General features: G+C 42.9%; 1 protein-coding gene across 1 annotated transcript; it reads right to left on the reverse strand.

Moving 5' to 3' along the window:
- Positions 1-37,875: 37,875 nt before the first annotated feature.
- FRK (fyn related Src family tyrosine kinase) lies at positions 37,876-111,121 on the reverse strand. The gene is made up of 8 exons (XM_077811710.1): positions 110,667-111,121; positions 75,378-75,499; positions 65,868-66,031; positions 65,024-65,192; positions 54,667-54,825; positions 49,149-49,330; positions 44,831-44,996; positions 37,876-38,098 (listed from the first exon to the last, which is right to left on the reverse strand). The coding sequence occupies exons 1-8, from the start codon at positions 111,119-111,121 to the stop codon at positions 37,887-37,889; spliced, it is 1,629 nt and encodes a 542-aa protein (XP_077667836.1). The 3' UTR covers positions 37,876-37,886.
- Positions 111,122-144,179: the final 33,058 nt, after the last annotated feature.

Here is a 144,179-nt window from a genome sequence, read left to right on the forward strand (position 1 = left end):
TAAACACTGCCAAAATAAATGTAAAAATGTAATAACAAAAGCCAAAAAGGAGTCTGAAGAACAGCTAGCCAAAAACTCAAAAGGTAATAACAAAATGGTACATCAGAAGCAGGAAGCGTGCTAAACAACCAGTAGGGCCCCTGGATGATCAAGATACAAAAGGAGCACTTAAAGACGATAAAGTCATCGTGGAGAAACTAAATGAATTCTTTGCTTCAGTCTTCATGCTGAGGATGTTAGGGAGATTCCCAAACCTGAGCCATCTTTTCTAGGTGACAAATCTGAGGAATTGTCCCAGATTGAAGTGACACTAGAGGAGGTTTTGGAATTAATTGAGAAATTTAACAGTAACAGGTCACCAGGACCAGATGGCATTCACCCAAGAGTTCTGAAAGAACTCAAATGTGAAATAGTTGAACTATTAACTATAGTTTGTAACCTGTCCTTTAAATCAGCTACCGTACCCAATGACTGGAAGATAGCTAACGTAAGGCCAATATTTAAGAAGGGCTCTAGAGGTGATCCTGGCAATTACAGACCGGTAAGTCTAACGTCAATACCAGGCAAATTAGTTGAAACAATAGTAAAGAATAAAATTATCAGACTCATAGAAAGAACATAAATTGTTGCGCAAAAGTCAACATGGTTTCTGTAAAGGGAAATCATGTCTTACTAATCTATTAGAGTTCTTTGAGGGGGTCAACAAACATGTGGACAAGGGGGATCCAGTGGACATAGTGTACAAAGGTTTCCAGAAAGCCTATAACAATGTCCCTCACCAAAGGCTCTTACGTAAATTAAGTTGTCATGGGATAAGAGGGAAGATCCTTTCATGGACAGAGAACTGGTTAAAAGACAGGGATAAAAGGGTAGGAAAAAATGGTAAATTTTCAGAATGGAGAGGGGCAACTAGTGGTGTTCCCCAAGGGTCAGTCCTAGGACCAATACCTATTCAACCTACTCATAAATAGTCTGGAGAAAGGGGTAAACAGTGAGGTGGCAAAGTTTGCAGACAATACTAAACTGCTCAAGATAGTAAAGACCAAAGCAGACTGTGAAGAACTTCAAAAAGATCTCACAAAACTAAGTGATTGGGCAACAAAATGGCAAATGAAAATTAATGTGGATAAATGTAAAGTAATGCACATTGGAAAAAATAACCCCAACTATACATACAATATGATGGGGACTAATTTACCTACAACTAATCAGGAGAAAGAGCTTGGAGTCATCTTGGATAGTTCTCTGAAGACGTCCATGCAGTGTGCAGTGGCAGTCAAAAAAGCAAATGGGATGTTAGGAATCATTTAAAAAGGGATAGAGAATAAAACGGAGAATATCTTATTGCCCATATATAAAACCATGGTAAACCCACATCCTGAGTAGTGCGTACAGATGTGGTCCCCTCATCTCAAAAAAGATATACTGGCATTAGAAAAGGTTCAGAAAAGAGCACTAAAATGATTAGGTGTTTGGAATGGGTCCCATATAAGGAGAGATTAAAGTGGCTAGGACTTTTCAGCTTGGAAAAGAGGAGACTAAGGGGGGATATGATAGAGGTATATAAAATCATGAGTGGTGTGGAGAAAGTGAATAAGAAAAAGTTATTTACTTGTTCCCATAATGTAAAAACTAGGGGCCACCAAATGAAATTAATGGGTAGCAGGTTTAAAACAAATAAAAGGAAGTTCTTCTTCACTCAGCACACAGTCAACCTGTGGAACTCCTTGCCTGAGGAAGTTGTGAAGGCTAGGACTATAACAAGGTTTAAAAGAGAACTGGATAAATTCCTGGAGGTTAAGTCCATTAATGGCTATTAGCCAGGATGGGTAAGGAGTGGTGTGCCTAGCCTCTGTTTGTCAGAGGGTGGAGATGGATGGCAAGAAAGAGATCTCTAGATCATTACCTGTTAGGTTCAGTCCTTCTGGGGCACCTGGCATTGGCTACTGTTGGTAGACAGGATACTGGGCTGGATGGACCTTAGGTCTGACCCAGTATGGCCATTCTTATATTCTTATGTTCTTATTATAACGGGTAAGCAAGGTTATAGATTTTCTGTGCAAATTTGCAATCTCACAACAGATTTTGGAACATCCTCTGCACTCTTGCTGGACACCTAGAGAGACACTCGGAGACTGGCTACTGGACAGAGCAGTTTAAAAGAATGGAAATTTCCTTTTGCAGGCAATTTCAATATTTTCAATTTACTTTTTGCTCTGGATTGGAATGAAAAATTGAAATATCCAAAATATTTGCACAATAAAAACTCAAAATGTTTTGAACTGAAAATGTAAAAACAGAAATTGTTGGCATTTCAACTGACACTAAGTATTTCAACATGAATATTTCTACTTAGAATCAGTATTTCAAAATGAATTTGTCAAATAGAAATTTTTGAACTGATTTTTTTTGTTTTGGATTGACATTATTTTTAAATAAAAAATGTTTAGTTTCAAAATTTCACTGTGCAATCAAAGTTTTGTTTTGATCCATCCATTTGAGAAACCGAAAAATTTCATTTAAAAAAAACCCACGTTTTCCTATAGGAAATTGTTTCTGTCAAGAAATATTGACCACATCTACTACAGACCATGATTGGCTACTACTGACCAGTTATGATTAGTGAATCTCAGATATACTTCCATCTCAGTGAAGACAAGAACATAGTTTGTATAGATGGTCTCTACAATAGCTACACATTGTTCTTTATTAGCTAATCTAGAACAAATGGACCATAAGCAAAAATGATGTTTAACATGTTCCCATCTTTCCACACTAATATATTTGTCATGGGTCAGCACCAGGGTACTGGAACAATTTGTATACTAGGGGTGCTGAAAATCATTGAACCAAACTGTAAACCCTGAATATAAAGGAAACCACTTTGAGCCAGGGGATGCGGTAACATCCCCAGCACCCCTAGATTCAGCACCTATGGTTATGTAAGCAGAGACAGGGTGGGCTCCACCCTGACATCTGGTGGTGAGGTGTGGCAAGTTGTGGAAAAGAACTTCAGGGGCTGATCTCATTTGCATAGGCACACCCACCCCGCCTAGAATGAGGCCATAACTGCCCAAATGGTCACTTTGGCTGCTGTGGGATCCCCAGTGTCTCTGTTATTGGGGCGGGAAGAATAAATTGTTAGTACCCTGATTATGGGAACTGTGCTTGGAACTGTACTTGGCCTTTTTGTTATGATGGAGGACTCACCATCAACTGAGTAGCACTCGCTAGGCAAGGGACATGGGTTCCAAAACTCTGTGAATTGAGAGAGACTTGAGACAGGTATTAGTGCCTGGTGGTGTAGGCCCCTTTGTGAGGGCCTGAAGCACCAATTGCACCTCTGTCTCTCTCCACTGTGGAATGTCAGAGCTAATTTTGGGTCTATTAAGAGTTTTGTTACAGGTACTGTGCTGAATTCACTTCAGCCTTATGGTGCACCAGCACTAAGGCTCCCACTACTATGAGCTGAAATCACTGAGAGCTGAAATCACTGAGCACTGTGTCAAGTAGTGGGGAGCCGGAAGATCTAGTGTGCAGCGGAGCTGTTCGTGAGACGGCGAGCTGAGCGGAGCTGGTCGTGAGACAGCGGTGTGTTCGTGAGACGGCGAGCGGAGCTGGTCGTGAGACAGCGGTGTGTTCGTGAGACGGCGAGCGGAGCTGGTCGTGAGTCAGCAGTGTGTTCGTGAGACGGCGGTGTGTTCGTGAGACGGTGAGCTGAGCGGAGCCGGTCGTGAGACGGCGAGCTGTGCAGAGCAGAGCCGGTCGTGGTGGAGCGGAGCGGAGCAGAGCCCTGTGGGGCAGTCAGCTTCAGGACACATAAGGTGCCCCTTACCTCTTTCCCCCCCCCACCCCCAGGCACATTCCGGCCAGACTGGGGAGTAACACTCTGCAGATGAACTTTTGAACTCTGGACTTTTTTGGACTTTGGGTGATTTGTGGATTGCTGGACTCAAGAGACGTTTGGGTTCTGGGACTCAAGGGCCTAAGGGAAAGGATGTGGCCCAATTTTTCTGGGGTGGGTCGGTGTTCATGGTTTGGTTAATGAACACTAGTTGTGGTGTTTCCCCAATTTAATGCTGATGTTGTTTACCTCATGTTATTAAAGATTCTCTACTACACCGAGACGCCGTGCTTGCGAGAGGGGAAGTATTGCCTCCTTGAGGCGCCCAGGGGGTGTGTAAGATTTTCCCAGGTCACTGGGTGGGGGCTCGAGCCAGTTTTGCATTTGCTTTAATGAGAGGGAACCCCTGTGTACTGAACCCGGCCCTTGCTGCTATCAACTTGGCCTGGCAGAAGGGTTACATTTTTGGGGGCTCGTCCGGGATCGAGACTGGGTCAGTACCCCTCGCAAGCACATCTTAGGTGAGTCATTAAATTGGGAAAACCCAGAATCTGGTTGTTGTTGTTTTGATCTGTTATATTTGGGAAAGAAATTACAGTTTGTATAATGGCCCTACATTTGCTAGAGGATTGGTGCAGGGGGATGAATATTAACCCTAGGAACTGTGTCCTGGTGACCAGGGTGCCGGAGGCATTCGATGAAGGCTCAATAGAGCCTGCCTTAAGGGCATCCACTGAGTACCTGAGTAAGTGTAAAATGCATGGGCGCATGTTTGTGAGGGAGGACGGAGATTTTGCTGTACTGTGTGAGCTGCCGTCGGCTGTGGACCCTCTACAGGTTCCAGGCACGATAGCAGTGGAAGATGGTGAGTGGAAGGTAATAACTACTGGGAGCCAGCCCTCACCAGCTCCTGCATCTGAAGTGGAGTTTTTAAAGAAAATGTCAGCCTTTTTGGGGAAAGAGGGGAAGACCTTGGCTGATATGCCGGGTCTGTTGGGCCTTGACCCAGGAGTCCCAACCCGGGAGGCTGCTCCATCACCTGATGAGTGGGTGAAGGCTTTGGGGCAAGCATTAGAGAAGGTTGTGCCACCCCACCCTGAGTCAAGCCCCTATCATAAACTGAGGTTGTTTTCTGGGGGTCCCACCCCAATACCTGGGGAGGAAGCATTTGAACCCTGGCTGGAACACACCACTGAAATGCTGCAGGAGTGGGCAGTACCTGATGCTGAAAAGAGAAGGCGCCTAGTAGAGTGCCTCAGGGGGCCAGCCCTAGATGTGATTCGCACCCTGAAGCTCAGTAACCCTGGGGTCAAGGTAAAGGACTGCCTAGAGGCCCTTGATCATGCCTTTGGGAGAACCGAGGGCTCAGAGGATGTTTATTGCAAGTTCCTCAATGCCAGGCAACAAAAGGGAGAGAAAGTTTCTGCCTACATACAGAGGTTGGAGAAATTATTACAGAGAGCCATCATGAGGGGAGCAGTAGCGGTTGAGCAAATGGACCGGACTAGATTGGCTCAGATTGTGAGGGGAATTCAATGTCAGAACCCAATCCTTCTCCACCTTCGATTAAGGGAGCGCCAAGACAATCCACCGGGTTACTCTCGACTGATAAAAGAGGTCCGAGAGGAGGAAGAGAGGCAGGCAGCTGGTGAGGTTTGGGAGGTTCAGCCACACCAGGCAACTGCCACAATATCCATACGAACGCCCAAGGCGCTGATGGTGAATCCTCAAGAGGAACTTACCCAACGAGTGCAGGTCCTGACACAGAAAGTGGCTGAACTAGAGAATACTATCGATTCAGCAAAGACTTCAGCGTACAAGGAACCCCCCATTACCACGGTCCAGAAGACTACATTTAGAACCTCTGCCCCACCCCGGCAACCTGGGAAAGGGCAATCCTTCTTCTGCTACCGGTGTGGCCAGGGTGGGCACATTGCTGCCAGGTGTCAGAATGCAGAGAATCCCCCGCTAGTATACCAAAAGCTGAGGACCACCTGGGGAAAGTCGGGAAACGGCCCCAGGGCCTGGGAAGGGAGCCGCCTAGGCCTGCAGGGTTTGGAGGCTCCCCTGCGAAGAATCATGCCACCCGAATCCCACCAGGATTGATAGGACCTCGAGCTGAGGTCACTGTAAAGGTTGAAGGGACAGAATGTAGAGCAGTGCTTGACACGGGATCCCAAGTGACTATCATATTCCAGTCTTTCTACCAACAGATGCTTATGCATCTGCCTATACAGCCCTTGACAGGGCTTGGCCTGTGTGGTCTCAGCATGGATGAATACCCGTATCAGGGGTATGTCATTGTACACCTGGAATTCCCAGAAGAGATCACTGGGGTAAGACAGGAGGTGGACACTGCAGCTTTAATATGCCCTGACCCTAAAGGTGTCTCTGATGCATCCGTGCTGATAGGGACCAACTCCAGCCTCTTTAAGGTACTTGCAGATTACTGCAGACAGCGAGCAGGGGACCAATACCTGAATACCTTAGTGATACACACACATTGTGCCGCAGCCTACAGAAAAATTGAGGACGCAAAAAGAGTGATGCCTGATTTGCCGGTGGGAGCACTGAGGTACGCAGGCCCGGTCCCCTTAGTGGTGCCTGCAATGACAGAAAAGGAGGTGATTGTCATGAGTACCTGCCTGAAAGGCAATCAGAGAACATTAGCAGTGGTAGAGCAGCCGACCGAGGGAGGGCTCCCTGAAGGAGTGCTGGTTCTTAGTGGAGTCATAACCCTACCTGCTGAAGCCCAGGAAGAGGTGACTATACTGATTGCTAATGGAACAAGTCGTGATATTTTTGTGAGGCGAGGACAAAAGATAGCAGACCTCTTTGAGCCTGAGTCGATTGTAAAACCCCAGTGTGAAACTCAAGTTCCGACAATAGACCCAGCAAAGTTTGACTTTGGAGATTCACCAGTGTCCGAGGACTGGAAAGATCGCCTGAGGAAGAAACTTTGTGAAAGATCCAAGGTGTTCTCACTGCATGAGTGGGATGTGGGATGTGCAAAAGGAGTAGAGCACAATATCAGACTACATGACTCTCGACCTTTCAGGGAGAGATCTAGGAAGATTGCCCTCTCTGAGATGGAAGATGTGCGACATCATCTTCAGGAGCTGGCTGCGAATGGCATCATTACAGAGTCCCGCAGCCCATACGCCTCACCCATTGTGGTAGTCCGCAAAAAGAATGGGAAAATCCGGATGTGTATTGACTACCGCACCCTAAACAGCCGTACTGTGGTCGACCAGTACACTATGCCTCGAGTGCAAGATGCCTTAGACTGTTTGCTGGGAAGCCAGTGGTTCTCTGTGTTGGATCTTAGAAGTGGGTACTACCAGATCCCTCTGGGAGAAGAAGATAAGGAGAAGACAGCCTTCATCTGCCCATTAGGGTTTTATCAGTTCGAACGCATGCCCCAAGGGATTTCTGGAGCACCTGCCACCTTTCAACGTCTCATGGAGAGAGTTGTGGGAGACATGAATTTACTGCAAGTGTTAGTTTATTTGGATGACCTGATTGTGTTTGGAAGAACCTTAGAGGAGCATGAAGAAAGACTTCTTAAAGTGCTTGATAGGTTGGAGGATTATGGTCTGAAGCTTTCAATTGACAAATGCCAGTTCTGCAGAACCTCAGTGAAGTATGTGGGTCACATCGTATCCCAAGAGGGTGTGAGTACTGATCCTGATAAAATAGAAGCACTCACTACATGGCCACGTCCAAGTAACTATAGAGAACTCAAGACCTTTCTTGGATTTAGTGGCTACTACCGCAGATTTGTGAAAAACTATGCTACGATTGTAAAGCCTCTGAATGATCTTACCAGGGGACATCAGTCCAGCAAGAACAAATCTAAGTCCAAGAATAAGGGGAGGTCCCCAAAGCCTCCTGTGCAGAGACACAATGGCCCCTTTGCACCATTTGGGCAACAGTGGGATGAGAGATGTGAAAGGGCTTTTCGAGAAATCATTACTTGCCTAACTCATGCTCCAGTCCTAGTTTTTGCTGACCCAAGCAAACCATTTATCCTGCATACTGATGCCAGTTTGGAGGGTCTGGGAGCAGTCCTGTACCAGGAAGTGGAAGGCAAACATAAACCTGTAGCCTTTGCCAGCCGAGGATTGTCTGATAGTGAAACTCGTTATCCCACCCACAAGCTGGAATTCTTGGCCTTGAAATGGGCCATCACTGAGAAATTTCGAGACTACTTGTATGGTGCTCAGTTCCAGGTGTGGACAGACAACAATCCACTGACTTATGTGTTAACAAGTGCTAAGCTGGATGCTACAGGGCAGAGATGGGTGGCCGCATTGGCTAGCTATGAGTTTAGCATTCAGTACCGATCAGGGAGAAGCAATGTAGATGCAGATGCATTGTCCAGGCGTCCGCAGGCTCCAGAAGTTGCTGTGATACCCACAGATGGAGTGAGAGCTATTTGCAGTGTGAGTCGTCGAGAGCCAGAGGCCTGTGAGAGCCTTCAGGGATGTATTGCAGAAGCTTTGGGCCTGCCCCCTGAATGCATGCCTTCTGCTTCAGTGAACTATATTGCATTGGACCAATCTCCTTTGCCCATGCTCAATGCGGCTGACTGGCAAGAAGCCCAGCGGCAAGATATTGACATTCGTGATACACTACTTGCCAAAAGGGAGGGGCGAAGCCCAGCTGCGGTTGTCCCACCTAACCCGGAGGGTAAACTACTATTGAGAGAATGGACCAAATTAAAACTGATTCAGGGAGTGCTACACCGAATGACCACCGACTCTTTACAAAAGCAACGAGCACAACTAGTACTGCCAAAAAAGTACAGAGCCCTGGCCATGAGGGCCCTGCATGATGACTTTGGGCATTTAGGGATGGAGAGGACCCTGGAACTTATTCGTAGTAGGTTCTATTGGCCCCGAATGGCTGAAGATGTTCGCAGGAAATGTGAGACTTGTGCTCGATGTGTTCAAAGGAAAACTCTGCCCACGAGGGCTGCATATCTCAAGAACATCACCAGCAACAAACCTTTGGAATTGGTATGCATTGATTTCTTGTCTGTAGAGGTAGACAAGAGGAATGTTGGAAACATTCTAGTAGTGACTGACCATTTTACACGGTATGCACAAGCATATCCCACACGTGATCAGAGGGCCACCACCGTTGCTCGAGTATTGTGGGACAAATATTTCTCAGTCTATGGATTCCCGGCTCGGATACACTCTGATCAGGGGCGGGATTTTGAGAGTCACCTTCTGAAGGAGGTGCTGAAGATAGCAGGAATTAAAAAGTCTAGGACAACGCCTTATCACCCCCAAGGTGATCCTCAGCCAGAGAGGTTCAATCGAACCCTATTAGATATGTTGGGAACTTTGCGACCAGAGCAGAAGGCAACCTGGAGCCAGCATGTTGCATTTCTGGTGCATGCCTACAATGCCACAAAGAACGATGCCACGGGAGTCACCCCATATCTCTTGATGTTTGGGCGAGAACCAAGATTACCCATAGACTTGTGCTTTGGTGTATCAGAGGATGGAGATAGCTATGAAACTCATCAGCAATATGTATCCCGACTAAGAGAAAAGCTGCGGGATGCTTATCGCTTAGCTACCGCTGCGGCTCGGAAGAACGCAGACCGCAACAAACATCGATATGATGCTAGAGTGCGTTCACAGGAGCTCCAGCCGGGGGACAGAGTCCTGCTGCGAAATTTGGGTATTGCTGGCAAACACAAGATAGCTGACAGATGGAAGGCAATACCTTACCTGGTGATGGAAAAGCTGGGAGATCTGCCGGTCTACAAGATCAAACCTGAAGACAGTCCAGGGCAAATAAAGACGGTGCATAGAAACCTTTTGCTCCCTGTGGGGGAATTGGTAAGCACCCCTTATGAGATGGGCCATGACAGGGCAGCCGGGCAGAACAGAAGTGCTAGACCAAAGCTGCCATCCAACACAGACAGTGGGCCCCCTGCAGCTAACTTACCCCTATTCTGCACATCTGAGAGTGAGTCTGAGGAGGAAGACACAACACTGGTGTATCCTGGGATGGAGACAAGATTTCAGTCTCGATCAGCTGAACCAAACGAGAGTTTTCCCTCTTCCGCCCTAAACCCAATGGCGGAACTATTTAGGCCCCTTTCTGATACCCCGGTGCTGCTGATGAGACCCCCCTGTGATGACACACACAGGTTACTGGACAATGGGGACAGACAGGTAGAGGATGTCCTGGGCACCTTGGACCCTCCAGCGTTAGAACTAGGAGTGCAGGGGCCTACGCCAGTAGCCGAGGGACCCTCCAGGGAAGCCTCTCCATCCATCACTCAAGAGGATGTTCCCCCTACCTCGGCAACAGAGATTCTCAATAGACGAGACAGGGTGATAAGACCAGTGAAACGGTTAACTTATGATGCACCTGGGGTGACTAGTGAGGAGCCAATACATTTAGCACACAGGCTTGTGGAAGCTAAAGTGGGCTTCCTGAGGCCCTTTGGAGGAAACCAATGAGTTGGTATAAAGGGGGTGTGATTTGTCGGGACGACAAAGTCTCGGCTGGGGGGAGGATGTAAGCAGAGACAGGGTGGGCTCCACCCTGACATCTGGTGGTGAGGTGTGGCAAGTTGTGGAAAAGAACTTCAGGGGCTGATCTCATTTGCATAGGCACACCCACCCCGCCTAGAATGAGGCCATAACTGCCCAAATGGTCACTTTGGCTGCTGTGGGATCCCCAGTGTCTCTGTTATTGGGGCGGGAAGAATAAATTGTTAGTACCCTGATTATGGGAACTGTGCTTGGAACTGTACTTGGCCTTTTTGTTATGATGGAGGACTCACCATCAACTGAGTAGCACTCGCTAGGCAAGGGACATGGGTTCCAAAACTCTGTGAATTGAGAGAGACTTGAGACAGGTATTAGTGCCTGGTGGTGTAGGCCCCTTTGTGAGGGCCTGAAGCACCAATTGCACCTCTGTCTCTCTCCACTGTGGAATGTCAGAGCTAATTTTGGGTCTATTAAGAGTTTTGTTACAGGTACTGTGCTGAATTCACTTCAGCCTTATGGTGCACCAGCACTAAGGCTCCCACTACTATGAGCTGAAATCACTGAGAGCTGAAATCACTGAGCACTGTGTCAAGTAGTGGGGAGCCGGAAGATCTAGTGTGCAGCGGAGCTGTTCGTGAGACGGCGAGCTGAGCGGAGCTGGTCGTGAGACAGCGGTGTGTTCGTGAGACAGCGGTGTGTTCGTGAGACGGCGAGCGGAGCTGGTCGTGAGTCAGCAGTGTGTTCGTGAGACGGCGGTGTGTTCGTGAGACGGCGAGCTGAGCGGAGCCGGTCGTGAGACGGCGAGCTGTGCAGAGCGGAGCCGGTCGTGGTGGAGCGGAGCGGAGCAGAGCCCTGTGGGGCAGTCAGCTTCAGGACACGTAAGGTGCCCCTTACCTCTTTCCCCCCCCCACCCCCAGGCACATTCCGGCCAGACTGGGGAGTAACACTCTGCAGATGAACTTTTGAACTCTGGACTTTTTTGGACTTTGGGTGATTTGTGGATTGCTGGACTCAAGAGACGTTTGGGTTCTGGGACTCAAGGGCCTAAGGGAAAGGATGTGGCCCAATTTTTCTGGGGTGGGTCGGTGTTCATGGTTTGGTTAATGAACACTAGTTGTGGTGTTTCCCCAATTTAATGCTGATGTTGTTTACCTCATGTTATTAAAGATTCTCTACTACACCGAGACGCCGTGCTTGCGAGAGGGGAAGTATTGCCTCCTTGAGGCGCCCAGGGGGTGTGTAAGATTTTCCCAGGTCACTGGGTGGGGGCTAGCCAGTTTTGCATTTGCTTTAATGAGAGGGAACCCCTGTGTACTGAACCCGGCCCTTGCTGCTATCAACTTGGCCTGGCAGAAGGGTTACAGTTAGCACTGACCAGACTTGCATATTCCACTCTGGAGAATACTTCCTGGACTAACAATGAATGAATGACTCTTTTAATTCCTAATCTTATCAGCATTACAGATCTGCCAGCAGTTAATCCTGAAACAGGAAGCAGGAAGTCACCCAAAATATGAGTATTCATCTGGGAGAACACTCTTACCTTGAGAAGCCAAACTAAACTCAGCAGGACAATTCTATAATCTGCTCTGCAAACTAATATCTACAGTAGATGAGGAAATATCATTTATGTTTTCCAAGGGCATTATGAAGGACAGAATACTGCGTAGCAAGTTGGGGAATTCTGCCAATATTAAAGAGACAAGCAATAAGCAGCAATCACTTCCCTCAGCATGTTTCTGCTCCCTATGTCATGTAGCTGTTTTTGAATGTGGAAGAGCTTTAAAATGGGACTTTTGGGTGGATATCAGAGATCATGATGCAAAAAATAGAACAGCTTTAATTAAACACTAGACTAGGTCCAGTGTATGCCCTTCCATATTTTTTTAAATACTATTCAGTGAAACAAAAATTAATTATAATGTAGTACAAAAAATGTGTGTTTTTCACAGAAATAATTGAAAGGTTTTGAAGACGAGATGGAAAAGGAACCAACCTCTATGTGGTGGTCAGGACTGAGTAGTTACATTCAGTTATGCAGATTGTGGGGCGAAAGAAGAAAATAATAGGAAGGAGTAATAAATAGTTAAGTGGGCATAAGAAAAGAAAGAGATTAAAAAGAAGAAACAATTAAATGTCTGTAGACAGTGAAATAACTTTCCACACACTAAATAAATTGTGAAATAAAAAGGATACATGGATAATAAATATTAGGAGCTGTATGAATTAGCAAGAGCTCTCATTATAAATATAGGGAGGTTTCTACAAATAAATGGAAAATGTAGCACTTGTAAAAAATTGTGATTATGCTTTTGATCCTTGTGCTTTCAGGTTGATAAAAAATTAATTTGGCCAAAACAATGAGAAATAAGAGTTAAATTCCTTTACTTTTTGAAGATCCAGGTACTTTGATATTCTGATCGTGATTATAGCATTTGAATTTATACTAAACTCTGTACTTTATCAGGGGTATCATGGGGGAATCTGGTATGGAAGGTGTTATCAGATCTGCACATCTCTAACATCTTAGTGTCTGTATTTGCTATTCTTATGCCAACTTACCATACACATTGGGTCATATTCTCCTTTTAGTCTTTGCATGGTATTCTGTTGGCTTCAGTGTGAGTTCTCTGCAAAGATATGGGCACTATACTTTAACATTTTTATATCTCTGGTATATGCCATCTTCTGACTGACCTATTCCAACAAGGCCTCCTAGTTATAGCTTTATTGGATATCACATAAACCACCATAATATGATACTTACAATGAATCAAATCCTAGTCCCATGGAAGTCAAGGAACTATAGAACCAAGCTGCTTATCCCAAATATTACCATCATAAATTCCATGTACATAATATTTGCCACAAATATCACAGCCTAATTGTGACTCTCAATGTGTGACGTGCCTTTTCACTGCTACCACATTTTGTGCATACAATTTCTATGTTTTTGAATTCTCTTTCAGCCCTGGTGTTGAGGAGGAGATATAACAAATGAGAAATGTTATTAATATTATATCTGCCACAGGTGAAGAAACACTACTTTATATTTCATTGTAATCCATTCATTGGTTTATGGACCCCAAGCCTTGAGGGAGTATCACAAATCCATATACCGCCTCTGAGTGCCAGAATTTGATTTTGGATCTCTGATTTATCTAAAAGATGTGTAAAAAGTCATGTAGCCAGACAGCTTCTTATTAGCTACAACTGTGAAGACACTCAATAGACCACAGTAATGCTTCTAAGGTCAATTGTAACTTATATTCACAAAACCGATTAAATATCTTGTTGTTTCAGCTGATAACAGATGTCCATCTATCTTAAACTTTTCACTAAAGGCATCCATTTTGGTTCAAACTGGGAGCAGTTAGTAAATTGCTAAGAGGACTTTTAGATCTGAAGATGTGAACATTCTACAGTACGACAGAACAATGTCTGGTTGTAATTTAAACACAGAGGCAGCTGTCATCCCCTCACATGCTTAATTAAAGTACATTACAGTAATGTCTGCTGGATATCTGAGGGTGGAATTTGGCCCTAAGGAAGCAGTGATTGTACATAACACAAAACACAATCTGCAGTTGTTGCATGGTCTTAAAGACAATCTCTTTTCCCTTTACAGTCCCAGGTTTATTTCCAAGTACTTATTGTTTTTATTAAAGCTCCCAGCATTAGATACATCAAATCCATTCATTTCAGACACCCCTTGATAACTTGTCTATTCCCCAGTTGCCAGTCTTGCTTGCTGGGGAAGTTCTGCCAACTCAGCCTGTTCAGTAGCCATCTTTATGAGTCACAACACAGCAGCTCCAGATGGAAGACAGGGCAAACCTCTCCCTCCAGAATTATCACCAATTCAGTTCCATCAATCAACCAGCAGCTGGGAGTGATGATTCATTCAGTGATTTGGACGGCTCACTCATGCCAAAGACTCAGTACATTATATCTGCACTATGCCCAGCATCCACTGGGAAGGAAAAGGCTAAACCCCATCCTGGTTTTCCCACATGTCTACTCAGCTCACTACATCCAAGCATCAGGCCAACCTCAGGGTAGGGGATATTTTTGTTTTATCGTTATAACTTGTCATTTTTAATTCAGAAAATGGTGTATCCATCCAAGCATGTGGCTAGCATGTAAAATCTAGTCAATCCACCATCCGTCCCTAGGGAAATAGTGTGTTAAAATTATTTGTATGGGAATAATAACGCAATATTGGCAAGCCAAAGGCAAGGCTGGGATAACATGGTAAGCAAGCATACTGAATGCATTTGATTGCTCATGCTCATTAAGCAGTTGGTAGTAGAAGGAACTGGCTTGTGAATTGTGATAATGGTGAGAATCTAGTTTCCGCTTCTGTAAGTAGCAGACGTGACAGGAGGTGGCCGTTCCTTGAGCCAAGATAAAAATTGAGAGTGAACAGTTGGAGCACTTTGGCAACATAGAGCTGGCACACAGCTCAACAACCAGTGCTACACACTGCCACAAAAGGCCTGCTGGGCTTTACTGTCTGCCATCACCTGCGTATGTGTATGGCTACAGAAGCCAATGCCTGAGAGGAGATGAGAGTAACAAAATCATGTGGAAAACAAATAAGGACCCTGGATAATATCTTGTAATCTGTTCCAAACATAAGCAATAAACACCAGAGGACTTTTTAAATTGCAGTTCTGCGCTGTTACTGTAAGCAGACAGTCATTCATTTCCTTTGAATTAATAACGCCTTTTAATGTTGCCTTAAGGTTTACCACAATAAGGAGAGCCTAATTAACTGTGGCCTGCCACAGTGGGCATTTGCATTGCAGCTTTGGCATGGGGTTACATTCCTGCAGAACAAGATTCAAATGGGATTTCTTTATCCTTTCCTTGCTCCATAAGAATGACGGTCAGTGTCATAATATTGACTTTCTACTATGAATGGACCTGTGACATCAGTTTAGGGGGCAATTCCATTTGTTCTTGGCTTTCTTAAGAGTGAAATCAGACATTTATGAGATACAGGCAACTAAAATAACTGGACAACTGCAGATGCTACACAGCTGAAAAATCATGCACTATGCAAACCATGTACATTTTAAGGGTCTATCTTTCATTAATTTCCCATTAACTATGAAGTTCTGATCTCCTCTGTCAGCTTATTCCTTAGCATGCAATAGTATTGTGTTTACCTGAGGGACAGTAACGTTTTATCACAGGGAGAGTCATGGAGGGTGGAAGCTCCCTGTGAAAGGAAGGGCTAAGGGATAGGAAGGGGAGCAAAGGGAGCTACTGAGACTGGGAGGGGGCGGCTCCTGCCTGAGAAGGGGAATCCCACTAGTTCCTATTGCCATTCCTACTGCAGTTCCTGTGTGGCTGGTGCCTGATGCCCTGTGCTTTCCCATGCCCCTCAGCAGTTAGCACCCTGGGCCCCAATGCCCCCTGTCCAAGTGCCGATGGCCCTGTCCTGTTCCCCACTCCGGAACTGCCACATAAGTTCCTGCTCCTCCTCCAAATGCCAATATGCCCCCTCCCCCCCAATATTTCCACTGAGATTGATTCATAAATGTGTTCTTAAGACTCTATAACAGATGTGGGCAAACTCACTTGATCTTATTTCAAGCCTGCTCTGACATTTGTGCCTTTAAAAGTTTGACTCCAAGGTTATTGGGTTTGTATTCCCCTTAAAAGAGAAGTGAAAAAGAAACAGCAAGAGGGCCAAAGAGAAAAAGATTCAGTGAAAAGCAGGGCAAAGTGGACAAGAGACTATAGGGGAGTGGGGGAACGGAAGAAAGAGAAATTTGAGTGGAAAACTAAATGGTAATAAGAAAAGGAGTACTTGTGGCACCTTAGAGACTAACAAATTTATTTGAGCAATAGCTTTCGTGAGCTACAGCTCACTTCATCGGAAAATACAGTGGGAAGATTTTATATACACAGACAACATGAAACAATGGGTGTTACCATACACACTGTAATGAGAGTAATCAGGTAAGGTGAGCTATTACCAGCGGGGGGGTGGGGGAATATAAACCCTTTTGTAGTGATAATCAAGGTGGGCCATTTCCAGCAGTTGACAAGAATGTCTGAGGAACAGTATGGCGGGGGGCGGGGAATAAACATGGGGAAATAGTTTTACTTTGTGTAATGACACATACACTCCCAGTCTTTATTCAAGCCTAAATTAATGGTGTCCAGTTTGCAAATTAATTCCAATTCAGCAATCTCTCACTGGAGTCTGTTTTTGAAGTTTTTTGTTGAAGAATTGCGACTTTTAGATCTGTAATCGAGTGACCAGAGAGATTGAAGTGTTCTCCGACTGGTTTTTGAACGTTATAATTCTTGACATCTGATTTGTGTCCATTTATTCTTTTATGACAGGTTTCAGAGTAACAGCCGTGTTAGTCTGTATTCGCAAAAAGAAAAGGAGGACTTGTGGCACCTTAGAGACTAACCAATTTATTTGAGCATGAGCTTTCGTGAGCATGAGCTTTTCGTGATACTTCATGCATCCGATGAAGTGAGCTGTAGCTCATGAAAGCTTATGCTCAAATAAATTGATTAGTCTCTAAGGTGCCACAAGTACTCCTTTTCTTTTTATTCTTTTATGTAGAGACTGTCCGGTTTGGCCAATGTACGTGACAAAGGGGATTTGCTGGCACATGATGGCATATATCACATTGGTAGATGTGCAGGTGAGCAAGCCTCTGATAGTGTGGCTGATGTGATTAGGCCCTATGATGGTGTCTCCTGAATAGATATGTGGACACAATTGGCAACGGGCTTTGTTGTAAGGATAGGTTCCTGGGTTAGTGTTTTTGTTGTGTGGTTGCTGGTGAATATTTGCTTCAGGTTGGGGGGCTATCTGTAAGCAAGGACTGGCCTGTCTCCCAAGATCTGTGAGAGTGATGGGTCGGCCTTCAGGACAGGTTGTAGATCTTTGATGATGCGCTGGAGAGGTTTTAGTTGGGGGCATCCGATGAAGTGAGCTGTAGCTCACGAAAGCTTATGCTCAAATAAATTGGTTAGTCTCTAAGGTGCCACAAGTACTCCTTTTCTTGTTGAGGATACAGACTAATACGGCTGCTACTCTGAAACCTGTCATTATAAATGGTGATATTTACCCATCGCATATAGAATGAAGCCAGATTAGCTTTCTTGAAATTACTTTTATCCTTAGCACCTATTTAACTAGCAAACCTTGCTTTTGTGAGAAAACCTCGCATTAAAAAAAGTGCCACAGGGCTAAATTACAAGAACTAAATATTTGAGAACTTGAACTCAATTTATAAAACCCAAAAGTATTTTGAGTGATTCATAAAACCTTTAATTCCACAAGGTTCATCCCACTCTTAACATGGAACATGGTTCACTAGCACTAGTCCTGTGAGATGTTTTACTCACCTGAAAGTCTGGCTCCAGTCTGTCCAGCATAGTATTTTACTACTAATATACAGGGATATCTACAGCAACACTGCAAACATTAAATGGAAGGGCATCTTATGAGGCACTAAGGCTGTCCACTTGAAAAAATGTGATTATTAGGCAAGGGAATTGGGTACCCCTGTATTGTCTGCTGAAGTTAAAAACCAGTAAGATCTTTGCATATTTTTTTTAATAAGATGCAAGGGAAACTGAGCAGACACAACTGAACTGAAACTCCAATTGTCAGTCAGAAGCATAAAAAACCCAACCCATTAGGATGTTTCAGAATTTAACTGAGACAACTGGAGCGCTCCCATTTCTGAAAGAAGGGGAGGAAGAGAATACAGACTTTGTCCCTGTTTTTGATGGTGCGTAGCACCACTGAACAAATCTGGTTTAATCTACTTACAAGGATCTCTTAAATTTTAATGTGTTTTTGAAATTCAGTCTGCATGCAAATCACCAATGGTGTGTGTTTGTTTATAGCTGAACACATTTCTTTGTTCCCACAAAAGTGCTGTGTTTATTCTTAAGCCTTCTTCTCCCAAACCACCTGTCACAACTCAGAAATGTCATGTTAATGTTTTATGGGCAAACCCATCAGGACTGCTTCTAGAAATGGTAGCATCACTTGAATAATTTACAACAGTAAGTTTCTGCTCTACTTTTTTCTGGACTCTGTTAAGTTTCAACAGAGGGAACAAAAATCAGAAAGGGTAGACCGGCAAGTTGTCTGCCTCAGCACAGTGTGCCTTCTCCATCTCCCCCTTATCCAGAAAGATGGGAAAACAAATTCTTATCTCTGAAATCTTAAAGGCAGAGATGGGGTCAAAGACTAGCAGTGCTTTTCAAACAATGTGTGGAAGAATCCAAATGGGTAAAACTAGCTTGAGGAAAAAACTGCTTTTCAACACTTTGGTGCTTAATATATTGTTGAAAAATCAGTTCAGTAAAAACTAGAATGAGTTCTAGGAGGAAGTCTAGTGACTAATGCAGGGGATTTGCAGCCAGGATCCTGGGTTGTTTTCCTGTCTGTTCTGTGACCTTGACTTGCACCATCCTACTCCTGGGTATGCTGAACCTACTCCATGTGTGGAATCCTTATGCAAGGGAAACCCTCAGCTGCTTTGTTAAGATTCCTTCTGTCACCTTTGTGCTGTATGGTTGCTCATCCTATTGTTGTCTGACTCTAGAGCTCTACAGGCCTGTAAAATTGAGGGTATCAAAAATCCATTGTTCTGTCTATATCTAAGCAAAAAAAAAATTACACAATCACTTAAAAGATGAAGTGTAAAGTATTGAAGAATAAAAATAAAAGGTTAAATTATAATGTTTTAAAAGTTACTCTAAAAATGTCTCCCAGAAGACTAGTCAATCGGGATTTTTTTCTTCAGTATTGAAACCAAAATGCTGAACATGGCTAACAAGTCATTTAACCCAGAACTAATCAACCTGTTTTCTAAAGAATAGCAACTATACTGCCAGAGAGAAAATGGTCATTTTCTGACTAACAATACCCATCTGAAAGTTGAAGAAAGTTTCCTGTGGTGTTTTCATATCCAAAGAAAGTACTTATTATGATAGTGTGCAACTGTAAATTTTAATTCTAGAAGGACAGCAGTTTAATTTTACTCATAAAATATAAAAGATAATAAAGTAGAGAGGTCAGCTGTCTTTAGCTTTGAAAAATACTATCATTATGATATCATTTCGATATCAATCATAAGTTAACTCAAAATCAATATTTGATGCTTGTACTGTATTTAAATTATATTGCTGTAAAGTACATTAAGAAAGCAATGAAGAAAACAATTATTCTACAGACCAACTAAGGAAGGGCCAATGCAATAAGCAATTTATAACTTTAATGTATATTTCCTGTTTGAAACTTTCAAAAGCCATTATAAATAAATCTTTTACAGTATCTCCTTATAACTCCTAATATAACTGTACAGGCGATTAAAGAACTAAATTATGGTTATTCACCAGGTCTTTTGGCATTTCAGCTTTGCTCTTTAGAAACATTTTGTACCAAAATTGATTTCTGAAGCCACATCACTTGTCTCAACAGAGGTAGAATGAGTAAGAAAAACTACATAAAATGACAGGTTTCAGAGTAACAGCCATGTTAGTCTGTATTCGCAAAAAGAAAAGGAGTACTTGTGGCACCTTAGAGACTAACCAATTTATTTGAGCATAAGCTTTCGTGAGCTACAGCTCACTTCATCGGATGCATCTCTAAGGTGCCACAAGTACTTCTTTTCTTTTTACATAAAATGATTTTTAGTGCTTCAGGATCTATAGTTGGATGCATGGGTAGATTAAATTATATGCAATATCCACTGATTTACCACCAGAAACTGTGAAATCCCTCATAGTTGTACAGGGTAGGAATTAGTAAATATACTTTTTCTTCATAATTGTTATAATCTGTTGGGGGGACAAGTAAAACTGTATGCTGTGTGTTCCTGAAGTGTAGTGGGTAAGTTGTTCTCAATACTCAGATTTTGGGTTAATATGGCCAGAAATCAGTGTGATGTCTGGATAGGTCGGAATGATTGCTCTGATTCTCTCCAGGAGTTTATGGCAGTTCAGCTGCTTCATTCTAGTGTTGACTTTAGGTAGCAATCTGTGCCCCCACCTAGTGGGGAGTTTGAGAACTGTTAGCATACGAGGAACTGAGCACACCATGTGAACACTTCCACTGTTTGCTCATTTTCTAAATTACAAAAAAAAAAGACCCACACAATGGTAAAATTAGCAGCAATATTCTAGAAAGCAACCTTTCAACTAAGACTCTGGTTAAGATTCCCATGTCTGCTGAGGCCTAAAAACTTTAATATGCTCTTCAATAGTCTGTCAAAGAAGAAATACTTTAAAAATGTGCACACAACCCTCAAGACCAAAGCAACTGCTCTTATTGTTGTAACTTTTGTTCTCCCTTAATTTCTACCCCATCCCTATTGGTCAATTTCTCTCGAGAGGTCATGCCTTAATTTAGGGCCCAATCCTGAAAATAGGTCTGTAAATATAAGCCCTGAACCAATTCCTAATTGAAGTCAATGGGAGCTGGAGTGGGCCCTAAATCATGCCTGCATGGAGCCTTGTAGAAATTAATAGAATACCATGCAGGAGTAGCTACAAGCATGGAGTAAATATCTGCAGAGTCAAATCCTTAAGATACATCTACACATCAAGTAGGATCCCATGTCCATGAGGCTCAGAGCCTGAGTCTACAGACTTGGGGTTGCACTGCAGCACTAAAAATAGCTATGCAGATATTCAGGCTCAGGCTGGAACTCGGCTCTGAGGCCTACCCCCATCCCTATGTTTCAGAGCTCAAGCCCAAGTCTGAACATCTACACTGCTGTTTTTCATGACAGCATAAGCCCCGCAAACTCGAATCTGTAGACCTGGGCTCTGGGACTCGCTGCTGTGGGATCCTGCTTGCTGTGTAGGCATATCTTCAGACGGTAAGTTTCTCCGGACAGGCACATTATCTGGTTTGTCTGTAGGAATCCGTGTACATTTATGGCCCTGTATAAATCAGAAATAAATAAGCCTTTACAAAATATAAAGCCCAACACCCTCATAACAATCCTGTTTAGGAACAGTCATTTTCAGAAGATTTTTCAGTCTGTAAAAGCCAAATTTTTGTGTTTCAGACAGAATAAAATATTTTCCTTCTAAAACAACTTCTATACTCTTGGGCCTTTCCCACCTCTTGGATATAGTCCTAAAGGGTGAAGTTTATACCATTACAGAAGATAAGTGCAAGGCCCCTACACCACTTAGGTTCTAAACCTTGTAAGCAGTGGTGAGCTGGAGCCAGTTCACACTGGTTCACGCGAACCGGTTGTTAAATTTTGAAGCCAGTTTAGAACCGGTTGTTAAAGAATACAAGGAACCAATCAGTGTGCTGTGAGGCAGCTAGAAAGCTTTTGAATGCTGTAACAAGAAAACACTTAAGCACATGGTTAACTTTAGGCAATTTTTACTCACCCGGTGGCACTCCGGGTCTTTGGTGGCACTTCGGCGGCGGGTCCTTCAGTGCCGCCAAAGACCCAGAGCGAGTGAAGGATGCGCCGCCGAAGTGCCACTGAAGACCCGGAGCGACTGAAGGAACCAGTTCTTCAGCTTTTGGCAGCTCATCACTGCTTGTAAGCCAATCCCTTTACATGTAAGGAGCCTTATTGTAGTCACCTGGTCTCCCCACAGGTGCAGGGGTCTACTTACATGGATACAATTGTAGGACTGGGGCTTTAGTGTGTAGCTGAAGAGGTGGATAAATGGAGCAGATAGCCTAACCTGGATGTTCACTGGAGTGAATTTCCCCCAAACTGAATAGCTAAAGAATGAAACCACTTCTTTTGCTGTTCATATCATTTGTAACTTGGTGTATCCCACATTTTTGTTGCTTGTTCATTTTAGCAACAGGCCAATAAAAATAAAATCTGAGCTGATCTAATGATGTAGCATGGGCCTCAATTACACCTGGTCAGACAAACAGGAGGATTAAAATTGAAAACAGTTCATCCCTCCAGTTTTTCCTCAGAATTTGAAATTTTGATAAAAATTGTTGCTGATGTTCAAAAACTTTCAACTAGTTCTACATTGAATCATGTAGAAGAGGTAAATATCATAAAGTATCTTTGGTTAGAGCTGGGCAACATGCTGAATTTTCATACAGATCATTTTTTCCAATTAACTAAGTTTTTCAAAATGCTTATATTTTGCACCTGTGAATTTTTGACCTAGATGGACTCTCTCCATGGGTCGTAAGCAGGGCCTCCAGCTGCTTTTCCTTTTTCTACAGAAATTGACGGGCAAATGTTGGGGAGCTCAGGTTATTCCCAATGCCCAGGAGAAGCTCTCAATTCCATTTACAGACTACATTGTTTGTAAAATTCCCTTCAAACCTTAGCCTGAATGTGGAGAGCAGGAAAAAGATGTTAAGAAACCCCCTGCTCATTGTCTGTGTGTAGGAAGGAGCACATTGACTGTTTTCTCAAGTGGCTAGCCCTGGCTTGCTTCCTGTCCATATTCCCAAAGCTCTACTAGCTCTTGTAGGCAGACATTGCAATGTAAACTTCATAACTCAGATTTGCTTCATTTCTTCACTCACCACTAGTGCAACGACTGTCCCTGTCCTCCTCTGAAGTTGCTTATGTTTCATTCTGTTTGAGTTGGGAATTACACAGATCTGCCTTTGAACAGGGACTTGTGAGTGATAAAAGCAGTTTTCAATCATTAACAATCTTTTTTATTTCTTCAAACATTTTGGGCAAAAATGTGCAGTTTCATTCTGAGTGCAGACTTGAGCCCTGATCTTGCAAAGACTTGTCTTACTTGACTTCAGTGGAACTACTCAAAGTTCATAAAATTAAACATATGTGTAAGTCTTTGCCGGATCAGGCCATATTTTGCTCAGTGTTGCTTGTAGCATGGCGGTTGACTTACTTTCTTTAGCTTTCCCCTTTCCTCACTGTTCAAATTTTATTTCCTTGTTTCATTTTTTTTTAATTTGCTCCAGTGTGACAGTAAGAAATTGTGTATGCGTTCTTGGTTTCAACTCAGGAGAATTGCTGAGACCCAACACCTGCTGTGCTGAAAGTACCAGAGCTCAGCTGATGTGAAATGCTGCCTTTAAGTATTGAACTTTATTGTTCTGGGGCTGTGTTTCAGTTACCATTAGACTTCCCTGGTTTTTAGGAATCAATACATTGCTACTAAAAATGCCCTTCCTGCTGAAATGTGATATACAATTTCTTAGGTAATGCACTTTCCACACAAAAAAGTCAGCTGGTATTTGAAGAATACCTGAGGGATGAAAAAAGTTTTACATGAAATTTAAAAAAAGAAAAATAAAACTTTCTTAAAAAATGTGGTGATGTTGTGGCTGGACCAACTTCGGCCCATATGGTGACAACTAGGAACCTGGTGCAATGTGCGACAAAGAGAGATCACTGAGGAGGTGATGTAGCTAGACTGTTTGCATGTGATCTGAAAAGCAGATCTACCACTCCAAACCTAAATCTGGTATAATGTGTCTATCTTGTACGCGAGACCTGGGAAGGAGTTAAAATAGGACTGGTCCTAGTGCACTACCCACTCCCTGCCTGAGTTGTTGGAATTTCTTTCTGCAATAGCATTGAAGGTGTGCAGGCTGATTGTCTGGGTGATTTCATAATTATCTCTCTTCTGAATCAGCTCAACATTTCCTACCACCACGGTGGCAATGGCCTATTCTCGGTGGTGATAGGCTCAGATCATATCCTTGGTCATACTTTCGATTCGCGTTTGGGCTAGGATCAAAGGTTGAGAGGATGAGAACCGACCTTATCATGGATCAGTCATTAGCACTTGTGGTTTGACTTTGGGGGTCAGATCTCCTGTTGGGGCAAGAAACATGGTCTGCCCTTGAAGTCTGATAGAGCCAGCATGTTTTCAAAAGACTCTGAAAGAGAATGTAGTTCTCTTAACAGATGATTTGGTTGATGGTTTAGTTGGAATGCATAATATTATGACAGGTGTCACCATGTGTTACTGTAACAAATGGTGTTCTGAGTTCTTTTTCTTAGCATGTGAACACAGGTTCAGTCTTGGTTACCTGTAGTCTTTGTTATGCAAGGTTTTTTGTAGAGGCAGTGATTCTTGGAGAGGAAGCTGTATGAGAAATAGGAGAATTTGTTTTCTACCTTGGCCTCTGATCTGAGTGAATGATTAAAGCAGAGTTGCTTGCTGGGAACCAGGCCTGATGTGGGGCTGAGATTGCTGAAAGAAACGTTTGCTTTCCATGCTTTTTGACCACCCTTGTTCCAGGTCTTTTGTATGTGTGTAAATAAATCAATTTACAGTTAGCATATTCCCAGGTTCTGCATCACTGATTTCTCCTCCACTGCGAAGCTGATCTTCAAGATGCCAGACATCTACCACTGCTTGGCAGAGGTGCAATGCCAGCACTGGAAGGAAGGTCAATGGTAGCAATCTTTTGTCTTCTACTATCCCTAGGCATCCCTTTCATGGCTTCTTTCTCACAGGTCATCTTGATTTTCAGATGACCTTTGACAAATGCAATAAGAGCTAAAATGGCTAGGGAGCCAGTGGCAGACATCTAGGGTTGAAGAAGATAGATTGCGTGATAAAGAGTTTGTGAAATCTTATGCTGTGGATATACAGGAGACAAGAAAGAGATTTCTTGCTTGCACTATAGCATCTGCAAAATTTCAGTCTGTGGACATGTTCAGAAAGGTGGACAGTTTGACTAATCCAAGTTGCCTCCATATTTTAACTGAATAGAGTCTGTCCCACTGTGACAAAATTTCTAGATATTTTGTGGGGGGAAATGTTCGGCTTTGGACCACAGTATCCACATCCTTGGAAACAAAGCAACATCCTGAGGGGACAACTGCAAGGTCTCTCTCACAGAGTTGCAACCAGTGTCACTCACAGGGGCTGGAAGCATTAGGAAATTTTTTGTCTACAGCCTGCGTGTTAAACTGTGTCCTTCCTTGCTGGTGAAAGCCAGCAGGGCAGGACTAGGTCTGTTGTTACTGGAGCTGGTCAGTGCCTCTGTTAGGGATGGCAGGATTCTGTGGGCCTTGAAGGAGGCCTGTGTGCTTATATTACTCTATAAATCATCTCTTGACATTATCATTCTAGCCAGCTATTGTTCAGTATCATGCTTCACCTTTTGGGTAAGATTATACAGAATGTTGTGGTGTGACAACTCTCACACTTTCTAGCTGTCTCGGGGTTCCTTGACACTCGTCAGTCTGTCTAAACACCTAGGTTTGATGGACAATGATTAGGTTCCATGTTGATATTATTAGATTTCTTATCTGCCTTCAACACTGTTGATCATGAGGTGTAGCTGGCCTATCTGTAATCTCAGGCAGGAGCGCACTGGGTTACCTTGGAGTGACTTTGTTCATTCCTGGCTGAGAGCTCCCAAAGAGTTGTATTGGGCAGTCTTCATCAACTCCAAGGGCACTTACATAGGGTACTAAAGGGTTCCACCTCATTACCTTTCTTATTCAGTATGTACATGTGGTCAATAGGGGAATTAGTGAGTAGACTGGGGCTGTGGGGTTTTCAGGATGCTGGCAATACTAATTTACTTTATGTCTCCATCTCCACTGACCCAGGGTTTGGCGGGAGAGGAACATGGATGAGAGCAAACTGGCTGAGACTGAGCCTGGACTAGACAATATTAACGCTAGAAAAACTGGAAGAGATATTTGAGATTATAACTGCCCCTAAGATAATGGGCATTCAAGCACCATTGCTAAGCGGCATTTATAACTTCTGGGTCTGGCTAAACTAACAGCTGTGTCATGCCTTTGTCACTTCAGGGTTACACTATTGCCAGGTACTCTACATGGGACTACAGCTTACATCAATTCAGAAGCTGGAACTGGAGCATAAGGTGGCTGCCCGCTTGGTAAGCTGTGCATCATCTATAACGCACATGACAACTGCTTACTTATGAGCTCAGAGATAGAAGTTGAGAGATTAGTTTGAACAAAACCAGCCTACCTTACAGACTGCCTCACTCCCCATCGTACGTTGCCACAATTGCAAACACAGAAGGTGCTGGTGCTAGATTCCCCCTTTATATAACAGACAGAGGGGGTCTAGCAGGGCATTCTCCATACAGGCACTAGGATTCTGGAATGTTCTCCTGTTCTGACCCTGGTCCAAAATAGCTTGGAATTGACAACTTGCAGGTGAAAGGTGTATTTGTTTTACCTGGAATTTGAAAAGAGATAGTGGAACTGAAATGCAGATGACTGCACAATAGAACTGACTGAGAAATTGATTTTCTGTACCATGGGAAATTCCAACATTTCAAAAGCTTGTTTTTGTTCCAAATTGCGCGGAGGGGGAATGTGTTGATTTTTTGAAAATTTCTGTGGAATTCCAAAGAAATACTTGACTCAGAAACATCAAAATGTTTCATTTCAATGTCAAATAATTTCTTTTCAATAAGATAAAATGTTTTATTTCAATAATGTCAAAATAGATCATATAAAGTATTATATAACATATATTGAATATAATATAAATTATTTTGATATAAAAGTAAAAACAAAGGGAACTAAAAAGTCAAAACAAAATGCTTCAGCACTAGCAAAATGAAATGCTGAATTCAAAATGATTCATTTAGACTTCTTTTGCAAGAAAAATTTTGTAAAAATCCACACGTATCCATTAAATGTTCTGATTTTATCAACTGAATTTTCTGATGGAAAAATCATTCACTATGCACTAAAACTGGCTGAAAATTTGATAACATGCTACTTTTGAGGGTATGGGGGGGTGAGCCAAGTTCAGTGTATCATGGTTTCGTAATTTGGAACAATTGGCAGAGTACTTAAAATCTGTACAGGGGGTGCTTTTTATTTCCACTAAATTGAAAGAAAAGAAATAAATACAATTTGGAGAGAAAGAAGAACCCATGTTTATAAGAACAGAAAAAAAAATTGAGAGTAAAATATGAATAATAAAACAGATTGTCAATAATAAACATTTAGGTGCTACACTGAGGAGAATGGCATAAATATCCAGCTGGAGACAGACAAAAAATAAATCCTTGTTTTGCCATTTCTATTGTTATACATTTAAAATATATAGTATATTCAGACAAATAAAATATCTGGTGTGCCCCATCAACATATTCAGCTCATTACAAAGGAATGTGAGCTGTAGCTCACGAAAGCTTATGCTCAAATAAATTGGTTAGTCACTAAGGTGCCACAAGTACTCCTTTTCTTTTTGCAAATACAGACTAACACAGCTGTTACTCTGAAACAGGAAAGAAATATACAGTGCAATATGCTTTTGTTTTTTCTGAGAATGTAACCCATTCCATGTGGCCCTCCAGAGCTTCTTATGGGATCAGTAATATTTTATTATCTGGCTTAATTTCTTCTCCCCACCCTAACTCCCAACAGATAGAAACATGCTCAGTAGAAAGAAACGTCAAACTCTTTCAAGCATTTAGTTTCTTTGTTTTCTTTCTCCTTTTCCCTCATGTCTACACGGCAGAGTTACAGCGCCAGCAGTTACAGCCCACTCAGAGAGCGCTGAACGGAAACGGCTGTTGTGTGTTCACACTGTCAGTTGCCTGCGCAATAGCATGATCACACTTGCAGCACTTGAAACGGTATTCGGAGCGGTGCACTCCGGGCAGCTATCCCACAGAGCATCTCCTCCTCTTCTGCCACTACGAGCTGTGGGAAGGTGGAGGGGGTCATGGGGCATTCTGGGTCCTGTCCCAGTGCCCCATGATGCATTGCTTCACATCCCAGCAATCCCTGTGCTTCCGTCTGCATTTGGCACCATCTTTCAACGGTTTGTATACTGCGCACTCTGCCTCTTTGGGCTGCAGGAATGGATCCCGAACTTTTGACCAGTCTGCTGCTCACTCTGACTAACACTTCAAGAGTGGCAGTGGAGTGTGAAATTGATCTTGCCACACGTACTAGCTACGACACAAGATTGTGGCATTCACGAAGGTGCTGACCACAGTGGAACACTGCTTTTGGGCTCGGGAAACAAGCACCGAGTGCTGGGATCACATCGTGATGCATGTCTGAGGTGACAAGTAGTGGCTGCAGAACTTTTGGATGAGGAAATCCACATTCATGCGACTGTGTGATGAGTTAGGCCCAGACCTGCGGCGCAAGGATACGATGAGAGCTGCCCTGCCGTTGGAGAAGCACGTGGCAATTGCACTGTGGAACCTGGCTACTCCAGACTGCTACCGATCCGTTGCAGACCAGTTCGGAGTGGGAAAGTCAACTGTTGGACTCGTGTTGACAGAAGTGTTCAGGGCCATTAATCGCATCCTGCTCCGAAAGACCATGACTCTGGGCAATGTGCATGACATTGTGGATGGCTTTGCACAAATGGGCTTTCCTAACTGCGGAGGGCCAATAGATGGCACACACATTCCAATTCTGGCACCAGACCACCTAGCTACCAAGTACATTAGTCGCAAGAGGTATTTCTCAATGATTCTCCAGGTACTTGTGGATCACCGTGGCCGTTTCACAGACATTAACACAGGCTGGTCCAGAAAGGTGCATGACGCACGCATCTGTTAGAACACTGACCTGTTCAGGAAGCTGCAAGCAGGGACTTTCTTCCCGGACTGGAAGATCACCATAGGGGAAGTCAAAATGCCCACTGTCATCCTGGGAGACCCCGCCTACCCCTTAATACCGTGGCTTATGAAGCCATACACGGGCACCTTGACAGCAGCAAGGAGCGGTTCAGCAACAGGCTGAGCAAGTGCAGAATGACTGTTGAGTGTGCTTTTGGCCCTCTGGCGATAATATTCCTGTGCTTATAGCCGCGTGCTGTACGCTCCATAATATTTGTGAAGGGAATGGTGAAAGCTTCACTCAGGGTTGGACCACAGAGGCTCAGCACCTGGAGGCTGAGTTTGAACAGCCAGAGATCAGGGCTATTAGAGGGTTGCAGCACTGGTCCATAAGGATCAGGGATGCCTTGAGGCAGCAATTTATGCTGAAAGCCACTAATATTTGTTGCTATGCTCGGTAATGCAGTGCTTGTAATGCTAGGAGATGATTGTGATTGGTGCAGATGGTGCAATATGAAGGTTTAAGATAATTGTCTGTTGCTTTGCAGGGCTCTGTTTGCTTTCAATTCATAGAATAAAGATTGCTTTCAAACCAACACAATTCTTTTATTAAACAACAACCAGAGGAGAGAGTCAAATAAAAAAACACATCAGCACTGAGGGGGATGGGGGAAGGGAAGGTCCCAGGAGGAGGTGGGGTCCCGGGACGGTTAAAGATTTTTGTATGTCCAGGGATCATATCCAACCTTCTTCTTTGGAATCCAGTGCGGCGGGTACTGTACTGCAGGGCTACACTGCAGAGGGATGGATGAGTGCAGTGGGTAGTGGGAGTCCACAGTGCCGGACTGTGACGGGGGAGAAGTTGAATGCCGCAGGTATAGACTGGAGCCAGGAGGTTGACAAGAGTGTGTCGGTGGTGTCTGGGGGGCTCATGCAACAATGGCTGCAGGGGAGGGCGGGCGCAGAGCTGCTTGGTTTTCAGTGCTAGTGTTGCCAGGAGCATGTCTGCTTGGCTCTCCGTAACGTTTAAGAGACGCTCTGTGGCTTCGCTGTGGCGCACCACATTCTCCTTTTGGTCCCTCTTCTCGCCGTCCTGCCACTCCTTCAATTCCTGTTTCTTGGCCGAGGAATGCATCCTACTGTCACTCAGAAAGTCCTCCTTAGTTCTTCGTGGCCACTTTCTAATTCTGCACAGCTGTTCTGCCGCCAATAACAAAGAGGGAGGCAGGGCCCTAGAGTACACTGGGCATGTGGCTCTTGGGGAGAGCCAACACTGTAGGGAGGACCTGATCATCATGCCTGTCCCCACATTTTCCACAAACTGTGTTCATTAGGGAAGATATCTCACTGCTGAGGGCAAGCAGGGAATCAAGGGAGGGTCTTCTCCAAGACTGCAGCTTCCGCCCTGGCGCTTATGCCGCTTGCCTGTGTGCAGCAGCGGTCCACCCACTCCCCCGTGATGGCAAAGTGGTGTGAGAAAGTTCCCATTAATGGGGCAAGAAACAGCTCTGCGAAAGAACCTGCGGCAGCGGATTGCCCAGTCTCACCATGAGAGTTTCCTGGAGATCTCTGAGGCAGATTCCCATGAAGTGAGGGAGTCAATCAACAGGCTGTTCCGCTGCTCAGATGAGGCATGTGGTGGTACGTGCATCATACAGACACAAGCTGGCTTCCTGCAACCCTCCTGCCCCCAACAGCTCGCTTCAGCGATTCCCAAAATCAGATCCACTTACCAGGGGACTCCTCTCCTGTTTGTGCTTCACCAACATCTGACAGCTGTGACTGGTTAGCCTCCTCTGGGGTAGAAAAGAGCTCCTGGCTGCATGCATCTCTGACCTTCGAGTCGTCCTCTGCCTTTGGGTCCCCCTCCACATCCTCATCCAAGATTTCCTCCTCCTGGCTCAGTCCACTCTGAACTGGCATGTGAGCCACCGAAGTATCCACAGGGGCCTTCACAGTGAAGGTGGAGTCGCCACCAAGTATCACGTCCACCTCTTTGTAGAACCGGCAGGTTGTGGGTGCAGCACCGGAGCGGCGGTTTGCCTCTCGTGCCTTGTGGTAGGTGTTCTGCCACTCCTTCATTTTGACCCTGCACTGCGGTGTGTCCCGGTCGTGGCCCCTTTCTGTCATGCATCGTGACATCTGTCCATAGGTATCATAATTCCTATGGCTGGAGCACAGCTGAGACTGGACAGCCTCTTCTCCCCAAACGCGGATGAGCAGCTCAGCATTGGTCCAAGCAGGGGATCGCCTGGTGCATGAGCAGGCATGGCCACCTGGAAAGATGCGCTGAGACCACTGCATGCGTCACCGAGCAAACAGGAAGGGGACTTTCAAATTCACAAAGGAATGTATGAGTTTGGGATGACGGTTAGTCACCTGAGGGCAGGGCAGTAGAGTTCAAACCGATGGCCACAGAAGTGAAAACAGGCATTGTGGGACACCTCCCGGAGGTCAATCGCAGCACTGGAATCAACCAGGGTGTCTACCCTGGCACCACAGCGCTGTACCCCCAGCGCAGAGCCTCATACACTTTAAGGTTAGAAGGGACCATAGTGATCATCTAATCTGAGCTCCTGCACATTGCAGGCCACAGAACCTCACCCACCCACTCCTTTTTTTTCTGGAAGGGATAATATTAGGATCTGCATCTAAGGCCCCACCTTTTTTATTTTTTAACCAAACTTTCCACTTCTTACTGCAAAACTAAAGGTGTTTCTCAGTCTGCTGGAGCTCTATTCAATTGTAACCATCATAGATAATGATAGAGGTTCCAGCTGTAATACTGGTGGTGTTCCTTTTCTTCCCACAGGTCTGACTATTTTCAGCTGAATTTACTGTGTTGGGAAATCATGATGCAATCAAGCCACAAATCAGACCTTTTGAGACTTCCTACATATGCTCTAGACCAGGGGTGGGCAAACTACGGCCCAGCAGCTGAATCCAGTCCCTCAGATGTTTTAATCCAGTCCTCAAGCTCCTGCCGGGGAGCAGGGCCTGGGGATTGCCCCGCTCATAGATTCATAGATACTAAGGTCAGAAGGGACCATTATGATCATCTAGTCCGACCTCCTGCACAACGCAGGCCACAGAATCTCACCCACCCACTCCTGCGAAAAACCTCTCACCTATGTCTGAGCTATTGAAGTCCTCAAATCATGGTTTAAAGACTTCAAGGAGCAGAGAATCCTCCAGCAAGTGACCCATGCCCCATGCTACAGAGGAAGGTGAAAAACCTCCAGGGCCTCTTCCAATCTGCCCTGGAGGAAAATTCCTTCCCGACCCCAAATATGGCGATCAGCTAAACCCTGAGCATATGGGCAAGATTCACCAGCCAGATACTACAGAAAATTCTTTCCTGGGTAACTCAGATCCCACCCCATCTAACATCCCATCACAGGCCATTAGGCCTATTTACCATGAATATTTAAAGATCAATTAATTACCAAAATCATGTTATCCCATCATACCATCTCCTCCATAAACGTATTGAGTTTAATCTTAAAGCCAGATAGATCTTTTGCCCCCACTGCTTCCCTTGGAAGGCTATTCCAAAACGTCACTCCTCTGATGGTTAGAAACCTTCGTCTAATTTCAAGTCTAAACTTCCTGGTGGCCAGTTTATATCTATTTGTTCTTGTGTCCACATTGGTACTGAGCTTAAATAATTCCTCTCTCTGCATGGCTCCTGGAAGCAGCAGCATGTCCCCCCTCCGGCTCCTATGCGTGGGACATCCACGGGGCTCCGCAAGCTGCCCCCACCCCAAGTACCGCCTCTGCAGCTCCCATTGGCCAGCAGCCATGGCCAAGGGGAGCTTCAGGGGCGGCGCCTGAAGACAGGGCAGTGCACAGAGCCATTTCGCCACGCCTCTGCATAGGAGCCGGAGGGGGGACATGCCGCTGCTTCCAGGAGCTGGTTGAGGTAAGCGCCACCCAGCGCCCGCACCCCTAACCCACTCCAGCACCCCCACCACCTGCCTCTGCCCCAGCCCTGAGCCCCATCCCGCCCTCCAAACCCCTCGGTCACACCCTCCTGCACCCCAGAGCCTGCATCCCTAGCCGGAGCCCTCACTCCCCCCACCCACACCAAAAACCCCTGCCCAGCCCAGAGACCCTCACGCACCCTGAACACCTCATTTCCAGTCCCACCCCAGAGCCCACACCCCCAACTGGAGCCCTCACCCTCTCCTGCACCCTTGCCCCCAATTTCACGAGCGTTCATGGCCTGCCACACAATTTCCATATCCAGATGTGGCCCTCAGGCCAAAAAGTTTGCCTACCCCTGCTCTAGACTGCAGGCCATCTGTCCAAAGACTTTTTTATAAGAATCAAAAATAAAGTTCACAGCTTCTCTGATATTTAGGGTGGAAAATGTAATTTCATTCCTTCAGAGGTTCTTGAAAAATATGGAGCAGAACACAGCTGGGGAGTCATCTTATCTGACTTGACATTTTTAAGCTTATGTCAAAATGAGGGAGGACTGCATGAAATGATTTAATTCTATAAAAAAATAACCCTGAATTACATAAATAAAACATTGCATAGAAAGGTATCTTGGTACAATTTATATGACGTGAATTTTACAAGAGCTAGTCTATTGTAGAAAAATTCCGCTTCTATCTTCCTGATCCCTTTATTCTATCTAAACATAGAAATTTGTCGGTTTTCTTAAAAAAATCTATTACTGTTTCTCATAACTGAATCCATTATTTTCCCTCTATGCGCTAAGTAAAAACAAGTGCAATAGATTGCTTTGGCTGAACCTTGAATATAAAAGGCCTCAAGAATCAAGTGCAATAAGTTAAACCCATTTTAGTGTGCACTGCAACTGGAAATGCGAACCTTGATGTTCCATTTAAATCAAGTCTTAGAGAAGAACTCTGATTGTAAATGGTATCTGTCATATAAATACAAATGGTTATTAAATGGATTGGATCTTCTTAGTGTATGTACAACAAGCCTCAGGTAGCGCGTGACCAGGATTCATCACCGAATTTGGTCCACTGGTTGGATCATTAGCTTCCAATGGGTTGGATTTCAGTCGAGGTCTACACTACACCACCACTAAGCAGGTTTGCTCTCTGTCAAGGTCTGATCACCACACAAGTTGATTAGCTACATCTACCCAGCCTAGAGAAAAATGGAGAAAAAAAGAGTAGGTAGTAATATTTTAAGCTGCTCTATATTTTACTCTTTCTTTGGGGCCTAATTCTCCACTGCCTTGCACTTTCTAACTAGTAGTGAGAAACGGAGCTACAATAGAATGGTAATGTGTCACAGCCACTTAACATAGGTATAAATGACAACAAAAGGTGCCAGGCTGTGGAGAATCAAGTCCTTTATATTCAGTCACTTTTAGTTGACTAAATGCACATGCTTAGGAGCAGATTCTGCCACTCTTATGTTGAATCCCACCTTATTCCCCCAGTAACTCCATTGATTTCCATGGAATTTTTCTATAGACTAGCATAATATTCAAAGCGAGTAAGACTGGCAGTGTAGCCCTTAAAGATTTAGGAAGTTGCAGATTATTACATCTTGAAGAAACAAGACTATGAGCATCCCCAAACTTTCCAGCCCGATCCAAAGCCAGATTTTATTTTGGGGCTTGGATCTAACTCTACAACAAAAAGCAAAAGGAAAAGATCAGACGTGCTCCAATTTCCTGACTCTTAAAGTCACAGGACATGGAGTGTCTGAGAAAGTGTCCATGTGCCAAACAAGCTACCCTCAATTCAGTGCTCTGGCTCAGGGAAACTCAACTGCGGAGCTGGCAAGATGACACAAAATCATCACCGTTCCTGGTGTGGCAGGAGCACCATCTCTTCAGAAATGCAGTGTAGTCCCCATACCACTACCCCTCCCACCTCAGGAGGAAGAGTTGCTATGTATTGAAGTGTCTACAGTTTTGCTTTTTCTAGATTATTACATTATATCCCAGCACCTTCAAAATCCTCTGTGCCAGCCAGTACAGTTGGGAATGAAGCATGCAAATTCCTGTACTAATTGTAAACTTTAGACACCTACGCAAACCTCAGGCCTACATTGTACTTAAACTAAGTTAAACAAAATAATAGAAAAATATTGATTTTGCTGTTTTTGATAGACATTTCACAAATAAAAAAATCCATGTGGGGTGTAATTATACAGCAGTGAAAAAAAAACTTGTGTATGGTGCCAATGTGATACATATATAGTGCAGATTTCAGGGAATAGGATGGAAATTACAAGTTTATGAGCTCATGGTCCTGTGTTGATCTAGGAACATGTTTCCTACATATACATGTTTTTTTGTTTTCAGACATACTGGGTCATTCATTGAGGTGTTTAAGGATAGTATGGGAATCTGTTCATTTCAACTCAGCTATACTGTCTAGCACAGAGGATTTGGGGCCATTTGCTACAACTTTGAATTATGACAAATTAATTCTTTGTGTTACGTTTTCTTCTCTGTAAGAGAGTTTGATACAATAGCTCCCTTGCTATAGGACTCTTGTAACCTTTATATCATCTGCTGTAAAGTTTATCTAATATAGGCGCTTTCTATAAGTAAGATTTCAGTAAGTCTTAAATGTCCCCTTTGATCTGTTCTTGATGACATGAATGTCCTTAGGAGTTAAGACCCTCAAACTGTGGGGCCAATGAAGCCCAAAGCCAAGGACCCCCCTGAATTTTACAACTCTATAAAAGTCAAGGGTGGAATCAGTTTTTAATTAAAATGTTTCTAACCTATTTCAGTGTGACAATCATTCCAGAAATACAACATCCTTGTCAGAACTGAAAGTTTGCAGTGATATTTTTTTCTGAAAAAGAATAGGCTATCCAAAGTCAAGTTGTGCATGGGACCTGTTAAACCCCTGGTTGTAAGGATCCTGGACTTGAATTTATGACTAGGGGACTGCCTCCTGGGCTGATGGTGCTATGGTCATCACAAGTTCCATCTGGTTGCTGGCCACTAATCAGTAGCTGAGCTTGCTTCACTGCTGAGTAGTCAGTGTGAGCTCTTGTTACAAAGAGGGGGGCAGCTCATCATCATGAGACTATGCTGCATTCCATCCCAGTGCCCAACACTGATTTCCACTGTGCCTTTGGCCAAGTCATTTAACCTTTTCTTCCTTCTCTGGAGATAGTAATGCTTTCCAACATCACAGGAATGTTATGGCAGTTAATTGGTTAATGTTGTAAAGTGCTCTACAAATGTAATTAGTATTAGGTAATGGGGGGAAGAGTGGGGTGAAAAACAAGGAAAGCAAGGAGGATAGCGAGATAAGACTACAGAGGGACAAAGAAAAGAGGAAGTGGGGAAGAAACTGTATAATAAAGGAGGGAGTTTTGGGTGGACAACAGAGAATGGGGTGTATGTGGAAAAGAAGAAGATGCTGCTTTCCAAGAAAAGAAGAGATGAGACAAAGAGGAGATTAAAAATAGATTACAAATGAGGGAGGAAAGTGTGGGGTACTGAAATGGAGTAAATAGACTTGATGTGTAAGGAGAAGGAAATAACAAGGAAATGGCAGAGAGAATAAGCAATGAAACATACAAACTTTAGCTTAGTGAATCTTTTCATTTATTTATATCTATTTTAGGATTTTCCTGGAGACACCTGATATCTGATATTGGGAGAAAGTAGTTAGACACCTATTTTGAGCCCATAGTATGTGTTGTATTAACATTACAGACTACAATGGATTCTGTAATTCAATAATTGAAAATGAAAGGGAAAATATAGTTCACAATTATGCTGCACACAAAAGCCTTCAAGGTCTCGGGATTTAGCAGAAGCCATACACCTGGCTAATTTACCTAGAATTGGAAAAATTGTTTTAAATGTTGCTAACAATGCTCAGACCCGCATATAATCAGCCACGCTCTACTTCTCCTGCAGCAGAGGAAGCTGGCCCTAATGTCATCCTATGCTATATAAAATAAATCAGATACATTTGGAAGAGAGAGAAGGGGGGAAAGAAGCATTTTGCTGACCCTTCTCAAAAGTCTATGTATGGTCCTAAGCACAGTGCTGTCAAATGCGTCAGCTGAGGTTGGGAATTTTGCAGAATCACTCCAAAATATTAAGGCCATGTCTATTTCATTATAAAAGATCTTTTCAACTTCATGTAGGGTGACCAGATGTTCCAATTTTATAGGGACAGTCCCAATTTTGGGGTCTTTTTCTTATATAGGCTCCTTTACCCCCCACCCGCTGTCCCGATTTTTCACATTTTCTGTCTGGTCACCCTAGCTTCATGATTCTTAAAATTCATGAATTATAAAATGTTCCTATGCACCTCAGTGGATAATTTAAAAAATCATCAACATTGTAATGCTATCTGAGTCTTAGCCTTAGTCAACTAATGCTGATTGTGATTATTTTATAAGAGAGACACTACATGTATACAAAGCAAAAAGCTTCATGTTTTGCTGCTATTTTAATTATTTTCCCAATATCTGTTTCATTTTCCTCTTTAGCAAAGGCATGTGCACTTCATGTACAATCAAGACACCTAATATGGCTTTGCCAGCATTATAGTCACAGGATATTTTTAAAAAGAAGAGAAAAATCTCAAAGCACAGGTCCTGCTGTGCAACAAAGTAATCAGATTCCTTCATAGCAACCAGCTGATTGGCTTCAGCAATCTAAGGAATAACAAATAACCATTCTAGAAGATAAACAGTGCAATGCAACAGTGCTTATTGAGCATCAATCTCATCTGGTCATTCTTTTGGTCTATTATTTAAATAATAAATAGAAGAGAGCTTATTTTACAAAAAAATCAAATAAACAAAAAAGCCCCCTCATTTCAGTTTTCCGAATTTTGCAAGACAATGGCTGACATTAAAATCTCTAGTGTCCTGGAGCATCACCATAGCCTTGGCAATTTATAAAATTCCTTAGTTTCATCTAATAATTTAAACCTCTCTCCCTCATATTTTGAGGTTAAATTTACCCTTTATACCATACTCATTTAACTGATTGTTTGATTTTCTTCAGTCTCTGCCTCAATGTTCATTTTACAAAAGCATTTGCATCAGTATAGCATGTAGAGTCCATATCATAATCTTCCAGTTTCCAGTGCAATGTTTCAAAAGTGGGTCGTACTTTGGGCTCTGCACTCCAGCACTCCAGCATAATGTTATAGAGTTTATTTGGGCAGTTATCTGGTTGAGGGATTCGGTATCCTTTATCCAGCTTCTGGATTACTTGGTAGCCCATCAGACCTGAAATACATTTAAAAAAAAAAGAAAAAAGAGGAAATTAGCAGAAAGTGGCTCAATTTTTGCATGCATGACTTTGCATACACAAATTTCCTGTGCATGCAAAATGGTAATGTTTACAGACACAAAACCCAGACTGGGGGTAAAAATTGTTGTGTATGTGCATGTACAAGGACAGAGCACAAGACTCGCTCATGCAAGTGATTTGTGAGCATAAAAATGCACATGCACAAACGGAGGGCCACATCTGAATCTTTTTAAGACCAATTTTCAAAAGTTCTATGGATCTGTTTTTTTTTTTTTGTTTTTTTTTTTGCAGATGTTTACCTGTGTATCAGTTTTGCTCATTAAAATGTGTATGTTTATTCCCAAAATGGCCAATGTGTGGCTGAGTGACTCGTATACGGCCTATTGCCATTCTTTCCTTTAATATACAGGTACAGCCCATGGAAACTACAACTCCCAACATGCTAAACTGCTTGGATTAAACACACTACAGATCAGAACCTATTGTCAATATGGACTGCACCTCTGAATTATAGTAAGGATGGCTGCATATGACTCCTTTTGCAAATTAAATGCAGCACTCAGGCTCCTGGAAGTTACCAAATGTGGTTGCAGGAGAGGGGGGAAAATAGGTGCCCCTGGTTTAATTCCTTCCCAACTTATTGCTCAGTGGGAATTTATAACATTCTCACCACACCTTTCTAAAATTGCCAAAAGGGCCCCTGCTAAGCAACTAAAATAGCCACAAAGTTATTCCAGTGAGAAACCACTTGTTATAAAAGTTCTCATTTCAGAGCATGTGTTTGTTGTGTTGACACTCCTTATTTGGTGTTATTATGTTTGGTTACTGAGAACAAGTAGTAGAACAGTTTGAAGTGTTGATGTCATGGGTAGCCGTTGGCTCTAAAGTTTTGACGGAGAAAGCCTAACAAGCAGCTGTAAGAGGAAATGGAAAAAGAGCATATGTGTAGAATAGTTGTAAGCACCTTTGACCTGTGATGAGTGGACTCAAGATCTAAGCCACTGGGTAAAGGGATTAGAAAAGCCACTGAGACTTACTCTATCTGAAACATTGCCTAGCCCTTCCCTAAGCAATCAGAGCATCTGCTGGTTTTCATAATGATCTTTTCTCTTGACTGGTTACAAAGGAGATGGTCCTGAAAATAACATCAAGGAAGCAAACAATTATGGCACATGGACTTACATTTTCAAATGTGAAGGTTGACATAGGCTATGCCTTCGCTAAGCATAGACCAGAGTGTGCCTTTATAAAGCAAAGACGATGGGCCTTATTTTGCCTTATATTTTCAGCAAGGGGTCTTTTCCTTGCTACTTGTTCCACAGAATGAAACCCATCTTTGATGGGGCGTCCACCTCTCCAAGGCCTGAAGGGTAAAATAGGCCAATGAACCTATAGGCTGCACGTGGAGGAAAGCGCAAAGGAATAATTGGCTGATGAAGCCCAGCTGGGGCAGAGGAGGGCCAGGGTTATAAAGCCAGAAGGCTGGCAATGGAAAAAGGCTGTAGGAAGGTAGTCTACAGTCACTCCATGGGAGAAGGGAGGTGTGGTTGAGGCTACAGAGGCAGGTAACCTACAGTTACTCCATCAGGGGAGGGAGTTTGGGCTGGCAAACTCAGAGGAGTGGGAAGAGACAGAAGGCACAGAAGAGGCTCAGGAAAAGGCAGCAAAGAATAGGAGTGCAGACTTTGGCTGTTGACTAGAGGGCCCATCAGCTGGAACCTGGAGTAGAGGGCAAGCCCAGGTTCCCCTACCAGCTGCTGAGGAAATGGCACCTGGGCCAGCAAATGGGAAGACGGCCTGAGATTGCTGGCAATGAGACTTTGACTCACCCCCAGAAGAGGAACCACATAGTGACCTGGCTGGAGATCCGAGTTATGAAAAAGGCGGCTGTAGCTCCGGGGAGAACAAAGGGGCCACAGAGAGAGAGAGACAGAGAGACAGAGTGATGGAGTAAGACTGCTGGAAGGGATGTCAGCCTGACATCAGACTGCAAACACCAGAAGGCTTTGCAGTCCAGCAGTGAGTAAAGCCCCCCATCACACCATCAAAAAACTAAAACTGAATTTGCAAATGCTCTGTGCACAGGGAGTGGCAGTCTGGGATCAAATGAAATGGAAGTCATGGTGACTGAAGCAAAGAACAAAATCCTGTGTAGATATAGACTGTGGTGGGAGGAGGAGGGGAGATCAATTGGAAGTTCCCCTTCCTTGTCCCCTCCTCTGCCTCTTGCCCTCCCGTGTGTTCTCCTCACCAAACAACAAATTAAAATAACAAACTATCATTTTAGTGACACCTTGTGCTAGGGTAACCAGATGTCCCGTTTTTAAAGGCTGATAAGGTCCCATATTTAAGCCCTCCTGCAGGTGTCCTGACTTTTTCTTTAAAAAGGGCAAATTGTCCTGTATTTTCTGTCTTCCCCCCCAACATCAGTACTTGTGGGTCCTGCTGCTGGCTGGATCCCTGCTCACCAGCCTCCAATCCGCCAGCAGTGAGTGGGTGGGTGGGGGCCAGTGGCCAACAATGGGGGTGGGTGCACAAGGATGGTGGTGGGGTGAAGTTGCAGTGCACGGGGCTGGCTGCTCCCCATGCCGGTCTGTCAGCGCAGCCCCTGCTGTATGCCAGGTCTCAGCCAGCAGGGCTCCGCCCCCATCCTGTTTCCGGCCAGTGCTCGAAGCAGCTTCCGTCCCTTCCCTCCCGCACAGTACCGAAAGTCAGTATGTACCGCTTTCCTGTGGGTGTCTTCTTCGGAAAAGGATCCAGAATATCCACAGCTACTCGCTGAAATGGAACCTCAAAGATGGGGAGTGGCTGGAGAGGGGCTTTGACCTGGTCGTGGGGTTTTCCCACTCTTTGGCACACCTCACAAGACCGGATATAGGTAGAAACATCCTTGTCCGTTCCCTCCCAGTGGAATGACTTTCCCAAATGGTCTTTGGTTCTGTTCACCCCAGCATGACCACTAGGATGATCATGGGCTAAGCTTAAGAGCTTTACCAGGTACTTAGTTGGAACTACTAACTGTCTCTGAGGATGCCAGTCTTCCTGGTGTCCACCGGAAAGAGTTTCCTTGTATAAAAGTCCTCTTTCTACAACAAACCTGGATCAATTAGAAGAGCTGAGAGGTGGTGGGTTGCTCCGTGCCACCGTCCAAGCTCTCTGGAGGCTTTCATCTGTTTCCTGTTCTGTCTGGAACTGTTCCCTTGATGCTGGAGACATCAGTTCCTCATTGGATTGAGGACCTGGGTTTGGTCCCTCTGGAAGCGATGCAGGTGATGGGGCAGTTTCTGTGAACTGTGAACTGCTGGTACACTATGTTGGACTTCAGGCTCCAGCTGAGCCTCTTGTGTAGGGTTAACTGCTGCTGCCAGTGCAGGTTCGGTGGGGCCCTCTGGTGTTGGGTTGCCATGGTTCTGGTGGTGGTTGTTCCGCCAGTTCCGGTTCTGGGACTGGCTTTGTCTGGGTCTCTGGGACTGGATCCACTACTGCTGTTGCAGACGTTGGCATGGGGTCCAGTTCCATCACCTATGACCAGGTCCTGGTAGAAGTCTCCAGAACAGAGCTAAGTGTGACAGCTTGCTTAGGCCTGGCTGAAGGTGACCATTCCCACCTTCTTGGCTAGCTTTACATGATTGGCCAAGTCTTCCCCCAACAGCATGGGTATGGGATAATCATCATAGACTGCAAAAGTCCACGTTCCTGACCAGCCCTTGTACTGGACCAGCAACTTGGCTGTAGGCAAGTCAAAAGAGTTTGACTTGAAGGGTTGAATCATCACTTGGACCTCTGGGTTGATTAAATTGGGGTCCACTAAGGAAGCGTGGATAGCCGACACTTGTGCTCCGGTGTCCCTCCACGCTGTGACCTTCTTCTCGCCCACACTCACAGTTTCCCTCCGCTCCAAGGGTATCTGGGAGGCATCTGGGCCTGAGGACCTTTGATGGGACCCCTGTGCAATGAACTGTAATATGTTGGGGTTCTTGGGGCAGTTGGCCTTTACATGCCCTGGCTCATTACATTTAAAACATCGCTCAGCTGACTAGTCACTGGGGCAAGGTGGGTTGCTGGAGAACAGTGTGGTGTGACGATAAGGTGTCTGGAGTGTTCCTTGGGGTGTAGCTGGGGCCTTGGGCTGCCCCCGGTAGTAGGGTGTGGTCTGAGGGTGTCCCTTCTGGTATCCGCTCCAACTGCAATCAGGGTTTTTTCTCTCTCCTCCCTCCACCCGTTTTTGTTCCGGTTTGCCCCATCTCTCTGGCGGTCTGGGACTGCTCGTATTGATCAGCATTAGAAGCAAGACTTCCTGCTGAGTCCATTTTCTTATCCCATAAACACTGTTTTATATCATCCTTGGACATATTCAGGAATTGCTCCTGTATCATCAAATCCAACATTCCTCCAAAGCTAGTTACATCCCGTCCTTTGAGACATTTATCAAACAGATCTGTCATCTGGTTTACATAAGCCGCATTACTAAGTCCAGGTCCTCTCTTAAGGGCTCTAAATTTTACTCTGTAAGTTTCAGGTGTAATTTGAAATTGTTCTAAAGCCAAATCCTTGAGTTTATCATAGTCAGAAGCCTCATCAGTAGGCATCTTACTGAATATGTCCAGAGCTCTTCCAGTCAATTTTGCACCCAATGTGGTCATCTTGTGAGCATCAGGAGTTTTATGGAGTGTGCACAGTCTCTCAAAACTGAGAAAATATTCAGCAATATCACTGGATTCATCATACTGTGGACACAGTCATTCCCATTTGTGGATTGTTGGGGAAGGATTGTTAGGGTTATTCAGTATATTCTGCTGAGCCCTTGCCTTCTCTATCTCCAGTGCATGCTTCCTCTCTTTTTCCCTCTCTTCCATTTCTTTTTCTTTTGCTTCCATAGCTCTCTTGTAGGCAGTTTCTTCTGTCTCCACCCTGGCTTCTTCTTTGGCCGCTTGTGCATCAATCTCCATCTGTCTGAGTTCTACCCATCTTTCATGTTCCTTCTGTCTTTCCTCAGCTTCCAATCTGGCTAATTCCAGTTTCTGTTGAACATTGCATTCTGTCATCCTAGCCTCTCTGTGTTTAACCTAGCTATACCCAAGAGTTAGAAAGAAAAAAAAACCTGGCTTGTAAAATTTTGCTGTGCTGTAATCTGATACCTTTTGTCTCTGATAGCTGTTCTCAGCCTACAAAAAAATCCTTTTGTTATGGAGCTGCTCTGTCCCTAGGCAGAGAGACAGAATCTATAGCTGCAATCACCTTTTACAAAACCTTTTAAAATCCACTGTGCTTCTGGTTCAAAATGATCTCTGGTTCAAAATGATCCCACCACACTGCCATCATGTCAAGGTTCCTTCCCCACTCTGAACTCTAGGGTACAGATGTGGGGACCTGCATGAAAGACCCCCTAAGCTTATTCTTACCAGCTTAGGTTAAAAACTTCCCCAAGGTACAAACTTTGCCTTGTCCTTGAACAGTATGCTGCCACCACCAAGCGATTTAAACAAAGAACAGGGAAAGAGCCCACTTGGAGACATCTTCCCACAAAATATCCCCCCAAGCCCTACACCCCCTTTCCTGGAGAAGGCTTGATAATAATATCCTCATCAATTGGTACAGGTGAACACAGACTCAAACCCTTGGATCTTAAGAACAATGAAAAATCAGTTAGGTTCTTAAAAGAAGAATTTTATTTAAAGAAAAGGTAAAAGAATCACCTCTGTAAAATCAGGATGGTAAATACTTTACAGGGTAATCAGATTCAAAAACAGAGAATCCCTCTAGGCAAAACCTTAAGTTACAAAAAAGACACAAAAACGGAATATACATTCCCTCCAGAACAGCTTATTATACAAGCCATTAAACAAAAGAAAATCTAACGCATTTTCTAGCTAGATTACTTACTAACTTTACAGGAGTTGAAAGGCTTGCATCCTTGATCTGTTCCCGGCAAAGGTCTCACACAGACAAACAGAACACTTTGTCCCCGTCCCCCCTCCAGATTTGAAAGTATCTTGTCCCCTCATTGGTCATTTTGGGTCAGGTGCCAGCGTGGTTACCTTAGCTTCTTAACCCTTTATGATTTTGCCTCTGGCCAGGAGGGATTTTATAGCACTGTATATGGAAAGGTGGTTACCCTTCCCCTTATATTTATGACAGCTACCCACACTACTGTAGACATATTCTGCTCTGATATTGTTAAATCCATTCTTGGCTAGTGCTCTTTTTGCCCAGGTACAGTCTGTGCTTCTCTTTATGTGCATTCCCCACTGCAGTAGCCCAGAATTGGGAAAATAACAAAAACCCTCTTCCTCTTTTCATGCATTTTCTCCTTGCTGACATCCTGTGCAACATCTCACACTGGAATCTCTCCTTCCATGTGATACCTTCATAAAGACAGTGAAACACAGGTCCACAAAAGCCTCTCTCATTGTACCTTCCAGCAGTGTACTTGATTGATCTGATATCCCAGAGGAATAGCCAACAAGCTAAGCCTATGAACCACAGATTGGTACCAACTAACCAAGTCTTGAATAGCTGGAAATTACAGGTTTTGGAGAACTTTCAGGAGGTCTGGGACATCCAGCAGCTCCCAATGAAGGTCACCTAAGATGTTTTATTCCATATTTAGATTTTCAACCCTTGAATAAGCCTCCAATTCAATAAAGAAAAAAATTAAAAATAATCAAGAAGTGTATCTAAATATTACTTTAAAATAAAATACTTACCAGAATAAGGCATCTTCCCATAGGTGATTATTTCAAAAAGAAGTATTCCAAATGACCACACATCAGACTTAATGCTGAATTTATTGGAGCGGATTGCTTCAGGGGCTGTCCATTTCACAGGGAGTTTCGTTTCATGTTTAGCTTCATATACATTTTCATTTTCTAACTATTAAATACAAAATAAAACAAACCCAAGTTACAGAGTAGCAGCCATGTTAGTCTGTATCCGCAAAAAGAACAGGAGGACTTGTGGCACCTTAGGGACTAACAGATTTATTAGAGCATAAGCTTTCATGGGCTACAGCCCACTTCATTGGAAGTTAGGATCTGATTCAGCAAAAGCACTTCAGCAGATGCTTAACTCAGCCCTGTTCAGTCAAGCACTTGAACTCAGTGGGACTAAAGTATGTGCTTACATCTTTATTGAACTGGTATCTTATAGATGAGAAACATCTTTGTTCAACAGAAGCTTTTCTAAGCCATTTGTAACTTCAAGTGAGTACCCAGTATTGGAATGTCTTGTGCTTAATTATGGCCTGCTATTGTGAATTCTGAATCTGGCATGAAAGGATTCCATAAGTTGGCCAGAAATAGCAGCACAAGCATCATGTTGGATCTACAGATGGCATTGTCAGACTGCCTTTGGGTCTGATCTTCTATAAATAGAGGAGGCAATAGCAAGCGTTAAGGCATTTAGAAACCTCAGTTTTGTGATTTACTGATGGCATTGAAGGGCTATTGACTTTGCTAATTACCACTTCACCAGTTTTCAAGCACTGAAAGACAGACCCAAACTGATTTTAAATTAATACATTAGCTCACAGTGGATATATAAAAAATAGATGGAGAAATATTTTTTAGTAATGGAAGTTTTCTGGGGTTAATCCTTTACTTTTCACAGACCCACATCTACAGAGTTTTATTGCATGGACATCCAACCTTTGGGAACATTTTAGGATGTTTTCAATGTTTAAATGGAATCTAGGGCATATCATACATATCTTAGCCTCTGTCAGGTTTTTCTAACATGCAAACTTACATACAGATTATGCAGATCTTAAATAATATTGTGAGTATCCACAAAAATTGGATATGTTCTTTCCTTGCTATTATGCCCTATACTTCTTCATAAGATTATGTCTAGCAGGTAGCATCACAGATTTACTCCCAGACCCTCAAAGATATTTAAGCACTTAGATACCTTGAGGATCTGGACCTTCATTCTTATCTGTATAAACAAACTTTGGTTTCATTATAGTAATGTATATCTTTACTATGCTTCACTTCCTCTTAAAGCATAGAGGACTTTGTGCGGGCTCTCCTACGCAAGTATTAGTATGGAACCTGAATCCACAATCCCTTGGCCTACGAGTAAGAGTATTTACAAATAAACACTATTGGGACTATATTATATGGTGACTAGTTTAGAAATGTTCAATGTTAACAGGAAATTTCAGTAACTGTCGATTGCTCCCTCCACCTAAACACATAGCGGAGAAAACTCCTTTATTAATACTCAAAATTTACATGTTCAGTTTAAAAAGAAATATATCTCAGGCTAAAAATATTCACAGTAGAGTCAAAAATGAGGAGGAGTACTTTCAGCGTCAGCTCAACATTTTATACCACAACAAGGGCATAACACCAGATCTATTATGAATCACAACTTCTACAACCATCGCACTTGGTATGGAAAACCAACTGGCAATAAAAGTTCTTGTATCCTTCCAGAGCAAAAATATAAATCAATTAAAATAAAATGAAATAAAATAAAATAAAATAATTAAAGGCTTTGGAAATTTTCAGCTACTTATTGAAATTCATAAAATCCTCCTTTAAACTGAAAAGTCATTAGTTAATTAATTTAACCCCCAGTGACATCATGTTCAATATGCCATATATACTGTTTATCTTTCTTAAACAGTAGAGAAAAATCTGATCTCTATGAGGAACTAAGAATTTGGAGTAGCATGTGTGAGGTTATTGACTTGAACTGGGACCATTATAGAACATTTTTGCAACCAAGGCCCTGTAGTGGCACCAAATCTTGTATAAAGAGGGTCAAATAAGGTGTCTAAGACAAGGTTATGGTTTGCTGGTTATCATTATGCTATCTATATACATGTATCATTTTTGTATTTAAAGTTATAAGTATTGTCTCTATACTGTCTGTAATTCAAACTTGTGCTATGCTTCTGGGTGACACCCCAGACAAGTTGGTGTCATCTCTGCCTAGCCTGCTTGATGGCCCATTAAGGACCATCAGCTATACAACTGACCCATTGAGAGAAGGCAGACACGCCTTGTGACTCAGCAAGGTATGCAGGGACAGGCCTATAGACAGAACTCTGAGGTTTTTCCAGGCCATGTGATGGACAGCTTGTCTTTGGAACAAAGAAAGAAAGACCACATGGCAAGAGAATATAAAAAGCTGCTGCAGCTCCTCCTCTCCTCCATCAATCCTGCTTCATACCTCTGGAGGGACTTTGCTACACTGAAGCTTTGAACGAAGAACGGATTGACCCATCCCAGCTGTGGATGTACTCCAGTGACTTGATTTGAACCTGCAGTTTATTCTATTACTGCTGCAAGCCTGAACCAAGAACTTTGCCATTACTGTATGTAATTGATTCCATTTAACCAATTCTAGCTCTCATCTATATCTTTTTCCTTTTGTGAATAAACCTTTTAGATTTTAGATTCTAAAGATTTGGCAGCAGCGTGCTTTGTATATTAACCTGGGTCCTTTGGGATCAAGAGAACCTTTTTTCTTTTACTGGGGTATTGGTTTTCATAACCATTTGTCCCCATAACGAGTGGCCCTGGTGGTGATACTGGGAAACTGAGCATATAAGGGAATTGCTTGTGTGACTTGTGGTTAGCCAGTGGAGTAAAACCAAAGTCTTCTGTGTTTGGCTGGTTTGGTTTGCCTTGGTGTGCATAGAAACCCCAGCCTTGGGCTGTAACTGCCCTGCTTTAAGCAATTTGTCCTGAATTGGCACTCTCAGTTGGGTCCCGCCAGAACCAGCATCGTTACAGCATGTTGAATTGCTGAGCCAGCACATGGGAATGAGAGGGAGGGGGGATGTCTAGAGAGGCCTTGCTCTTTAGTGATGGCTACCTGCATTGCCAAGCCCTGCATCAGATGTCGTGGGAGGGAGGAGGGAAACAGCTGCCAAAGGGCTGCTGCTCCCCACCCAAGCAGGTAGATGAGGTGTGGGAAGAAACCTGACTCCATTTCTGTCCATTCCACCCTTGAACCAGCCACTACCCATGCAAAGGAAGAAGGAAGCTGCGTCAGCAAAGAAAGGCTAGCATACATAGGTGCCGACTCCATGGGTGCTCCAGCCCTGGAGCACCACGGAAAAAAATTAGCAGGTACTTAGCACCCACCAGCTGCCAAGCTCCCCCTCTTCCCCACAGTGCTGCCTGCTCACCAGCCGGCGGCCCCGCCAATCAATTCCTCTCTCTCCCTCCCAGCACCTCCTGGCCGCTGCAATTAGCCATTCCACAGCATACAGGAGGTGCTGGGAGGGAGGGGGAGGAGCAGGGACAGGACACGCTTGGGGGGGAAGGTGTGGGGTATTGGGGGAGGGGGTGAGGTGGGGGCAGGAAGAGGTGGGGAAGATGTGGGGTACTGGGGGAAGGCGTTTAGTGGGAGTGGGGGTGGGGCCATGGGTGGAGCAGGGGTGGGAGTTTGGGGGAAGGGGTTGAGTGAGGGCAGAGCTGAGGGCAGAGCAGGGGCAAGAAGATGCAGTGTGGGGGCCTAGGGGAAGGTGTGAAGTGGGGGCAGGGGTGGACCAGGGGCAGGGTCTGGGACTGAGCACTCCCTGGGACAATTGGTGCTTATGCTAGCATACCTCATTTCTCCTCAGCAAGAGGGAAGCAAGGAATGGATTGTGACTTTCAGGATCCAGCAGTATATGGTTACAATCCAGACCTAAATTAACATATCATTTCGTAGGGTGTGTCTACATTGCAAAAAAAGGTGTGTTCTTAACTCTGGTTAGCTATCCCAGCCATGTTAATTAACTCAGGTTAAATCAACAGTGAAGACATGGAAATTCAGCTTTAGCAATTTGAGTTAAAGCTTATAGGGGATCTTGGTTGAACTCAACCTGCTAACCAGAGTTAAAAGACAAGGTGCCTTGTCTTCACTGCTCTTTTAACATAAATTAGCTAATCTGAGTTAAGAACACACCTCTTGTTTGCAAAGTAGACACACCCTTAATTTTCTGAATAATTTTTTACATAGTTGGAGTTCATGCTAATTCTCTTACATAAATGACAAAAAAAATCCAAACTCATCCAAACCCACCTTAAAAACTCTTGCAAGTCCAAAATCTGCCACTTTGTAAACATTGTGTTCACCCACAAGGACATTCCTGGCCGCCAAATCCCGGTGGATATAGTTCTGGGATTCCAGGTAAGCCATTCCTGAGGCAACCTGAGCTGCCATGTCTATTTGTTCAAGCAGATGGACCTGTGAACCTGCATCATCTGTATCAAAGAAAAAAAAAGGTGGGATTATTGTCAATATTTACAGTGTCTCTGTGAGTTCTCAAGTTATTTAAATGTGTCAGCTGTTGGGAAAGAATGGCCCAGTGTCTCTACTGTAAACCAAGAACATCAAGCTATGGAATAAAGAAGGAGTCCTAAAGAACGGTAAAGGTTAAGCAACTGTCTGTAAAGGTATGAAGTTAGTTTCATGCCCCTTTAAAAACAACCCCCATTCAGCATCCAGACAGAGCTCTTTTAAAAGAGCAAATAACTAATGCAGTACTGGATTTGAGGGTATATCTCGGATGGTTGAGGCACCTCCCAACAAAGTGGCACCTACCTATTTGTGACCGTGTAGGTATTTGTCTTTCCAACAGGCAAATCATCCATCATAAAGTGTGGTTAAACAATTAATATTTGTATTCACTTTTGGCAACCAAAGATTAATGAAGGGTGAGGCAAGGCCACAAATGAGAACTAGTGTCCCCAGACAAGTCTGACATAGCAATTGACCAGCTACTGTCGTTTTATCTTTAGAATCCACCTGAGTGGTTCTTACTGTTAGCTATGTTGCCTCAGTGATAAAGTTCCTTGAGTTGTCCTTAAACTATGCCTTCTTTCATAGAATCTGCTGAAACAATATCTGTGCCATTTGTAAGATCAACAGCTTCCTGAAATACTAATTTAGCTCAGTCAGAGATGGTGCTCAAACAAAGAGTTAAAAGACCCCTGACCAGAGCAGGCTGGCTCAATACATGAGGGAAAGAGCCTTAGTGACTTTAATAACGGAGACCATAAATGGCAAGGCAGGTATCGAGAGATGTCACTGATGAGTTACAAATTACAACTCAAATTCAGGCCTTTTGTGGCATATTAGGCCAGATTAACTGTTGCTGGGGGAGAGATGAATTCAGACACTTCTGCACTCAGGGTGATTAACCCTGAAGGAGTGACCAACTCATTGCTATATACAATCATCACTCTTATAAGTAAAAAGAAAAGGAGTACTTGTGGCACTTTAGAGACTAACCAGTTTATTTGAGCATGAGCTTTCGTGAGCTACAGCTCACTTCATCAGATACAAGATGTATCTGATGAAGTGAGCTGTAGCTCACGAAAGCTCATGCTCAAATAAACTGGTTAGTCTCTAAAGTGCCACAAGTACTCCTTTTCTTTTTGCGAATACAGACTAACACGGCTGTTACTCTGAACTCTTATAAGTGACATTTGAACCCAAGACCCACAACATCAGAAGCATACACACAAGTGCTTTACTGTAATAGGAAAAATATCTGCATAGCAATTCACTTCTCCAAAAACTTTCCAAATTTGAATAGTCCAATGAGATACTGCTATCCCAGTCATTTTTTGCTCTCTCTTTAAATGAGGAGTGTGGATTATCCTTCCTAGCTGCCTTGGCATTAAAGATAAAAAAGTATCAACTGCAGTTGGCAGTCTGCTGTGGCTAATGATGTCCCACTGATTCATAGTGACAGTGGATAGCACTGCGTTGAATCACTTTCTTCACTCCTGGCAGTTCATCTGCCCGAAAATAGAGGACCTTGCAGTCGTGCTTTAGGAAGAGTGTTCCACACTATTGTTTGCCACTGTACTCCTCAATCTCTAAACCTTGAATTTCCTGCTCATCAGTATGTTTTGAGCTGAAAAGGTGAAAGGCTGAATTTTAATGATTAAATTAGCCCTGCCTACTTCCTCTTTGAGGTTAAACTAATTGTCATGATAATCCAACACTGAGATTATTTCCTTCTATTATTGAATCAGAAACCCTTCTCCTCCCCCACACGTGTGTTTAATAGCAGACATGACCTTTAAAACAGAGAGAAAAATCAAGCTACATGACAATTTACAGCTTAATGATTCTACATCATGAAAATCTGTCATCAGATTGTAGAACCATATAACGCAGTGTAGTTCTGCATTTGTGGATACCAACAGACACTAACTCTTATTGTTCAGTCTGTTGGACAAGAAAATAGATCCATGAATGGAGTGTGTTGCAGTTCAGGAGCATACGATACCTAAAGTGGAGTGACTAGGAGGATGCATGTGTTTTGGAATTATTCTATGCTCTTCTGAGAGTCACAATTCCCTTCCTCATCACTTCCAGCTACACAGTGCCCCATACTCATCGCTGATTGTAAATTTATAACCTAGCCTTTGTGGATTTAGGTTTGTTATCAAGTACTTTTGAAAAAAATAGTGATATTAATGCGAGGCAATGCACTCAAACTACAGGCACTGGCAAATAAATTTACAAAACCTACCCATGACTTATTCTCTACCCTGTAAGGAAAATTTGACAGCTCCTCCTGTCCCTTGTTACTAACAATTTTACACAAACCCATCTCTTTTATAAATAATTTACTACAGGAAATGAAATATTAAAGAAAGCTCAGGGATGCATCATGATCTCACCAATCAGTCACAATGTCTTATTCAATAGACAAAAGATAGGAGAGGTTCTCACTGACAGACATATTACCAGCGTGAAATTCAATATTAAATATTTCCCCCATTTGAGACTGCAGGATTTGGTAAATCCTCACTAAATATCAAGATTGCAACAACAGGGCCACTGCACATCACAACTAATACAAATATTCATACATTTGAGACAATTTAATTTATATCTGTAATAGGAAAATATTGCTCTGTTGTGTTCCATTAATCTGCCTGGGGATAGCTCAATAATAATAATCATAAATTATACTTTAAATGTATCCAGCAGTGTTCATCAGGAAAGATCCTGAAGTACTTTAATAAACTATACATTAGGATCACTTGCCCATCACTATAATACAGCCCCCTTTGTGGTAGAACGTGACAGACCACTGTGCAGGAAACAAAATGTTTGAAGGTTGGGAAGGGGTTTAAAACAAAGAAATGAAGAATAAATTTTGAGGAGGGGAAATTTAGCCAGGGACAACATGATCACCTGATTTGCACTGCGCTGCATCCTGCCATATTTACAGTAGTATGTGGCCAGACTCAGTAACACACTGGAAATGACTATTTTTCCTGGCTATCAGTGAACCTCTACCGTTGTGGACAACATCACTTCTTAAATGTTTAGGAATAGTGGGCAGAACTCTCTCCTGCACAGGTTATTCCCAGATAGAGGCATGTAAATTCCATGAGTTTCAGCCCAGTTTCCTTACTACTTTTCCATCAAGGATGATGAGGTTTCACCTGCAAATACCTGCATAGGAGACTATGGTTGGGATTTCATAGAATCATAGAATCATAGAATCATAGAATATCAGGGTTGGAAGGGACCCCTGAAGGTCATCTAGTCCAACCCCCTGCTCGAAGCAGGACCAATTCCCAGTTAAATCATCCCAGCCAGGGCTTTGTCAAGCCTGACCTTAAAAACTTCCAAGGAAGGAGATTCCACCACCTCCCTAGGCAACGCATTCCAGTGTTTCACCACCCTCTTAGTGAAAAAGTTTTTCCTAATATCCAATCTAAACCTCCCCCACTGCAACTTGAAGCCATTACTCCTCGTTCTGTCATCTGCTACCATTGAGAACAGTCTAGAGCCATCCTCTTTGGAACCCCCTTTCAGGTAGTTGAAAGCAGCTATCAAATCCCCCCTCATTCTTCTCTTCTGCAGGCTAAACAATCCCAGCTCCCTCAGCCTCTCCTCATAAGTCATGTGTTCTAGACCCCTAATCATTTTTGTTGCCCTTCACTGGACTCTCTCCAATTTATCCACATCCTTCTTGTAGTGTGGGGCCCAAAACTGGACACAGTACTCCAGATGAGGCCTCACCAATGTCGAATAGAGGGGGACGATCACGTCCCTCGATCTGCTCGCTATGCCCCTACGTATACATCCCAAAATGCCATTGGCCTTCTTGGCAACAAGGGCACACTGCTGACTCATATCCAGCTTCTCGTCCACTGTCACCCCTAGGTCCTTTTCCGCAGAACTGCTGCCTAGCCATTCGGTCCCTAGTCTGTAGCGGTGCATTGGATTCTTCCGTCCTAAGTGCAGGACCCTGCACTTATCCTTATTGAACCTCATCAGATTTCTTTTGGCCCAATCCTCCAATTTGTCTAGGTCCTTCTGTATCCTATCCCTCCCCTCCAGCGTATCTACCACTCCTCCCAGTTTAGTATCGTCCGCAAATTTGCTTACTACACTTGCTTATCTCAGGTCAATGAACTGGAGGCATAGGTAAGGCGGCGAGTCTGTCATGGAGGTCACAGAAGTCACGGATTCCAGGACTTTCCAGGACCTCTGTAACTTCTGCAGTCAGCAGGTGCAACTGACCCCAGACCTGCCTGAGAAGCTTGGGCGGCCCTGAGGCCAGCTGCATTAGCCCTCCAGCCCAACAATGGTGGTCCTGGGCTGCCCTCCACCAGCAGTCAGCGATGGTCCCAGGCTGGCAGGGCCTCCCCGCACCACCAGCAGCAGCTGCTGCAGTTCTGGGCCCCCTGCCAGCAGCGTCGGTGACAGTCCCAGGACAGCGGGACTCTCCTGCCAGCAGCAGCGATGGCAGTCCTGGGCAAATGGGGCCGGTTCTTCCCAGCAGCACCGGTCCTGTGCCGCCTTCCCCAGCACCAGTGGGCACAGCAGTGGGTGCCCCGAAGACCACCCCCAGCACCAGCGGGTGCCTGGAACCCCCATCCAGAGCAGCAGCTGTGCCCCCAGATCCTCCAGAACACCAAAAATGTAGTCACTGGGATATAGTACAAGTCATGGACAGGTCACAGGGCTGTGAATTTTTGTTTATTGCTCGTGACCTGTCCAGGACTTTTACTAAAAATGCCCATGACTAAATCTTAGCCTTAGGTATAGGGCAGGGATCGGCAACCCTTGGCACGTGGCCCGTCAGGGTAAGCCCTGTGGAGGGCCAAGCCGGTTTGTTTACCTGCCACGTCCACATATTTGGCTGATCGCGGCTCCCACTGGCCGCGGTTCACCGCTCCAGGCCAATGGGGGCTGCGGTAAGTGGTGGCCAGCATATCCCTCAGCCCACATGGCAGGTAAACAAACCAGCCCAGGGACCTACCGTGGCGGTCTGTGGGCCAAAGGTTGCTGATCCCTGGCATAGAGTATCAACACAAAGCCCAAGGGCCTCTATAAAGTGAGTAAGAAACTAACTGTACATTCTGTCTCCACTCTCCACAATTACTTTTAGGTCATTTGACAAGTCAATTGTTTCTAAACCCTTTTTGTCCTCCAATCCTAATAAATATTACAGCCTTCAGATTAAATCAGAGCACTGCACTCTTCCTCTTTATTTAGCACATTTACTAAACTACAAGCTACAGTACTATCTGAAATTAGTTTTTAGTGTTTTGCTTACTTTGGAGGTATTCTAGCAGACTTCCATATCTCATCAGCTCAGTAATAATATAAACTGGATCCTCTAAAGTGCAAACCGCATAGAGCTGTATAAGCTTTGGGTGTCTAAGGTGCTTCATTATTTGTGCCTCCCTCAGGAAGTCCTTTGGATCCATTGAATCTGAAGCAAGAATAGAGAGAAAAGAAAAAAAAGAATCAGCTGATGTTAGAGGCCCAGCAACCGGTGGGAATCACTAAGATTATTTTCTGTCTCTTTGTAAAGCACACCAGCACCACAAACCTTCAGAGTTACCAGAGAAATGAATCAGTGCAGCTGAAAAAAACAACTAGGAAGTGAAACACGTCAGTTGCCTGGGAGCACAGGACTCATGTGCTATGACCCCTAGGTGTACAAATGTAAAGGTTAGTCCTTATGGGGGTGCGGGGGAGAGAGAGAGAGACATTTAATTTATAAAATAAGACACCACAGTACACGCCGTCTCAAAGAAACGTTTATGTTAATATGCAAAAGCCAGAGAACTGAATATTTAAATACTGAATTTAAAGCTTCTCTCACACAGAAAGCATCCCAAGACCAAAAACTGACTGTGGTGGGGTGTGTTATCCCTTTAAGGGACACTCTAGAGTTTACAGCCAAGGCAGCCTGCACATAATCAAGGAGCATCCTGCCTTTGGGGCTGTTCTCTATAAACAGGAAAAGGAAGCTGAGCAAGGGAGAGGTAACTACAGGCTGTAGGTTCTGGGGCACTAGCTTAACCTGGACTCTAGAAATCTTATTTTCTGATTACATGGTTGGTTGCTCTTACTCAAGGCTCCAAAGTAAGGGCCTTATGAACTGGGTTATGCATCACTTGATGCCTTGGTGAAAGGGAGAAAGCCTGCCTGCCTCCTAGAAGTAGACTGGGGTTGGTCTGGAGGCCTTCTTAAAGAGCAGATGCTTTAATTTTTATTTTTTTTTAATTTTTTGTTAGTTTGGTAATTGTCCTCCCCTTTCTTGGATCCTGTACACTGACTCAGGACTAAAATGCCACACCATGAATTTTGGAAACAGGCAGAGTTGTCTTAAATGGCCTCTGAAATTCCTTAAATGGCAAAATCAATTCAATCTTGCAGTTTTACTCAACTTGCCAGTGCTGCTGGATGCCCAAATATTAGCAATAGCTAGAAATACTTTTATCATTGTCAGTTACATAAGTGTTTATACTAACCCATTTGGATATGTGGAAGTATAATATTGTATAAGTATAAGGTTGTATAAGGGGACATGCTGGATACATTGTATATGAGAGGGCATGCCAAAACATGTTACAAAGTATCTGAGGGAGGGATCTCGAAGGGTGGTGACTAAAATCTTTTTCTTCTTTTGTCTGTAACTTCTCTGTAACTTGTTCTCCAGCAAGCTCCAGCAAGGTTTCCTTTGAGGATGAGGGCTAAGAGCTGAGAGATCAGATTTAGTGACCATTTTGTACAAAGTGTTCACCCACAGGTGATAGGGTGTCTTTGTCTTTTATCATTTTCCTGTGTGAGCTCATTCAAGAACGTAGTGATTATCCGGTTTCACCCACATAGAACCTAAGTAATCGGGTGACAGTTAATTAACTAAGGAGTACGTGGGCCTAATAAAAGCTTATGAGGGCTCAGTCAGGAAACCCAGAAAAGAAGAACCTCCTGAGGAGAGACACTCCTCAGGGAACTGGGCAGGAAGCTACACCCAGTGTTCCTAAAGAACAGAGGCTCACGGAAGAAGGAAGAGGCCCAGAGAGAAAGTGTTCCCAGGCAAGGGACCAAAGCAGCCCAAGGGAATGAACTAGGCATGGGACTTCCTGGGGAGTCACTAGGGACTGGCTCAGCAAAGGACAACACATTGGGTGGGGGTGGAAGAGACGCTGGTATCCGGCTGAACACCCAGCAGAGACCCAAACTCCTGGCAGGGAATCCAGCCTGGGAGTGCTTCAGGGCTAGAGGGACTAAAACATAAAAGTGATTATTGCAGGGGCAGAGTTCCAATGGAGTAGCTGATTGAAACTATCATTTTGTTTCATGTTGTTGTTTTCCTGTTAAATAAATGAAACCCTCTAAAGAGGGTGCTCTTTAATATTGGAAAGCCTTCTTTGATTTATTTATGCCCAGGGTATGGGGAAACTGAGACAAGGGCTCATCTGCCGACCACCAGAGTGACCTCCATGCTATTTATAAAGTCACAGAAACAAAGTAAAGTTTGCCCAATAAAAATGAACAGAAATGCTTGTTTTACTCAGTTTTGGTTAGAAGGATCCTCTGGTAAATAAACTGCAATAGATTTCTTTGAGAAAGATCACAGAGATTAAATATTATTGAAATACTGTATGTCAAATAGTTGGGATGAACTGAAGAAGATTAAACAAGAGAATGTGCCGAGGAAATGGGTAAAAGGAATTTCAGAAGCAGACAATTGTCCATGAGGTAGTGATGTCACAGGAATGGTTTCAGGGCAGATGGAGGTAGCTAGTCTGAGAGGGATTATTATTATGGCTACAGTAGTGCCTAGAGGGCCCATTGAGCTCAGTATGGTATAGACAGATAGTAAGACAATCCCATTCCCAAAGACTTTACAATCTAAAAAGACAAAGGTTGGGAGGGGAAACAGACAAAGAGAGGCAAAGTGACTTGCCCAAGATTGCACAGCAGGTCATTGGCAGAGCCAGGAATAGAAACAACATCTCCTGGCTAGTGCCCTACCCACTGGAGTATACTGTGTCTCAGATACCCGATGGACAGTTGGAATCAATAAGACCAGACTGTGGAGTGAATGATAACTTTAAGACTTACTGCATTCACTGTCCAAGAAGGTACTATTGTGTTCTGCTGCATCTTTCACAAGAAAGCCTGCTGAGTATCTGTTGCAACTCTTTCCCTGTAAGTGCCTAAAAAGTCACAGCCTCTGTTAGGCAGAGTCAAAGATAAAGAAAAATATAACAGAGCACAAGAGGAAATCTCGGAAGAAAGAAACTGCTTCTACTATTTTCTTTTAGAGTTGTTGTGATTACTGCTTGTTTCAACAAAATTCTATAGCTCCAGGCCAACTGGCCTAAAGGTGAGTCAGCATAGTCATTGTGGCCTGGAAACAATAATGTGACAAGGGAACCCTTATTTCCCAGCTGTAGTGTCATTCGTGGGCTGACAAAACTCTTATTGCCAGAAGCCTGAACATTGCTGTTCTTGGCCTGTGTCCTGTAGTCCCTAGTGTAACTTTTCAACGCAAGATGGTTTATGCTTGTGCACCTGCATGCCCCCAGTGGACACTTTGTCTTTTTCTGTACAATGTAAACAGTTACAAGAATGTGTTGCTAAAACTTTCATTTGAGGTTTTAAGTGACTGTGTTTTCAGTCATGCCCCAATAAACTTCTTTGTCTTCCTGTCTGTCCAACATACATTGCCTTCTGAGATCAGAGAGATTGCATTAAGAACCAGGATTGAAGTGGAAAGCATTGACAAATGTTCTCCTGGGGTTTTACTCTTGGGCAGTACTATTTTCAGTGAATGAGGCTAATTTTGGCCATGACATAGTTTTGCCATTTCATAGGAAAGAAAATAAAAACAGTATGGACAATAGCAGGGAGTGGCTGGCCAACACAGCCGAGTTGGTGTCAAAGCAGTGTATAAACAGTTGTGAAAAATGACATGACAGTTTATGCTATCTTCACAAATGAGGCTGGCACCAAATAAAAAAATTTAAAATAATGATGAATTCATCAAATATATTAAAGATGTTTCACAAGCCTCTGTATTACTTTAATCAAAAGCCTCCTGTTTAAATAGGAATCTTCTGACTCTCTCAGTGAAGTTAATGGAAACCCTGTGTAAATGTAAAGACTATAGACAAATCATCTTGACATTTTGAAGGGCTCCATAATCCACCATTGGCAGGATCAGAAATCAGTTTTCAAATGGTCAGGAAAAACTGATTCAGAATCCATATGGATTCATCTTCTGATCCTCCTAATGATACAACATGCAGTGTTGAACGATCACCTTTAACTCCTCCCCTATTCCCTCTGGAGACACTGTCACTTCTTTGTCTTTTATTCTATGATAGCTTTTTGTCTGTACAATTTATTAATTCTGGCTGATGTTACAAAGTTATAATTATGAAATTATTGTATCCAAGAGTTCTGCTATATGGAAGTTGAATTGACCACCTGCTGGCACAGGGTACAGCATGTGCCTACCAAACCAAGGACAATGGGTGATTCTGAAACCTTAACTACTGTACTCTGACCAAATAATGGGTATGCTAAGGAGCTGAAGCTAGTTGCTCCAATTTGTCTGCATGATGGGGGGGAGTGAAAAATTCTGAAACAAGAAAAAAGGACAGAGGTGGCAAAGCAAGGAGGAAGAAGGGGAAAGGCTTTTCATAGACAGAGGAAGCTTTGGGCAGGAGAGAGGAAGAGAACAGGCGTGCTTTCGTAGAAGGAAGCTCTGGTGTAACAGCAGTACCAGACATGGTCAGAAAATCTAGCTGCACTAGAGAAGGCTCCATGACTCTGATGAGAAACTCTGAGCTGCAAGGGAAGGATCCCAGATACCCCAGAGGATTCTGCCCAAGCCCAAAAAACTACAGAGTGGTGAGGAAACTGAGGCAGAGAAAGTGTATACAGGTGTGTTTATTATTTTGTCTAGATTTCTGTATAGCTCGTGCTGTTAAGTAAAGAGTAATTGTGTTTTAGAATCCTGTGCATAGTTTGTGTGTCTGTTTGTTTTCACTGTTATGTACCCCTGAAGAGGTAAACTGTAATCCAGAAGGCTCAGACCTTTGATGGCATTCTGTGGAATATGCAGGAGTCACCGGGGAGGCTTGTGGAAAATGGCACATGGGGCCCCACTGCCAAGTTAGGTTTCAGACACAGGGTCTGTACTGGATTGAGTTCCTAGAGGCCCAAAGCCAGGCACAGCACCTAAACTCTGCATAGCTCCAGCAAGCTACAGCACATGGGATTCAATGTTTGGGTCTCTTCATCATAGTCTGAGTATCCAGCAGGAGGAGCATGACTAGATCTGTGACATGTTACTGCATTCCTATACCCAACACAGTTCCATTCATACTAGGGGGCCTAGGGTAAAATTTTCAAAAGTGACTTAGGAGCCTAAGTCTAACTGTAAGTCAAGGGGTGCTTTTGGAACTCTTACCCCAAATTTTCTATGGCATCAGATTTGTATATGTGCGCCACTTGCATATGCAAACATCTAGTTCTTATTTATGATTTATATAAAGTGTGTAAGTGCTTTATAGACATGTAAAAATATACATCCTTCTGAACAATTTATTATGTAAAAAGACAATTTATAAAAGAGATGATTTAAAATGTATATATTTGACTCCACCCCTAAATTCTTTTTATTTGCATATACCATGCTTAATGGCCTCTACTTTCTCTATTTTTACAATTGCCTTTTTTTCTCACTTTTAAACGTTATATAGACATTAACAATCATTTTAAGGCTGGTCTATTTTTAGTACATACACCGGTCTGTTTAATCCCAGGCCTATTTCATTTTAACTCAGAACTAAGGAGTTGCACAATAATTAATGTCATATTTCTGACCTGTAAGGAATGCTGAATAATGAAGCTTGGCATAAACTCAGTTTGGTGCTCGACTGGTAGTTTACAAGTACCAGGAATAATAATCATTATAACACAAAGATAATAATGTCTTACATTTACATATCACCTTTCATCCTGCATTATTGTACACATTAAATATTCTGAAACCACCTCCTTCATCACTGAAACCTAGCCCATCTGCGTGGCATGCAGCTATGTTTTAATAATGTACAATAGTAGACAACAGTTTGATAGGAAGTGAGGAAGAATAAGACATTCAACTGAAATTGCAGGGAGAATTTAGGTTGTGATAATCTAACTACCCACTGATTTTGTACAGGACATCAGCTTTATACTCCCCGCACCCGTCCGCCCTAAAAACAGCACCTCCAGTATCTCAATGTTTGTTCACACCATGTTAGGAAATTGGCTTAGGGAAAGATTCACCAGTACCACTTCCTGCAGCATTCTGGGAATTAGATTTTCCTGGAGCTGGGAGGTCTTCCAGCAATGGAAACATTTTAAAAGGATTTTTTAAAAGAATTGTTGAAAAAATGTAGTACACATAGAAAAGAGTCCCAAGAGTGATTTGAGAGATGGAGAAAATGCCTTACAGTAAGACACTTAAAGAATTTAATCTACTTAGTTTATCAAAAAAAGATTGAGAGGTGACTTGACTAGTGTATAAGCACCTTCACATGGAGTAAGTATTGGGTGTGAAAGTGGAGTAGAGAAAAGTATACCAATGGCTAGAAATAGAAGGCAGACACATTCAAATTAGTAATTAGGCACACATTTTTAACAGTGAAGATGAATAACCGTTGGAACAAACTACCAAGAGAAATGGTGGATTCACTATCATTTGATGCTTTCAGCATTTCATGCTTTCATCATGACTGGATGCCTTTCTGAAAGTTAAGGAGTACTTGTGGCACCTTAGAGACTAACCAATTTATTTGAGCATGAGCTTTCGTGAGCTACAGCTCACTTCATCAGATGCATACCGTGGAAACTGCAGCAGACTTTATATATACACAGAGAATATGAAACAATACCTCCTCCCACCCCACTGTCCTGCTGGTAATAGCTTATCTAAAGTAATCTTCAGGTTAGGCCATTTCCTAACCTGAAGATTACTTTAGATAAGCTATTACCAGCAGGACAGTGGGGTGGGAGGAGGTATTGTTTCATATTCTCTGTGTATATATAAAGTCTGCTGCAGTTTCCACAGTATGCATCTGATGAAGTGAGCTGTAGCTCACGAAAGCTCATGCTCAAATAAATTGGTTAGTCCCTAAGGTGCCACAAGTACTCCTTTTCTTTTTGCGAATACAGACTAACACGGCTGTTACTCTGAAACCTTTCTGAAAGTTATGCTTTAGTCAACGACAAGTCATTGGGCTCAACACAGGGCTAACTAGGTGAAGTTTAATGGCCTGTGATATATAAGAGGAAATACCAGATAACATAATGGTCAATTCTGGCTTTTTTTTCTATATGTCTATGAAGACCATTATATCTCTGTATTCTAAGAGTGAAGGATCAGTATGTGTCCCAGAATATAACAAACTTAATGTCAAAACTCATGAACTACAGAGGCCATTCCCCAATTGCCTTTATATTAAGATGAAGTAAATTACCACATCTGGCTTCTGTTACATTTTTATTAATACCAAACTAAGCTTTTATCATTTTGATTAGGGTATTTTAAATTGTTTAAATCAATATATCTGATGGAGATTGCTGAAATTATGAAAGTCAGTTTTGGAAACCCAATGTGCTAGGACATTAAAATATGGAGGTTTCAGAATGGGGGTAGGACATTTTTACAAAAAAAGTTAATCCCTTAGCCCTAGTCTACACTGGGGGTGAGGGTTGACTAAGATATGCAACTTCAGCTACGCAAATAGTGTAGCTGAAGTCAGTGTATCTTCGGTCGACTTACCTGGCTGTGAGGACGGTGGAGAGTCGACCGCTGCCGCTTCCCCATCGACTCCGCTTCTGCCTCTCACGAGCTGGAGTTCCGGAGTCGACGGGGAGCGCATTCGGGGATCGATTTATCTCGTCTAGACAAGATGCGATAAATCGATCCCCAATAGATCGATCACTACCCGCCGATCCAACAGGTAGTGAAGACCTGCCCAAAGAAAAATCTGCTGTAGTGTTCTGAACACAGCATCTTGTTTTCACAATACTTTGTCTTTACTGTAGAATACTGTGATATTTTATAAGGTATATCAATAATAGAATCACAGGGCCCAAACCCACTCCTTCCATTGACTTAAACAAGAGCTGGACCACACCATAGAAAACAGAGATGGAGAAGATGAATTAAACCATGTCACCCATTTCCTGAGCCAGAGCAGAACAATATCTATAATATATTAGCTATGGCTTTGTCCAATCTAATTTTAAATATCAGAGGTAAAGTCTTCCACCACTCCACACTGCTATGCTTCTATTATTGCCAGAGTTGCAACATAAACTACAGTTCTTTGCTAACTACAGTGTAAAATTTTCAGTTTTATCTAACAAATCTACTGCAGTTTATTTATGTGATCATCTTTTATTGCCTTATTATCTATGTAGCAATAAATGGCTTCTGGGATTGATGAATCACCAATGTGAAGCTGCAAATGTTTAACCAATCTCCACAGCCCTTTCCTATGATTAGGAACCAACCATAAACATAAAAACTGAAGCAGAAATCCCTTCCTTATTTTCTTCCCTTGTGATAATGGGGTAATACTGTGCTGTGTTTCTCAAGCTTTCCAGTGACAACTGTGGGGATGTAGCTAGGATTGACGAACTGATCAATAGTCAAGGGATTGATCTCAGTGGAAAGGAGTAGTGTGGCTGAACATGTGAAAACCAATCTCTTTCATGAAAGAATAAGGGCTGATTATCTGGCCTCTCACCTTCTTTGTTGTACAATTTAAGTGGTACCAAAAGTGGTATCAGCCAAACAAATAACTGAATGACCTATCGTTCCTGATAGCTTTTAAAACATTAGTAGGGAGAGTTTAGTTAGGACTAGGGGGAGGATGTGTTTCTATGTTGCTCTATCAGTTCTGATTCCAATATTAAAAGGGAAGCTTGTTTCATGGAGAAGTGAATAATATATAATGCATCATTAATATGCAGATCTCAGCACACTTTATATAGGTTGGAAAATAGTACTCCCATTTTACAGAGGGCGAGACTGAAGCAGAGAGAGAGGAAGGTCAAAATGTTTTTTAAAAGGTGCTAATTTTGGATGCCTGAAGTGGCCATTGATTTTGGGTGTTCAACTTAAAATACCTTCCACCTGATTTTCAAAGGTGCTGAGCACTGACATTCCCATCATGGGACTGGGGATGCTGAGCACCTTTGAGCTTGGGCATTCAGTTAGGGCATTCAAGATCACTGGTCACTTTAATGAAAAGACAGAGAAAGAGATTAGTCTTACTCTCGCTGTACCTTAATTTTTGTCTATGTAAAATGGATGGCTTCCAGCATTACCAAAGACAACAAAGAGATGAAATATTGAGTTAATATAGTAGAAAAATCAAATATAGGGGCCACATTATGCATTCTGCTGTTAAATGCAGGGTAGTGAGGGAAGTGGAATATCTGTTAAAATGGCCCAAAATCTGTTAAAGGGGAGAGAAGGTAACATGACACCATCCTCTCCTCAAACCCCAATGAAGTCCTTTCAGGTGAATAACACACATTTGGGGCTCTAAGCTTTTTTTCAGTTTTGTTTTGTAAGTTGTCTTCTAATGATCCTGGGTTCACAATGCAAAAGGTCCTGATAACGGATCATACTTGTAAAATAATCAGAGAGGCCAGGGTGCATCATCAGGAGCCTACTGATTATGTGCACTTGAAGAATAGGGAAGAAATTGTATGTCGCCATTCCAAAAAAACAAAAAAAAGTGAAAAATAATGAGGACAGATATCCTACACACGCTAAAAACTTAAGTCCCTCAGTGGGACTTTCCTGAATCAGAGCCATTAGAACCTCACAAATGCTTTGTGAATGAAAGAAAATGTATTATGATCTCTCTCTTTTTTTTAAAATGTTTATATCAACTATGCTTGGTTTTGTTATCAATGTGATTTGTGCCATCTGCTGGTAGATGTTGTTTTACAATGCAAAGGATACTTAAAATTAATTTTAAAAGTAAAGAAAAAGTCAAACAGATGCCACATTATTCACACAAGGATATACAGTAGATAAACATCAGCAATTAGTAGAGTATGTCATAAATATGCAAAATGTTATCACATTTCCAATCGCTATTTAGAGTATTTTACTCTGTATTACTGCTCTTAATAACAACAGAGAGATTTATACAAATACAGATTCTATAACAATAAAACTTCATAGCAATATAGCACCTATCCACCAGAAGGATTTTTACAGCCTACAGTTTATAGATAAAATGATCACTTCACCTACTGATGAAATGCAGCTACCTCTAGAATGTCAGCCATTCTGTGCCAGCAACATTATATGATGGGGCAGGGAGCTTGTGTTGTGTGTGTGAAACTGAAGACCAAAGAACAAATGAAAGAGCAGTGGGAGTTTAGGTAAGCAGGATATAAAATCTTAGTACAAAGTGCCACAGAATCTTTAGGGATTTCAAAATAGCAAACTCAATCCAGAATATGCCTATCTTTGAAGATGATTAGATAGCCTGATTTTCTGATAAAGAGTATTTACAAAACATGAAAGTGGGCTCTTGCTGAGGCCTGACAAAATTAGCAATTCAAAGTGATGTGTGACATACCTGGTTTTAATGTTTTGATTGCCACTGGTGTAGTATTATTCCAGAGACCTTCCCACACCTCACCAAATTGACCAGAACCTAATTTTTTCAACAGTTTCAGAGAATTTCGGTCTATCTCCCACTGGTCTGCAGTTTCGTATGACAAATCGAAAGGAGCAGGAACTTTTTTCTGGTGTAAAGAACCAAACACAAACATTAGCTATTTTGCTATTTGTTCAGCAGTGTGTATAATAAATCTTTGCTTAAAAATGTCAGTTAAAGTTGCAGCTAGGAGGAATAAAGTTATCTTTATCATCTGTGTGTTCTGTAAGGAAAAACTCAAAAGAGAACATAAAAAACAACTACAAATCCACATCTTGGGTACCTCTTATTACAAAAAAGTTAGTTGAGCTTCAAATAAAACTTTTAAATGAAAGAGCAGCAGTTACCTGATATTGTGTAAGTCTTGAAAATGCTACAACTAGTCAAAGAGCCTCTACATTTTAAAAAAATCAACTCCCCCTTGCAAGCTTTTTCGAACAATGAAATATTGCCAGCATGAACCTGATGGTTCTGTCTCAGTAATACTTATAGACATCTAGAGTTATGAACTTGGTGATTTTATCTCAATATACAGAACTATTCATAAATCACAAGTTGGCACATTCTTTTCCTGCAGCCACACAATTATTTGTTCAAAATGTCAGGGTATTTTATTATGAATGTGTCAGCTCCAAGAATGAAACTGTTCTGCTGTCCACGCAACTTCATCAAAGAATCAGGTCATCATTTTGCAACCTAGCATCTGATAACCAGCAGCTTAGTTTGAAAATATATATTTTGCACAATATAAAATTAACTTTACCTTTATACAGGGCTTCCCGAGCTTTACACAGAGGCCATCGCTGTTATTGGTGTAGTGGTCAACAAAAGCAATCAGTGTTTTAAAAATATTCTTTTTGCTAAGAAAAAAGCCCTCTTCAGCCTCCTGTCGGATCCTGTAGTGTTTCACAACTGCTCCATCAAAGACTAAAAAATAAATTGAGATATGAGCTCCCAGCTACTAAATATAGACAATAGTACAATATAGCTTATGGCCAACATTTTAAAAACAGAGTAACCCAAGTCAGGTTCCTAAATGTATATTTAAGGACATAATTTGCAAAAGTGCCTAACACCCATAAGTCCCACAGGTGCCTCATCCAGAGGTGGGGGATAGGGCCCCGCTCCAGCCGATGGAGACCCACGTGCCCTTGGAATTGTTAGCACTGGACCACATGAAGACAGAGCCAAGCCGGAGCAGTGCATCTGACTTCCTGACCATGGTGGATCATTATGCCATATTCCTGGTCACCATACCCCTCAGGGAGATCATGGCCAGAGCAACCACAGAAGCCTTCTGGCACTATTTTGCCCAGCCCTATGGCAACCCTTCTGCGGTGATCACAGACCAAGGCATGCCCTTCAAGTAACAGATGTTTAGGGAACTGTGCTCTCTGTATGGCAGCCACAAGCTAAGGATGACAGCCTACCACCCAAAATACAAAGCCCCCTGCAAGCAAGGCAACCAGACGCTGCTAGCAGGGCTCAGGACCTTGGCAGAAATGTGGCAGAGAGACTGGCCTTCCTACTTGTTGCAGGTGACCTATGTGTATAACAACATGGTGCGCACCTCCATGTAGTACACCCCCTATTTCCTGATGTTTGGGAGGCATCACTGGCTGCCCACAGACATGGCCATGGGACCCCAGGGAGCCACAGTCTGGGGGGGGCCTCAGATTGGGTCCATGAGCATCACCAACACTTCTGTGAGGTAAACCAGATCACAGCTGTTAGTACGTTGCAAGCCCAAGACAGACAGAAACAGAGTTCTGACAGACATGCTGGTGCCAGCCCATGAGTGCTGGGCAATCTGGTCTTGTTCAGTCAGCAGAGGTGCTCCAAACTGAACACAGCCTGGGTCCCATCATCTGTGGGATCCCATACCCCAAATGGCCCAAATACAAGATTAGAGCAGAGTCAGCAGATACAGTGGAGAAGCTGGTCCACTGCAACGTGTTCAGGCCTTGCCACTTTCAGCCTGAGCCACAAAACAGAGTGTGGGGAAGAGATCCGAGTCCTAGTAGCCAGGAGGCAGGGCTGAAAGGAGTCATTAGGCTCCCACTGCTGGGATGGCTCACATGGGGGGGGGAATCCCCACTGGAAGCACCCTGTCCCTCATCCTGGTCCTGAGGCAGGGGAAGAGCAGAGTGAGGAGGATGGGAGCAGGGCAAGCAGGAGGGACCAAAATCTAGCCCTGAGACAAGAGAAGAGCAGAGCAGGGAGGAGTCACCTGAACATTACTCTACAGTGGGAGCTAGGGGACAAGCACAGTGAGGCAGAAGCACTCTGAAGTCCTCAAAGATCGAGGGTCCCCCTTCCCAGCTGATACAACAATGATGAGGGTGGCCAAGCCAGGGGGTATGCCCTCCACCTGGGGACAAGTGTGTTTACATCCTGGCAGGTGTAGGACTGGGAGAGCCCTTTCCTTTCTCCGTCCTATCCCCTGTTCCCCCACACTCTGTGCAAACCCAATTGGCTGCTCCAAAGCAAGAACACAGAATTAATTATGGACCACTTGGGAAGGCTTGAGCCAATGAGCAGATGAGGGCAGGATGGAAAACCAGCCCTGGAAAGACTTGGACAGAGAACACAGAAAGAGGAGCAAGAGAAGAAGTAGCTAGCAGCACAGCTGAGCCAGGGCAGAGTCTGAACTCGAAGCTGATTGGAGGACAGCCAGCTGCTGTACTGGTGCTTGTTCAGATGCACATACTGGAGCCCGGAAAGGAGAGCTGAGGCCATACAATATACAATAGGGTTGTCAACTTTCTGACCCAACAAAACAAAACACCTTGTCCTGCCCCTTCTCCGAGGACCCGTCCTGCTCACTCCATCTTCCCCCTTCCCTCTGTCGCTCGCTCTCTCTCCCACCCTCACTCACTCACTCATTTTCACCGGGCTGGGGAGGGTCCCTTTTCAACTGAGTGTTCGGTTGAAAACTGGACACCTGGCAACCCTACTGTACAACAAGACTCACCACTCTGAGCTCACATTTCACACCAGCATCAGTTTGCATGGACAAGTTGGAGTGACCCAAGGAGCGGACTGCAGTGGTGTGCATCACAGAGCCTTTATGTATCTAACCATGCATGTGGGGATGGAAGGAAGGGAGTTTGTGTAGCCCCTACTAGAGATTCTGACCTGGATCTACTCCTGGCTTTGGCTGGGTTAGATAAAAGCTTTATTCTATTGCTAAGTGTGGTGACTGATCCAGGTGTGAAGTGTGACCCCCTCAGAGGGAGAGTAGGTGTTTGTGCAGAGGCCTGTGGCTGGGACCTGGGACCATTTCCCGATCACTGGGAAACCCTCACCTGACACAAAGGTGCCTACCACCCATAAGTCCTCCTCAAAATAATGCACCTTACATTTAGGTGTCTAAATGTGGATTTAGGAGCCTAACTTTAGCCACCTGGATTGGAAAAATTCTGACCCATAAGATCTGACACATAGACATAGCAAGACATTTTTCCCTGTGCAGCTTATATTTCCCATCCTTTCAGACATGAAAGACACCAAAAAATTGTCTAATTCAGCAAAGCAATTTCATCTGTTTCTAATATTTAGTTAATCAGTGTCAGCATTCCAAAGAGCCACTTCCAAATGGCAGACATTTAAAAGCAAACACACACTGCATGTAAGCCAGGGGTCTGAATGATTTCTCTCCTGCCATCTATTGATAAACTAGTGGAAAAGACCTCACAGGCAGTCCTTATTTGCATAGGCACACATACTTTGCCTATGTGATCAGTTTTGGCTGTTTTGGGTTAACATTTCATAGAATCATAGAATATCAGGGTTGGAAGGGACCTCAGGAGGTCACCTAGTCCAACCCCCAGCTCAAAGCAGGTCCAACCCAAACTAAATCATCCCAGCTAGGGCTTTGTCGAGCCAGGCCTTAAAAACCTCTAAGGAAGGAGATTCCACCACCTCCCTAGGTAACCTGTTCTATTGCTTCACCACCCTCTTAGTGAAAAAGTTTTTCCTAATATCCAACCTAAACCTCCCCCTCTGCAACTTGAGACCATTACTCCTTGTTTTGTCATCTGCTACGACTGAGAACAGTCTAGATCCATCCTCTTTGGAACCCCCTTTCAGGTAGTTGAAAGCAGCTATCAAATCCCCCCTCATTCTTCTCTTCTGCAGACTAAATAATCCCAGTTTCCTCAGCTTTTCCCGATAAGTCATGTGCTCCAGCCCCCTAATCATTTTTGTTGCCCTTTGCTGGATTCTTTCCAATTTTTCCACATCCTTCTTGTAGTGTGGGGCCCAAAACTGGACATAGTACTCCAGATGAGGTCTCACCAGTGCTGAATAGAGGGGAATGATCACGTCCCTTGATCTGCTGACAATGCTCCTATCTACACAGCCCAATATGCTGTTAGCCTTCTTGGCAACAAGGGCACACTGTTGACTCATATCCAGCTTCTCATCCACTGTAATCCCTAGGTCCTTTTCTTCAGAACTGCTGCCTACCCATTTGGTCCCTAGGCTGTAGCAGTGCATCGGATTCTTCCGTCCTAAGTGCAGAACTCTGCACTTGTCCTTGTTGAACCTCATCAGATTTCTTTTGGCCCAATCCTCTAATTTGTCTAGGTCCCTCTGTATCCTATCCCCACCCTCCAGTGTATCTACCACTCCTCTCAGTTTAGTGTCACCTGCAAACTTGTGAGGGTGCAATCCATGCCATCCTCCAGATCATTAATGAAGTATTGAACAAAACTGGCCCCAGGACTGACCCTTGAGACACTCCGCTTGATACCAGCTGCCAACTGGACATGGAGCTATTGATCACTAAAGCCTTAAATCTTCAATGAAGGGGTAATGAAACGTTGTTATCCTTATTGTATGACTAAAGGGAAACAGAACTGTACTTAATATGTGCCAGCTGAGAGGTCACCATAACCTGAACCTCACTTGCTAAGCATGGGGTAGTGAGCCAAATCCAAAGGAAGGAGAGGATGTGTGGGTGTTCTTATCTGATAGAGAGGAATGTGTTTAAGAGCTCTAGATGTTCTTTGATCCCCTTTCCCCCATGTTTAAAACTGTTTGTAAGCTCAGTACACTTTTTAGGAACTGCAATTCCAAAGTAGTCTATTTAATGTAGTCTTGCTGATATGTGGAGCCTCATTTTTTTACTTTTGTTTAACTGGGAAAGCAAATTAATATATAACTCAGTCCCTTTCCCCTCCCCTCCTAATGTGTGTACTTGTAGTACAGTATATGGGACTCATTATCTCTAATTTGAAGATCTAAATATTGGCAAGTCTCTTATTTCCCCTTTTGTCATGCTAATAAAGCCTTTGCTTCATACCACACCATCATACCCTCATTATATTATATATACATACACACACAGGCAGGTGTGTATGTTTGATGTAAGTTCCTGAAATGTTAGAATAATTCAAATGTTGTCAATTAAAAGGTTAGTTTACCATGGAGTTTTTCTGATCATTAATCCAATTTTAAGTGAATAGAATATCCCCAACCACCCACACACTTCCTTACCCAGGAATACATACTTGTATTGTCGCATGCGATTGCCAACAACTGCCACCAGAGGGCGGTTACGTGACATTTAAAACAAGTTTCAGGGTGGCAGGCATGTTAGTCTGTATCAGCAGAAAGAACGAGTACTTGTGGCACCTTAGAGACTAACAAATTTATTTGAGCATAAGCTTTCATGGGCTAAAGCCCACTTCATCAGATACATGCAGTGGAAAATACAGTAGCAAGAGAGATATATATACAGAGAACATGAAAAAATGGGGGTTACCATACCAACTCTTAACAAGACCAATCGATTAAAGTGGGCTATGATCAGCAGGAGAAAAAAAACTTGTATAGTGATCATCAGGATGGCCCATTTCAAACAGCTGACAAGAAGGTGTGAGTAACAGTAGGGTGAAAATTAGCATGGGGAAATAGTTTTTAGTTAGTGTAATGACTCATCCACTCCCAGTCTTTATGCAAGCCTAATTTAATGGTGTCCAGTTTGCAAATTAATTCCAGTTCTGCTGTTTCTGGTTGGAGTCTGTTTTTGAAGTTTTTTTGTTGAAGAATTGCCACTTTTAGGTCTGTAATTGAGTGTCCAGAGTGGCTGAAGTGTTCTCTGACTGGTTTTTGAATGTTATAATTCTTGTTATAAGTCTGATTTTTGTCCATTTATTCTTTTACGTAGAGACTGTCCTGTTTGGCCAGTGTACATGGCAGAGGGGCGTATATCACATTGGTAGATGTGCAGGTGAATGAGCCTCTGACAGTGTGGCTGATGTGATTAGGCCCTATGATGGTCTCCCCTGAATAGATATGTGAACACAGTTGGCAACAGGCTTTGTTGCAAGGATAGGTTCCTGGGTTAGCGTTTTTGTTGTGTGGTGTGTGGTTGCTGGTGAGTATTTGCTTCAGGTTGGGGGGCTGTCTGTAAGCAAGGACTGGACTGTCTCACAGATCAGAAAAGTAACATCATTCCTACTTCTATGGTTCTATTTCTCTATTTCAGGGGGTCCAGAGAATGCTTTCTTGCACTGGGAAGCAAGACAGTATTTTTGCCCATCCTGTTAAAACTTTAATTGATTTCCTATTCTCTCTACAAGAAATTTGCTTTCATGTGGAGAACCTGCATATTTGAGGAATTATTTATTTGTTTTCTGGAGCATCTTAAAGGCCCCAGAGTTGAGTATTAGTGTGTTAGGCTGTGTACAGACATGGAAGAGAAAGACAGTGCCTGAATATAGGACCTGAAGCAGAGCTCCATGTTAGCTTGAAAGCCTGTCTCTCTCTCACCAGAAGTTAGTCCAATAAAAGATATTACCTCAGCCTTTGGTGCCGACTCCATGGGTGTTCTGGGGCTCAAGCACCCACAGAAAATAAATAGTGGGTGCTCAGCTTGGGGGAGGGCAGAGAGCAGCAAGCGGTGGGTGTTGGCCTCGGGGGAGGGGCGGAGTGGGGGTGGGAAGAGGCAGAGCACGGGAGGGGCCTCTGGGTGGAGTGGGGGAGCACTCACTGGGAAAAATAAAAGTCCGCACCTCTGACCTCAAAATTGTCTTTCTAATTTAAACCAAGACAGCCTCACAAATACAGACCAACAACAATAAAAAAGCAACTTGGCAAGAGCACAGACCTCAAAAACTACCGCACAACTTCTTACCTATCCCTTTGTCTAACCATTCTTTTCCCCACCAGCCTGCACTGACTGCAGCTGGCTGTCATTCCCACTCTTTGCTCTGCCCAAATGTCATCCTCCTCCTCTCCCCCAGCCCCATGGGAAACCAGACAGCCTTGTTCTGGGAGCACAAAAAAGACACATAATTGCCAGATGTATCCTGACTGCTTCCACTCCCAGCAGTGGGACCAGGGGGAGTCCCATGTTCATCCCTAGGAAGAGGGGGTAGGCAGCCCACATGGCCCAAGTCTGAAGGCAAGCAACAAATTCAGATTCAGCACCTCCATGCAATTTAGTGAGGATAGGTATATTTGCTTTCTGTGGTCTATAGTTAAAAAGAAGGTTGTAGCAACAGGAGTATCTGAGTTTTAAATGTATGTATAGAAGTATAGCAGGTGCTTTAATGTATTGTCATTTAATGCAGGAAATCTTGCAGATGTCATTATTCAAGAAAAAGAGACAAGCCTCTTGCTTTTATTGGCAGTGACACTCAATTAAGCTGAGCACATCTAAATTATGGCTTTTAATTAAAAAGAGGCAATGCCTACGATGGCACAGGCATGTTTAAAAATTAATGCCTTTTACACCAGATGCTAGAATCATCAACATAAAATTCCTTCTGCAACATACGCATTTTTTAAATAAAAAAAAGATATGACAAACATCAAGCAGTTAGGATGATGGCAACAGATCTCTATGGCCATCTAAAGTTTGATGTGGTCTCAGTTTAACATTTTGTGGCCCACAAAAACCTCTCATTAAAATTAAAAATTGAAATTGAATTCAAAGTCTTGTTTCCCTTCTAAATCATTTTTGAAATGTGAGTTTTTTCCACAATGACACATTAGAAATGAAATGTGTTCATTTTAATGAAGGTTTTTTTCCTCTTCACCCTCTGCCACCTAAATAGATTTGCCTATTAATCTCTCCTTCTTATATCTTTGGCTCCATTATATATTGGTGTGAACCTCATAGATTTCAGGTTACAGGGGCTTGGGCAAATATATTTATTTGTTTTGATCTTTGCAGAGTCAAATCCTCTGGGGTTTTGCTTTGAGTTTCAGGTACAAATTAAACTCCAAACCAAAGTTAAACAGCTGAAAATACGAGGAGTTTCACATGGTTTCCACTCAATATAAATATATTTGTTCTAGATGACTCAAAATTATGTCTAAACTGACACCTCTCCTCCCCTGCAATAGTCAAATCCCACTTTGTAGAGGTCTTCAGTAAAGAAGTATTGTTGTACAATACTGAACTATCGCACAATTAATAGAAATGGGTCAGAATCCCAGACTTCTGAACCAGACCCATACTTTTTTCAAAGTGTGGGGGTTTTCAGATCCTAGGCTTTGGTTCAGGTTCCTCTCTTATAATTCACTAGTTACATATTATATGGATATAATTATATATGTGTGTAATTATACATCTTTATAAACATCCCAAAGCATAAGTCTGGGATCCATAAGGGTGCAGTTTCTTCTTGTTTTACACTGATCTCGGTGTCTGAGCAACCTCCGTGAAATGGACAATATCATTAGGAAATACTTAGCTGGAGTTGCAGTATTTTGCTGCCTTTGTCAGCCTTGACAGGGATGCAAGATACTTTCTGATTTTGCTTTAAAGCCTAAACTGTCTCCAGGTGATTTACCACAGCCAGAATGTATGTGGATGACAAGCTGTTCACTTTCCTAGCATGCTGACACATGCCGCAAAATACTGCAAGCTCTACTGCACTCCATTCCAGTAACAGCAAAATGCTGTACTGGGCCAATGTAATCAAGTGGGTGGAATCATCCTAATTTAATCCAAGTACTGAAGAGTGACTAGACTACTCTGTGAGCAAAAACTTTGAAAGCTGCTTCCAGTTCATCTCCAGGTATACAATATTATACCCCCACTGACAGTCTTCTCTTGTAATTCTCATGGCTTATATTTGTATCAGAGATCTGGTGAACGGTGTCTAAGAAAATCCACCATGGGATAATATTTCATATTACCTATTAGGACTAGCGTTAAAAAGAAGTAAGGTTGGCTGCTGTAAGTAAAATTGTGCTTTTCCCTATTTAGTAGGTAATCAGTCTATTTTCAGGTACAAATTTTACCAGTAAGCCCATCACATATCTTGAAGCCAGAATGAGGGATCTTGAATAAATAAAAAGAAAAGGAGTACTTGTGGCACCTTAGAGACTAACCAATTTATTTGAGCATGAGCTTTCGTGAGCTACAGCTCACTTCATCGGGTGCATACCGTGGAAACTGCAGAAGACATTATATACACACAGAGACCATGAAACAATACCTCCTCCCACCCCACTGTCCTGCTGGTAATAGCTTATAAAACCTGGTAATAGCTGGTAAAAGCTATTACCAGCAGGACAGTGGGGTGGGAGGAGGTATTGTTTCATGGTCTCTGTGTGTATATAATGTCTTCTGCAGTTTCCACGGTATGCACCCGATGAAGTGAGCTGTAGCTCACGAAAGCTCATGCTCAAATAAATTGGTTAGTCTCTAAGGTGCCACAAGTACTCCTTTTCTTTTTGCGAATATAGACTAACATGGCTGTTACTCTGAAACCTGAATAAATAAAAAAATTAAACGTACCACCATAGATACAACTAACTTTGCACTGAAGATTGATCATGTGTTTCTGAAGTCTAGTTTTGCCAACCGATCCCACAAAAAGATCAGTTTAAAACTAAGGATATATTCTAGAGATTCTACTGTTTTCATACCCTGTATAGATCTGCCAAGTGCCAAAATGTGTTTAATTTCCACTCTGAACCAGTAGGTGCATTGATGTACAACTCTAATGTGTTTGTGGCTCTTTAATTATGACAGCATTTCCCATTTCAAGGCAGCTGGAACAATGAAAAGCAATAAGCACAGAAAGTTAATTTGAATTTTGAGCATATTAATAAAGAACTATAAAGTAAAAGTTAGTAAAGGCCTACGGCTCTTGCCAACTTTTAGGTATCTCTTGGGAACAAGAGATTATTATGGATTTTAATTTCATTCTCATGCATGCAGTTTATCACTTTAGAAAATTAGAAAAGAAAAACAGGCCAAATGAAAAACTCTTACAGTATTTCTCAAGGTAAAAAACTGTGATACCTGAAAGAGAGAATTCGCCTTTTTGACTTTCGCTTTCTCGGATTAGGAAGGCTCCTGCCTGATTTTCAGGGCACAACAGTTGTTTCTCTGCATCTGCTCGTGTGACTGGTCCAAAAAACCATCTAAACAAAGACAGAAAATTCTAGCATTAAGTTTACCAGTCAGTAATAATTAACAGAAAAGACTGTTACACTGTGTCTACTAAGCATACAACATAGCATACTTTATTTTTGCAAACAAGTAAAGGGGAATTTTGATACAACTTGTATTAGATTATTGAAAGAAACAAACAAACAGGACAATACACATTATTAGAAGATACTACGTAAACACCTGAAGTAAAATCCTGACCACATGGCAGTCAATGCCAAAACTCCTGTTGATTTCAATGGTGCTAGAATGTTATGCTTGATAGAGAGTCCTTACTAAAAAATAGACTCACCAGGACTATCTTTAAATAGCCCTTTGAAAATAATTGATGCCAAGTCCCCTTTGAATTACAGAGGGATATATGTTTTTATGATTAACCTTGATTTGTAATTTATGAATGCTATCTGTACTGAATAAAATAAATTAATTTTTAATTAACTAAATTATGCTGAACAGATTCTTCACAATTCCAGTTCCTTGCTGATTTATGAAGTGACTAATTGGCAGTCATTTCAGGCCTGCTGCAGTGAGATAGATGAGCAAAAACAATGCCCACCTCATGTCACAGAAAATGCTTGAGTGGCTGACTATGGGCTATGAAAAGCAGCTAATTTAAAAACAGTTGTATAGCACTCCACCCATGCATAACACCTCTGATTTTCAAAACCTATTCAAATAACAACTCAGATGGAATGCTGAAAATGAAATTTAGCTAATTGTATTGAGTTATTTGACAAAAATGTACCTGATGAAAAAATGAGACGACTGCTCATCGATTTCAACTGGGATTATTGAGCGCCTGGCAAAGAAAAAAGCCTCCCTCTAAGATTACCGATCTCCCCTGCCGTTGATTTAAAAGGTGATAGAGAGTTATCGAAAAGTGGATTGTGTACCCTTTTGTGTCAATATACACAAGAATTCCTCTTAAATAGATTATTGATAACCATGCTATATGACTCTCCAGAAGGAATCAACTTATTATATTATACATAATTAGCCAATTCAACAAAATACCTTATCTGCCAATTACCAGTGAAAAGATCAGAAAGAGTCATCAACAAATTATGTTAGTACCCGGAATACTTAGAGTAATCCAAAGGAATTAAGGAAATAAATAAAAACATATAGTGAAGCTTTCAAAATAATAGCATCCTGCTTGATTGACCAAACATTACAGTGTGAGTAATGTTTCTAGCATGAAGAAAGAGGAACTAAAAAAAGAACAAATGCAGATGGGCCAGTCTTGATCTCATGCTAAACTGTATATTTGCTTTGGTTAACTGTATATTGTTATATATACATTAATGAGTGTTATGTACAACTCTCTGATCATTCTAACCACCTGAAGGTCTTGATATGGAATCTGAATGTAAAGCCAATATCTAGAATGCATTAGTAAAATACTTCAGTCTGATACAGTAATTGTTTGATTTGATGGACCCTGGAAAAACAAATTAACCCATAAATTTGTAAATCCCCTGATTGACAGAAACACTGATCAAACCAATATGGAGGAGACAAAGCACCAGTTCTGTTCAGTACTTTTGAAATCCCAGGTTAAACATGGTGCATCCCTGCAAAAGAAATTAGAACCACTCAAAATTCTAAATACTGGTTCCAAATAGAGCATCACACATCCAAACCATGTAAACTACATTTTTTTAAATAAGTAAACCCATATTTCCCTTTCAAATCTGTGGACAGTGGGATTTCACTCCAGTGAAGGTAAACAGAGTGATTAGCATTTTTAGGCTGAAAAGGCATAAAAACAGGAGTTTAATTTCATATTACTTTTTCCTGTCTTAAAAAGGTGTTGCATTTTGGCTGGCAGCACAAATAACTACTACTACAAATCAAATGACCCAAGATAAACACACAACCCTCTATTGTTTATAAAACAAAATAGAACTAGAATAAATTGAAGAAATCAAATGCAAACAAAATGCAATGTAGCTCTGTGGTTGATATTTTACATACAGAATAGTTAGGAAATTCAAACGGATAATCCCTAATTATATATTCTTATAGATATTAAAGTATTAAAGTAAAAAATGTATTCTGTAATACACAGTATAGCATATGCAAGTGTGGCCCAATTTATGGCTAAACTGGGACCCACATTTTCAAATTTCATTACACTTCGGTATGTAAAATCCTCAGGCATAACATTAAATTAACATAAACCCTGATATGGGAAAGAGTTTAAGCACATGCTCAACCTAAAGTATGTGTTCAAGTCCCATTAACTTCAGTAGGTTTTAAAATGTGCTTAAAATGTAACTGCACTTTTTGAATAGTCTTGATTTCCTGAATGGGGGCCACGGGTAGTGTTGATTTTGTTTTGTGGGAGTTTTTGTTTGTTTGTTTCTTGACTTTATCGACCTACTTCTTTTCACGGATATAAAACTTTGCTATATGTGCTATTACCATAATATATTTAATGACAACAAGTGGTCAGGGTCCTCATTTCATGAATACTGATTTAAAACTTTTGATTACAAGGTCTTTTTCATGGCTGCTGAGCCACTTCATACAAAGTAATATGACATCTAGATATTAGAGTGAATCTGGAAATTGTGGGTGCCCATTCAATGTAGCTTAATGACAGTTGGAAGGATTCCCTCTTAAAGATTCAAAGTAGGCTGAAGGCAAGGGAGACCAAGAAAATGTCACTAGAAGGGGAAATATAATTGAAACTACTATTTTGGAAGGGAAAGCAGCAGGTACATCCCTTGTAGTCCTTCACTACCACAACTGTATATGATTCTCTTAATACAGTTCAGAAAGGGTTGTGTGCAAATGGGAATCCCCATAAGGAATGTGATTTTTTAAAGCCTAACTGAATAATACTGATAGAAAGGGGGTCCAAATACAGAGTTATTGGGTATACAGTCATTATTGTGCAGTGCCAGGCATGTCAGGGAATAACAAGATAATCATTTATTATCCTTGCCCCTGAGATACATAGAATCATAGAATATCAGGGTTGGAAGGGACCTCAGGAGGTCATCTAGTCCAACCCCCTGCTCAAAAGCAGGACCCATACCCAATTAAGTCATCCCAGCCAGGGCTTTGTCAAGCCTGACCTAATCACATGTTTAGTTGTGATCCACTTTAAGTTCTTAGAAAAACACACCCAAATTCAAAGTGGTATTTTCATTTTAAACTGATGTTTAAATTCCTAGCATAAATCTCTACAGGCCTGTTTAAAATGTTAGTAATGAAATTATATGAAAAAAGGGTTTTAGTATTTTTGCCTAGTCTACTTTTGTTCATCTTAAATTGACAGTGCACCCTAGAGAGGGAATTAATGTGTCAAAGTAATTGCTTAGCATGAGCAGAGATTATAAGGGAAAAGGAAGATTATATGTAAACAGACCCCTGTAAGAGAAGAACAAGCAAGTCAATCACTGTCTGTTATGGTCTTAACTTCAGGTGACCATTACTTTCTAGTTACTTTAAATTGTTTTATTGGGAAATCAAATGTCACACATCAGATTCACTGGAGTGTTTAAGTAGTGATTCATATGCAATTTCAATCTGTACTTTCATATGGGCAGGGCTCACTTGAGGCTAACAGGTATCAGAGGCTAGGACTCTGCATGGAGATACAATACTATTTTGACAGGTTTCAGAGTAGCAGCCATGTTAGTCTGTATTCGCAAAAAAAGAAAAGGAGGACTTGTGGCACCTTAGAGACTAACCAATTTATCTGAGCATAAGCTACAGCTGTAGCTCACGAAAGCTTATGCTCAAATAAATTGGTTAGTCTCTAAGGTGCCACAAGTCCTCCTTTTCTTTTTGAGAATACTATTTTGCTGACTCAACAGGCTCTGATTAAGGAGAACAAAAGGTGGTGATTTGTTAAAACAGGAGAGGAAATGCAACATGTAAGTCCAAAGTAAAATTTTTGGGATGATTCCATATGAAAGAGAGTTGGGAATTTTCCAGCTGTTGTTGATGTTGGAAAATGCAGATTCTTCAAAACAGAAATAGTTACCCAGAAAGAGTCATTTTGGATTCTAAACAACCTTATATTCCAAAATTTTAGTTAATGGATAACCAAAAAAAAAGGTTTTATATACATTAAAAGGTTGAAATTAAATCACAATATTTTAAATGATCAAAAATGAAACATTTCAATTGAGATTTCAACTTTTTGTCCCAGTTTGAAATAGGAAAAAACAAATATCTCAGGACAGTAAAACTATTTCCTACCTAATGCTACTATATATACTTTAAAATTTAAATATATAAATATTTAGTATTAGGTGTCAAGATATATAATTATATAATGTTATATAATTATAAAAGCTCTTGCAATGTATGGTTTGAATGAAAAAAGCTTTAATACTATTAAAAATATATAACTTGTATACCATGATATTCAAAAAACCTATGTTAAAAGAATGTTAAGGTTGAAAAATTAAGAACTCAAAAGGTAGGAAATGCCAGAATTAGGCCCACATTTGTGCACATTTGTTATGATGTCCTCTTTAATAACTAGGTCACATGTTCCCCATCCTTAGTGCAAATAATGGATGGTGCTAACTGAATGAACAAGCAGCTATTCAAATATTGTTTTATCCTCATTGCTCAATGTGTGGTCCTATGCCTTCATTACTGCCAAGCCTGGAGGTGCCAAGGCTCAGCCCTGGCAAGCCCCAGCACAAATTAAGCACTGGGTTGAGTCCATTAATCCCATTTATGCCCAAGGTCCCTTACCAGCAAGGTATTCATGACCCAGAACTCTTCTAGTGCCAGCAGCTCTTGGCACTGGCTGGGGAAAGAATCCCTCCTGATGGGTTAACATCCCCCAATAGAGACCAAACCAGAAGGACCCTTCCTCAGGACAGCATAGAATTCCTCTAGTCTAGGACTTCTGGTGTTGCCTAGTGAAATATTTCATAGGAGTCAGGTTTCTTTGAGACTTAGCATTCATAGTCCCTGCCTTCTGGAAACTCTCCCACCTGGGAGCATTCTCCCTGCCTTTCCTTTGCAGGTGACCCCCCAAATCTCCCCCCCAAAAAAGTATTTTTATGAGAACTTTAATTTCCTGCAGCCTGGAACTGTTCCTCTCCCAAGGATCCACTCTTCTCCTAATTCTCTTCTGCACTGGAAACAGGGTCCCTTTCATCATGCCTAGGTTCTTCCCTACCTAATTAACTGGTTTCCAGTTATTCAGTGATTAATTAGTTCGTGGGGAACCTGAATAGCCTCATTCGCCCTTGTGGAGCCTGTCAGAAGTAGGCTGAGCCCCTGACCCTTCAGAGGGCCAGCTACCTTCTGACAATAAGCCTTAACAACGATGTACATGCCAACATATTGGAAAGACCAAGAGCCTGTAAGGGCCATCTCTGGGCTGCAGATGTCCCTGTGGCAGCAGAACCTGGGTACTTCCATGGTGTAAGGTGAGAGGAGAGCTGAATTTATGGGGCTGCACTCCTGTGGGCATGGAGCCCGTCTCCACAGGGATGCCCTGTGCAGAAGCATGTATGGAGTTGGTTTTTATGTGTATATACAAACATCTCTATTTTAAATGTAGTATGGAGATACAGGAGAGGGGCAAGGAGGAAAGGCAAGAGGAATGAGTTAATAATAATGACAAAGGAATGGATAGTGACACTGAGGGAGAGGTAGGAAGTGGGGGAGCAGACAGGAAAGAAGGGGCTGAGGAGGGAGGGAAGATTGCAGAGAACCACATAGGAGGGGAATGAATGGCCTGTGAGGGAGCGGGGTGGGAGAAGGTCAGAGCTAATAGCCTGGGGTGGTCAGAGCTAATAGCCCAGAGCTACAGCCTGGGGGCCAAATCAGGCCCTTCAAATGTCTTAATCCAGCCCTCAAGCTCCTGCCGGGGAAGGGGTCTGGGGCTTGCCACACTCCATGTGTGCCATGGCTCTGCATGGCTCCCGGAGGCAGCAGCATGTCACCCCTCTGGCTCCTATGCATGGGGCAGCCAGGGGGCTCCGTATGCTGCCCCCCGCCCCAAGCGCTGCTCCTGCAGCTCCCATTGGCCAGCAACCATGGCCAATGGGAGCTGCAGGGGTAGCGCCTGCAGATGGGGCAACACACTGAGCCACATGGCCGTGCCTCTGCGTAGGAGTCGGTGGGAGGGACATGCCACTGCTTCCAGGAGCTGCTTGAGGTAAGCGCCACACAGAGCCTACACCCCTGACCCCCTCCATCACCCCAACCCCCTGCCCCAGCTCTGAGCCCCGTCCCAGCCTCTGAACCCCTCAGTCCCCTCCTGTGCCCCAGAGCCTGCACTCCTAGATGGAGCCCTCAACCCCGCCCCCCCACCTGCACCAAAACCCCCTGCCCCAGTCTGGAGACCCCTCCCGTACCATGAACTCCTCAATTCTGGCCCCACCCCAGAGCCCACACCCCCAGCTGGAACCCTCATCCCCTCCTGCACGCCAACCCCCAATTTCGTGAGCATTCATGTCTTGCCATATAATTTCCATACCCAGATGTGGCCCTTGGGCCAAAAAATTTGCCCACCCCTGTAATAGCCAATAGGAGGAAGGGAAAGAAAATGACTGTTGAAAGTAAAAACTGAAGAGGCATACTCTCACATCACCAGTGTCTTAGGGCTCTAAGTTAATGCTGCCACTGTGCCCGCAGAGGGAATCTTTGCCCTGTGCCTAGTAAATACTGCTTTCAGCAGGGATTTCACAGCCGCTCTGGGGGAACAATTTCATAGCACTGATTTCGTTTGCAGGAAGCACATAACTATTCTCCCTTGTACTTCCCTAGATAACTCTTCTCTACTCTTGTTGTTTACACTCTTCACATATTTGTAGACTTAAGCTCCCTACTAGCTCCACAATCCAGAGCTCTGTTTACTCCAGCAAAACTAGCTACCAGTTCTCAGCAGAAGGTAGAGAGAAACTGGTTCTGAGTATGGTTTAACCAAAAGTATAGACAAGAACAACCATTTCAGAAACTGTAATTAAAACCTGCTTAAAACATTGAAGAAAATGTCTAATGTAGACAAAACTTAAGAAAAGGGTTAGTTTAAAATACACAAACAAACCACACAGATCTCTACTGATTGCTTAATTCCCATCATCAGAAACTATTTTGCCCTGAATGGAACTAGAAATACAAGTTTTGAAGATAGCCATTCAGGTCAACATCATTTAACCTTAGCTAAACACAATGACTACACTCGGAATGGAAAGTTCTGAGTCATGCTTGTTGCTCAGATTCATACTGATGAAGAACTTAATCATTATGATAAATGAGAGGTATTGCTATGCTTGATGTGTGGAACCTAGAGCCTCTTAGTCACTGACACCCACTGGATCTCATTGCCAAAGGAAGGTTATTTTAGTGTCAGGGTGAGGAAACATAGAAACCATGAGACTGTAGAAAGAGGCTTTACTATTTTTCTCCCTTAACACTGAGGTTTAGCTTTACACAGTTATTTGGGGGATAATTGTTATGAATATGGCAAATCCATTTTTTACACTTGGATCTTGGATATCCATTGTTAGTATCCATTGGCTACCAGATACAAATCAGGACACCCTTTTACCTTTCCCCTACCCACTATGACTTCTCTCACATTGCCCTGTGCACCACTCGGAAAGTCCCTATTATGACCTCCTAACTCCTGGTGGAAAGGAGTGTAGGTAGGAGTCAGAAGGGGGACTAGAAGATGTCTTCACAGAAGATTATGTACAGATTGTGGTTCCAGAGACCCCTTTTTCTGCCTGGTTAGAGGATAAGAATTGATAAGCCCAAGGGAGATAGGCGGTGACCATTTTAGCTATCTGGATATGATTTAAATTTTGTGTCAGTGTTTGCACAAAGTTGAATCTGGCAGTTTCCCAAATTCTTGTGCAAAGAGATTATGAGTCAGGGATTAATCACATCACCAAGGCATAAAACCCTAACCCTAACCCTAAGCAAAACACTCCATGGTAGCATATAACACTATGCAAAGACTAGTAGGTATAACCAATAGTCTGGTCTGTTTTCCAGATTGCGTTATTCAAGAGAAAAATATGGGGAGCAATGATAAAGAAATGGATGCAAACTATTTTACCTAAAACATTATTGTTACCTTTTTGCCTTATAATACAATAGCAGGCACTGGAAACATTATACCTAGTATCATAAAACAAAGACCAAAAAGGATCATACATGAGAAAGCATAGAAAAGAAACAAGAGATGCAAATTAATTTTACCTTGAAATCTTATATCAGCAACTTCTCCAAGACCCAGATTTGTATTAGGGCTAGTTCGGACCAGGTAGTCACAACCATGATTAGTGAAGAATACCAAACCACCTCAGGGGAAGCTCTACAAATCTTGCCTCTTCCTCCAGCATTCTTCCAGGACATACACACAGAGGGAACATCCCTATACTCCCACCAAGCATTGTGCATCTAGCCCCATGCACCAGCAGGGGTTGGATAATGCAGCAGCTTTTCCCGCTTTAATTATCTGAATTGAAATGCAGACTTAGGTCACATATGAATATAGATGGAGATGGTCTCATCCTATTCCACAACTGGACACATCACAAAATCAAAGCCACCATATCTGATAGTAATGGCATCTCTGCTCAGGAAAGAAAAAGGACTGAAGTAACAGGGATGTTACGGGACAGGAGTGAGATGTATTAGCAGAAGAGTGCAGGAAAGCTTGCACATTATTTGCACACAGTGGGCTAAATTCTAACCTCAGTTACAACCATGAAACCTCACTGAAGCCGATGGTATTGCAGAGATGTAAATAAGAGCCCAGTAGCAGAATACAATGCAACTTATCCCTTACATTCTAAGCATTAAGACCCAAACCCCAAAAGGTATTAAGGTGCCTAACTCCCATGGATTTCAATGGGAGTTAAGTGGCTTCATCCCTTTGAGGGGCTAGGCCTCACAAATATAAGGCTCTGAGGGAGAGATATTCCATTAGAAATCCAAGTTTTTTATTACAGATATTGTATACTCTGATACCAAGCTATGCCCTATATAAATAAATATTCACTTTCAAATATGAGGAGGGGAACACTAGTGAAGATCAACCTAGTATACACATGACCGTAGAAGGCATTCAATCTGGGTGTGGTTGACATGTGAATGGAGTGCCCACCCAAGGTTTATGAACCACTTAAGTCCCACTTAGACCCTCAAAGTAGGGTTTAAGTGAGATGTGAACAGTCATAGGCCTCGTGTGGGCTCTCTGCTTAGAGGAGTCAGTGTCAGCCTAAATATGCACCACAGCCTAGTCACTGCTTGGTTGGAAGAGATGTGTCATATAAATGTTTACACACCACTGGTTTGTAAACCAAATGAACACAACACAGAGATTTCAGACAGATACTCCTCTGGAACTGAACGTTAAATAAACCCTCCACCCAGATACACCACTGACTAATTTCTATACAGACCTTTGATATTATTTCATTTTGGCATGGAAAAGTATTGCTCATTGCTGGAAAAAGACCCCAGAGACAGAGGTCCAGATTTTGTCATACTTACTCTGTGTAGTTCCTTTCTGAACAAGTAGTCGTATTAATTCCACTACTCACTTAGGCCTAGATCCTCAAAGATGTTTAGGCTCCTAACTTCCACTGATTTGAAGGGAAGTTAGGTGCCTAAATACCTTTGAGGATCTGGGCCTTAGAGCCTGATTCTAATACCCCTTTTATTGAGTAGCATCTTATTCCACAAGTGAGCCTGTTGATTTCCACCAGACCACTTGTAATTTAAGGAATTATTCAATACGCATTCCTATAGGGCTGTAGCAAGGCAGTCTGTCCCTTTAAGGATCTGCAGAGCCAAGGAGCAGCAAGCCCTGGCTATGAAGAAGCCTAGCAGATAGGTGTTGGTAACCAGCTGATCCAGCTAAGCAGAAGCTGATGATTGGCTCAGACTCCGAGCTGGAAGATATAAGTAAGGACCCAGCTCTGTAAAAGAGGAAGGGGGGCAGAGAGCTAAATAATTCTTAGAGTAACTGCTGGAAGGATACATCTGGATAATTAGGCACTGAGGCTGAGGAAGGGCTGTGGCTCTGGAGCTACTGGGATGTAGAGGACCCTGTGGTATCAGGCCAGGTCTATCACTGTTGTTATTTTTCCATATGGTTTGCATTGGTGTAAGAGAAGAACAAAAAACCTGCTTGAAGGCTAAAGCAGAGCTGGGTGTATCTGATGGTTTTGCCCCTAAGCTTCTAGACACACCCCCTCTCCTCCTCCTCCCCCCTGCCCCCGCAACTACATAGTGTATCAGACTCTGGATTTGAGTAAAGCAATGCTCAGTGTAAATGAGTAAAGGCGATGGAATCCAGACCTGAATAGGTGCACATAGATATTGTTACTACATCAGTGAATAAATCTACTGTCATTGAAGAATATAAAAACTAATTGGCAGCATGGATGCTATTCCATTCATATGTGTGACACCTCAGAGCTAAAACAGAAAGCTCTCCCGTTAAAAATATTTTTATGAGCTTTCTGACAAGCTTAGTCATGCAACACAAGGTATGACCTTGCTTATAAGGGATTATGCATGGTGAAACACTGCTGTGCCGTACTTTTCATTAGCTGACATTAAAAGTATACATTGCAATTAGCTTTTTAAGACTAAATTCTGCCCTAATCTCCTTCACTGGGATTGCATGGAGAAGAAATCTGGACAGAATCTGGCCCATGACATTGGTGTTCATACAAGACTCATAACAGAGTTGTTCCTGCTCTGCTGTGGCGAGGAATAGTGTTGTAAGGCCAGACCCTTAGCTGATGTAAATCAGTATAGTTTAATTTACCCCTTTCTCATCATAATTCATAGAAATTCACAAATGATTCATAGAAGCAGCAGCCAAGTCAAAGTGTCTCTTGCAATTAATTTGAATTGGAATGTTATCCGCTTCCATAAATCAATCTTGTTCTTTAAACTATGTTTGCAATCATCTGACTAATTAACAGTTCCACTCATTTTTCATATAATTCATCTGTCATTTCATGTAATTTTATTTGCTTTAAAGTCCTCACTTTTTGAAGAAGAAGAGGAAGAAAAACTGTGTACAAAATAACACTGCATTCTTTTACAATGTAGCACAAAGTAGGGTTGGGTAAGTCACTTGTATCCTTATCATTTAAGATAATAGAAGAAATCTATTACTGCACAGAAAAAAGAAACATCTGAAATTGGAATCTTGCATCTTAAAGGAAACTTTCAGCAAGGAACTGAGTGGCTGGTACTTCCCAATGTAAGATTGTTTCCTATGATATGATCTTCAATGATCAGCATCACTGATATTGAAATAGCTGGATATTTCAGTTTGTCTTGAAAAGTGCAGTTCAAATTAAATTTTAATAATTAATAGATGTGCATTTATATACACAATATCCTAAGCACTGGAGAACATTTACACCTTCAAATATTCTGTAGTATTCAGGTTCCTATAGAGTTGATTGTTGTAGGCCCTTCTTCCTCGGAAGAGTGGTGGGGAATAAATGCCTGGATGCGCAAAAGGAGTTAGGTGTTCTGATGCTGAGCATCGCAGTGCCTAATTCTTAGGCACCCAGAAAATTACAGGAACATATTGAGATTCACAAAGCCTGAATTAGCTCTAGGCTCCTGTATAGTAAATGGAAAGAGATGGATGCCTTAGGCCAGTGGTCATCAACCAGTCGATCACTCTGGGACTTAGGTGGGAGATAGCAGTGCACTTGCCCAGAGGCAGAAACATAGGTGCCAAGGAAACTTTTGCCTGTGGCAATTTAGGCAGCAAGCAAGTTTAGGCACGTATCGAGTTCAGTGGGAATTTGAATTGTAGTTGAGCCTAAACCTTGGGTTTAGGTGCCTAAATCTGGGTGTGAGGTGCCTAAATTTCTAGCCTAAAATCACTGAAGCATAGTGCCTTTTCCCAGGACAGTGAAATGCATACCACTGCATGTTATGTGTGCCAGTACTAGAAAAAAGGACAACCATTTGAAAAGGTTTAATTTGGCACTTAAGGTTAAATTTATGGTTCAGTGTCACAAGTGTGGTGAGTGAAATTGGAGACCCATGCTACGTGAGCACAACAATGGCAATTATGCAATAACTTTAACATGGTACCAGGAGCATTATCTTCTGTTTATCATGCAAGTCATTCATTTTCTCACTCTAATGTCTGTCAAACATGGCTGAATGCAATATGCACCTCCATTTTTGAAGGTATAGAGTACTTGTAGCTTCCTTTGACTACAATGCTCAGCACTTCTGAAAGTCTATAAGACTATATGTCACTCATATTGTAAGTGGACAGTGGTTTATTGTTTTGAAACGCCACATGAAATGGAACATCCTGAGTGGAGTAGGGTAATGTGGAAATCTTTCTAGCTTCAGCTGATTATAATGAACACATGGTGGTCCATTTAGAAGGTAACTGAAAATTTGCTTGTGCTACTATCAAAGTTCTGTCTATAGTAGAGGTATCAGAATAGCATGAAGGTAAATCCCTTGCCGATAAAGACTTCTTTAAAACCATAAAGAGCATTTACAAGCTTGGGGAATTAAAAAAACAGAAGTCAATATCTAGTTGCTTTAAAAAAAAAAAAAAAAAAAAGCAATACATGTTGCCAAACAGCAGTAGGAGCTAAGAATTATTTACATGTATGACAGTGACTTTATATGCGCAGAAACTATATTAAATAATTTGTTGGGTCAGATTTTGCCATCTGTCATTATGCAGAACTCCCCACTATACACACACCCTTTCTAGTCTTATTTCTAGTAGCATGGACAGACTCAGATCCCCTCTCAGATCACACTAGAATAATCATCCAGTATACAATATGGAGGAATTATGCACCCTGGCAATCAGAACACCCCTTTTCTCATCTCTCTTATCGAGGAAGAGCTGTGCAATGTGAGAATTCAAGGCAGTTCCAGTTCTTCCACCAGGCCAGTGAGTTACAGCATATTTGCTCAACTCAGTGACAAACTCCAAACTGAGCCTTGTAAGTTATCTGTTATCAGTGGTTCTACAAGGTGATTTCCAGACTGATTATAGGGTTGCCAGGGGTCTGGTTTTTGACCCGAAAGTCTGGTCGAAAGGGGAACTTGGCAGTGTCCGGTTAGCAGTGCTGACACACTAAAAGTCTGGTTACCTGCAGTAACCAGCCTCTGTCTTGCGTTGGGGGGGGGGGGAGGAGGGGGCTGGAGGGGTGGAGGAAGCAGCAGCTGCTGCTGCTGGAGGAGCAGTGGAGCATTTGAGGTACCAGCGGTACCCCCACCCCAGGAGCACAGCTCTCCCACCCCTGTCCTGCCACATTCACCCCCCACCCTTGGAGTGTTGCTCTCTCTCCAACGTCCTGCCCTGGTCACCCCTCCACCCCTAGAGCCCTGCTCAGCTGGCAGGGGAGAGTGGTGGAGAAAGCAGCTAGCGATGGGGGAGCAGGGAGGATAGGAGTTGGGGGGGGAGTCTCAAGGGAAAGAGATGGAGCAAGGGTTGGGGGGTGGCGGGGGGAGTCTCAAGGGAAAGAGATGGAGCAAGGGTGGTTCTGGTACTCTGTGTCCAGTTTTCACAAATGAGAAAGTTGGCCACCCTAACTGATTTTGAAGACTGGCCTCCAGGCTCTCCAGCAACTAACACTCCAGGTTCCCTAACGGATATATCATAAAACTAAGTCAGAGAAGATTGTCTGTGGTATCTTGGTATTAAAAAATGTCTGATTTGTCAGATAATTACAATGTAAAGCTATGATCAAAATATAATTGTCTCCCTGGGTGAATATTCACAAAAGTAGTAATTATCTTTCATGGATACTCAAATTGTCATTCAGGTAATAATGTGGGAAAACAATGGGTAATCCTCTCTGGATAAATAAGGTACCTGTTCATCTGTGTTTACAACTTTTTCATATTCTCAGCTGTTAACATTCATACTCCTGTAGGTACTTGGGAAAAGGTAAAACAACAAGAAATCTTTTCGCTCTCTTATTTGGAAGAAGCGTAAAGGGAACACCCTCCCCACACCCACATTAACCAAGTGATTTCCCGCCCTGTGCCTCAGTTTTCCTAGCTGTAAAATGGGGGTAATGATATTGACTTCCTTTGTAAAGTACTTGGAGATCCACTGAGGAAAAACATTATAGAAGAGCTAGATTTTATGATCACCAGACAGGCCAATATTTTTCAAACCTAGACGCCGAAAGTGAGGCTTCTAAGGGTGCTGGACACCTGCAGCTCTCTCTGATTTGTGAGCTCCAAGCATTTGTGAAAATCATACCACTTCTATTTAGAGGCCTTGAATATGGGTTTAGGAATCTGTTTTTCAGCAACCAGGTTTGAAAGGTTGGGCTAGTGTACCAGTTACAGTGCTAGTATAAGGAGATGCAGTGTCTTGGGGAACACTAATACAGTGCAACTGCTTTTGTGAGGGCATATTAACTGGGATTGCTGTACGAAATTCCTCTGTCAGAGGAATGCAGATAATTAAATAGGTGTAATGACTAAGCTAAATTGTGCAGTACCTTCCAGTGAAATAAATGAGATCTCTCTGAACAAAAGGACTCTGCTGTTAGGTCTTGAGAATAACCACATGTGGCGATTAAGAAAAGTCAGCCAATGACTCAAGTTCACAATTTAACTGCTCATGACTGATATATTGTGTGTTACCAATACAGAGAGGTTCTTTATAATTCTACCAGGTTCAGTTGACTGTTACCTGAAATTGGGTTCATTTCCTCTGGAAAAAATGTTTATAATCTAATAAAAATTCAAGTGCTCTTCTCACTTATAGTATGGAGAACTGAGAGGTATGAGAAGCTTATTGCAATTTTCCTTCTAAATTCCTGGTAATTTTTATTTCACTCCTTTGCAGTTATACCTGAATCTGAATGCTGAATATTTAACATTACTTTTCTTTTACCACATCTTCAGGTAGTAGAATAAACTTTAACTTTAAACAATTTACCTTGTGTTATCTCCTAATCCAACAAAGGCCATTGAATAAAAGAGACTATAGAACACTGATCGGCAACCTTTGGCACGCAGCCCATCAGGGAAATCCGCTGGTGGGCCAGGACGGTTTGTTTACCTGCAGCGTCCACAGGTTCAGCCGATCGCAGCTCCCACTGGCTGTGGTTTGACGTTCCAGGCACGTGGGGGCTGCGGGAAGCGGCGTGGGCCGAAGGATGTGCTGGCCGCCACTTCCTGCAGCCCCCATTGGCCTGGAGCAGTGAACAGCAGCCAGTAGGAGCTGTGATATGCCAAACCTGTGGACACTACAGGTAAACAAACCGTCCTGGCCCGCCAGCGGATTTCCCTTACTGGCCACGGGCCAAAGGTTGCTGATCCCTGCTGTAGAATATCATTCAGTAATTACTCAAAAGTGTGTTCTCTATCTTAAAATAACTTTTACACATATTAGTGAATATCTTGCTTTACTGTCTTTTTTTTTATAAACACCAAGCAAAGCACTCATCTCTTCAGTACATCCACCGCATTCATATATACACAAATAAGAAATATTGATTATCAACAAAATAGAAATGACAGTTAATAATACATCTTCTCCTAGTCTGTTTTCAGGTTAAAGTCCACAACAGTTTTGCAATATCTAGACAATTCAAAGGATGTAATATGATGTACTAAAATGATTTTATAGTACCCATTAATCTTGTATCCTAACTATGTATTAGTACATATAATGTATAAAATTACATCTGTAAAATTACTGTCAGCCATATTCTGATCCATCCTATGCCCCTGCACTAGGGACAAAAAATTAATCTATCATCTTTCCCCTCCACTCCAAAAACAGGTTAATTTCTAGAGTAACAGGGATTGCCCATAGCCAGGATGACAGACATTTTATTATGGTGGGTTGAGGAAAGAAAGTGTGGCCTGCAAAACAGCAGGTAGGTAATCCCACATGTGACATTTACACACCAAGTGCTGCAATCCCAGTGAAATTCCTGCTCATTGCCTGTACCTAATTTATTTGGGCAAAGATTTTTAAGCCCTTGGGATCTGCTGGCTGCTCATCACTTGAAAAATCATGGCACCTATTTAGCTGCCTAAAATATGGATTTAGGATTTATGCACACATTTTCTGAAAATCTTGGCCTGTACCCACAAGCAGGAATAAATAATTTTGCAATGTTCCAGCCTGCCTTTTGTCTTTCCCTCCTTCTGATCTGTGAATGAGTAGGTGGCTTGAAGTAATAAACAAAAGAATGACTCTTCAGTTTCTACAGTCTTAATGTAGTTAAACTTTTCAGCATGTGTTACACATATACTCTTCTAGAAACAAAAAACATAGCATCCAAGACAAATACTGAGGCACAGTAGCTGCTATTATTCAATATCTGGCATAAGGATTTATCATTGATATCACCCAAAATGTATAATCACTGAAGCTAATGTAATACAACACCCTGTTTCTATGGAAGCTGAAAAAACCCGGCAGCTAGGCCTATCAGGCCATCCTTCCCCCAACTATAAAAGAGTTTGGTTGGTTGTTTGTTCCTTGGGGGACCCCTTTATTTACCTCTCTACTGTAAAAACTGAGCATTTGTTTCATAACTTTGTTTCATATCTTTTAACTAGTTACTGATCCAGGACAGGACCTTCCGTCTTATCCCATGAATGCTTACTTTGCTAAGGAGTAGGGTTGCCAACTTTCTATTCGCACAAAACTGAATACCTTTGCCCCGCCCCTTCTCTGAGGCCCCACCCCTGCACACGCCATTCCCCCCTCCCTCCATCACTCAGTCTCCCCCACCCTCACTCACTTTCACCAGGCTGGAATAGGGGGTTGGGGTGCGGAAGGAGGTAAGGACTCTGGGTGCGGGCTCCAGGTTGGGGCCACAAATGAGGGGTGTGGGGTACGGGAGGTGGCTCAGGGCTGGGGCAGGGGATTGGGGTTTAGGCTCTGGGAGGGAGTTAGGGTACGTAAGGGGGTTCGGGGTGTGGGCTCCAGCTGGGTGGTGCTTACGTCAGACTGCTCCTAGTCCATGGTGCAGTGGGGCTAAGGCCCTGCCGGCCCTGGCTCCTCATGGCTCCCAGAAGTGGTGGCATGTCCCTCCTCCGGATCCTAGGCGCAGGGGCGGCCAGGGGGCTCTGAGCGCTGCCTGCATCCGCAAGCACCACCTCTGCAGCTCCCATTGGCCTAGATTCCTGGACAATAGAAACTGTGGAGCCAGTGCTCGGGGCGTGGGCAGTGCACAGAGTCCCCGAGATCATCCCTGCACTTAGGAGCTAGAGTGGGGACATGCTGCTGCTTTTGGGAGCCGTGCGGAGCCAGGGCAGGCAGAGAGCCATCCTTAGGCCCGCTGCACCACCGAGTGGACTTTTAGCGGCCCGGTCAGTAGTGCTAACCAGAGACACCAGGTTCCTTTTCGACCAGGCATTCCGGTCGAAAACCAGACACGTGGCAACCCTACTTAAGAGCCTTTGGTGAGCAGGACCTGCTTTCGGATTTTTGCCGCCCCAAGCCCCTGCTTTTTTTTTTCATGCCCACCCGCCCCCGGCTCCGCCCCAGCTCCGCCCCTTCCCAACATCCCCGGCCCCGCCTCCTCCCCCGGGCGTGCCGCATTTCCCCACCCCCATTGCTTCCTGCGGCTCCTCCCCGCAACCCGCTGCCCTGGCTCACTTTTGCTCCACCTGCTCCCATGAACATGCCACCGCTCTGCTTCTTCCGCCTCCCTCTCAGGCGAGGGAGAGGCAGCGCGTTCAGGGGAGCAGACGGAGCGGAGGTGAGTGGGGGGGGAGCACAGGAAGTAACGGGGGGGGTAGAGGAACCGCTCCCTGCCTCAGCTCACCTCCACCGCCTCCCCAGATCGTGCCGCCGCTCAGCTTCTCCCTCCCTCCCGCCCAGGCTTGCCACGCGAAACAGCTGTTTCACACATGGCAAGTCTGGGAGGGAGAGGGGAGAAGCGGAGCGGCAGCGGTGCACTCAGGGGAGCAGGCGGAGGCGAGCTGGGGTGGCAGGGGCACATTCATAGGGGCGGCATGGCCGGTGCAGGAATGCCGCCCCTAGAAATATGCCGCCTCAAGCACCTGCTTGTTTTGCTGGTGCCTAGAGCCGGCCCTGTTGGAGAGGTATCTTGCCAAAGGCTTTCTGGGTCACCCTTGCCCACGTTTGCTAACACCCTCAAATAATTCTAATAGATTGGTTGAAACCATCATAAAGAACAGAATTAGAGGGAAATTATGCCTCACCAATTTGCCCTGTACTGAAGTTAGGTTTACTGGCCTGTAAAGTGCTAGGTCACATCTGGCCAGGAGCAATGGAAGCTCTCAAGAAGTGTGTGTGGGCGGTGGGGGGTGGGGAGCACCACTCCCTGAATGCTGTCTCTGCCCCCACGCCATCCCTTCTCCCCAAGGCCCTGCCCTTGCATCGCCCCTTCCCCTGAGGCCCTGCTCCCACTTCGCCTCTTCCCCCCAAGACCCTGCCCCCGTGCTCGTTCCACTTTGCTCCCTCCTCCCCCATTGCTCACTCTTACACCCATGGCCCACTGGCCCCACCTGTTCCCGCGCCCCTGCCTGTGGATTATTTTTTAAAAATAGGAATCACATTAGCTCTCCTCCAGTCATCTGGTACGGAGGCTGAGTTAAGTGATAGGTTACATACCACAGTTACCATAGAGACTAACCAATTTATTTGAGCATAAGCTTTCGTGAGCTACAGCTCACTTCATCGGATGCTCTAAGGTGCCACAAGTACTCCTTTTCTTTATACCACAGTTAGCAGTTCTGCAATTTCATATTTTAGTTCCTTCAGAACTCTTGGGTGATACCATCTGGCCCTGGTGACTGATTACTGTTTGATTTATCCATTTGTTCCAAAACCTCCTCTATGGAGATCTTCAGTTGCTGCATTAACCCCTTCACTCCTTTACTGTTACACACGTATTCACTGTAAGACAGTATTCTGTCCTCACTGAACCAAATTGTGTTCTGAAAAGTACAGTTAAGTACACTATAACTTGACTGCCAGACAACAGGCTTTAAAGTCATTTACAAAGTATCTATTTTAGGGGTCTTTTTCTACCACAGTCCCATTTTTATCACAGTATGGCACTCAAAGCCATGCATGGTGGTCCAAATGTCAAGCATTTCAGTTGATTGAGGGCACAATGGCAAGTCACTCCCAAAGCATCTGATTATAGCTCTGCAGTGCACACCCTGCCATGCTTTATTGCTCAAGTTAATCTAATTCTTTCATGGATCTGTCAAACTTCATCATCTCAGCTTTAAATTTACATAGACTTTATATTACCAAATGTATTTAATGTATGTCATCACTGGAGCAAGGGACTAAGATTTTAGAACTTTTATGCAGTCTTTACAATTCTAAATATTTACTGCAATAATAAACATTATGGGAGACTAGATTTGGCATAGGTATAATATGAACACTGAAAAAAAATCATTTCAGCTCTAGCAATGTTGCTGGTCTTAGTGGCATCCCCTTTTTAAGTATAAGGCAGTGTTTATAAAGTGTGGGGTGCAAAGGACAAGCCTGGTTTTTTGGGGGAATACAGACAAGCTTTTCAATTTTTCTGCAGCATTTCAGCTTCCATTTCAAAAAGAGTCTCTAGCTGGTTTTGTTGAGCAGAAAACTTTGTGATCCAAGTCTAACCAAGGCACCAATATCTGCCTGAGTTTCCAGAGAGCCTGAAACAATAGCTCTAAACTTGATCGACCCCACTCGCTTCAACGTGTGCTAACTCAGTTGATAATGATACTTTAAATATCAGCATTGTTAACTATTTCACTGCTCACATCATCTAACAAAGGAAAACTACCATATTATGAAAATCTGCAAAATCATTTCTGAGAGGCTGCTCATTTTGGGTAGACCTTTAACAATACAGGGTGGGATTAAGTGCGAGGATGCACAACTGGATTAATTATCCAGACGGAGGTGCTGGGGACAGTGGTTCAGCTTTCAAAAGTTTGGGAAAAGCCAGTATAGGCAATATCTATGGAACTGGTAATAGCTTTCAAATTGGAATGAACTTGTTAGATTTGTTCCTTTGCATACACTTGGATTTATTTCCCCTAACATAGCACTCCATTGTGTCAGTGGTGTTGGGATGAAGGGATATAATGCAATTTATGTTAGATAAACAGTGAATGGACCCTTTATGAGAAAGAGAAGGGAAGACCCATAATGAGACTTCAGCCTTTTTCTAAGAAACAAAGGTTTCTCTGTAGCACTGTCACTCACACTGCTTGATTTTTTTTGGTCATTAAAATTAACTCTACAGCTGGGCAGTATTTGTTGTCCATAATAATTTTCACTATGTCGTTTTCTTGTTTAGTTAAAACAACTGGTGCTAATGAAACAAGAGCAGGTGAATTTGTGTTACTATGGCACCTGTTTACAGTGCAGAAAAACAGTCAACACAGGGCAAAAGAGAGAGAGAGAATATACTCTTTGTCAGGGATATTTCTATACTTTAATTCAGTTTTCTGTTCTCCCATCAAGAAATCTATTAAAATTGTTGTTTTCTTCTGCCCAATTGACATCCAGCTTCAACTAGGACCTTCTTTTAAACAGATAGAATAGATCTCTGGGTTTTTTAAATGTATTTATTTAATGTCTCATTTCTTGAAACCAAAAAAAGTAACGTTCAGGGTGAAGACTTTGATCAGATAGAGCAGAAGCAACTTCTCTCCAGAACATTCCCACTGCAAATATGAAACCGTGGCTAGCGTAGACTGAGATTCACAAAGAAGAAAAATACTGAAAGACTTATCCCAGCACTTCAGCAGGTGACTTGTCATTACAGAGCATGCTCTACCTCGTAATACAAAGTACACTCAGGCAGAGTGAAATCAAGGTCTCAAAAATCCCTACTTTGGAAAGCCCTCTAACCTCCTAATCAAAAATGGACTAATGATCAAGTAAACAACCAAACAAACAACTGTAAGGGCCTGAGTGGGAGGAGACAGGAAAAAAGGGAAGAGACTGCATGCTCTAACCTTGTGGATCCCTTCAGGTCACAGGCGCAGAGTAGCTGATCCACTCTTCTTTGGGCACTGGGATCTGGGAACTACAGGCCAGTCAGCCTCACCTCAGTCCCCGGAAAAATCATAGAGCAGGTCCTCAAAGAATCAATCCTGAAGCACTTACATGAGAGGAAAGTGATCAGGAACAGTCAGCATGGATTCACCAAGAGAAGGTCATGCCTGACTAATCTAATCGCCTTCTATGATGAGATTACTGGTTCTGTGGATGAAGGGAAAGCAGTGGACGTATTGTTTCTTGACTTTAGCAAAGCTTTTGACACAGTCTCCCACAGTATTCTTGTCAGCAAGTTAAAGAAGTGTGGGCTGGATAAATGCACTATAAGGTGGGTAGAAAGTTGGCTAGATTGTTGGGCTCAATGGGTAGTGATCAATGGCTCCATGTCTAGTTGGCAGCCGGTGTCAAGTGGAGTGCCCCAGGGGTCGGTCCTGGGGCCGGTTTTGTTCAATATCTTCATGAATGATCTGGAGGATGGTGTGGATTGCACTCTCAGCAAATTTGCGGATGATACTAAACTGGGAGGAGTGGTAGATACGTTGGAGGGCAGGGATAGGATATAGAGGGACCTAGACAAATTGGAGGATTGGGCCAAAAGAAATCTGATGAGGTTCAATAAGGATAAGTGCAGGGTCCTGCACTTAGGACGGAAGAACCCAATGCACAGCTACAGACTAGGGACCGAATGGCTAGGCAGCAGTTCTGCGGAAAAGGACGTAGGGGTGACAGTGGACGAGAAGCTGGATATGAGTCAGCAGTGTGCCCTTGTTGCCAAGAAGGCCAATGGCATTTTGGGATGTATAAGTAGGGGCATAGCGAGCAGATTGAGGGACGTGATTGTCCCCCTCTATTCGACATTGGTGAGGCCTCATCTGGAGTACTGTGTCCAGTTTTGGGCCCCACACTACAAGAAGGATGTGGTTAAATTGGAGAGAGTCCAGCGAAGGGCAACAAAAATGATTAGGGGTCTGGAACACATGACTTATGAGGAGAGGCTGAGGGAACTGGGATTGTTTAGCCTGCAGAAGAGAAGAATGAGGGGGGATTTGATAGCTGCTTTCAACTACCTGAGAGGTGGTTCCAGAGAGGATGGTTCTAGACTATTCTCAGTGGTAGAAGAGGACAGGATAAGGAGTAATGGTCTCAAGTTGCAGTGGGGGAGGTTTAGGTTGGATATTAGGAAAAACTTTTTCACTAGGAGGGTGGTGAAACACTGGAATGCGTTACCTAGGGAGGTGGTAGAATCTCCTTCCTTAGAAGTTTTTAAGGTCAGGCTTGACAAAGCCCTGGCTGGGATGATTTAATTGGGGATGGGTCCTGCTTTTGAGCAGGGGGTTGGACTAGATGACCTCCTGAGGTCCCTTCCAACCCTGATATTCTATGATTCTAAGTACTGCTTACAATTTCTCAGCAATTGTTGAAATGTGATACAATAATCATGACCCTTAAATTTTTGAAGACTTTTGCTCATCGCCCATTAATTGGTATCAGATGGCTAGAATACTGGACCATTTTGACATGGAGGGGAAATTCCACTCTGATGTGCCTCAAACACAAACAAATTAATGAATCTGTATTCTCTCCATCCTTGTGCATTTCCAAAGGTGTGGGCCACATAAGTAGTCCGTTTCCTCCCTTTAAAACCTGCCTGCTGCACTGATTGTTTTGGGACTCTCCAGCCAAACAAAATGTTGGACGAATTCCCATCTTTTTACAAGAACAGGTGTTTTTAATAAAAGTCAAGTGACAACCCAAAGAAAACAAACTTAGCACTGGGCACACACACCCATATGCTAGAGGCAGAGAACCTAGCAGAAATGTTAACACAAATCTCTTTCTAACTATGAAAGGGTATCCACCTCACACTTGCCTTGAAGGGTTTAATGGAGGCCATGTGGGCCAATTAACCTACTGAGCTGAAGGCTGATAGGAAAACCCTCATGAAGGGAAGCTCACCTCTGTGGGAAAAGTGGAGCCGATAACAGAAAGGCCGCTGTTGCTAGGAAAGGGCAATCACTCCCTAGCAAGCAGGAGGAGGGCTTGAGAGCTGGTATTCCCAGAGAAATGAGGGGAACCAGGAGATTTAGGAAGCAGTCCAAGGACAGATCAGTGGGGGCTGGGAAATGATACCCAGATCAGCTACGTTGAGGGTCCCTGGACTGGAACCTGGAGTAGAGGGTGAGAGTGGGTTCCCCTACCAGCCACGTTGCATAGATCAGGTACAGGCCATAAACAGGAAGACTGGCTGGGTCACTGTGTGGGAGGCAGAGAATTGAAGGACTGTACCCTGGAAGGGGGGAAACAGTAAGTGACCTGGCCAGAGGGCTAAGTCATGAAGAGGACATCACAGTGTCTGGAGTGAGAGAGGGGCCACAGACCTGAGAGACGCACAGATGGCAGAAGGGGGCATCCACCTTGAGAGCCAATTCCCAGAGCGACCAGGAGGAGGCTCCACCCAAGCAGTGAGTGGAGCACCCGGTGACACTAACCCATATTAATGTAATAAATCCCTGTGCTTTTTTAATTATGAGATGGCAAATCCTGCATAGCCCCATGGCCATGGAGGTTCCCCCAGCTAAAGGAGCTTGTGCATTCTTCCTGCAGAAGAAGGTAGAGAGACTATTTTGGGAAGGAAGTAGGGATGCATACACACTACACAGTACAAAACTCATCTTCTTAGAGTTGAGGACAGAGGATCAGCCACAGTTTGGATTCTCCCCAAGTGGAAGAGTGTATTGGAGCTTCAAAAGGGTACTTTAGCTCTTTTCCCCATCGCTTCTCCTGCTATTCAGGCAGTGTTCCTGGACTTGGCCGACTATATAAAAAGCTTTGTTTACACTGTAATGTTTACACTGCTACGTATTTAATTCCTCATGAAGTGAGATAACTTAACTTATTGTGCTACCAGCAGCATATGGATCATGTGTAACTGTGTCTTTAATAGGCATTCGTTTATCTTTAACTACTCGATTACTACCAAGCATTCCAGGTACACCCTAATAGAACACACCTGTTTCCAAACATACCAGGTACACCCTAATATTTCATTGACTGCAACAGAATGTTGTTAGTATAAGGAGCACAGCACATGAAGTAGAAGATCAGTAATTAAGGGGTTAAAAAAAAAAGTTCCATATAAAATTTAAGTGCCCCACTCTTTCTCTCTATCTTTGGTATTTATATGGAGCCCATCACTATAGTATTTAAGCACAATATTCAATGTATTTCACCTCACAAAATAAATAGTCACACAGGAAGACTGTGCAGTAGGATTTAAACACAGGTCTCCCAAGTCCAAGGCCAGTGCACTAACCACTGGACCATCCTTCCTGTCTGTCAAGGATGAGATTTCATGGGGATTACTTATGTGGTAAGGTACCACTCAGCATGAATAAGGGTGGCAAAGTCAATCTCTAAATGACTGGGGTATTTTTTTTTTTTTAAATAGATTTCAGTGAAACGTTACAGTCATCCATGGAGCATTTGACATGTAGGTTGGTGATGGTGATTGTAAAATGCTTATAGTAGAGAGGCTACAAACACAGAGAAATAATAATAAAGGGGGCTTTCAACTATATTAACTGGATACATGTCACCTCAAGATGGGATGTACAGATAAAATTTCTAGACACCATTAATGACTGCTTCTTGGAACATCTTGTCCTGGAACCCACAAGAGGAGAGGCAATTCTTGTTTTAGTCCTAAGTGGAGCATAGAGTCTGGTCCAAGAGATGAATATAGCAGAACTGCCCAGTAATTAATGTAAGTAATTAACTGCCCATAATGTAATTAAATTTAACATCCTTGTAGGGGGGAAATACCAAAGAAAACCACCATAGTAGCATTTAACTTCATAAAGGAGAACTACACAAAAATGAGGAAGCTAGATAAATGGAAATTAAAAGAAAATCACAAAAGTGAGATGCCTGCAGGCTGCATGGAAATTATTTAAAAACACCATAATAGTGGCTCAAACTAAATGTATACCCTAAATAAAAAAAAAATCAGAGAAATAACAAAAGAAAAAAATGCCACCATGGCTAAACAGCCGAGTAAAAGATGTATTTTGAGGCAAAAAGGCATCCTTTAAAAATTGGAAGTCAAATTCCATTGAGGAAAGCAGAAAGGAGCATAACCTTGGCAAGGCAAGTATTAAAGTATAATTAAACAGACCAATAAAGAATTTGGAGAGCAACTACTAAAAGACAGGAAAAAAATGCTGTTATGTTTTGTAAGTACATCAGAAACAGGAAGCCTGCCAAACAATCATTGGAGCCACTGGACAATCAAGGTGCAAAAGGAGGACTCAAAGAACACAAAGCCATTGCAGAGAAGCTAAATAAATTCTTTGTATCAGTCTTCACTGCAGAGAATGGGCGTGAGATTGCCACACCTGAGCCATTCTTTTCAGGTGACAAATATGAGGAACTGTCTCAGATTGAGGTGTCAGTAGAGGAGGTTATGGTACAAACTTATAAATCAAACAGTAATAAGTCACCAGGACTAGATGACATTCACCAAAGAGTTCTGAAGGAACTGAAATATGAAACTGCAGAATTAACTGTGGTATGTAAGCTATCGCTTAAATCAGCCTCTGTACCAGATGACTGAAGGATAGCTAATGTAACCGCGCCCCCCCCTTTTTTTTTTTAAAAGGCTCCAGAAGTGATCCCAGCAGTTACAGGCTGGTAAACCTAACTTCAGTACAGGGCAATTGATTGAAACTATAGTAAAGAACAGATTAATATGATATGTTGAGGGAGAGTCAACATAGCTTTTGTAGAGGGAAATCATGCTTCACCAATCTGTTAGAATTCTTCTGATAGTGTCAACCAGCATGTGGACAAGGGTGATCCAGTTGATCTAGTGTACTTGGATTTGCAGAAAACCTTTGACAAGGTCTCACACCTCTTAAACAAAGTAAGCAGTCATAGGATAAGAGGGAAGGTCCTCCAATGGATCAGTAATTGGTTAAAGGACACAAAATAAAGGGCCAATTTTCACAGTGGAGAAAGGTAAATAGAGGGGTTTCCCCAAGGATATGTACTGGGACCTGTGCTGTTCAACACTCATAAATGAGCTGGAAAAAAGGGAGGTAAACAGTGGGGTGGCAAAGTTTGCAGATGATACAAAATTTCTCAAGATGGTTAAGTCCAAAGCTGACTGTGAAGAATTGCAAAAGAATCTCACAAAAATGGATGACTGTGCAACAAAATGGCAGATGAACTTAAACGTTGATAAATGCAAAATAATGCACATTGGAAAATATTCTAAATATACATACAAAATGATGAAGTCTAAATTAGATGTTACCACTCAAGAAAGAGATCTTGGAGTAATTATTCTATGAAATGTGCAGCACAGTCTAAAAAGCTAACAGAATGTTAGGGCCCATTAGGAAAGGGACAGAAAATAAGACAGAAAATATCACAATTCTACTGTATAAATCCATGGTATGCTCATGCCTTGAATACTGCATGTAGTTCAAGTCACCCCATCTCAAAAAAGATATATTATTGTTTGAAAAAGTGCAGCGAAGGGCAACAAAAATGATGAGGGGTATGGAACAGCTTCCCTATGAGGACAGCTTAAAAAGTCTGGGATTGTTCATCTTAGAAAAGAGTCGATGAAGGGGGGATATGATAGAAGTCCATAAAATCACGAATGGTGTAGTGAAAGTGAACAGGGAAGTGTTATTCACCCTTTCACATAACACAAGAACCAAGGGTCACCCAATGAAATTAATAGGCAGTACTACTTCACACAATGCAGAGTCAACCTGTGGAGCTCAGTGCCAGGGGTTGTTATGAAGGCCAGAACCATAAATGGGTTAAAAAAAGAATTAGATAAGTTAAAGGAGGATAGGACCATCAATGGCTATTAACTAAGATGGTCAAGGGTGAAACCTCCATGCTCTGCCAGTCCCTAAATTTCTGACAGTCAAAAGCTGGGACTTGACAACAGCTGATGGATCACTCAATAAGTGGCTTGTTCTGTTTATTCTCTCTGAAGCATCTGGCACCTGCCACTGTAGGAAGACAAGATACTTGGCTAAATGGACCGTTAATCTGACTCAGTATAGCCATTCTTATGTTCTTAATATGATTACATTCTTAAGCTGTACAATTTATTTAAGACTCTTCCCCTGCACACAATATCCTAAAACCCTAAGCAGGAGTCTGCTGCTAGGAAAGAAACACAGATGGAAAAAGGCATTCTTGGCCACTCCTTCAATTTAAGCACCTAAAATAGCCGAGCCCCTTTGTGAAAATGAGTCACAAAATGTGGGCCAATTCTTCCAACTGGAGGAAGTGTATATAATCTCAGCTATTTCCCCTGGTTATTTACTCCATCCTAGCATCATTACCTCAGATTTAATGGGACTGATTCGAAGCCAGCTAGCTTTCATCCAAGTGAACTGATGAGTTCTAATAATTGATTAAACATGGGAAGACCAGTCAACTGTATTGTCTAGACCCAATAAAAAGGGGAGCTATAGCCAAATGTCCTGCTGAAGGCCCCAAAGTTCATCTAGCCTACCTCTCTGGATAATTACGCATATATACAGGAAGAAGGAGAGAATGCACAAGAGATCTCTCATGACAGATGTGTAATTACCCAACTCTGCCTTCTGTCAGAAAGGAAAGAACAGCACTATTCAGACTGATTTGGTTAATCTCTGACTGGGTCTATAATATAGCTGGTCTGAAAATTTTGAAGTGTTGACAAAAGCTAAAACAACAATACTTTGTGGTCAGTAATAGGAAGGCTGCTGACAAATCTCAAGGTATCAGCACAAACAATTCAATGTACTGTATATAGCACATAGGTATATATTTTATAAACTGATATGATGGCCACATGTGTACACACTCCTATGACTCCAGAAAAGTGTCCTCCCCTTCCTGTCCCAATCATTAAGATCACTGCATGGGGCATGAATACATACACGTATGCTGCGATGTCCATGGCAGCAGAAAGACAGAGCAACCTTTTCCACTGCCACTCAGTTGCAGTTGGTTGCCAAGGAGTGTACTCAAGAGATATGCTATATGCTCTTTCTCCTATACTCTGAGACATCTCCCATGCTCCACAGTCAGATAGTTTTCTGCCCAGTAGCATCTTGCCAATCTGAAACATTTTGACACCTGAATTTGTGTAACAGAAAATAACCTTCCATTGCTATAGGTAGGGGTATCATTCCCTTTGTCAAGAATGGTCAAAACAATGTTAGCTATGCCATGCAATCCCTGTGGGTATTCAGAAAAGACAGGTAGTCTTTCACCTTTTCCCTACTGCTGACATGTCATTGACTCCAATGGGCCAACATGATAACTTAATACTGGCAAGGCAAACTTTCACTTCTCATTGTTTTTATAGAATGATCACTGTGTAAGCCCAGAAAGATGTCTGTAGTTAGCACTTACACAAACAGAGTTCACCTTAAAAAATGCTTCTGTTATCCTCTTTAGATGTACCTCTTGCCTGAATCAAATTATACAAACTAGTTGACAAAGTTGAGATTTGAAAATACTAATCTCTGAAGAAATAATAGAAAAAGTTAAAAAATACCCACCAGCGCACATCTCCTTAAGCAAGTCATAGATTAAAATACAAATTAAAAAAGCTATGAAGGAAGTTAATGACCCACAACATTTCTATTTTAAGTCCTGGGAACAGAATATGTTTCTAATACTATATTTTTATTTAATAGGCATTTCATTAACCTTTTAAGCCCAGCTCTCCCCTTTTTATTTTTAAGTGAGGATCAGAAAAAAAGTTTGCACTCTCTTTACTTCTTCATGATGTATAAAATGGTTGGGGGATTTTCTGCTTGTTCTCACATTAGAAGTATCAGATCCTTGTCTACCAGTTTTTGTCTGTAAGGAGGACAGCAGAAATTTTTAGTCAGACTGTTTTTTGGTGCTTCAGTTTCTTTGTTTTTGTTTTTAACACCTACTTAACTCAAATTCTTGGCAAATATTTTGGAGGAAAGACTTCAGCTGAGAGCTGAAAAACCTCCCCCTGCAGTTCTCCACTATCCTATGGGTCCTCAAGCAAAAACAGGGATCACAAAACCTGATGTTCTTTCTCTTTTGATAAATTTCACGAAAGCTTATGCTCAAATAAATTGGTTAGTCTCTAAGGTGCCACAAGTACTCCTTTTCTTTTTGCGAATATAGACTAACATGGCTGTTACTCTGAAACCAGTCAAAGAAAAAAATCTTGCTACTCCAAATAAGGGCTATTCAATGCAAATTATGCATGCTGGGGGAGATTACAAAGATAAGAGGGCCTTGGATAAACAGATTCATTTGAATAACAATTGAAGTTGTTTTTACAGTATTTCCAGCTGTGACAAGAAACAGAAGTCCTGGAAATCTTGCCAGAAAACTAGTTCTTAAAAAGAAAAGGAGTACTTGTGGCACCTTAGAGACTAACCAATTTATTTGAGCATAAGCTTTCGTGAGCTACAGCTCACTTCATCGGATGCATACTGTGGAAACTGCAGAAGATATTATATACACAGAGACCATGAAAAAATACCTCCTCCCACCCTACTCTCCTGCTGGTAATAGCTTATCTAAAGTGATCACTCTCCTTACAATGTGTATGATAATCAAGTTGGGCCATTTCCAGCACAAATCCAGGTTTTCTCACCCTCCGTCCCCCCACACACAAACTCACTCTCTTGCTGGTAATAGCCAATCCAAAGTGACCACTCTCTTTACATCTCTTTACATCATTTACATCAAGACTGGCCTGCCTCCCAAGATTTGTGAGACATCTTGGGAGACAGGCCAGTCCTTGCCTACAGACAGCCCCCCAACCTGAAGCAAATACCAACAACCACATACCACACAACAGAACCACTAACCCAGGAACCTATCCTTGCAACAAAGCCCGTTGCCAACTGTGTCCACATATCTATTCAGGGGACACCATCATAGGGCCTAATCACATCAGCCACATTATCAGAGGCTCGTTCACCTGCACATCCACCAATGTGATATATGCCATCATGTGCCAGCAATGCCCCTCTGCCATGTACATTGGTCAAACTGGACAGTCTCTACGTAAAAGAATAAATGGACACAAATCAGATGTCAAGAATTATAACATTCATAAACCAGTCGGAGAACACTTCAATCTCTCTGGTCACGCAATTACAGACATGAAGGTCGCTATCTTACAACAAAAAAACTTCAAATCCAGACTCCAGCGAGAAACTGCTGAATTGGAATTCATTTGCAAATTGGATACTATTAATTTAGGCTTAAATAGAGACTGGGAGTGGCTAAGTTATTATGCAAGGTAGCCTATTTCCCCTGGTTTTTTCCTACCCCACCCCCCCAGACGTTCTGGTTAAACTTGGATTTATGCTGGAAATGGCCCACCTTGATTATCATACACATTGTAAGGAGACTGGTCAGTTTGGATGAGCTATTGCCAGCAGGAGAGTGAGTTTGTGTGTGTGGTGGGGGGGGTGAGAAGACCTGGATTTGTGCTGGAAATGGCCCACCTTGATTACCGTGCACATTGTAGGGAGAGTGGTCACTTTGGATAAGCTATTACCAGCAGGAGAGTGAGTTTGTGTGTGTGGTTTTTGGAAAAAGAGGGGGGGGGGTGAGAAAACCTGGATTTGTGCTGGAAATGGCCCACCTTGATTATCATACACATTGTAAAGAGAGTGGTCACTTTGGATGGGCTATTACCAGCAGGAGAATGAGTTTGTTGGGGGGGTGTGGGTGGAGGGTGAGAAAACCTGGATTTGTGCTGGAAATGGCCCAACTTGATTATCATACACATTGTAAGGAGAGTGATCACTTTAGATAAGCTATTACCAGCGGGAGAGTGGGGTGGGAGGAGGTATTGTTTCATGGTCTCTGTGTATATAATGTCTTCTGCAGTTTCCACAGTATGCATCCGATGAAGTGAGCTGTAGCTCACGAAACCTTATGCTCAAATAAATTGGTTGGTCTCTAAGGTGCCAAAGGAATTCCTTTTCTTTTTGCGAATACAGACTAACACGGCTGTTACTCTGAAACTAGTTCTTAAAAGAGACCAGAGGTCAGACTGAGCTGAATTAGAGCATACAAGCCCTTCTCCAGTAGCCCCAGACCAATGCTATTTCTGCAGACGGTCGTGAAGAGAGGCTTTTGAATCTGAATGAAGGAAAAAGAAAAGGAGTACTTGTATGGCAACTTAGAGACTAACAAATTTATTTGAGCATAAGCTTTCATGAGATGCATTCAGTGGAAAATACAGTGGGGAGATTTATATACACAGAGAACATGAAACAATGGATTTTACCATACACTCTGTAAGGAGAGTGATCAGGTAAAGTGAGCTATTACCAGCAGGAGAGCGGGGTGGGGTGGGGGGGGTGGGGAGAGACACACCTTTTATAGTGATAATCAAGGCGGGCCATTTCCAGCAGTTGACAAGAACATCTGAGGAACAGCGGGTGGGTTGGAGGGTGGGAGGCGGGGAATAAACATGGGGAAATAGTTTTACTTTGTGTAATGACCCATCCACTCCCAGTCTAGGCAGCTCTCCAACACCACTTTCTACAAGCCATTACCCTCTGATCCCACTGAGAGTTACCAAAAGAAACTACAGCATTTGCTCAAGAAACTCCCTGAAAAAGCACAAGAACAAATCCGCACAGACACACCCCTGGAACCCCGACCAGGGGTATTCTATCTGCTACCCAAGATCCATAAACCTGGAAATCCTGGACACCTCATCATCTCAGGCATTGGTACCCTGACAGCAGGATTGTCTGGCTATGTAGACTCCCTCCTCAGGCCCTACGCTACCAGCACTCCCAGCTATTTCTGAGACACAACTGACTTCCTGAGGAAACTACAACTCCATTGTTCATGTTCCTGAAAATACCATCCTAGCCACTGTGGATGTCCTCACCCATAACTACTTCACATTTGGGGACAATGTATACCTTAGAATCATAGAATATCAGGGTTGGAAGGGACCTCAGGAGGGCATCTAGTCCAACCCCCTGCTCAAAAGCAGGACCCATCCCCAATTAAATCATCCCAGCCAGGGCTTTGTCAAGCCTGACCTTAAAAACTTCTAAGGAAGGAGATTCCACCACCTCCCTAGGTAACGCATTCCAGTGTTTCACCACCCTCCTAGTGAAAAAGTTTTTCCTAATATCCAACCTAAACCTCCCCCACTGCAACTTGAGACCATTACTCCTTGTCCTGTCCTCTTCCACCACTGAGAATAGTCTAGAACCATCCTCTCTGGAACCACCTCTCAGGTAGTTGAAAGCAGCTATCAAATCCCCCCTCATTCTTCTCTTCCGCAGACTAAACAATCCCACTTCCCTCAGCCTCTCCTCATAAGTCATGTGTTCCAGACCCCTAATCATTTTTGTTGCCCTTCGCTGGACTCTCTCCAATTTAACCACATCCTTCTTGTAGTGTGGGGCCCAAAACTGGACACAGTACTCCAGATGAGGCCTCACCAATGTCAAATAGAGGGGGACAATCACGTCCCTCAATCTGCTCGCTATGCCCCTACTTATGCATCCCAAAATGCCATTGGCCTTCTTGGCAACACGGACACAGTGCTGACTCATATCCAGCTTCTCGTCCACTGTCACCCCTACGTCCTTTTCCGCAGAACTGCTGCCTAGCCATTCGGTCCCTAGTCTGTAGCTGTGCATTGGGTTCTTCCGTCCTAAGTGCAGGACCCTGCACTTATCCTTATTGAACCTCATCAGATTACCTTCAAATCAGCAGCACTGCTATGGGTACCTACATGGCCCCACAATATGCCGACATTTTTATGGCTGACTTAGAACAATGCTTTCTCAGCTTTCGTCCCCCAATGCCCCTACTCTACTTGCGCTACATTGATGACATCTTCATCATCTGGATCCATGGAAAAGAAGCACTTGAGGAATTCCACCATGATTTCAACAATTTCCATCCCACCATCAACCTCAACCTGGACTAGTCCACACAAGAGATCCACTTCCTGGACACAGCGGTGCTAATAAGCGATGGTCACATTCCTATCTACATGCCTCCAGCTTTCACCCAGACCACACTACACGATCCATCGTCTATAGCCAAGCTCTACGATACAGCCACATTTGCTCCAACCCCTCAGACAGAGAAACACCTACAAGATCTCTATCAAGCATTCTTACAACTACAATACCCACCTGCTGAAGTGAAGAAACAGATTGACAGGGCCAGAAGAGTACCCAGAAGTTACCTACTACAGGACAGGCCCAACAAAGAAAATAACAGAACGCCACTAGTCATCACCTTCAGCCCCCAACTAAAACCTCTCCAACGCATCATCAAGGATCTACAACCTATCCTGAAGGATGACCCATCACCCTCACAGATCTTGGGAGACAGGCCAGTCCTTGCTTACAGACAGCTGCCCAACCTGAAGCAAATACTCACCAGCAACCACACACCACACAACAGAACCACTAACCCAGGAACCTATCCTTGCAACAAAGCCCGTTGCCAACTGTGTCCACATATCTATTCAGGGGACACCATCATAGGGCCTAATCACATCAGCCACACTATCAGAGGCTCCTTCACCTGCACATCCAGCAATGTGATATATGCCATCATGTGCCAGCAATGCCCCTCTGCCATGTACATTGGTCAGACTGGACAGTCTCTACGTAAAAGGATAAATGGACACAAATCAGACGTCAAGAATTATAACATTCAAAAACCAGTTGGAGAACACTTCAATCTCCCTGGTCACTCGATAACAGACCTAAAAGTGGCAATTCTTCAACAAAAAAACTTCAAAAACAGACTCCAATGAGAGACTGCTGAATTGGAATTAATTTCCAAACTGGATACAATTAACTTAGGCTTGAATAAAGACTGGGAGTGGATGGGTCATTACACAAAGTAAACCTATTTCCCCATGTTTATTTCCCCCACACACCGCCCCGCTGTTCCTCAGACATTCTTGTCAACTGCTGGAAATGGCCCACCTTGATTATCACTACAAACCCCCCCCCCCCCCCCCCCCCCGCTCTCCTGCTGGTAATAGCTCACCTTACCTGATCACTCTCCTTACAGTGTGTATGGTAACACCCATTGTTTCATGTTGTCTGTGTATATAAATCTCCCCACTGTATTTTCCACTGAATGCATCCGATGAAGTGAGCTGTAACTCATGAAAGCTTATGCTCAAATAAATTTGTTAGTCTCTAAGGTGCCACAAGCCCTCCTTTTCTTTTTGCGAATACAGACTAACACGGCTGCTACTCTGAATCCTGTCATGAATGAAGGAAGCGCTGTCTGATTGACTATGTGAATAGCAACAGTGGGCCAAATCCTGGACACTAAGGTCTCCAGGGTAGACAGGGACCCTACACCTGTCCTAACTGGTCACTTGAGTATTCTCCCAACATGAATGAATCTTCAGCTGGTATAAAGCTGGTACAGCAACTCTAGATAGCTAAACCATATTAGACAGCAAAGGTGTGTTACTTTGCTACCACAGCCACTCATTCTTCCTTTTAGGGACCATAGTTTAAGCCAGATTTTGAGCTCTACAGGGCAGGGATTTGTTTACACAGCACCATGCATTGTGTCTATGATGAAGTAGAAACAACCACAGATACCTTCGAAATTCACCCATCATTAGTAACAAAACATTAGGGTATGTTTACAGCATCCTGGCCTTTTAAATAATGTAGTGAGCTTGTAATTATTTAAACTGCAAGTTCTTTGGGGGCAGACCTTGTCGTCTTACTCTTTGGTAAGCACCTAGTATACTTTTACTGCTATATAAATAATAATCATAATAATTACCTATACCATCTGTGACCTCCCAGTACTCCCACATACTTTGTAAGGAGGTGATTAGGGCATGTGGGGAAGGGAAGTAATTTAGACTGAAACAAACATCTGGATACTTTGCCTTATTTTAATTTATTTGGGGCCAGACTGTGATCTCCTTACTCATGTTAAATAGTGCCTTGCACCACTGAGACTACATGCGGAGCAAGGTACTATTCAGTGTGACAACGGGTATGGCAATCTGGTCCTTGTGTTAAAAGAAGGGGAACAAAGATTGAGCATCAGATGTATTTCAGAGTAGCATGTGTGTTACTTAGATCTGTGTTACTTACAGTTCAGCCTCGATGCTCTGATCAGGAGCTACATAGTTGGCAGGGATGTAGCCACAGAGCTTCTGTCCAGGCCACATTGATCCACTGTCCAGGAGGAGGCTAGCATACCACCAACCCTCAGGAGATGCATCTAGCACCTCGAGTTTATCCCCGGCTCGGAAGCTCAGGTCCTCCTTAGTGCGGCCCTGATAATCAAACAGTGCCACAAACTTGTAGTGGTTCTTGGGCTTCTGCTCACATGGTGGAGGCAAAGGAATTCCAGTGCCAGCTCTCACAACTTTCTTTGTTGTTATCTGAGAAGTATTGTCTGTCTGGTAGTCATCTCCCACCCAGCCCTGGTTATCTTGGCCCGTCCCTGTCTTATAGCTCTCTCCCTGTCCTCCATCTCTCTCTTGGAAGAGCCATGGGGCACACCGCTGCATCCAAGGGCAGTATTTCCGGCAAAAGTTCCCCATGCTGCTCCTCTGTTTCTTTGTGGTTTCGTCTCTCCTCCTTATTTCTCTCTTCTTTTCCCAGTGGCAATACCTTTATACATCCTTTTGCATTATCGTTTTAGTTCTTTGCGAGATATTTTTCCTCCTTTGGTACAAGATTAAATAAATTTTGCTGACGCTGGAAACTTTTCTCTCCAGAGCCCCAACGAGAGCTCCTTGCAGGCAGCTTCAGACTCAGGAGTGATACCTGAGCATTAAAGTGCAATAGTGCATGGGAAGGAATTGTTTGCTTCCTCATCTGATCAAGAAAACAAAAAGAGAAAGTCTTTGGGCCAAAATCTGGGTGCAACAGAAAATCATTGATCTTTTTGTCCTGCCAGAAGAAAAAAAAATGTAAAAATAATTAGGAATCATTAGAAAATCTTAGTGTTGACTCTTTCCAAGTTGTCCTGCTTCTGATCATTCTTTTTCTTGTCCCATCTAAGTGCCTGCTCTGTGATCAGCAGTGAACCTCTCTCCACACTCTAGCCCTTGGTAATGAGTAACCAATCTGGCCAGCCTGTTGTTTTCACAGCCTGAGACGTGGCCTCCCTGAATATTTTTATTTGCTTCCTCATTTGCTTTGGTTTTTCTTCTCACAGGTATGTGAGTAGGATTTCCAGTGTCCCTCCAGTGCCCCCACCTGGGAGCACACCTGCTGCTGCTTTCAACATGCAAGCTTACATAGCTGTATGTCAGGGCTTTAGAAATCCCCTTACCGCGCCTGAAGTTCTTGAACTAGGTTTGGCACTTTACAAAAGGAAAAATATTTGTTTGTTACAGTAAAAGTCATAGATTTTAATTCCTTCCTCATTCTTTGGTTTAAAAATTAAATGCACTAGCCAAAGAATCATGTTACATTGTTGAATTGCACCAGCCTTTCAGGATAAATAACTATTATACTAGAGAGACAAGGCAGGTAGGTAATCTTTTATTGGATCAATTTCATAACAATATCCAATAAAAGAAATGTATATATATATATATATATAATATATATATATACACATATATACACACATGCACTTCACCCGCCTTGTGTCTCTCATATCCTGGTACCAGCACAGCTACCGCAACACTGCTATCATCTAGTCAAATAGCAACCCCAGTGGAAACAGAAAAGCTGTTCTCCCAGTTTATCTGCATTTATAAAACAGCCATCACCATAATATCTAGGCACTATATGGTATTTGGGCCAAAGAAGCACCTCAGACCAGATTCCTCATTGTGCTGAATAACACTTTGTGCTAGCAAAGCCTTAGAACATCGCCACATTGCAGGAAATCTCTGGGTTGTTTCTGCAGAGAACACAGGAATTCCAGGGTGGGGAAGAGGCAGATTGTGCATGAGACGGCATAGCTGAGGTAAACCTGCACTCCACAGTGACCATTAGAATAGGGGCACTGTTTGCAGCAGCCCTAGTCTGTGCTGCAATCATCCCAGTCCCAATAGCCCCTGAATGGCAAAGGTGTAAGATGGCCCCTGTCAGGCTCTGTACCAGCAGTACCTGGGCTCATACATACTTCTCACATTTACCTCTGTTCCACACAGAATGACTGATGCTGTAATTTTATTCCCATTACAAATGGTGACTAAAACTGACAGAAAATGAGAGACCTGGTGGGTGAGCCTTTTATTGGACCAGGTGGCAGGTTGTGCATGGAGGTCCCTTTCTGACATGCTCATGTAATTCCATGTGAGCCTTGTGCTTAAGTTGGCCCTGCTCCAGAAATCATACACTTGATGATGTGTGATCGCATTTTGCAGATTAAGAAAATCAAACTGTTTAAATTATCAGCTGCCATCGGGGAGACGTTTTCCCTTATCGACTTGTTACCAAACGCTCTCCCCCCATTCCCAAGAGTAAGATGTATACAGATAACCAAGTGGGTTATTGTTTTGTCAATTTCCCTGGGGGAAACTGTATTTTAAAAACCAAGGCTATGAGGTACCTAGTTACCAACTGCCTTTAGCATTAGGAAGCTTTGTCTGTGCCTGCTAGGGCTCAGATCCTCGACTCCACCAGCCACGGGCAACCTAAACACTCTACTCGAGGCCTACAGAGACCTTGCACTCTCTCTGCTGGTTAGCTATTGGCACACTCCAACCCCTGAGAAGAGACAGAAGGGAGCCGGCCATGCCACAGGTGCAAACACTGACACACGTGAGTGTTTCTTTCACATGAAAAGTCCTAAATTTTAAGGCCAAATTCTGTCCTGATTTTCACCCCATTTAAGCCAATTAACTTGAATAGTCTCAGATAGGGCATTAGTCAAGATAGATTTTGACATTTAATGTTTAATAACAGTAAACTGGAATATTTTTTCCTGATCCACTCTGAGGATTCAGTCCTGAATATGAAGCAACCAAATCCTCGTCTGGAAGCATGTGTAGCTCCCATCTCTGCTATCTTCAAACAAAACAAGAAATTGAGGCTCATCCTCAGAATATTTTTCTTGGTAACTGGTTGATAAAAATAGAGCTATAGGATGACTTTAAAGCAATACCACAATACTCAGTGTAACAAATGCCTCCTAATGTTTGTTTAGAGACACAGAACAATAGGAATCCATGTTTATATATTTAACTTTTTCCAGGTCATTCTTCCACTGTCAAATATTGGCAAACAATTAAATTCATTGTGAGTTGCAAACAGATTTTGGTTCCCCGCCCCCCCCCCTTTTTTTTTTACATAAAGAATTCCCTTTTGTGCCAAAAGGCATAGAAACTAACTTGGCTGCTAATTTATTGGATCCTGTGAGCTATTTATTAAATCTCTCTGACCAACTGAGTGTACATATAAAGAAAGTAAAATCAATATTAGAGTTCACAAGAGACATGTTGTAGAATAATTTTTGTTACAGCATCCACTAGATTTGTTACAATATTCTCTAGATATACTGTTTGAGGTGCCCTGGCTCAAATTACTGGCTGTAGGTCAGAACTGTCAGTTGGTCCTCAAATCTGGGTATTTCTCAAGTACATACCCAGTATATTTGGCACAATATGAAGTTCCCTTCTAGTCACCATTTTGTCTTGGAAAGTTTACATTAGTGACTGGGTTTGTTCCTCCTGTCTTCTGTTCATTTGCATTTTCTTATATAATTACATTCTGACTCCACAGCTGAGATATTATATTTAATTATATAACTGCCAGATTAATAATGAAGTATAAATGGTACTTGATCCTTAAATACCATGGTAAAGGATACGTGCAGTGATGCTAGGTCAGATAAAAGCTACAAGGGCAATCAATCCTCATATTTATTATTATTATCATAAATAGTAAAAAGTCACCAGGACCAGATGGTATTCACCCAAGAGTTCTGAAGGAACTCCAATGTGAAATTACAGAACTACTGTGCATAACTGTGGGTTGTAACTTATCATTTAAATCAGCTTCTGTACCAAATGATGGGAGGATAGCTAATATGACACCAATTTTTAAAAAAGGTTCCAAAGGCAATCCTTACACTTACAGGTCTGTAAGCCTAACTTCAGTTCTGGGCAAATTGACTGAAACTATTGTAAACAGAATTATCAGACACAGAGATGAACATGATGTGTTGGGGAAGAGCCAACATGTTTTTTGTAAATGGTGAGGCATGATTTCCCATCTACTAGAATTCTTTGAGGAGGTCAACAACAAGGGTGCCATTTAAGGAGTGGGGGGGCAAAAGCCCCCTTGAGTTTCATATAGGAGGTGTGCAAGCTCCCAGGTGGAGCTCTTAACTACAGCACAGCATTAGGCCCTGTCTACTACACTGGCAAGTTTCCGCCCAGTAAAGCAGCTTTCTGCGCTGTAACTCCCAAAGCGTACACACTGCCAAGTCTGTTAGTGCGCAGAAACTGCACAGTTGCAGCACTGTAAAAAAACAAACACACACCCCAAAGGACGGCATAGAGCTTCCTGCACCGGGGATACAAAACTATGGTGCCAGTGTAGACACCGTGGTCGATTACAGCGCTGTGATTGGCCTCCGGGAGGTGTCCCACAATGCCTGTTCTCACCTCTCTGGTCATCGATTTGAACCTCTACTGCTCTGCCCTCAGGTGACCAACCATCATCCCCACCCCGTACATTCCTTTGGAAATTTGAAAGTCCCCTTCCTGTGTGCTTGGTGATGCATGCAATCGTCTCAGCGCATCTTCCAGGTGGCCATGTCTGCTCCATGCACCAAACGATCCCCCACTTGGAGCAATGCCGAGCTGCTGGACCCCATCAGCATTTGGGGAGAGGAGGCTGCCCAGTCCGCGCTGTGCTCCAGCCATAGGAATTATGTTACCTATGGACACATGTCACGATGCATGATAGAAAGGGGCTATGACTGGGACACACCGCAGTGCAGGGTCAAAGTGAAGGAGCTGCAGAACACCTACCACAAGGCACGGGAGGCAAACCGTCACTCCGGTGCTGCGCCCATGAGCTGCTGGTTCTACAAAGAGCTGGACCTGATACTCGGCAGCAACCCCACCTCCACTGCAAAGACTACTGTGGATACTTCGGTGGCTTGCATGCAAGTCAAGAGTGGACCAAGCCAGGAGGAGGACATCTTGGACGAGGATGGGGAGGGGCAGGGGAAAGACTCGGAGGTCAGAGATGCATGCATCCGGGAGCTCTTTTCTACCCTGGAGGAGGCTAGCCAGTCACAGCAGTCAGAGCTTGGCGAAGCACAAACAGGAGAGGAAGCCCCTGGTAAGTGGATTTGATTTCTGGAATCACTGAAGCGAGTTGTTGAGGGTAGGAGGGTTGCAGAAAGTAGGCTTGTCTCCCACCGCATGCCTAGTCTGAGCGGCAGAACAGGCTGTTGATTGACTCCCACACTTCACAGGAATCTGCCTCAGAGATCTCCAGGAAACACTAATCGAGATACTGGGCAATCCGCTGCCATAGGTTCTTTGGCAGAGCTGCTTTGTTTCTTTCCCCATTAACAGTAACTTTCCCATGCCAAAAGAAAAGGAGTACTTGTGGCACCTTAGAGACTAACCAATTTATTTGAGCGGAAGTGAGCTGTAGCTCACGAAAGCTCATGCTCAAATAAATTGGTTAGTCTCTAAGGTGCCACAAGTACTCCTTTTCTTTTTGCGAATACAGACTAACAGGGCTGCTACTCTGAAACCTGTTTCCCATGCCACTGTGCCATCATTGCTGCACTCAGGTGAGCCACATGGGGCCAGGGCAGAAGCTGCAGGCTTGGAGAAGACCCTCCCTTGATTCCTGCTCACACTCAGCAGCGAGATATCTTCCATAATGATCACATCCTCTGGAAAGTGTGGGGACAGGAATGATTATCAGGCCGCTCCTACAGTGCTGGGTCTCCCCAAGAGCCACATGCCCAGTGTACAGGAAAAGTGATTTACCCTGCCCCTGCAGCTACTCACCATTTTGGGGGTCTTGTGGCTCATGTGTGATTGCTTGGGATCAGCCAGTTAGTGACAGGTGTGTGAGTATTGGTTGTGTTTTAAATCACTGAATCAGTGTTCTCTGTGTTGCAAACAATACTGCTTATGTAGAATGTTGCATTTAAACATCACAGAGATGACCTTGGGAGTCCAGCCTCTCTCTCTGTTATCGGCTGCTGAACAGCTGTGCAGAATTAGAAAGCGGCCAAGAAGAACTAAGGAGGACTTTCTGCATGATGTTATGATGCACTACGTGAGAAACAGGAATTGAAGGAGTGGTGGGACAACGAGAAGAGGGACCAAAAGGAGAATGCCGTGCGCCAGAATGAAGCCATGGAGCGGCTTTTAAATGTTATGGAGCACCAAGCAATACTATTTCTTCAAATTGAGCAGCTCCACGCCCGCCCTCCCCTGCAGCCAATGTCACAAAACTCTTTCCCATGCTCCCCCCAGACACCGCCAACACACTCTTATCAACCTCCTGGTTCCAGTCTATACCCGCTGCATTTCACTCCTGCCATCACAGTCCGACGCTGCAGAATCCCACTACCCTCAACACCCATCCCTCTGCAGTTTGGCCCCACTGAAGTACAGTACCTGCTGCACTGTACTCCAAAAGGAGAAGGTTGGATATGGTCCCTGTACGTACACAAATCTTTAGCTGTCCTGAGACCCCCACCTCCTTCTGGGACCTTCCCTTCTCCCATCACCTTCACTGCTAATGGTTTTTTTGTTTGTTTGTTTGACTCTCTCCTCCAGTTGTTGTTTTTAAATAAAAGAATTGTGTTGGTTTGAAAGCAATCTTTATTCTATTAATTGAAAACAAACAGAGCTCTGCAAAGCAACAGTCAATTATGTTAAACCTTCATATTGCATCGTCTGAACCAATCACAATCACCTTCTATCATTACAAGCACTGCACTCCCAAGCATCGCGACAAATATTAGTTGTTTTCAGCTTCAAATTGCTGCCTCAAGGCATCCCTGATCCTTATGGCCCCACGTTGTGCCCCTCTAATAGCCCTGGTCCCTGGCTGTTCAAACTCAAGCTCCAGGTGCTGAGCCTCAGTGGTCCAGCCCTGAATGAAGCTTTCACCCTTCCCCTCACAAATATTATGGAGCATACAGCATAGGAATATTGTCATCGGCCAGGTCCAGCTTCCCATAGAGGCAGCACCAGCGGGCCTTTAAATAGCCAAAAGCACGCTCGACTGTCATTCTGCACTTGCTCAGCCTATTGTTGAACTGCTCCTTGCTTCTGTAAAGTTGCCCCATGTATGGCTTCATCAGCCACAGCATTAAGGGGTAGACGGGTGTCCCAGGATCGCAGTGGGCATTTTGACTTCCTCTACAGTGATCTTCTGGTCCAGGAAGAAAGTCCCTGCTTCCAGCTTCCTGAACTGGCCAGTGTTCTGAAAGATACATGCATCATGCACCTTTCTGGACCAGCCTGCATTAATGTCTGTGAAACACCAATGGTGATTCACAAGCACATGGAGAACCATACAGAAATGCCCCTTGCGATTAACATATTCAGTGGCTAGGTGATCTGGTGCCAGAATTGGAATGTGTGTGCCATCTATTCCCCCTCTGCAGGTAGGGAAGCCCATTTGTGCAAAGCCATCCACAATGTCATGTACGTTGCCCAGAGTCACAGTCTTTCAGACCAGGATGCAATTAATGGCCCTTAACACTTCCATCAACACAAGTCCAGCTGTCAACTTTCCCACTCCAAACTGGTTAGCGACCTATCGGTAGCAGTCTGGAGTACCCAGCTCCCACAGTGCAATCGCCATGCACTTGTCCAATGGCAGGGCAGCTCTCATTCTCATGTCCTTGCACCACAGGGCTGGGGCGAGCTCATCACACAGTCGCATGAATGTGGCTTTCCTCATCCAAAAGTTCTGCAGCCACTGCTCGTCATCCCAGATGTGCATCACAATGTGATCCCACTACTCAGTGCTTGTTTCCTGAGCCCAAAAGCATCATTCCACTATGGTCAGCAGCTCCATGAAAGCCACAAGCAATCTTGTGTCATAGCTACTATGCATGGCAAGATCAATGTCGCACTCCTCTTGCCTTTGTAGTTTAAAGAATAACTCCTGTCAAGGTTCCTCCCCCACTCTGAACTCTAGGGTACAGATGTGGGGACCTGCATGAAAAACCTCCTAAGCTTATCTTTACCAGCTTAGGTCAAAACTTCCCCAAGGTACAAAATATTCCACCCGTCGTCCTTGGATTGGCCGCTACCACCACCAAACTAATACTGGTTACTGGGGAAGAGCTGTTTGGACGCGTCTTTCCCCCCAAAATACTTCCCAAAACCTTGCACCCCACTTCCTGGACAAGGTTTGGTAAAAGCCTCACCAATTTGCCTAGGTGACTACAGACCCAGACCTTTGGATCTTAAGAACAATGAACAATCCTCCCAACACTTGCACCCCCCCTTTCCTGGGAAATGTTGGATAAAAAGCCTCACCAATTTGCATAGGTGACCACAGACCCAAACCCTTGGATCTGAGAACAATGAAAAAGCATTCAGTTTCTTACAAGAAGACTTTTAATAAAAATAGAAGTAAATAGAAATAAAGAAATCCCCCCTGTAAAATCAGGATGGTAGATACCTTACAGGGTAATTAGATTCAAAAACATAGAGAACCCCTCTAGGCAAAACCTTAAGTTACAAAAAGATACACAGACAGAAATTGTTATTCTATTCAGCACAATTCTTTTCTCAGCCATTTAAAGAAATCATAATCTAACACGTACCTAGCTAGATTACTTACTAAAAGTTCTAAGACTCCATTCCTGGTCTATCCCCGGCAGAAAACCAGCATATAGACAGACACACAGACCCTTTGTTTCTCTCCCTCCTCCCAGCTTTTGAAAGTATCTTGTCTCCTCATTGGTCATTTTGGTCAGGTGCCAGCGAGGTTACCTTTAGCTTCTTAACCCTTTACAGGTGAGAGGAGCTTTCCCCTGGCCAGGAGGGATTTCAAAGGGGTTTACCCTTCCCTTTATATTTATGACAACTTCACTGTCACTCTTGAAGTGTTAGTCAGAGCAAGCAGCATACTGGTCAACAGTTCAGAATCCATTCCTGCTGCCCGAAGAGGCAGAGCACGCAGTACACAAACCATTGAAAGATCGAGCCAAATGTGGATGGAAGCACAGGGTTTGCTGGGATGCAAAGAAATGCATCACGGGGTACTGGGACAAGACCCAGGATGCCCCGCGACCCGCTCTGTCTTCCCACAACTCTTAGCGGCAGAAGAGGAAGAGATGCTCTGTGGGATAGCTCCCCAGAGTGCAACACTCCGAATACCGCTGCAAGTGCTGCACATGTAAACACACTATTGTACAGGCAGCTGACAGCGTGAACACACAACAGCGGTTTCCCTTTAGCGCTCTCTGAGCGGCGCTGTAACTCATGGTGCTGTAACTCTGCCAGTGTAGATATGCCCATAGTGTGAAATGTAATTTCTGCAGGGGAGATGTGCCCCTCTGGCAGGGAGTCAGTATTTTGTTTATAAATAGAGGTAGAGCGATTAAGATAAGAAAGGGCTGGTGATTTAATTAAGGGGCCAAAAGCCAGGGAAGAGCTAACAGTGGTACAGAGAAGTTACCACTCTGCCTCTGGTACTTATGTGGCTCCATCACCATAGTATCTGAGCACCTCACAAGGTCTAACCTGTTTCTCCTCACCGCCCATGAGTGAAGAAGGGCAGCGCTGTTATCCCCATTGTACTGGTGGGTCACTGAGGTATAGAGGGACTAAGGGGCCAGATTTTCAAAGGTATTTAGGGTACCTAGTGGGATTTCCAAAAGTGCCTAGAAGGTTAGGTGCTTTGTAAACCCCATTAGATGCCCAGCTGCATCTTTGGGTGCCTAAAAGGTTTGAAACTCTGTCCTTAAGTCATATAGGAAGTCTATGGGGTGAATAGAACCCAGGTCTTTCATGGCTACCTCCCTATCCAGCAGATAAGCCTTTCTCTCTGCTGCATGCTGCCAAAAAAAAAAAAAAAAAAAGGACTCTGATAAATGGGAGCAAAAACAAGGCAGTCAGTTCTCTGAGAGTCCAGCAATCAGTCCAAGGCAATTGGGGTGGATGTCATTGCTGACAGCATGAAAAGCAGCACAGAGATCAGGAAGGATGGAGAATGAGTGTAAGATGAGAGGAGATCACTTAACCCCCAAGGGGTGGCAGGTTCTGCCCCATGCTAGCGCAATGGCTGCTGTGCAATTTTACATTTTAACTGAAAACCATTTTCTTTTGTCATTTTTTGTTCTGAGTTTGAGAAAAGAAAGGAAAGAAACAGTGTCTTATATGTCTCAGATGTGTTTATGCCTCAAATTCTTAGGGTTTCATCTGTATGTAGGCCAATTCCAGAACAAAGAACAGAAATTGCATCCACAAAGTCAACGATTATTGCCGTGATTTGTACTATTCACGGGGCATCATCTGTGTGCTCAGCACTGTTCAGAATAAGCCAGAAAATGTAGTCCCTGAGCCAATGTGTATAAAATGTGTAGCCCTGGATAAGATGGCTCAGATATTTAAGTATGAAGTGTATAGTTATTAAGCACATATTAATATTTAGGAGTGGAGGCGCGGATGGCAATAAAAGTTTTCCTGAATTAAGGACTAGAAGACCCTCCAACTTTCTTTCAAGAGGAAGAGCTGCCCAGAGCTCCTGTTCCTGTTTATTTTCCTTTCCTGCTTGCAGTGGCCCGGATATACCTCAAAATCTTAATTTTTTTCTCAACTTCAAAATGTGGAATTTTCTTGGTGTTTGGTTTTAAATATTCTCCTGTCAGAATTGCAACTCAGTCGCTGTAGTGTTGTGTTGTTTAAGAGCCTTCTGGAAAGTAACTAGTCTTTAAATAGAAGTAAAAGCATTGTTGCCAACTCTCATGATTTTGTCTTGAGTCTCATGATGATTATTGTTCTCCTTAAAGTCCCAGCTCCGTGAGTCAAGTGGAGATGTGATTATTTCAGCCTTTATTCTTAAAGAAAAATGAAGTTTCTAGCCCTTGTGGCTGTGGAGAAAGCTTCAAAATGTGACCCCAGTCCACCCTAAAGGCTCAGAAAGCAGAAGGCCGATAAAAGAACACCAATTCTATTATTTTTACATAATATAATGATTTTAAAGCCAATCTCATGATTTTTGGTGAGTCTGATTCATAATATTTGAACATTTGGCGTTGGCAATACTGTGGAAGTGACTTGAAAGTGTCAATTTCACTCCTGCTTAAGGTTAGTTTCTAGTCTATTATTTGTAGGGAGGTAACACCCCTAAAGCCCCAGACAGGTGCAGTATAAACTCACAGTGCCTTGCCCTAGTAGGATGTTTCCAAAATTAAATGATCTATTCCAAGCTGGTGAACTACAGAAAAGTGATAGAAAGTAATCTAGATTTGTCTACAATTGTTTCTATTGTTGTAGTCAGGAGTTAGTAACAAAGTAAGAATATACATTAAAATTTTAAATCTAACCAGTGTCCCTTAAGTGACTTGACACAAGATGTGCGAACATGTTAGTATTAAAGCTGAGTGGGTGTACTATTTATTTAATTCTCTTCTTTATATAGGAATTAGATACAGTGCTCCTGTCAGCTAATTGCTAAGTTATTATTTGCAAAAAATCTAGAGTTTTCAGGTGCCTAAATAGCGCTGGAATCATGGTTAAAGATGCCCTCCCCCACCCCCAAAATCTGAAATGGTGCCCCTGCAAGCATGTGGACAAGGAGGATCAAGTGGATATAGTGTACTTAGATTTTCAGAAAGCTTTTGATAAGCTTCCTCACCAGAGGCTCTTAAGCAAAGTAAACTGTCATGGGATAAGAAGGAAGTTCCTATCATGGATCAATAAAAGATAGGAAACAAAGGGTAGGAATAAATGGTCAGTTTTCAGAATAGTGGCAAATAATGGTGTCCCCCAGGGGTCTGTACTGGGAGCAGTACTGTTTAACATTTATAAATGATCTGGAAAAAGGGGTAAACAGTGAGGTGGCAAAATTTGCATATGATACAAAACTACTCAAACTAGTTAAGTCCCAAGCAGACTATGAGGAGTTACAAAGACTTCACAAAACTGAGTGACTGGACAACAAAATGGCAGATGAAATTCAGTGTTGATAAATGCAAAGTAATGCACACTGGAAAACATAATCCCAGTTATACATATAAAATGGTGTCTAAATTAGCGGTTACCACTCAAGCAAGAGATCTTGGAATCATTGTGGATAGTTCTCTGAAAGGTATAATTTGAAAACTAATAAATCACTGGTCAATAATATCATGATAAAATTTGTGTAGTAACATTATATGTAAACTGAAATTATGACTGAAGTGTGTTTACCAGACAAGTCTGGAAAGTGAGTAAAGCTGTTTTTCAAAGACTAAGGCCAAGCTGATGCCTAGTAGCTAGGTGTCATCAAATCTGATGGGCAATCACTTATCAAGTGGCTATTCTTTGGAAAGGAAGTGGGGCAGGAACAAACAGATCTGCATCTTAGCAAACAGCATGGAACCTCTTTCACCACCAGACTCCTTCACTCCAATCTCACATCAGGAAAATATTATCTAGGGGAAACCCTCAGAAAAATGCATTTCAAAGGGCGACTGAACTGTAAAAGTGAGGGGCAAAAATGCCCCACATTCTCTCCCTATCCATCTCTCTCTCCTTCAGCTAAGATGACAAAAAAAAAACAGTCTATGGACTTTCAAAGCAGATACTGACCTGAAACTTGGTCAGAAATGTTGTTGGGAATCTGTGGTAAGAATTTCACCTTGAACCCAGTCTAGTTTATGTTTAGAAAGCATTTTATTTCTCTTGCAAACATTTCTAACTTTAATGTCTTATACTTGTACTCACTTAAAACCTATCTCTTTGTAGTTAAATACACTTGTTTTAATCTTTAATTAAAAGGAATCCAGTATTGTGATTGTTTGGGTAATGTCATTTAAGGCAGCAGACTGTTGGATCTTGATCCCTAAAAGGGGCAATGGACCTAACATATCTGGGCTGTCCAGGGGAGGGCTGGACAGTGGAGAACTCAGATTTTGGGGGGAAATCCAAGACTGGGAGTGTGTTGGGGTCACTCTGCAAGTGGTAACCAAGACTGGTGGAAGCCAGAGTGTGCTGATATGTGGCTGGCAATCTGTAGCTATACACAGACACTCAGGGTGTGACCTGCATGCTGTTTGGTTTGTGAGCAGCCCAGGTGAGAGCTATAGCAGCAAAACACTGTGATGCACCCAAGGTTGCAGGGTAAACCCCCAGGGTTTCAGGGCTAGTGACACAGCCCCTCACTGGTCTGGATTGCACCCCTGAATGTCATAGTCTAAACAGGATTTATATACAGCTTGCTACTTTAAATAAGATTTAAACTTTCAGCACTGGTATAACAATTTTAAGTGAGTCTTAAGTGTGGTGGCTGGGAACAATCCTAGAAAGCCTACATTTGTTGTTTTGTTTGCTTTTTTCAGGTATGGGAAATAGAAATAGTAAAGCATATTTATACACGAGCACCAGTGAAGCAGATATGAAGCTAGAACTGGCCAAGCTGGAAAGAACAGAGCAACAAAGAAGGTGATCACCAAAAGTGACAAGCAGATATGAGAGCCAAGAAAAGGGAGGGAGAAAGGCAGCATCAGGAAGACACATACCAGCGGGCCCTGGAAACTGAGAGGCAGAGGGAGGAGAAGAAGCAGCTGCCCATCAATGAGCCATGGAGCTGAAAAGCAAAGAAACCTTAGAAAAGGAGGAGTGACTGCATAATCTGGACATGATGGCAAAGCCCAGACACTCCTTTCATCCAAGGAATGAGCTGGGATAAGTTGTGCCCTGCATAAAAGAAATAGACCGTGCTGAAGAATAACTTACCACTTTTGAAAGGCTATGTGGAGTTCATAAGGTTCCAGAGGCAAGAAAATCCCCGCCCTGATTGCAAAACTATCTGCTTGAAATTTATTTTAATGAAATGCTAATTGGTAGGGCTTTGATATAGCCTGAATTTTAAAAAGCTGGCTTTTGAAGGGGTAGTTTGAAACCTGAAGTATAGCCACTGACTCCGTGATGCTCAAGCATCAACAGAAAAAAAAATAGTAGGGGAGATGCTTGTGGGAGGGCAGAGAGGAGTGAGTGGGTGGGGGCCTTGGGGTGGGGCAGAGTGGGGGCCGGAAGAGGTGGAATGAGGGTGGGGCCTCAGGGCAGAGAGGGGGTGGACCACCCCCGAGGAAAACTAAAAGTCAGCGCCTATTGCCTGAAATATATAGGTTGAAATTTAGAAATCTCAGGGAAAGTGTCACAGGAGTCATAGTGCATATGCCTATAAAATGTGTGAGCTAATGAGAAAATGGAAAGGGGGCTGAGAACTATGATCAGTTGTTTGCTCTCTGCTCAAGAACATTACCTAAGCATATGTGCTGAGAAGATCAGAGATGTATTATGGGATAAATCTTTAAATTCTATACAGGATATAGCTGTGTCCTGGCTGATTTCTTTGTGCAAGCCCAAATGTCTGATGAATGCAGGACACAGAAGGCGGGGCAAAACCTGGTGTAAGAGGGGGACCCAGTTTTACACCTGGGAAGAGGGAAGGAGGCTAGAAGCCCAGGCACTCAGCTCCTCAGAACCATTCTCCTCCTGGAAAGACCCTCTGTGCAGGAAAATGGCCAGGAAGGTGAGAAATCAATGCACTAAGCTAAAAGAAATTAAATCAACACCCCATCCAGCAAATATTAATGCAGCTATCCATAAAACAGAATCCCAAGAGATACCTGCATGTCCTCTGTTGAATTTTGTGAGGTCTGCCCCATGGGGATAGACCTGGAACCTATTAAAGTCACTAAGGAGAATGGCAAAAAATGCGAAGGGTGGAGAGACACTAGTGCCCAGATCTCTCTGGGCATGGAAAGCATGGTCCAAAAGATAGACATATTACCTGGCCAGGAGACAGAGCTTCTGCCAGTGGAGAAACATAAAATTCCTGTGCCTTTTGCTAAGATTCATTTGGAATGGGAAGATTTAGATGATGACTGAAAGGTGGGGTGCTGAATAGTATCCCTTTGGAAATGCTCGTGGGAATGATATTTTGCATACAAGATTGTTACTGTTGTAACCCATAGTAAAACAGAATATTGTGCTGGAAAATGGTAAAGACCCAGAAACTGCTAATGAGGCAGGGAAAGGTTCCTCCTGCTCCACTGCTGCAAAAAAAATTAGTGTTTCCAGGTGTGGGAGGGGCTGAGGCCAGATCCCATATAGCTGAGGCAAATAGCATGCCCTCAGGGCTGGGGGTGAGGAATTAACCCGTTACTGTCCCAGTGGTCAACTGCCAGCATTTTTGCAGATGAACAAAGGGCAGACCCCAATCTAGAGTACAAAAGAGGGAGCTCCAGTGAGGGAAAACAGGGAAAGGTTTATTGAAGAGGAAGGGAAGGGAAACTCCTATGTGTAAGCAGTGTCAGGATAAGCTCCACCCTGACATCTGGTGGTGAGGTGTGGCAAGTTGTGGAAAAGAACTTCAGGGGCCGATGTCATTTGCATAGGCACACCCACCACGCCTAGAATGAGACCATAGCCGCTCAAATGGTCACTTTGGCTGCTGTGGGATCCCCAGCGTCTCTGTTATTGGGGCAGGAAGAATAAATTGTTATTACCCTGATTATGGGAACTGTGCTTGGAACTGTACGTGGCCTTTTGTTATGATGGAGGGATTCACCATCAACTAAGTAGCACTCGCTAGGCAAGGGTCATGGGTTCCAAAACTGTGTGACTAGAGAGAGGCTGGGGACAAGTATTAATACTTGGTGGCATGGGCCCCTTGGTGAGGGCCTTACATGCTAATTGCACTTCCTCCTCTCTCCACTGTGGAATATCAGAGCTAATTTTGATTTCATTAGAAGTCTAGTTATAGGCTGCTGAGCTCACTTTGGGCTGACAGTGCACCAGCACTGGGGCTCCCCTACTACAAGCTGAATTCACCTAAGAGCTGAAATCACTGAGTGTTGTGTTAAGTAGTGGGGGAGCCTGAAGATATATTGTGGAGCCGTTTGCGGGACGGCTGGTGAAGCAGTTCGACGCGGAGCAGTGTGTGGCTGGCAGGAGCTGCTTGTGGGTCGTGGAGCTGAGCGAAGGAGTTCGTGGGGCAGCTGGCGGAGCGGAGCGCAGCGGAGCGAAGGAGTTCGTGGGGCGGCTGGCGGAGCGGAGCACAGCGGAGCGAAGGAGTTTGTGGGGCGGCTGGCGGAGCGGAGCGCCGCTATGGGGCGGTCAGCTTCAGATCATGTAAGGTGCCTCTTACCCCCGTCCCATTTCCACCCCGGTTGGGAGGTAAAGCTCCGCAGATAAACTTTCGAACTCTGGGGCTGCCCTGACCAGGGACAGAGACTTTTGGGGCATTGGACTTTTGCGACTTTGGGTGATTTGGGGTTGCTGGACTCAAGAACCAAAGGGAAAAGGGCATGCCCCAATTTGCCTGGGGTGGGTTTTTTTTTGCTCATGGGTTGTGTTATGAATCCTGTTGGTGGTGTTTCCCCAACATAATGCCACATTGTTTCTCTCTGTTATTAAAAGGCTTTTGCTACACTCAGACTATGTGCTTGCGAGAGGGGAAGTATTGCCTCTTGGAGGCGCCCAGTGGGGGTGGTATATATTTGTCCCAGGTCACTGGGTGGGGGCTCGAGCCGGTTTGCATTGTGTTATTGGAATGGATCCCCTAGATATTGAACCCGGCCCTTGTTGCTGCCAACTCTGACGGGCAGAAGGGTTACATATGGAAAAAAATAAGCCCTGGAAAACCCTACAGTAGCTGGTTGTGGCTGCCCAACACCATGGGAAATAAATGTTGCTATCACACAGTTGTCCTTTTGCTAGTCCCGGGGGGGTTGGTGGGGGGAGCATAGAGAACCTACAAGATGTTTTTAAAAATGATTGGCCAAAGATACAGAATGACATGAAGAATTATTGCAGGTCTTTTGAATTATGTCAAAAAAGGAAAAGACCTGTAGGGCCACAGAAAATTACCCTAGGTCAGGGGTGGGCAAACTTTTTGGCCCAAGTGCCACATCAGGGTGGGGAAATTGCTTGCAGACCCATGAATGTAGGGCTGGAGCAGAGGGTTGGAGTGTGGGAGGGGGTGCAGTGTGCAGGAAGGCACTCAGGGCAAGGGGTTGGGGCAGAGGATGGGTGCAGGGTATACGAGGGGGCTAAGGGAAGGGGGTTAGAGTGCAGGAGGGGTGCACAATGCGGGAGGGGGGCTCAGGGAAGTGGTGCAGGGAGGGGTGCAGAGCGTGGGAGGGGGCTCAGGGCAGGGGGTTGGGGTGCAGGAGAGGTACGGGGTGCAGCAGGGGGCTCAGGGCAGGGGGCTCGGGGTGAAGGGTGCAGGAGGGATTTGGGGTGCAGGCTCCAGCCCAGCGCTACTTACTTGGAATGGCTCTGGGGTGGCAGCAGCACATAGTGGGGAAGCATCCCTGTGGCCTCTGGGGGAAGGGGGGCAGAGAGCTCCACGTGCATGTGCGTACCTGCCCCGAAGCTCCCATTGACCACGGTTCACCATTCCCTACAGACCAATTAGTCCATTGCCCTTTCAAGTCTTGTTATTCTCAATGAATGTTAAAGCTGATTTCCATTTGCTATGTTAAAAATTACTTTGTCAATGCCATCAGTTCAGAAGATGGCAAAACTTCAAAGTTTCTTTTGACTTACATCCTGTATTGTGCTATAATAATATTCACCTTACAAAGAAGACTCTCTGTTGTAACAAATCTTTTCTCTGATGAAAATTTCCCTTAATTCCATGAAACCAAATTCTAATTAAGCTAATATCAGCACTCCCTAGGCCTATTACAAAAACAACCATGTTTAAATATGGTTGTGAAACGCACTTGTTTTTTGTTTTCCTGAGTGGACAGGGAATAATTATACTGGAACCATATTAGTCTTTAATATTTTAACTCTGGTACATACAAAAGACTAAAATATTGATTTCAGTGAGTCTGCTCATGGAATAAGATGCTATTCTGCATGAGTACAGATACTGGAATCTAGCTTATATTACATTTTGGTGCACAGATAGAACTCTAGTTTATAAGGAGTCTGGGTCTGGCAGGGTCTGGCTGATTGTGTATTTGCTTTTCCTTCTTCCATGATTGGTTCAGGCTATTAAGTTACTCTGAACCTCTTATGTCCTTTGAACCGATTATCACTGAAGTTTATCTAAAGAATTCTTATTACTACTTTGGCACATTTATTGAACTTAATGGAGTGTGTACACTGAGCACCTATTACTGTTATGTACAGAAATGGGGAGTGGTTGCTGAGGTCATTCTCCATTTTAGAAAATGGACTCTAGACTACAGGGATAAGGGAGTGAACAGCAGGCTCTTGTTGCTGTGTTATCTGATGTTCACAAGTTTTCCATGCCTCCCTGAGAAGAACAACACAGTCTGCATTGTAACTCTTCACTGGAGGAAATCAATATTCCAAGAGAATATCAACTAATATTTCTGCATCTTTAGGAATAGGAATCAGCCAAAACTGGAACTTGAAAAGGAACATGTTTTATCTTATTAATGAAGATGGCGTCACAAAGGAATTAAACATTTTCTTCTGGAATCAAGATTAAGAATTTGTTTCTGTGTCACACAGGGAAAAACCTCCATGTGGGAGGGAAACTTTGTGATATTAATTTTTTTTTAAAAAAGGTTTATGAATAATCATTGAATAGTGTGTGAAATTACTAAAAAATTACCAATTATACCACTTTTCTTCATTTTCATTGTACAATCTTCTCTAAAGCAATCAGAGCCACCACTTTTATAGTTGTATTAATCATAATAGGTAATTTAAATATCCTGATATAATATCCCTCTGTCTGAAAAGCTCAGTGATACATTATAATAGTGTCAGTCAAATTTGTGGGAAGGGCTCTAGGTAAATAAAATATTCAAGCAGCTTGCTCTTTAAAGGAAGGGAAAGATCAGAAAATGTATGCAGTCTCAGACTTGTCTGAATTATAGCTTTAGACCATTTAATCTCTTAAACTATGTTGACCTTTTTTGAAAATAATAAATATAAAGTAAATGCAATCTCATGTTTTATTATTGTCTCTCCAATAATACTTACTTTTGTCAGCACTTCAGAATGGAATACATTATCATCCCCTTGTATTTCTGCCATTTTATAATCCTTTTAACCAGTATTTGCACTTTGTTCATGTAATATGCAAATTGCCATTCTTTATAGTCATACTAAATTACACATTCCCGCAGACAAACAAAGTAGTTTTGTCTTTACTGGTAAGTTGTCGTAATGGCAAATCAGTTTTTGCCCGATAGTCTGAAATCATAATTCCATCAAAATGTAATGTCCTATCTGATTTAGGATTTTCTAATCTCAAAACTGTTAAATTTTCAACAAGAAAAATCTGACCACTTCTTTCCATAAACCGTAATTCAGTAGTTAAGTGCTGTGCTGACAAGGGTTGGATTTAAGCACATGCTTAAAGGCTTTGCTGAATTGGGGTCTAAAAATGTCTGACAGCATATTAAAACAGAAAAATTAGGCTCTTTCAAGAAATGAACAAATGTATGTGATTCTTTCTCCACCTATTTTTTGAGGCTGGAACAAACCCTGTTCTGATTAAATTTAATGCGAGTTTTGCCGCTATCAGGATTGGGCTACTATTTTTCATTTCACTGTATGCTATTCTAAATGATATACTCTATACCAGAGGCGGGCACACTATGGCCTGCAGGACCGTCCTGCACAGCCCTTGAGCTCCTGGCTGAGGAGGCTAGCCCCTGGCCCCTCCCCTGCTGTCCCCTCTCCCCCACAGCTACGCCTCTGCTCTGAGCAGCATGGCAAGGGGGCAGGGAGCGGGGGGAGGTTGGATAAGGGGCAGGAGGTTCTGGGGTGCAGTCAGGGGACAGGGAGCGGTTGGATGGGGCGGAGATTCATGGTGGGGGGGGCAGTCAGGGGACAGGGAACGGGGGAGTTGGAAAGGCATGGGAGTCCTGGGGGGCCTGCCCCGGGACAGGGGTGTGGACAGGGGTCGGTGGGGGCAGTCAGGGAGCAGGGGGGGGTTGAATAGGGGGTGGGTTCAGGGGGGCTGTTTGGGGCATTGAGTCCTGGGAAGGGGCAATCAGGGGACAAGGAGCAGAAGGGATTGGATGGGTCAGGGGTTCTGAGAGGGGCCATCGGGGGCGGGAAGTGGGAGGAGATGGATAGGGGATGGGGACCAGGCTGTTTAGGGAGGCACAACCTTGCCTACCTGACCCTCCGTAAAGTTTCGCACCCCGATGTGGCCCTCAGGCCAAAAAGTTTGCCCACCCCTGCTCTATACAATATTAAACTCTGCTTTCTCAGTGATAGAAAATGTAAATTAATTTGTTCTCTGGAAGCTGTCATGCTGAATAGATCAGTATAATCAGTGGTGTTGTTCTCAAAGATATGAAAAATACTTTTAATCAAACCTATCTCCAGGTGGTGTAGATCTAATGAGTGGGTTGTAAGACAGTCCTCGGTGAACATCACTCTGCCATTTTTTTTATGAACATACTCTGGGCCTGCTGTGGTGCTTTTATTATAAAAATGCATATCTGTGATGGGTTGGGTTTGGAGAATGCATAAGTTAAAATTCAACCCTGGTGTAATTCCTTTCACTTTGTTGGAGTTACACAAGAAACTAATTTGGTCCAGCATCTTTATTGCCACAATTTGGAATTAGATCTAAGAAAGGCACAGCCAAAGGGTAACAGATAAAACTGACAGTGGATGTGTAGGTAGGGGAAGAAATATAGCATCCAAGAAAAATAATAGTAGTTTTAGCTATGCATGAATACAGCATTTTTCCACTGACTGAAAAATCAGGATCCACCCATGACTTTTGGGCACGGGGAAGGTAAAATCTTAAAAGGAGCTAATAAATAAGCTATATGACAATTTGAAAGTATTGAGATATTGTATTTAGGAAGTTTTCCTTCAAAATTATTAAAATTAACTCCAATATAGGTGAGGAAAAAAATCTTCTTCCTTAATTATCAACTAGGACGTAACCAAATATTCATGCTTTTCTTATTCTTCCTCTGGGGTAAACTGCACTGTTGGAAATCACTCTGCACCAGTGTAAATCATGTGTACATTAGGGTTTCACATAACTGGCTAAAACTTCATTGTAGGCAAAACCACTTCTGTTTTAGGAACAGTAACAGAATTACCCATTTTCTGGAGTATAAATAGGACCTGCAGCTTAATATGTAGTCAGATAAATGCATCCGATGAAGTGAGCTGTAGCTCACGAAAGCTTATGCTCAAATAAAATTGTTAGTCTCTAAGGTGCCACAAGTACTCCTTTTCTTTTTATATAATATTGCTAGCTTCCACATCTTACACAAAATTAAAATATATTAGAGTTACTTTTTTTATTCATAGGGCCAAACCTGACCTCCACTGTAATCATTGCAAAAGTCCCATGGGCTTAAGTTACATCATGATTTTACCCATAACCCCTAATTCATTTATCATCCAATTTTCTTTTTTGATGCTGGTAAACCAAGTGCCGACTCTGGACAAGACCATTAGCAATTAGGCATTAGCTAAAACTGATGCATTCACAGCTGGAAGCCAAACCAGCTCACCTGTATGTTAGTTTTGTTCAAAATAGATATTAGTCTTATAAGAATGTATTTAATGTTTTGACTCTATGACACACTTGTAAATTGCTGCATGAATTAATCTCACTTGTGGGGAAGGAGCAGAGATCATGCCATTGTATTCTGTGCTATAAGGAAATATATGTTTTTCTCTAGAACTTTGAAAATGTTTGCTCTGAAGGAGCAACCTTCAAAAATTAAGTTGGTCATCAACAGACAAAAGCTTTGTTAATTGCCCTCATCTACTCATGAAGAAGTACGTGCAGAAGGTCTTGTCCCATTGGTCTGCATGCTAGAAGAGGGAAATAAAAATAGTTGACATGAAGATTTATCATCTCTTTGCTGTTTGAAATCTCACAGGGCCAGAGTCTCTAAACTGAAGCGAGAGATCTGCCAGGGTTATCCCTGGGTTTGCCCTGAAAGACGTAGCAAATTGACAGATCACTACAACTCTGTCACTCTTAGGATTTAGATTGGAACTCATTTGTATCTATATGTTTGCCTGATTTAACCTAGAAATAACTCATTTCTTTTTCCTAGTTAATACACCTTTGGGGGGGGGGGGGGTGTGCACGTGTGTGCGCACGCAGTAAACTGGAGTGTGCCAGGTGACTGACTGTGACTCCATGGTAATAATGTTATAGTGATCCTGGCCTGGCGAAATCTAGTTATAGAGCATACCACCAGTTTGGGGGGGTCTTCCCTGTTTATGACAGTCTGCGCTGAGGAAGGCACTCACACTAGTGAGTCACTCCAGACAGCGTGATATCTTTTGACTCATGTTCACAATCTCATTATCCTCCTCAAATTGTTACTGGCATTCATCTGACCTCAATTTCCCCTCTGTTCTAAAGAGTTTATGGAGAATGTTTCATAAAGGAGTTTGAAAGAAATCACACCAATGTGGTTGATATTTCTCTTGGTCATCTTCCTTCATCTTTCTGAATCTTTTTCTGCTTCCTATCTTCTTTCTGCGGTCCTGCCTTTCAGTCACAGGTGTGCAACAAGAAATTATTCAAGTATTGGAATATTTCCTAAATAGTGAGGTTGATCTGCCTTTAGAGGAGGCACAAGCCTATGGAAGTGGGTTGTGAAGTGAATATTTTTGTTGGATCACTGTCATTGATCGTTCAGTAATCTCATTTGCTGCTGATTTCTGCAGAGTCCAATATGGACACAGCAAATGAAATACATTAACTTATTTGCCTTGTCTACTTGTGTAAAAAAAGCTCCCCTAAATGCAGTTTTTCTAAAGGAACATTTTAGCAGGAAGACCTTCCCCAATTTCTCACTGAATGAAATCCCTTGATAAAATGAGAAATAACTTGCTGTACTGATTAGTGATATGAGTGGTATTACCACTACGACATTGATATGCACCTCTTAACTCTTTCAGTTGCTCCATGGGAGCGTCTTTCAAATGACAGGCCTTCACCTGCACTTCTCTCAAAGTAAAATCCTATGGTTCACTCCACTTCTAGAAAGGATCACCAGCCTATGGTGACCAGATGTCCTGATTTTATAGGGACAGTCCTGATAGTTGGGGCTTTTTCTTAGATAGGTGCCTATTATCCCTCCACCTTCTGTCCCGATTTTTCACACTTTCTATCTGGTCACCCTATTACCAACTGTATTTACCTCCTGCAGGTCCAACAGGGTTTGGCCTCTACTATGGAATCCTCTCCGGGAGCTGGTAAATGCAGTGACAGAAAACAGCTTGTTTAATTATTATTAAATGATTTATTTATCCCTAGGACCATCACAAGCAGCGAGAGAAGGATCAATGTAATAAAAGCCTAAATGTATCTCAAAATAGCATTTTCGTCTCAGTTTAAGTGCTTAACCCAGGACCCACACCACTATTGTGGCTGCTTGAAACAGATTGCCCCCTGCAACTGCTGCCTCCTGCTCAGGCCCCAGGTTGCATTACTATCCATTATTAAGGTTTCAGAGTAACAGCCGTGTTAGTCTGTATTCGCAAAAAGAAAAGGAGTACTTGTGGCACCTTAGAGACTAACCAATTTATTTGAGCATGAGCTTTCGTGAGCTACAGCTCACTTCATCGGATGCATACCGTGGAAACTGCAGCAGACTTTATATATACACAGAGAATATGAAACAATACCTCCTCCCACCCCACTGTCCTGCTGGTAATAGCTATTCTCTGTGTATATATAAAGTCTGCTGCAGTTTCCACGGTATGCATCCGATGAAGTGAGCTGTAGCTCACGAAAGCTCATGCTCAAATAAATTGGTTAGTCTCTAAGGTGCCACAAGTACTCCTTTTCTTTTATCCATTATTAAGTTCTTCTGTCTGCCCTGGGTCCCTAATCCTGGTCCAAACTGGTTTCTGTCCAAGGGGGATTGGGATTGGACTTCACAGCAGTAGGCTCTGTACTTTGTCTTTTAATTAGGAGTGAATTGATGATGATTAAAAGCGTTATTCTGCTCTTCCTCTCTAGGTGCCTGTTAGAGCCTGGAGGAATTTCCCCTGATGCTCACATAACCCTAAACACAAGAGCAAACAAACATGGACATATATCAATATACTAATATATCATTACTACTCTTCAGGGCATGGGTGAAGAAGAATTAGGAGATTCTTAAGCGATATTATTAAAAGTCCTTTCCAGGACTGAAAGCCATAAGAAGTCTTTTTCAGGACTGAAGAAAACATAATTAAAAGAAGCCCCAAAGGGTCAAGGATGAAAATAAAGGCACTTAGTCAAACCAGATTATTATTATTCATATAACAGTAGCACACAGAAGGGCAAGTTAAGATAGAGGCCCCATTGTAATAGGCACTGTGCAAATATATAACAGAAAGCAGACCCTGCTGCAAAGAGCTTATAGTCTATGGCCCCAGCCCCAAGAGCATTCACACATAAACATCCTTAACTTCACTCCAGGCACAAATGCATTCAGGGCTAGTAGATATAAGACAGACAACTCTTTTTCCCATGGAAGAAGGAAAAAAAATGGAAACTCTCAGAACTGAACTTTTGGCTGCAGTAATAGAAATTGCTCACAGGCATAATTTTAAAAAGATAGTCTCAGGGTTGATTAAATAAATACCTAAAAGCTCCCTCTTGAAGGATAACCTAAAATAAAGAAACAACATAATATGAACAAGAATTAATCCTTGGGAATAATGAAAAAAATCAAAATTAAAATAAATTCCTTCAGAAGAAAGGAAATCTTAGGTATTTTTTCCTGAAGAAACAAGAATTAAATGAACTTTCTTTTGTGGAACATACAAAAAACAACAGATGTTTAAGGGTTTCATCACCAGAATTTCCCCCTTGAGGCCTCAACTTTTAAAGTATTATTTTCCAGAGTCTTCACTAGAGGTTTTATTTTCTTCCTCCGTAATCAAAGAATTTTCAAAACTAAATAAATATTTTATATTTTAAATCCTTAAAGGAGATATTGGCTGAAAACAAATGTGAACATACATTTAAAACAAACATTTACACTTGTATGTTGTTACTGTTGTGATTATATTTTGATTATGTTGTAGTACAGCCTAGGAGCCTCAGTCATGAACTGGGACCCCATTGTGCTAAGTGCTGGACAAACACAGAATGAAATCTTCTTAAATAGAAAATCAATCAGCCCTTCCAAAATGAAGCTATTTTCCAAAGGCCAATTTCTCTAGCTGCCACTGCCAATGCAAAGGTACAAAGCTAGGGTTTGATCCTGCAAATGCTGACCTATGTCAGTAACTTTACACATGTAAGCAGAGTCAGAATGAGCTTTTATTCTGAAGGAAAGCAGTCTGAGTTAGGTTATTAGAGAGACAAAGGGGTTCCAATATCTTTTATTGGACTAACTTCCATTGGTGAAAGAGACAAGCTTTCCAGCTACATAGAGCTCTTCTTCAGGACTAACTCTTCTTGAGTTAGCTTATGGTATCCTAAAGAGGTAACAAAGATAAACTATGGTATCCCAAAGCTTCCTACTCCTCAAGAACCTCCAGTCCTAAAGTCAGATGGAATACCAGCAATCCTTGCATTTGTATTCTGGTATTGGCTTTCAGCTTTTTTAAAAAAGCTTGTAGACTGAATTTTTCAGAATTATGTTTCTTACATATTGTGGTTCTCAATCATTTCACACAACTCGGGGGAAGAAAAAAGAAGTTAAATATGGTCATTCTATTGCCAATGTGACTGATGTAGTGAGATTTCACAGCTCTTACAATGTACAGCCCTACATAAGCCATAGGTCTCACTATTAAATATATTTATATTTTGATTCATAGTAAAGAAAATATAGTGGACAGAACAGAGTGCTGCAACTGTACTCAAGTAATATCATAAAAACTTTGAAAACAATGCAATATAACAAAATGTTGGGCCCCAATTTTGCCCTCAGTATGATCTCTGGAGCTCTCCTTACCTAGCTGGTAAAATATAAAGAATAATTATACCCACCTGTGATGCTTTATGGAATCTGGGGGACACTGGGATATTATGAATACCAATGTTGTTAAATTGCAATGAGTTATGCCAGATATGCCATGTAAGATATCTGTGAAAATGTTATAATTTGCCAAATATGATAATCTTGTTTATATGTTTGTATCACCTTTGCATTATAGGTTATAAATATGTATGCATGTCTGTGTTTCAAAACTTGTGCTATGCTTCTGGTGACACCCTCAGACAGTTTGGCATCAACACTACATAGCCTGATTGATGGCCCAATCGAGAGCCAGCTTGTATTTGGAACAAAGGAAGCACAGATCACATGGCAAAAGACTATAAAAGGCAGCTGTATCTTCTCCATTTTGTCTTCAATCCTACTTTTTACCTCTGGAGGAACTTTGCTACAAACTGAAGCTCTGAACAAAGGACTGCATGACCCATCCAAGCTGTGGATGTATTCCAGAGGGACTTTCAAACCAGCAAACTCACCAATACTGCTAGAAACCCGATATATGGCTTTTGAAGTCTGTGTATATATGTGACTGCTTTACCATTTAACATCTCTCTTCTTGTTCTTTCCTTTTTCTTTATAATAAACTTTAGTTTTAGGCTTTAAAGGATTGGCTGACAGCGTGATATTTTAGGTAAGATCCAAACCTGGTGATGTGGCTATCCATAAAACAGAATCCCTTCCCCCAAGTCCCACCACCACCCCGAGTGACACGGCCGGGGCAAGGGAAGTGGAGCTGGCTGCTCCTGGCCCCCCGCTAATCCTCCTGGCTACTCTGGCCTGTGGGGCCCCCCAGAAGTGCCCCCCACAGTTCCTGCCTCCCAGACCCTGGGGTGGGGGAGGCCTGGGGCCCCATACAGCTCCCCCAAATAGCTAGGGACAGCCCTGGGCGGCTGTGTGATTTCTTTTTTTGCTTCTTGATAACCAGTCTGGGGGATCAGAAGCACAGTTTGTGACTGGTTGAGGAGAATAATTTCAGTGTTACCCATCAGTCTTCGGAGTATCTTCTCTCCCTTTTGCAGCTTGCCCTGACCTTGGCATTTCCAGTGAGGGCTGCATTGGGCACCCCAGGTCACTTTGTGGGCAGAACACTCAAGTAACATCATAAAAACTGATGACAATGCAACATAATAAAATGTTGAGCCCCAATTTTGCACTCAGTATGATCTCTGGAGCTCTCCTTACCTAACTGGTAAAATATAAAGAACAATTGTGATGCTCTATGGAATCTGAAAATTGTTTGAAAGGCACTAGGAATGCAAATTACTATTTTTCACAGCCAACTTATTATTGACAGTTCCCATGTAGGCAAGGGTTTGAGATACAAGAGCTATTCTTCCAAATGATCACAATGCATCGGGGGGTGGGGTGGAGACTAGTTACACACACATTATATATATATATATATATATATATATATATATATATATATATATATACACACACACACACACAATTATACCTTAGAAATGTAGTCAGATATCAGAGGGGTAGCCATATTAGTCTGAATCTGTAAAAGTGGCAGAGTGTCCTGTGGCACCTTATAGACTAACAGACGTATTGGAGAATAAGCTTTCGCAGGTGAATACCCACTTCATCGGATGCATGTTAGAAATGTAGAACCCTGTCCTGCAATCTTGCTTAATTTTAAGCACGAGTAATCTCACTCACCTCAAGCCCCAATCCTACAATCGAATACATGGAGGCAGACCCTTGCCTGTGTGGCCTCTCACTTACTTTAGTGCAGCTCCACATTGATGTGAGTTTTGCCTATCAGGGCCTTAATCTTTCTATATTTGTTATATGTTAGTTTTTCCCCTCGTGAACACACACTTCTGTTATTTTTACAAAAAAGATTAAACTGAAAATTGAGAGGGGGAGGGATAAAGGAAAACTGTCAGGGAAACTTAAAGGCATTAAAGAAGTTTGGCACAAAGATGTTTCATTATATAGTGATGCTGCCACCTTAAGGTTAAGAAAATAATTTGCTTTTCAAACTTCGTAATACAAAGTTTCAAACATAGTTATACAGAGGCCCAACATTAATGTGTGGTGCTGAAATTAAATTTTAGACATTTTTATACAGCCCCAGTTTCTCAAATATTGTTGATACTCTCACTAACACTCCTTTTATTTTCTGTTAGGTTCCTAGTATAATTTTATCTGCTTTGAAATGAATAATATATAACAGGAGACCATGAGATGTGCTGGACGCAGCCAGTGTGGGAAAGAGAACAGTGTGCTCCTTGAGGTCTTTAAACTACAATTTGAGGACTTCAATAGCACAGATATAGGTGTGAGGTTTTTTTTGTAGGAGTGGTGGGTGAAATTCTGTGGCCTGCGTTGTGCAGGAGGTCAGACTAGATGATCATAATGGTCCCTTCTGACCTAAATATCTATGAATCTATGAATCTATGTGTTAGTACAATGAGAAATAAAATAGAAATAATAAAGACAAGCCTTCCATCCAAGGATTTCAAATTTCTTTACAAATATTAATGAACACATGCTCAACCCCTGAAAACACTTACACACATGCTGTACTCACATGTCTAGTCCTGTGTGACTTCACATTCTATTGACTTCACTTCAGTTGAAATGGGTACCTAACTACCTTAAGCTCCTTTAAAAATTCTAGACTAAATTCCCTGGTCAAAGATGGTAGTTTTAGATAAAGGTCTCCTAAAGATCTTGGGATATTTATTTATTCATTCTATGCTCATTGAATGAATAAACTTCAAATGTCCAAATTGAGATCATAGGTCAAATGCAAGATCTTATTGCGAATATAGGGAAAATTACTTTCCAGTTACATATGGCACACCTTGCAAAGTCTAAGGGGCTGAAAGCATTTGTTCATCTGGAATTACAAGTTTATAATAAAATTATTTAAATTTACTCTGTAGAGGAAAAGACAAGCAAATCTTTCTGAGAGAGCTATGCTGTGCCATAAAAAAGCACTATGTACCTTATGGACTGAGACTTATCTGGCAGGATAAGTGCTATATGAGTTTAATCACATTAACCAATGGATTAAATGTCACACACTCAGAAGAGTAATTAGTATCTATAATCAAACATGGACTGAGAAAACTGCAGTCTGAAAAACTAGGGCCCTCATCCCTCAAGGAGCAACATGTAGGAGGACCTTTGCATCTGTGTGGAACTCACTGCGTGATCGAGGCTTAAGGCCAGAAGTTACTCTGAGGGAACATTGTTCCCACAGTTAACATTTTTATATCAACAAATTAGTTGAATTTCATATAGTGAGGTCACAAACAAAAGGGGACCCTTTTGGCAAAATTTTCCCATTTGAGCCTATATGAACTCAGGACCCATCTGAGAAACAGACCATGCGGTGAGGTGAAATTTCAAGATTAACCTAAGAAGGAGAAATAAACCCTTGGAGAAAGTGAAGTTCTGAGTTGTCAGCTAAGACTAAAGAACTGCCTTGGGGGTTGCCTATTACCAGGTTAATGATATGAATTCTCATGACCCAGGTGAATACGCTGCAGCTGACTCTTTTTGGCCTCTCACAGAATTGAAAAATGTACTCCCACATTCTCTTCAACCAGACCAAACCCTTGAGCAGGGGCTGGCAACCTTTCAGAAGTGGTGTGCCGAGTCTTCATTCATTCCCTCGGATTTAAGGTTCCGCGTGCCAGGAATACATTTTAACGTTTTTAGAAGGTCTCTTTCTAGAAGTCTAAAATATATAAGCAAACTATTGTCATATGTAAAGTAAATAAGGTTTTTAAAATGTTTCAGAAGCTTCATTTAAAATTAAATTAAAATGCAGAGCCCCCCCGGACCAGTGGCCAGGACCTGGGCAATGTGAGGGCCACTGATAATCAGCTCGCGTGCTGCCTTTGGCACATGTGCCATAGGTTGCCTACTCCTGCCCTAGAGATACATTTTCCATGTTTCTAATTAATTCACACTTCCATATGCCTAAAGTTTTAACTCATTGAATTCCTTTTGTTCTTAAATATCACAAGAACTGTTTTAAGATCCAATGAAATAAAAGACTCTAGTGCGGTGTTGGGCAGTTTGTGGCTGTGGGTCGCAGGCTGCCCACCAGTGCTTTAGTGCTTTGTGTTTTATATTCTGCAAGTACATGTATTTTCCCTTTATATAGTCATCCAATCTACAGTATAGTGGTCTTAACATCTCTCTTGTATGGATCTTAGACAAGGACTCTTTATAGACAGCAGTACATTGAACAGCTTGAGCAATTTCATATACATTCCCTCCGCTCAATAACGAGGATTCACTGGCAGGACAGAGTGACCAATATTAAGGTCCTTCAGAGTAAGCACAACCAGCATTGAGGAAATGCTACTGAAAGTGCAACTTAGGTGGGCTGGACATGACATCAAAATGGAAGACCACAGCCTCCCAAAGGGGACTTATATGGGGAGCTGAGGCAGGGTAAAAGAAAAAAAATATTATCCATACAAGCACTTCAAAGATAACTTGAAGAGCAGTCTTTGATGGGCTGCGTAAGGAGACTCGGCCGGGGCTCGTCCCTCTGCAGGGTGCTGGGGCACCACACCGCCTCGCTACACCCTCTCTGCTGGGTTGGGGAATACCCAGTCTATGGCCCAGACCTTCAGGCAGGGCCCCACAAGCAGTACAATATAAACCCAGGCCCTGGGTCAGAGTGGCGCAGCAAACAAACAAACAGTCAGAAGCTCAGGCCCTCAGGCAGGGACTGAGCAAATAGCTAAACAGCAAACCCCAGGCTCCTGGCTTTGAGCAACCAGGGAGAGAGGGAGACTGCCACCCACGAGGTGGATGATAGGGGGGATGCGAACCCACCCACTCCACTGCATCCCAGCCCGGGGCCCTAGCAGCAGGCCTACAACTGTGTCAGTGGAGATCCTGGCCAAAACACACTGACATTGGCTCTGGCAGTGCTGCAGCCAGACTAGGGTCAGCTGCCCCCAGGCTACTTCCGGACACCCCCTCATAGGGTACCTGGGTCAGGGCGGTGTCCTCAGAGGGTTCCAGTACCATGGGTTCCTCCAGGTAGTCTTGGCAGCTTCTCTGGGTAGCTGGCAACGGGTAGGCTTGGCAACTCCTCCGTGCACTAGTCATCATTAGGCATTGGCCGATCCGGCCAACCCTCAGCTCAGCCGTGGATTGCCGGAGTCTCCCAAGCCAGAGCCAGGCCACAGGCGTCTGGCCTCTGCAGCAGCTGCAGCCCATATGAGCTCTGGGGTTGGGCTTTTATACTTCCTGTCCTGCGCCTTGACCTCTGGGGGGCGGGCGCAGGATCCACTGGCTCCACCCACTTTGGTGTCTGGGGAGGTTCTTCCCTCTGTGGGTGGTGGGGCACCACACCGCCTCACTACAGGCTGACATCAATCTCAAAAACTCAAGCAAATGGCTCAGAAGAGGACTCACTAGCAGCCTCTGACAAGATCAGCTACAACAGATTCAAATGGGATTGACGAAATTGTCTCCAGGTTGCACGTGAAAGGCACCACAGAGCTGCATTGTCAAACATCATAGATTTGGACTTCTCATACCCTCAGTGCAGCTGACTGCATGCATCAGAGTTTGGACTTCAGAGTCATATGCATAGCCATAGATGAGAATTGGGATAATATCAACATCATCATCAGCGATGGACTACCAACAGTCATACAATACCTCATGCAACCTATGGATGTCAAGGAATATATATTTTTGATATTCAATTGTTCCAGTATTGCAGTGTGATGAATCTGTTCTTGATAAGGTTTCACTATGGACTTGTGTATACAGGAGAGTTATATTGATATAAGGTAAGATATTAATTTAAATTGGTATATGTTGTACAGCACTGGAAACAGTTCAATCTAACCTGGAAAATGCCACTCTTATTCTGGAACAAGAGTGTCCGCATAGGGATTTATAACAGTTTAACTATAGTGGCTTGACTGTACTAGTGAAATTACACTGGTACAGCTTCCAGTGTAGACAAACCCTGACATGAGCAGCAATTGTATGATGAAGTTTGTAGTGAAACAGGCACTGTGCGTAAAATCCTGGATCCCCAAGGTCAATAGTGTTTTGCCATTAACTGCAATGAAAACAGGATTTCAGACTGTGTCTTTGGTAAGCAACTTTGGGAGGAAGGACGGTATTGTGGTTAAGCCACAAGACTGGAACAGTTGAACTCTCTCGACACTTGTCACATTTCTTGTGTGACCTTGAGCAAACTACTTTACTTCTCTTTACTCAGTTTCCACATCTGTCAACTGGGGATAATAATACTTTCCTACTTCACAGGGTTGCTGAAACCTAGGTATATTAATGTTTCTGAAGCATGTTGAAATCCTTTGATGGAGAGTGCTATAATGTATTCTAAGGTAATATTATGTACTCCCATGAAAGGATTATCTCTTCCTCTCCCACTCCGATATCTAAGGCCTCAGTCCTTTTCCTGAACACTATAGTTTCCTCAAACTTTGTAGTCCACACAGTCCAAAATATCTAGGAATTACAAGCTTATTATATTGTTGAAATTCAGTTTTTAAAGTCAGCATGTTAGTAAGGGCTTACAAAAACCAAACCAAAACTATGATTTAGCGCTAATGTACAAAGTTCTTCTCTCTCACTGGTTTAGACCAGGTAACATTTTTTTACTGGCAAATAAAATACAATTAGTCTTTTTCATTGTTCTCAATCATTGTGGTGATGGACAAGCTAAGGTTGTGTCTGGGCTGGCAAATTTTCAGCAGTAACTTTTATTATACCTTTACAATATATTCTTTTGCACATATTTCAAAAGGTTTTTGCTTAATTTTAGAATGCAAAGGAACCAAAATTTTTATTCTTTTTCCTGTGCATGGCATTGCAATAATCTTCAATTAAAAACAACAAAATGTTTTCTGAAAAAGGAAAAGGAGTACTAGTGGCACCTTAGAGACTAACCAATTTATTTGAGCATAAGCTTTCGTGAGCTACAGCTCACTTCATCGGATGCATGCATGCTCATGCATGCTTATGCTCAAATAAATTGGTTAGTCTCTAAGGTGCCACTAGTACTCCTTTTCTTTTTGCGAATACAGACTAACACGGCTGCTACTCTGAAACCTGTCAAAATGTTTTCTGGTCATTCAGACCTCTTCATTTGGGCCTTGTTCCTGCAAACATTCCTTCACATGCATAACATTTAGAGCTACGAGGAGGACAGAAATTCCATTTCACAAAGGGTTTTACATAGGGCTGTCAAGTGATTAAAAAAATTAATCGTCATTAATCGCATGATTAAAATAGTTAATCACAATTAATTGCACTGTTAAACAGTAATACAATACCATTTATTTAAATATTTTTGGATGTTTTCTACATTTTCAAATATATTGATTTCAATTACAACACAGAATACAAAGTGCACAGTGCTCACTTTATATTTATTTTTTATTACAAATCTTTACACTGTAAAAAACAAAATAGTATATTTGAATTCATCTAATACATGTACTGTAGTGCAGTCTGTTCAGAATGAAAGTATACAAATTTAGACTTATGTACAAGAATAACTCCATTCA

Source organism: Eretmochelys imbricata, chromosome 3 (assembly GCF_965152235.1).
Source record: "Eretmochelys imbricata isolate rEreImb1 chromosome 3, rEreImb1.hap1, whole genome shotgun sequence".
In the NCBI taxonomy this organism is placed as follows: domain Eukaryota; kingdom Metazoa; phylum Chordata; order Testudines; family Cheloniidae; genus Eretmochelys; species Eretmochelys imbricata.

Excerpts from the sequence above, each read along its gene's own strand:
- FRK (XM_077811710.1), bottom strand. The coding sequence starts at position 111,121 with ATGGGGAACTTTTGCCGGAAATACTGCCCTTGGATGCAGCGGTGTGCC. Across the intron at positions 54,826-65,023 it reads AATCAAAACATTAAAACCAG|ATTCAATGGATCCAAAGGAC; the intron begins GTATGTCACACA and ends TTCTTGCTTCAG. Across the intron at positions 38,099-44,830 it reads TGGGAAGATGCCTTATTCTG|GTCTGATGGGCTACCAAGTA; the intron begins GTAAGTATTTTA and ends AATGTATTTCAG.